Source organism: Osmerus eperlanus, chromosome 8, assembly GCF_963692335.1.
Source record: "Osmerus eperlanus chromosome 8, fOsmEpe2.1, whole genome shotgun sequence".
Taxonomy (NCBI): Eukaryota; Metazoa; Chordata; class Actinopteri; order Osmeriformes; family Osmeridae; genus Osmerus; species Osmerus eperlanus.
In genome coordinates, this window is record NC_085025.1 from 19,710,059 (window position 1) to 19,854,237 (window position 144,179).

Here is a 144,179-nt window from a genome sequence, read left to right on the forward strand (position 1 = left end):
CGACAAATTTACCTCATACAAAAACAAAGTGAAGCATTTTCTTTTAACTGTCGGGCTGTCTCAGACCCCCCACATTGGAATGGTTAAAATAAAATTATTTTTATTTGTTTTTGTATTGGGTAAAATTGGGTAAACACAACAATGGTTCGTTATGAACCTTTGGGTCATGTGACCCAAAGGCAGCACGAGGGTTAATAAGCACAATATATTCTTTACCCCCCGATTGTCATTGTATAATTCGCACATTGCTCGTCTGTCCTGAGCCATCCTCTGCAGCTGTTTCCACGTCAGCCTCTTCTTGAATTCCTGCTCTGTGCTCCTTCTCCAGGTGTTTTTGGGTCGTCCTCTACCCCGTTTGCCTTGTGGGTTCCATGTCTGTGCCTGTTTTGTTATTGCTTTTGTGTTTCTTTGTAGTGTGTGTCCAATCCAGCTGTCCATTGTTTAATAATGCATTAGGCTAAATGTTGTAGCCTATGTCGGCTATTTAAGTTGATTTTCTATAAATGTAGCCTACATATTGCACTGATGAGAATAAGAAAATGAGAATGTCTGTGGTAAATCATCGTTTTCCCGTTGGGTCAGTGTTACAGGAACGTCTGGTTAAGCAAGAACACGATCTAAGCCTGACAATTAGGCTGACCCGGACCAGGGGGGTATTCCAGGTAGCGGGTTTAACAAACTCTGAGCCTAACCCTGAACTCTGAGTTGAGTTACTTTAAAATTGGAAACTCTGAAAACTCGGTTCCAGAAAAGCTGATTTGAATTTGTTAACTCAACTCGGAGTACGTCAACTCTGAGTTAAGCGCGCACATGAGAACTATTAAAAGCCAACATCAATGGAGCTCCGATACTGGGATCAACCATGGCACCCAGCAACAAAAAACCTTGTCCTACTTCACCACACTTCAGATATAAGTTTCATTTCGTGTTCAATCTGAGCACATATTACGGAAAAAAAGCAACACGGCTGTAGCAGCGTATACAATTGGCGTGGGAGACAAACTGCCAAGTCAATGCATACATTTGATGTAATAGCCAATCCATACCGTTAATATTACAGAAGAAAGAGTGGGAGACTTAATAAAATAGCATGTTCAATGTTATATTAAATATAAAAACATACTAGACAGGTAAGACATATTTTGCTTAAGCTATACGCTTGTGATTGTAGCCTCGAAGTCACCTTGGTTTTAATCATATATCGACATGATACAAAGTAAATATCAATTGGTGCCTATTTCAACTTGTAATAGCAGTTTCCCCCAACAGAATGCTTTTCAAATCAAATCAAAATGTATTTGTATAGCCCTTTTTACACGCAAGCATGTTGAGGGGTTCACATACGCCCATTGAACTGCCCCTCAACCAACCTAAACCCTCAAGGAAGACAAGGAAAAACTCCCAGAAAAACTCACTGCAGGAGAAAAAATTGAAGAAACCTTGGGAGGAGCAATTCAATGAGGGATCCCCTCATTGAATTGCTACAAAATACAGGAATTTTTGTATTTTGGCTATATTACGTAGATGGAAAAATGCAGTTCTGGTAATTTGCTTAATATTTTCATCAAAGGATTCATCAAAGGATGATGACGATGATGATTAAGATGATTAAGATGAGGGAGATGTGGGAGTCAGGTGGCTGAGCGGTTAGGGAAGCGGGCTTGTAATCAGAAGGTTGCCAGTTCGATTCCCGGCCGTGCCAGATGACGATGTGTCCTTGGGCAAGGCACTTCACCCTACTTGCCTCGGGGGAATGTCCCTGTACTTACTGTAAGTCGCTCTGGATAAGAGCGTCTGCTAAATGACTAAATGTAATGTAAATGTAGATGGCAAAGAGACATTGACTGCTGCCGCAGAAAATGGATGCAGAGAATTATGTATGGTAGCTACTGGTAGTTCTCTCCCCATGTACTTTTATTTACAGGCTTGTGTGGAATTGTCAGTTACACTGACATTATGAGAATAATGAATATAAAAAACGATTTGCACATTCTGATCCTGTTGAACAGAGCATGGCTGCAGGATACAGTGATATGTTCATTTAATGGCAGGTGAATTCTGAAATGTAATGCAATCCCATGTATTCCCAGTTACAAGTAAATGAGTTGTACAAATTGCACCTCATGAAGAATTGCCAAAAACTGACCAAGAGATGGTGTAGGCCTACTTAGAAGAATAAAGGATAATCTTGAAAAAGATTTACTGGAACACCAGTTACAGGAGGATGCATGTAACAGGTGATTTTAATTGTAGAAACAATAATCTATATCAATATTAATTGTTGAATTTGCTGAATTTCTATTTTGACCAAGAGATGGTGTACTTAGGCCAGAAGAATAAAGGCTGATCTTGTAAGGCTATCAACCTTCCCCCACCTCTCATATGGTAAAATCTGGAGTTACTGGATGGAGTCTCAACTTGATGTCTCTCACACATCATTGTGTAACTTACTGTGGCATTGCTAGTCATGTTGATAAGTAAGGGTCAAGATTGTGGTGTTATTAGTTGTTTTGGGTATAAAAGGAATTGTGAAGCATCTGTGGATTCTTGATCTCCTGAGACCTTCTCCTCAGCTATGGCTTGTCCTACTCCTCCTTCCTCACCTCTTGCTCTCTATCTCTAGTTTACAATAATCATGGTAGAGTAGAGTTAACCTTCATTGATTTCATTCATTTGCATTTTACATTTACATTTTAGTCATTTGGCAGACGCTCTTATCCAGAGCGACTTACAGTACAGGGACATTCCCCCCGAGGCAAGTAGGGTGAAATGCCTTGCCCAAGGACACAACATCATTTGGTTGGCATAGCCGGGAATCGAACTAGCAACCTTCTGATTACTAGCCCGATTCCCTCACCACTCAGCCATCTGACTCCCCATATTTGCAATATGATTAAATTATTATATTATTTAACCTTACTTTGACCATTCTTGCTCTGATTTAACCCATAGAGTCGAATAACTGTAATTCCATTGGTATTGGCATTATTTGGTTAATGTTAATACACTGTTCAGTTTCCCATCTTCCTACAAACCATAGGGGAATTAGTTTCAGTTGTTTGGCCAATATTGACCCCCTACAATGTTGAAATAGATTTGCTGAAACACCAGTTACAGGATGGTACATGGTCACAGGTGAATCATGTAAATTATAGGAACAATAGCCAATAAACATACTCATTGTTAGATTTCTATTTGTAGGCAATGAAGAATACAATTTCAATTATTTGTCTTTATTTCAGTGCCAAAAAGCATTTGGTCAGTTCTGAGTGCACGTCCACGGCGAGTAACATTAGCGATGTTGGCCTAAGGGCTGACAATGTTGCTAAAATACATTACAGATTGTGACGGGAAACGGTAACGTTAACCTAGGTATTCATCAGGGAATTAAAGCACATCGAATCGCAGTCTTAAAATCCTCTCCCGGCGTATAACTAAGCGAATTACATTTTGTTCGAGATCGGTTGGCTGAACCAGGAAAGGATATCCCTAGTCTGCCAACGCTATCAGGCTCAGAAAGAGGGAGGGGATAGATAAAAACGCAGAGTTTGGCATGGAAAACCTTCTAGCGAGCAGGTTAGTTTCACGGAGTAAGTTACCATGGAAACTTACCAAAAGGTTTCGTTACCTCTCTTTCTGGAACGGAAACCTCGGAGTAAGCCTCTTTTCAGGGTTAAACATCTCAAAGTTTTCACTAAACCTGCTACCTGGAATACCCCCCAGGCTAGTTTCGAAGCATAAGTTACCATAGTAACCGAGTTCGAACTACGTTGACCTAGCTTTATGGAACCAAATGAACTAGAAATGAGTCAGACTAACTGACATTATTCTGGCTTGTTCGGTAAACTCGCTTTATGGAACAGGCCTCTGGTGCCCTACACACAGCGAGTAATGCGCGTGGTGGGAGGCCCAAAGGCATGACAGGCCCAAAGGCTGTGGCTGGATTTAAACCACCGTCTCAGCCCATTGAGCTAAAGCTGGGGAACAGTCACCTGTTTGAGGGGGGAAGAAGGGGGAGAAGGCAGGGAGAAAGAAAAAGAGGAAAAAAGAGGGGAAAGGGAGAAAGGGGAAAACTTGAGAGTCCTTATTAATAATTTTAACGTTTTTAACCCATTATATTTTAAGAAAATACAAAAAACACCAGAAAAGCAGAGTTTTACAGCGTGGGGCAGAGGTAGAATGGAACCAATGTTCTGCGGTTCGTGTCCCACCTACGGCACCTTTGACTATTTTTATAAACAACCACTTGAGTCTCCAAATGTTTATGTTATCAAAATGTAACAATTTAAGCTTGATAGAGATACTACATATTACTCCAACACCCTTTTTTGTTTCTGCACTTACCATATCAACATTTGCATGATCCGTATAATTAAATGTTTTAAAACAACATGCGCAAGCAAGCGTTTCACTCAAAGCACTTTGAGTGAAACTGAACTGCTGCTCGTACTTCTTGTAGACTTGTCTAGAAAGAGTAGTGATTGGGAAATAAAGACGGACTGACCAACAAATGGTGGTTAATAAATAGAAACATTTATCAACAAGTGCAAAAATGGACAATGAACAACAACAACAACAACTAATTCAAACTATATATATAGGCAAATTATATGCTAAATTACACTATTTACACAATGAAAACTATATACACAGGGAAAAATAATTAACATTTCTTTTGCTCCTCCAGCCACTGCTCTCTGGAAAGAGTCTCTGCTGAGTGGCAGTAAACAGTCCCATTATACTGGCAGTGGTCAGTCTGTGCTGTTCTGGCCACACTTCCAGCATTTGTTGGCCTCCACTCTCCTCTGGTAGGCACAGGGAGCTGGACCAGGAGCAGGATGAAGCTGGGTGGTGCAGGAAGAGGGTGGGACAAAATGCAGGGCTTGGGGGACCATCAATGGAGAGGGGGCAGAGGGTGGCCTCATACCAGGGGCTTTGGAAACAAAAAGCGCAGTGTGGATGGCAGCAGGGCGAGGGGCGATATGGGTAGGGTGCATGATAGGGATGGGAGTGGGGACTCCAAGGGCGGCTGAAGGCACGGTTACAGCAGTGAACAGCCTTGGTCGAACCGCTGGAGGTGGTGTTGGGGCTGCACCAGTTGCCTGCCTCTTGGTCTTTGCCTTCCCTGCTATTCTCTGTGGCAGGTGGTAGATGTGAGCTGCTCCCTGGTGTTGAGGTGGAGCAACAGCAGGGGCAGACGTTGGCAGGCGGGAGAGGCTCGGCAGCCAGACAAAGGACCTGGCAAGTTTATGCCCTGTAGCAGTGTGAGAGGGACGACTGGTTCACCTCCACCAGCTGCAGCGAGTGCCCTGCATGATGGTCCCATTGCCCAGAATGAGCTGCAGGACATTGCAGTAGTCCTGCAATATCAGTTGGAGTTGGAATATCAGAGTCCACCTGGACATGCAGCTCTTCCCCTGTTTCCTGGGAATCTTGTGGAAAATTGCGGGAAATGTATTTTAAAAAGTATTTGTTTATATGTATATGTTTGCAATAGTGGCCGTATTCAGGTCAGAGAATTGGTTATCAAATGTTGAGCAACCCCCCCCCCCCTTTTGAAATTAACGAATGACTCGAAAAAATGATTCTTATTAATGAACGAGATTCAAAGAACCGAGTCCGTAAACTTCCACTAGTAGGTGCTAGCTATTGTTCAGTCTATTTAGGCCCAGAAATTTAAAAAAATAATCATTACAACATGCATCAGTAACTGCCTATCAATAATCCTGTAGTAGGCCTAGTCATTATGGTTCCTAAATATATATTACAACGTAGGTAATGTGTTACAGCACTGTTTTCGGTGTCCCCCCTCAGAAATTGCTCTTGAGAAAATGTCATGTAATTGTCCCCCCCAAAGTATTTGACATTTGTATTTGGTAAACTCGCTTTATGGAACAGGCCCCCGATTTTCTGACGTATTTTATATTTAACCTCACGGCTTGGACGCGACCTGCGTCAAAAGTAGAAAAGCTATTTCTCTCGCGAAGCTGCGTGAAGGCCCGCATCTGGGACGCTTCTGAAACGCAGAGCATCTGGTGTGAACTGCACCATTGACTAGAGTGGCCGCGACAGTCGCGTGGCAGGAGTACCGCGCCACAGACGCGTCCAGTGTACAGTTAGGTCCATAAATATTTGGACATTGACACATTTTTCATCATTTTGGCTCTGTATACCACCACAATGGATTTGAAATGAAACAATCAAGATGTGCTTTAAGTGCAGACTTTCAGCTTTAATTTCAGGGTATTTACATCCAAATCAGGTGAACGGTGTAGGAATTACAACACACATTTGATATGTGGCCCCCCCCTTTTTAAGGGACCAAAAGTAATTGGACAATTGGCTGCTCAGCTGTTCCATGGCCAGGTGTATGTTATTCCCTCATGGGAGTTCGTTATTTTATTGACAAGGAGCATATAAAAGGTCTAGAGTTCATTTCAAGTATGGTATTTGTGTTTGGAATCTGTTGCTGTCAACTCTCAATATGAAGTCCAAAGAGCTGTCACCATCAGTGAAGCAAGCCATCGTTAGGCTGAAAAATCAAAACAAACCTATCAGAGAGATAGCAAAAACATTAGGTGTGGCCAAATCAACTGTTTGGTACATTCTTAAAAAGAAAGAACGCACTGGTGAGCTCAGCAACACCAAAAGACCCGGAAGACCACGGAAAACAACTGTGGTGGATGGCAGAAGAATTCTTTCCCTGGTGAAGAAAAACCCCTTCACAACAGTTGGCCAGATCAAGAACACTCTCCAGGAGGTAGGCGTATCTGTGTCAAAGTCAAAAATTAAGAGAAGACTTCACCAGAGTAAATACAGAGGGTTCACCACAAGATGTAAACCATTGGTGAGTCTCAAAAACAGGAAGACCAGATTAGAGTTTGCCAAAAAACATCTAAAAGAGCCTGTACAGTTCTGGAACAACATCCTATGGACAGATGAGACCAAGATCAACTTGTTCCAGAATGATGGGAAGAGAAGAGTATGGAGAAGGGAAGGAACTGCTCATGATCCAAAGCATACCACCTCATCAGTGAAGCATGGTGGAGGTAGTGTTATGGCGTGGGCATGTATGGCTGCCAATGGAACTGGTTCCCTTGTATTTATCGATGATGTGACTGCTGACAAAAGCAGTAGGATGAATTCTGAAGTGTTTCTGGCAATATTATCTGCTCAGATTCAGCCAAATGCTTCAGAACTCATAGGACGGCGCTTCACAGTGCAGATGGACAATGACCCGAAGCATACTGCGAAAGCAACCAAAGAGTTTTTTAAGGCAAAGAAGTGGAATGTTCTGCAATGGCCAAGTCAATCACCTGACCTAAATCCAATTGAGCATGCATTTCACTTGCTAAAGACAAAACTGAAGGGAAAATGCCCCAAGAACAAGCAGGAACTGAAGACAGTTGCAGTAGAGGCCTGGCAGAGCATCACCAGGGACGAAACCCAGCGTCTGGTGATGTCTATGGGTTCTAGACTTCAGGCTGTCATTGACTGCAAAGGATTTGCAACCAAGTATTAAAAGTGACAATTAGATTTATGATTATGTTAGTTTGTCCAATTATTTTTGGTCCCTTAAAAAGGGGGGGGCCACATATAAAATGTGTTGTAATTCCTACACCGTTCACCTGATTTGGATGTAAATACCATGAAATTAAAGCTGAAAGTCTGCACTTAAGGCACATCTTGATTGTTTCATTTCAAATCCATTGTGGTGGTATACAGAGCCAAAATGATGAAAATTGTGTCAATGTCCAAATATTTATGGACCTAACTGTAAATAGGGGATAAATGTCATGATGTACAATACATTTGTAATGTTCCCTAAGGTCTTTCTGAGGTACTGATACTGACTGTCACAGCCTGTTTGGGACGTTATAGGTATATTCATAACGTTCCTCATTCACACATTATGAATGTACCTGTAATGTCCCAAAAAGGCAACATTCAGTACCTCTGAATGACCTTAAGGGAACATTATGAATGTGCCTCTGTAACGGTGAGCGTAGGAGGGATGGACCAAAGAGCAAAGAGATGACGCAGGATAGCAGGAACACAGACTTTACTTAGGCAAAACAAGAACACGGCAGCAAAACACGTGATACCAGAACATGTGAACACAGAACACACACAGAGCACATACAATATATGGAACATAATGTCTTAAACACTTTGTCAACAAGGTGTTAGTCAGGAAAAAGTGCAGTTGTTGCTACTGTCAAAACTGTAGCGTGAGCATTGATAAGGCAAAATCCATGGGCCAGGATTTGTAGAAGTATTGTAAGGAAGAGAACGGATAGACAATTCTGCAGTGATGGACTGCCCAAACAGAGGACTTGCTAGGCGGCACTGAGAAAAGAACTCATCGGAGCACAAGATCAGGGCTGAGATAGGAAAGCTTGTTAGCTGCAGCATGCTAGCCAAGAGGGTGTCTCATTATAGAAAAGCACCACAGCCTACTTGGGCCTTGCTGCTCTGTCCAGAAGGCTGCATGTGCATAGAGATGGGAATGTGGTCATCCATTTTAAGGGAATAATTACAGAGTGGTTTAATCTGGTAATAAGGTAGGTACTGTATATGTAACAAACCATTGAATGTTTGAAGCTACATTAAAACCAACCTTGACCCAAAAAATACAATTATTTTTAAAAGAATAGGTTTCTTTAACCGTTTTATTTTTACATTGAATAATTTAGTTGAGTTTATCATTTAAAAGTATACGTTCTATAACATTTACTTCTATACCATTTGTTCTTTCATTGACCGAATATCCTTCTCTTAGAGCACCACCCACTGGCCATCAGGTTATTTTCAGGTCAGGTGAATTTCAATATTACATTTACATTTAGTAATTTAGCAGACGCTCTTATCCAGAGCGACTTACAGTAAGTACTGGGACATTCCCCCGAGGTAAGTAGGGTGAAGTGCCTTGCCCAAGGACACAACGTCATTTTGCACGGCCAGGAATCGAACCAACAACCTTCTGACTAATAGCCCGATTTCCTAACTGCTCAGCCATCTGACTATATTTAGAGATTATCGGATCAAAATCGACTTCTGCTAAAATGCAGTAAGTAACAACCCTATTATGTTCATTGATTGTGTATTCTTATTACTTGTATTAGAAATACAACATACTGTACATCAAAAATAAACTCAGAACCAAGAACTTGAGATTAATGTACAGGAATTATTTTGCCATTTTATTTTTTTCACATTATTGCTTTACAGTAAAATGCATCAGTTGGATATGTCCAGTATAGCAAGACAATACATTCATATAAGTTATACAGATGTCCTCAGTAATGTTTCATAGTAACTAACTTTACATTAAATATTTTTGAATTGTTTTATTTCATTATTATTGTTGACAAATGACTTCCACATCACATTGAGCTCACAGTGCATCAGGTCGCATTCATTCAAGAGAATTACATACGGTCCCTCTCCATGTTCAGTTGCCTTATTTAACATGTCTATGTGTGTGCACTTATTTGTACACGTTTCCATACAATCTATTATGCAGAGCTACAACAATTATGGCATCTGAATTCTACCTTTTTAAAAAGAGATTTGATAATAAACATATGCGGCAGCAAACCGGTGAGATAGTCGATGGTGGTGGTGTGTGATGGATGAGGGGTATAAACAGAGGATCGGTGTTACCTGCTTTACAGTCATTACTCTCTAGACCTGGAAACAGGAATGTGACCACACATTACACCCACCCGCTCAAACCAATAACATTAACTGAAATATACTAAATCAACAAAACCACAAACATTCCACATTCTGAATCAACATTAGGTACAGTACACTGCCCAAGGGCCAAAGTGAGCATTGATTGCACATCATAGAAGTTCAAAAATATATAGTATGTATGTACAGAAGATTCACCGAAAAGATTGAGAATGCAGCAATTGTGATAATAAATTAACGATACTCAGAATGGCACTGGTAGAGAATACCCTTTCACACATCTAAGGAGGAAAAAACCCAGTGAGGGGGGGACAAAGTTGAAAGTCAAGCAGTACACATATTGAGCGTGGTGGAGTCATAAAGAGAGCACTCAAGTTGTACAAAGGGTTTGTGTGTGTGTCTGAGGGAGGCAGGTTACTGTTCTGGTAGCCTGTTGGACCTGTGCAATCACCTCCTTCCAGAGTGCGGCAATCAAACCCCCACAGAGTAGCAGCTTAGGAGGTCCGTGCAAGTGAGAAAGTATGCTCCTGGTCTGAGTCCATCAACATAAAATGAGAAAGTCTCCAAAGTTTCCTCTCCAGGTGGAGTATGGAAGGAGTCCAGAGGACAGTGGGGTAAACCACATGTAGCCTGCGTCTGTCCCTCAGCCGGAATCTGCTCCTCAGCTGGAATAGTAGTTGAGAGATTAATGCCCTTGTGAAAGAGGGTTGGACTCCGTACTGCTCTGCTTCTCATAAAAGGGCTTTCCTGGTTCTGTCGTCCTGTCTTCCGTACCTGTGAGCTGTGACATTCTTACATAAATGTCCCCATTGTGGTGCCTTCACAGGATCCCCCTAACAATATGGCAACCTCTGTGGGCCCCTTCCATCACGTACATTGAGATTGCATATACAAGATCTGCTGCCACATTGGCAAGACAACATGTTTTCAACAGTAACTCAATCCTCCCTTCCCCCCATTTCAACTTCAGTCTCTTAACCTCGTTCCAAACTCCCCGCAGGCATTTTTGCATGATGTCAAATGTCTAGATTGCAGTGTAGCTTGTAGCTGCCGGTTTTGTGAAGTGGGCTCGGGCTGTTTCCATGGAGACACCCTCAGCCACCGCTCTGCTGTTGCGGAGTAGCATTGAATGTCCCAGCATGCACTGCAAACAGACGGATGTGCTCACGTTGTTGGAGGTTTCTATTTTTTTTAGGCTGGTGTGAGAGACCTGGCGTGGGCTTGCAGTCTGCAAATACCACTGCTGTTCTCACACATGCACACGGAAACATACAAATACACTGTACAGACACACATACATACAGAGGGAAGCACTAGATGATTCAGAATGAGAGGACTGCTTGCTTGTTAAAGTGCAATATCTACATATAATTCACATCAAGAGAATACCACCACTGCCACCTCCTGGAGTTGCAAGGCTCCGAGTATCCCTGATAACCGATTGGCTGTGGTTGAGACCCCTTCTAACCCCTTCTGCACAGATCAGGTGGGTTACATTGCCCCCTGGTTCCGGGAGGGGGTCAGAGCAGACAGAGGATGAGGAGATCTGTCCAGTTCTTTGAATCTGTACGACTATACACCTCCACACTGTTGTCCCAAGACGTAGACAAATAATTCACCATCAATGGTAGCAAAATGAGACTGTCCCCTAAGACTTGGAGCACTTTTTTTTCTTTAGTGTTGTGCAGTTGGTCTGAAAAGAGTCATCAGTTTCAAAAAAAAATCTGAGCTTCAACACAACAGGTTATGGAGTTGTTTCATCAGACAGACGACACCCCTTTAAGGGCCAAATCTCCTTACAGCACAAAGCAAGAAATGCATTTCCATGTGCAATTTGTTCACTGTACAAACAGGGCTGTGTCCTATGATTGCAACAAGCTGTGTTTGTATTTCATACAAGTCACCATTTTAAATAAATAATAAAAAAGTGCTGCATATACATACACGCTCTAACAGATAGCTTTGACTTGTTGTGTGGCTCATTTCACACAAAGCTTCCTGACAAACTGTCCTTCTTAAAATGTGAAAGAGAAAAAGCCAAGGAGCAGATTAGTAGAAGTTTGTTGTGGGTAGGAAAATGAGAGGAAGAGAATGAAGAGTGTCCATCCCAGATGCAGCCACGTCAGATGAGCCCTGGTCTGGAATGGAGGAGAGCTGCCGAGGAGAAGTTCCTCCTCCCAGTCAGAGGGAATAGAGTTGAGAAAGAGGAATAGGTCAGAGGTGAGTTCTACTTATATGGATAAAATAGCATGTAGGGTGGGAGGCTCAGAAAAAGTTTGAGATGGTTGGGTGGTTTATGGAAGATAGTTGTTGGGTAATATGGGTTGTAGGAGATGATTATTTCTCTACCTTGCTCGTGGGAGGTAGACTGAAGATCTACTAAAAAGTGTTTTTATGCTCCAGGGATTGATTATATAAATTTGGGTACTATAGAGGGATGACCCAGGGCAAGGGGAGGAGCCGGAAGGAGAAAATTAGGTGTGGTATGGCAGAGGGGGGGGGGGGGGGTAGGTTGGTGTATGAGCTGAGGATTCCGGATCAGAGGAACGGTCTACTCATCCAGGCACATAGGCAGGTTGACGAAGGTGAACACGTTGTACTCAATCATGATTGAGAAGCAGAGGAAGACGGCGTAAAGAACCAGAACGTATATCCCCAGCTTCAGGTCCAGACGCCACTTGTTCAGATGAATCCCCAACACCTACACACACACACACACACACGCTTGTGAACGGAAGAAAGTTTACTCAACTTTCATAAATTTCCTTGATTTTAGCTTAGCTTTTAACCTTTTCATATTCCTGTTAAATTTGCCTGAAAACGCCTAAACAGCATACCCAAAGTAAATTGAAAGCTGTTCTTGAACCATTTGGAGTACATGCATGTAAATGATCTCTTTTGAAAGCTGACACTCTGAAGTTATTTCCCCTGTTGTCAGGACCCCTGTCAGTCCTACTGGTGTTGAGTAATAGAAGCTTGAACACAAGGAAAGTGAAAGTTTCTATTTCCGCCTAGATTTTGTTTTGAAAACAGAGGCCTGAAGAGGCCTAGAGGTGGTAGGTATTAGCTGGAAGACTAAATTGGACCACAGGTTGAAGCCTTACCCAATTCAAATCAAAAGTCAAACATAATACCACAATATATTTATATTTGACACATGTTTTTATAAGAGTACATCCAGGCATTTTCTAAAAGGGCCTTTTGGAGACTCCAAAATGACCCTTTGTAACCAAGGTCAAATACTCAGGATAAAAAGGTATTATTTTTCATAATTGTTATCTCTAATGAAAGGTGGTACTTAGAACTATCATATATAATAGCTAAATCCCTAATTAGTATTACTGAAACACAAAAACTGAAGCATGAACACATTGGAGTGCTTTATCTGATTCCAAGGATTGGCGCACAAAGAACACTGATTCTGTCAACCATATTGCGCAATCGACTGTTATTTTGAAGGCTCCACAGACGCATACAAATGAGGTATTGGCATTTTCAGCTCTTTCAGGGGGGGGGGGGGGGGTACAGGACGCACAGACCTAGTTGGCTTTAGAGGGCTGTCAACGGGGCATGGAAGCTCCTATTGGGTCAAACAAGGTGTCAATCAAAAGGGGAGGGTTCAACGGACATTTTGATGCCTTCATATTGTAAATACTCTGTTGCTAACCGGAGAAAAGAACACTTTTATGTGAACAAGTTGTTTCTTCCGTCGGCTAACTTGCATAATGAAACAAAGGATAATGGCTATTCATGAACGTAAAACATTGTATTTGGATGAATTACTTTACATGGTTAGATACTTTGAACCCTTGGGACTTACGCAGATCAAGTTTTGATGGCATGATTTGCACACCTGGACCTATTTGAACCACTTAGGGTGAGTACAACTTTTTTCTTTGGCATTGTTGAAGGAATGTTCACCGGATAAAGACGTTGACTTTGCTTGCTATTGCGACTTGATCTTGAATTGGTTTATTTCAATGGAAGCACAAGAATCGTAGCTTTCCAATGATGTATAACATGTGTAGCGTCTAAAAAATATATTTGTTAGAATTTAGTGCGTCGTAACTGAGGGAGGGGGGGGCAGCATTTTTGTAACGCGGGCGAAACAGGACCGTAAAGCAACATGGTTGTTGAAAAGGCAAACTGCATGTTGTTGTTGTTGAAAGTCAAAAGAATTACAAAACAGTTTGCAGTCGTTTTCATGAATTCAATTCCACACCCATTGCCACAATGGAATACATAGCTGACTTCCACATTGGTATAAGAACCAGTGACATTTAGCTCACCGTGAGAGCCACAGAGCCAAGCAGAAGCACTACAGAATATAGCAGCCCACGACTGTTGATCATCACCTAGAGAACAGAAAGAAAAAAGGTGTGTGGGAGAGAAGAAAACTTCTCAGAGAGGGTCAAAGACTCGTCCTCAACCACTCATTATTTTCACTCCCTCTCTCAAAACAGGAGTAAGCACCCCAGAGCTCATTCAAATAAAGCTATTGACAATTTAAGTTCCTCAAGCCTCCAATGTTCATTTTGCTGCCAAACCATTAACTAATGTAGCTCTACAACACAACTTACTATGAATGGTATGGTACTTAAAACTACACCATAATAAAAGACTTACCTCTGAACCGTAGTTGACACACATGGTCTGTAATGCCCAGGGCACACCCAGTCCAACCAGAATGTCAAACACATTACTGCCAATTGTGTTGGAAACCGCCATGTCGCCAAGTCCTGTATTGAGAGAGGCATTCAGCTCTAACAGTGAGTCATGTAGCCGTGGCTTGCTTTGCAAAGGGTTGAAGAGGATTAAGAAATTCAGTTTCAGTTTGATCAAACATGAGGGATATTACATGTACATAACGTGTACCCTAAGTGACTGCTATCATGGTGTGATTGCCGAGTGTCTGTAACTGAGAGACATCCATCACCCAGGGGATTTCAAAGTACAGCAGTGTCTCTGTACAAGAATGGTATGACTAGGCTTACAAGAAAGGTATGACAAAAAAGATCCAGTAAACTGTAGTCCTTTGAACAAACAGGGTTGGAGTGAAAAAATTGCAAATTCTTTAGCTCCTTGGTGTAAGGGCATCTGCAATTACTATTTCTTGTACCAAAAAAAGCCATTCAAACACTTTCATTTGATGGCAGGATTTGACATAAGAATTAGTCTGACCAGATGAAGATCAACATTATTTCTGACCAGATGCAAACTTCTCGGTAGCCAGTTTACCCTTTCATCATTAAAGTTTACCCGTCACCACATGGACACTGGATGCGTCATTCCCATGTCACAAGGAAGATTCAGAATGAAGCTCAGCACATGATCAATTTACCTGAAAAGCCTGCACAGTCCCCAGGACTCAAACCAAACCTCAACTCTTCGTCAGTCACTGTAAAGAGACACTTGCATAGCTTCAGTGTTCTTGTGCATACATAAGAGACAATCACTGCAAAAGAGCTGCAGTTCCTGTGCAGACAGGAGAACCTAGCAGAACGCCATCTCTGTAGCACTCCATCCAGTCCAGAACCCGGGGTCTGCACAGGAACTGCATCTCTTTTGCAGTGATTGTTAAGGAGCCTAATGAAGAATCATGGTCATAATTATGTTGGCCCATGCTACACCCCTTCACCAAGTTTCATACAAATCGGTCTGGTAGTTTTTTTTATGTGTTCACACACATACAGACCGACATTCAAACACACACAGAGGAGAGAAAACATACCTTCCGACCTGCAGCGGTTTTGCCTGGGTAGGAGGTCATAAACAGTAGATTTATTTACGTTTTTTGTCTATTTTCAGATAAGATAAAGTTTATCCTTGCTAAAGGTATAAATTATCACCCTGTTGGATTGTTTACAAGCCAAGTGACAAAATGCTGAACCCATCATTAAAGAATTGCATTGTATGTTCTTTACACCAGGAAATGGCTGAGACAATTTCCTCAGTGCCATAGAGAGAATGACAGTGGGGATCTATGTCGTGAAAGACACTGCCAGCAGTGAACCCTCTGACGTCAGGATAGTCCTCGAGGGTGTGATGGTGCTTCAAGATCTTGAGAGTGTAGCACTTGCTTCTGCAATGTTGTTTGGGCTCTTTTATGCCTTGAACATAGCCTGGGTGCCAGCCGAACTTAGCCCCGCCCACAAACAAATTTGGTCAGGAAGTTGGGTCTGGGGTCGCTCGGTTGGGGAAAAACTATGTCCGAACAAGAGCTGTTCGGACCAATCGAATTGTCACGGTGGTCTTTATACGATGATGGACAGATGATCAACAGAAACGTAATCAACCACGTCACCAAAGAGCGCTTGGGTTGAATTTGTTTTCAACAAACAACATACTACGTTGCTCTAATTGGTTGTAGGTCTATACAATTGAGCGAAGAGGCATTTTTTTCTGAGTTCGGTTGAAACACGCCCCATACTCACAGCCCAACGGAGCGGTATCAGACTCATATTCTGACTAGAATTATGAGTATGACAACGTCAGGCTACCTTGAACATGCAGTACCCTACAAAGCTCCGCTACACGTTTAAGACATTTCAGAAGATCATCATGGAGCTGGATGCGGTGTTGTAGAAAAAACATCACACTGATGTAATTATGACGATGGAGAAATGATCATGGTTTATATGATTGATATAGAACCACTTAATCACCTTTTTTACTTTTATACGCTATATTATTGAAAACCAGATGCAAAGCTGTTGATGGATTAGAACTGCCACTAAAACATGGCCAAATGTGGAAGTCCAGATACATGGGGTTTGAGTGCCAGAGAGGAAAGAATGTGTGTAGGCCTCTCCCATGAAGGACTACATAGCCCAGATATTGAGAACTACAACCGCCTGATATCAGGGGACAGATTTATGTCCTTAGACTCAGTATCCCTGTGCAGCTGGGCTGCATAGCCCCACGTGGGCCTTGGAAAGAGAAAGTAGGGGGAATGTACGGGCAATGTACATTTTGTGACCATTGACCAACCAGGCGTGAAATGCATACATGCATCTGTGACCAGAGATAATGTACCAATGACAAAAGATCTCAAAATAATGGAAAGCAGATATATAGACAAATGTCCGGAGAAAAAGTTAGTCAGATTCCGGGGTCTACTCACGTTTTGTTGGAATCGTTCCTCTGTGTTGGATTCTAATAAACACTTTGCATCATACTTTGCTGCCTTTTCCGTGCTGTTTTAAAAACTTGGATATTGGATGAAAACTTGGATATTGGATACAAATTTGGATTATTATACTTCGACAGCGGGTGAACTGTCAAGAAAGGCTCATAGCTGGAAAACAAAGCTATGCCAGTGAAGAGACCTTATCGTTCTCCCCCCCACCCCTTCTTTCCCTTCTGTTCTAGTATGAGTAGAGAACATGGTACATTGTAGACTCTACATTCCAGGACTGAGTGGTGTTGCAGCCTGGTTTTGTTACAACCAGTACAGTGTTTTAGAGTTGTAATTACAGTACAGCTCTAGACAATTAGAATTTTACTATTCCATGTGTGTATATATGTATGGAGTGAACTAGTGTTGCACAGTAAACCTGTACTAAAAAGAGACACTCCTACATAGCTTCAGTGTTCCTATGCAGACAGGAGAACCTAGCAGAACGCCATCTCTGTAGCACTCCATCCAGTCCAGAACCTGGGGTCCTGAAGTCTCGACTTTTATGATACACATTGTTTTTTTATGGATTTTTTATAGTCTTTAGCAACAGGTCTCCTTAGATTTTCTTTTCTTCATCAAAAAATGACTTGAGTAGTGCAATACATTGACATTTAGCAGACACTCTTATCCAGAGTGACTTACAGAAAGTACAGGGACATTCCCCCGAGGCAAGTAGGGTGAAGTGCCTTGCCCAAGGACACAGTCATTTTCACTGCCGGGAATCAAACCGGCAACCTTCAGATTAATAGTCCGCTTCCCTAACCACTCAGCCATCTGACCCCCCAATACTCAACTCTCTCTTTCTCTTGGCTTCAGATTCCCACAGTGAAGACATGTTTTTATGTATTTTATGGTTTTCTTCATTCCTTATAGTACCGTACCATTAGTAGAATAGAATATCTTTATTGTCATTGTAAAAAAAATTAAACTTAGAAAAGATATTCTATTCTATAGTACTAATGGTATGGTATTTGAGCAGCCAACAGTTATGTAGCCTACTAGGGAGAGTGCGTCAGATGTTACCTCTGGCCTTGACCACACAACAAACAACCATCAACGCCCAGAACATCAGTTGGGGTGAAGATGCATAAAAATATGTTTAGCCCGAGAATATATCACTGTTATAAGTTATAGCATATTGTGTGTCCTAAATGCTTTTACAGCAGGCTGTTTATCGTAAGCCTGTAAACTCAATAGGTTGGAATGGGCCTGGGTTTTCCTTTAGATTGCAGTGTTTGGTTTAGAAAAGGATGGCTATAGCAATAGTTATGTTTATATGTGTACTTATGCAGTGTTTCCTATCTTTTTTTTAAGCAGTTGGGGAAGGTCTGTCCGAACCCCTCACCCCCTGCCCATAACAAAGTTCTAACCCTAACCCAAGAATTTGGTTCATTAATCCATTCTGTAGAATGCATTGTCTTAAGGTTATTGAATGTGTGGCTTTCTGGTAAAGATTGCAATTATTCAAAATGTTTGTTCTGCAAGCTGAAGCCAACATCCAAAGTATGTATTGACTTTGTGGTATTTAAATAATGAATACATGTAAATAAAAAAGTAGTTGCCAAAACTGCCAGTTTTTACTGTAAATGTTACAGTTCACTTTTAAGTATACTGTTAACAGAAGAACATTTCAACCATATTTTTTACAGTAGATTTCAGGCAACCACAGCTGCCAGTTTTTTACCGTAAATTTTATGGAATTTAAAATCCTTAGGGTATTAATAAAAAGTACATGCATCTTATCCATTTTGAATAAATATGGTTTATCCTGTAAACCTGCCTATAATGCATTTCAAACAAATAGTCTTTATTAACATAAACCTGCTTTTATGCATTTCAAACTAATACATTTTATTACATTGACAAATACAAATCATATTAAGTTCATTAGTTTGTTTAAATTCAAACTATGTAATGTAAATGAATGGAAATTCTATATGCAATTAAATTACATAAATCTAAAAGATTAGGCTTAAATATTTCTGTGAGTGTACACCCTAGTTAGTACATTTAGTCATTTAGCAGACGGTCTTATCCAGAGCGACTTACAGTAAGTACAGGGACATTCCCCCGAGGCAAGTAGAGTGAAGTGCCTTGCCCAAGGACACAACGTCATTTTGCACAACCAGGAATCAAACCAGCAACCTTCTGATTACTAGCCCGATTCCCTAACTGCTCAGCCACCTGACTCCCTAGTAGGGGTACATAACTCCTGTACTTTTGGTTAGTTTACCTAGCAGTTAATGGAGGCCGGAGCTTAGATAGTTCCGTAATGTTGGGGCTGTTTTTTCTCCAAATGCCCTGGGAACTTTGTTACGGTAGATGGCATCATGAACTCTGAAATACCGTATTTCTTCGATTAAACGCCGCACTCAAACGCCGCCCTCGAATAAACGCTGCACCAAAAATGAACATTGTGTAATGAACACCACCCTCGATTAAACACCACACCAAACAAAAATCTGAAAATGGTTATTTAATTGGTTTAATTAAAACACAGTATTTATTAAATCACAAGTGTACAATATAAAATGTAATTCGTCACTCGCAAATTCGCCTTTCATTAACCCCAAGTTCGCGTGTACAGATCTGTTGCTGCTGGTGAGTACTTTCTGCACAACTTTCTGTTTGAAAGCTAATGTGTAAGTAAGTTCTGGCATGCTGCTTCAGATTTCTACACAATGTAGAACACTTGTATTTGAGACTTACTGCACTTGTACTCCCGATTAAAAGCCCGGCTTCAAATTTACACTAGGCTTTGTGTTTGACCTCCTTGTTTATTCTTTGTTTGTCTATGGCCGCACTGCAGCTACAATTCACTAAATCTCTCTTACTAATTGAACGCCGCCCTCGAATAAACGCTGCACCAAAAATTAACATTGTGTAATAAACGCTGCAGCATTTAATCGAAGAAATACGGTACCAAAAACATTTTAAATCTGAAACTCTGCCACTAAACTAAAACTGGGTCATCGTTGAATATAGCCTGGGTGCCAGCCGAACTTAGCCCCGCCCACAAAACAGTTTTGGTTGGGAAGTTGGGTCTGGGGTCACTCGGTTGGGGAAAAACTATGTCCGAACAAGAGCTGTTCGGACCAATCAAATTGTCAGGGCGGGCTTTATACGATGAAGGACAGATGATCAACAGTAAGGTAATCAACCACGTCACCAAAGAGCACTTGGGTTGAATTTGTTTTCAACAAACATGGCTGCCGCTGGAGAGCTGAGATGTATACATTCTGCCTTCGAGTCTGTTTTAGAAGACATCGACAGCGCATTAATTTTGAAAGAGAACAGAGAAATGCGATCAAGGCATTTGTCGATGGAAAATATGTTTTTGCTGTCCTTCCTACGGGATTCGGTAAAAGTTAACATACTACGTTGCTCTGATTGGTTGTAGGTCTATACAATTGAGCGAAGAGGTATTTTTTTCAGGGTTCGGTTGAAACACGCCCCATACTCACAGTATCAGACTCATATTCTGACTATAATTATGAGTATGACAACGTCAGGCTACATTGAATAGCAAACATACCCCAAAACAACATCAAGCTTCTGCCACCAGGGGCGGTTTTAGGCACGGGCGGACCGGGCAGCCGCCCGGGGCGGCATTTTTTCATGTCACGTGGGGGGCGCACGAGTATATAATAAATAAATAAAAATCTCTGCGCCGCGAAGCGGTTTTCTCTTTTCTGTCATTTCACTGTGTGGGGAATTGGCAAATTGGCGCCCCCTTCAGGCAGCTGCAGGCACCCCTGCTTGCTGAGAAGGTGCCGTGCACAGAAGCTGTGTGAAAAAAGGGGAGAGGGACAGACAGCTCATCTGACTGGGTCTCCCAAATGGAACAGACAATTCATAATATTATAAATATAGGCCTAAAGTTCCTGCACATTTTTGTTTTTTTTAATTGTGTGAAATGGCGAATAAAAAAAAATGGGTATAAGCTAACTCTTACGTTTGTTAGCCTTTTTGCTATATGATGCTTGCTATGCAACAACAATATTTCGGTTTTAACTCAACAAACACGAGATAACATTTCACCATAATAGTGTGCTTTGCAACAAAACTGTTACAAGTTCAGTTATTATTTATTTTCATTATTTAGGTTAGGCCCTGTAATTAGCCAACAGAATTTTCAAATCTGTAGGTAGTTTCAAAGACGAACATTTGCTATTTGCTACAACTATATTTTGTGACAAAGTATAGTTTAACGTCATAACTAAAAGTGTTCCTCCCTAAAAGTTATATTAATATAGTTATATTAATATAGCATGTAATAAGACATTTAGCTTGTAAGGGCATGTTTATGTAACCCTCCTATTATGTTTGGTGTCAATTTGACCCCAGGCTGTTTTAGCTGTATAGAACATAATCGGTCTAACCACAACAGCCTTTTGATTTCAGGGGGCGCGAAGGGCGTCTCGCCCTGGGTGTAATTCAATGTAGAACCGCCACTGTCTGCCACGGTGATCAGTCCCCTGATCTAAGCCCCATTGAAAACCTGTGGCCTGAGTTGAAGACGAGTGCATGAAAGACGACCCTGGATGAACAAGAGTTTGAGTTTTCTGAGTCTCACATTCCTTGCTCTGTTTTCTCCAACCTCAATAGATGTTACAGGAGAAGACTGTTGATTTTTTGGCAAAGAAAGGATGTACAAAATATTAAATGCAAGTATTAAATCCAATAATTGTGGCACACATGATTTTGTTAAACGACTTCTTGATAATACTTTTTTCTCAATAGATTTACTTCAACAATTGTTCTAATCTTTTTCAGTGTGAAATTACGAAATTACCAAAAGATTAATGTTTTCAAAACCTTTTTACTCATTTACCACGCGTGCTAATAATTGGGTGTGCTTTGCCTTCGACAAGGGCACAACCTTTGTTCTCTCTCATATACATTTATTTCTGTATTATTATTTATTTTCCCACCCCTAAGGATCCCTCAATATTTGGACTACATAGACAATGTTGGTGTCAAAGGGTTTGTCTTTTTAGCGATTGCGTTGCTTGTATTCGATTTTACGTTCCGTTACACAGTTTAGGCTTGAATTTAGTTTTTGTGGAGAAAAGTTAAGCTAACGGTGGCTAACTTGCTAGCCACAGTCACTTTTTATTTTATTTATCCTTTATTTAACCAGGCAGAATCATTTAAGAACAAATTCTTATTTACAAAGATGGCCTGGCAAAAAGCAAAAGCTTTTTGAGGGAGAGGGGAAGGGGGCTATGGAATAAAATGTGGTTAAAAGCATAACGGCACACAACCACAGCAGTACAACATACAGAAGAAAAACAAGCAGGGCATTTGTACAAGCACAAGAACACAAAGCAAGACACAGACTATTTACACCAGACAACAACCACAATCAAGACATAGACTGACTGGCAGGAATGAACAGAGGATACAGGCAGGTGAGAAACAGACAAGGCAACATTGGTGCAACAGTAGGACTAAACTAGACAGTTGGCAACAGATCATACAAACAGACCATGGGGATGAATAGGACAACAAATTCTAAGGAGAGGGGTTAACAGGTGAGAGAGCATTTACAGATATCGGTGAGGATGAGTGAAGTGGTTTTTTTGAAGGCAGGGATGGAAATTAATGTGTCCAGTTTGAGATGTTTTTGCAGAGCATTCCAGTCAGAGGCGGCAGCGGACTGAAATGATGCTAGACCTAGGATGTATTTGTGTTCGGGAATTTTTAACTAGATAGAGAAAGGACCGGGTGTTGTGCGTGACAGGAAGCGGATGCAGCAGGTGAGCTGCATCCGCTTCACGAACACACGTGATTACCTGTAGTAGAACATTACTAGTTTAGCAGCTCGTTTACTTCTGGGAGATGGCACTCAGCCTACCTATTTTCCCACCCCTAAAACTCAATGTATGCACATACACAATGTTGGTGCCAAACATGTAGCTAGGTTTGCAGGCTGTGATATCAACACCCTGTATTTTTGTACGTCCTTCAACTGGTTAGCTCCTGTGATTCCCACACAGCAATAGTCTATAGTTAGCTAGCTCCTAGTACAATTTACCGGGGTCAGCTTCTCCACGCAGGGCTCTAAACTGAGACCAAATGGACGCATTTTGCGTTGTTACTGACAATGATCTCTACCAGTCAACTTTTTTTGAATGAGCGATTTTCGCCAAAATAAATGTCAAGCTTATTTATGTTTTTGGGGGCATATTTTCAGTTAGCAGATGGTACTATTTGAGTCGCTATTCCATCTGATATACTGCCGGTGACAACATCGATAGAATAAGCTTCAAAGGGGGTTCTTTATTAATGAATGAATGCAATATGAGTATAGGTAGTTCAGTAATGATGTTGCGGCCCTCCTCCCCACGGGGTTCGGAAAAGTTTGATTTTCCAGCTCCGTTAGTGGTGAAGGAGTTGGCTAAGGCGAACGTTTGCGATTGGTTATGGCAGATCCAATAGTTTTAAACTTCAACAAAGTACCCGGAAGTTCAAGTAAGTTAACGCTCGTAAATGGGGAGAGCCAGAGAATGTCTAATATGGGGAGAACTCATAGACTTATATATTAATAGACACAGCTAGATTTTTCTTCCAAGATGGCGTGACCATTCATTTCTATGAAAAGTGCTCAGTGGCGCAGTGAGGCAAGCGAGAGCGCGAAATGGACCGCGCCATCTTTCCAGACTGACTCGTCCGGTCTTGCGCAGAAGCTTGTTCCTAGCTCCGAAACTCGTGCATGCTTGCAACTAGCAGTACACGTCATACTTTGCGACAACCAGTTGCGAGCTTGTGAGCTGGAGCTAAGGCATTGCAGAAAACTGTCAGAATGTGGTACAAGTCCGATCAAGAAGCAGATACATGTGAACTTTACGAAAATCAATACTATTAGTACTGTAGTATTATACATGCAGGGACTTTTTTGCTTCGTGTTTTTAGTTTGACTGATTAAGTTTTGTGTCGGATTAAAGAAACTGTAAACTTGAATATCTGGCTCCGTCGTTGTACTAGCTCGGCAAAGCAAGCTAAACTAGAGAGGGTACAATTTCTGGGGAAATTGTAGGGTGTGCTTGCTTGCGTCGGTTGTACAGGGGTCCGTTTTTGAATGACATTTTTACAACTGATATTTCTGTATATTTTATATAAAAATGCATACTTATTATTTATAAAGATTACATAGATTTAAAAGCATTTTTTTTGCTGCTCATTTACAACTGAAAATACGAGTGAAGTGTAGAATGAAATAGATGTCTTCTCATTTCCCCTGCAAGAGGCAGCCTCATCGTTGAATCAAAACGAATAAATTTGGCAGACCGGTGTAAAAATTGACCTAATCTCTATGACTTAAACGTCATTTTAAGTTTTTCCCTTCTCATGATATTTTCAGGCATTTAGCCTACTCATTGCATTCATTCATTAATAAAGAACCCCCTTTGAAGATTATTCTACGACGTTACCCGGCAGTAGAAGATGGAATCGCGATTCAAACAGTACCATCTGCTAACTGAAAATATGCCCCCCAAAACGTAAATAAGCTTGACATTTATTTAGTGGAAAATCGCTCATTCATAAAAAGCTCACTGGTAGCGATCATTGTCAGTAACAACGCAAAATGCGATATAGCCCTGTGTGGAGAAGCTGCCCCGGTAAATTGTACTACTACGGTACAGTACTAGACTACTGCTGTGTTCGTCTTGGTAGCGATTGCGTTGGTTGAATTGGATTTAACGTTCCGTTGTACGGTTTAAGATGAAATTAATTATTTTCATGAACAGATTGACAACGTTTAGGCTGTGGCAATGAAGTTCAGGTTAGTAGTTAGATAGACTTTTGATTTAAGTAAGGGGAGTGCCGAACATGTTCTGTCGCCGTTTGACTTCCTAAACAGCTGTGTAGTGTAGATGTTTTTGTAGTGTGTCTCACGTAAGCTACAGCGTTGCAGTGAGCTACACTGGTTTGAAACCACAGGTAATGGTAATTTCACCAACAAATCGTTTACTAATGTCAGAATAAATCCTACAACGAAAATGTATATGTGAGGAATGTTTATTTTAACGATTGAAAACAGATAACGCTACATCATAGACCACTGTAGTATGTGTTGCCCGGGCAACACAGGCTAATGTCATGATGCTAATACTTCAGTGAAATAGTAGACTACTGTTTCCGAAAGTAGATGTACTTCCTTAATAATATCAGCTTATACTGTACATTACACATCACAATTGTGTGTCATATCACAAAGTAAAATGAGTAAATAGTTATCACCCTGGCCTCTTTGCTTGTGGCGTTTCTGCAGCTGCCTTGCAGTAAAGCTATAGTTAGCCTAGCTATCCCCCAAGTTAACAGATGCGAAACGAATGTTCTGCCAAAGGTAGTCACGCGTGTTTTCGTGACGTAGTGACGTTAGTAACGTCAGTGACTGTGGCTAGCAAATTAGCCACCGTTAGCTTCACTTTTCGCCACAAAAACTTAACTTGAGCCTAAACCATGCAACGGAACGTAAATTCCAATAGAAGCAACTCAATCTCTACCAAGACGAAACTTTTGACACCTACGTTGTCTATGTAGGCCAAATATTGACTGAGTTTTAGGGGGGCAAAAAAAACAAAAACAAAAAAAGAATAATAATAATATATATGTGAGAGAACAAAGGTTGTGCTCTCGCCGAAGGCTTGAGCACACCCAATTAAGCCTACATATGTTACTATTATAATGATGATGAGTGTTGCTTACTACTACTAGCTTATTGTTAATGCCATCGTTGTGGTGTTAACTGACAAAGTTCTAAGAATATACACTACCGTTCAAAAGTTTGGGGTCACCCAGACAATTCAGACAGTTTTCCATGAAAACTCACACTTTTATTTATCAAATAAGTTGCAAAATGAATAGAAAATATAGTCAAGACATTTACAAGGTTAGAAATAATTATTTGTATTTGAAATATTAATTTTGTTCTTCAAACTTTGCTTTCGTCAAAGATTGCTCCATTTGCAGCAATTACAGCATTGGAGACCTTTGGCATTCTAATTCTAATTCTTCTAATCATCCATTAGTCTTCTAAGGTAATTAGCAAACACAATGTAACATTTGAACACTGTAGTGAGAGTTGCTTGAAATGGGCCTCTATACACCTATGTAGATATTTCATTAAAAAACAAACGTTTCCACCTAGAATAGTCATTTACCACATTAACAATGTATAGTGTTTTCTTCATTGAAAAAAGTGCTTTTCTTTGAAAAATAAGGACATTTCTAAGTGACCCCAAACTTTTGAACGGTAGTGTATATATTTGTTATAACGACCATGACAATATTGTGGTTATCAGACATGATTTATACATCTTCGTCTTTGCTCCAGAATAACATGACAACAATCTATAATGACACCGTAACATGCCACGATATTATAACTAATTATATTAGGCTATAATTACGTTTGTCATGAAATGAGCATAATAGCGTTCATTACAAAATGGTTAGATCTTCTTTAAGGGGAGCGCAGGCTTCATAGAGAGGAAGAGATGACAGTTAGGAATTTATGACTGACTGATCCAAATAGAAAGTGATGTTGGGAGTTTTATGGTTTTATGACTTTAGCTTCAGTACTTTGGCTTTGTAGTAAGACTAAGGGTTGTATGGTCTGCATAAAACATGTATCTTGAGATTTTGCTCAGTTATCACATGGAAAGATCATGCCTCTAAAGTTTGTGTGATATCAAGTATGCATAGTCCTTTTGTCAGTGCTATGTGGGACAAGTAATATGGGAAAAGGAATTTAAACATGATAAGCTTCACAGTTTAGGTTAGAGAAACCATTTGAGTATTGATAGATGGATTTTGTAGAGTTACATTTTGTAGAAGAGATACTGTTTTAATGATTGTTGATGGTTGTTAGATGGGAAGAAGTTTTAGACTTCTCAGGCAGATTTGGGGTCAGTGGTCAAGCTTTTGTTAATTAAGATTATACTTGGGATTTTTCTTTGAGAATATGTAATGATATGGGTCACACTTGGATAAGGAAGTTGTGTTGGTGTTTATAGGAGTCCACATGGTGTTAATTACTTCAGTTGAATGAGAGAACGGGACCTTGAAGATTAAGTCAGACGACAAGAAGTCAGTTACCTTTAACTGACCTCTGTGAGAATGTGATTGTTTGTCACTGTGCGACCTCTTGCAGTCTACTTTGTGTGAGATTCACAGGCAGGTGAAGGAGATATGGTAATGGATTTGAAATGGAAAATCCTGGACAGATCCGGGGTGAAAGGGATCATTCCAAATTCTCTTGACTACAAATTCAGCGGTGATAATTGAGGGGAGAGCATTGTGGGTCCATGGCGACGGAAGGAGAGGACACACGTTCTGCGTACAACCAAGGACATTTCCGAGCAGTACGCAAAGTGCAGTGTCGTTGAAAGTTTGATCGTCGTTTGCAATTGGTTTAAAGATCCTGTAAAGTCAATTCCATGATTTGCTTCTCAGTACATTATATACATGTGAAATGAGTTCCTGAAAGCATGTGCAAAGCGCTAAAACTTTGTCAAACTGAAATGTGTAGTTAGACCGTAGAACAGTTTCTCTTCCGTTTTCAGATCAGGTTTTAATGGGCGGGGCCAAAAAGTTACCCATCTACGTCATTTCGACCCATCTACGTCAGATCACTGACTGCTGTACTGTTATTGTAGCCTACATCAGCTAGCTAGCTAGCTAGCTTCAGGATGTCTCCCTCCACCCGCAACTGCATCTTCCCTGGATGCAAAAACTTCAGCTGCGCTGCAACACTATTTAATTTCCCTATTGATGAGGAAAGGAAAAATAGGTGGATTGATTTTGTGAAGATCCACGCTGATGGAAAGCTGGATGAAACAGCTGCCTCTGCAGTGGATAAGAGTCTGCTAAATGACTAAATGCAGTGACCATTTCACGGCGGATAGTTTTAACATGGACCAGAGACAGACGAGGTTCGCGGACACACGGCTTCTCTTGCAGCGCAGAGCCGTACCGAGCATCGCCCTCCCGGCCGTTCCTCCTCCCGGTCGCACCTGGACAATCCACCGCCGCCAGCAGTTCATCACTCTGTTCTGTGTGCTTGTTATAATTATACTAGATAACTTTTCCAGAGGTATCTCTGCTATGAGTTAGTGCAAACCGCTAAATTGATATTAGGCTACTCGGTGTAGAATGATGGTATTTTGGTGACATGGTAGCTAATGTGTTAGAAGTAGCCTAGTTGGAGAGCTCACTGTCTGCTGTGTCTGTCACTGTTACAGCTCAGGGGAACATTTCATTTATATGCATCTGTATGTTTCACTCATTGAACAAATACATTCTAATTCTATACCGTTTTGTTCGGCTTGACGTAGCGTCCATTATCTGAGGCATAGGTAGGCAGTGAGGGGCGGAGCTTCAGCTCCTTCAGGCGACACGCCCCTCCAGTCTCAAGCAGAGAAGACTGCTGATTTCAAAGCCTAATTTAACATACTTGTCAGTGTTATTTTTTCATTCGAATTTGTATGGGTAGTTTACAGTGTTGCCACAGTTACTTTGAAAAAGTAACTTAGTTACATTACAGATTACTTGATTTAAAAAGTAACTAAGTTAGATTACAAGTTACTTTATTAGTTACATTCAGCAGCTGCCGAAAAAATCCCCGCCGCCTCAACATAAAAATAGGTGCATTCGACTTCATGCAGCGCCGGCATCGCCTGCAGCCGCCTGCAGCCCAGCTGACTTGAAGCAGCCAATGGCATTCTCAACTTCAAGGCAGCCGGTTGTCGGCGCCGCCGGTGCTGCATGAAGTCGAACACACCTATTGACAACCGGCTCTATAAGTTTGACTGTGCAGTGCTGCGACTCCAAATATTTCTTCAAGTCGTGTTTTTGTAGCTTGATAGCACTTTGTCGCCACCAGCACAGAGTGTACAACGAACCTTGATATTTCCATCTTTAGCTGACAAATACTCAAAATAGTGATTGTATTTCCAACTTGAAAATGCGCATCTCTCTCTCTCCTGCTAGCTACATTGTTGTTTGTGTCGCTGAGTGGTAGGTCTATGTATATACACGTGACGTGACCCTCGTGCTGAAAACGTGACTTAATTGTCGCCTAGGCTTAACTCCCAGAGACGCAAGAAGAAATCAAATATATATTTTACTATTAATGACAAAATAGTAACGCACAGTGACTTGGATAAGTAACTTTAATCTGATTACTAGTTTGGAGATAGTAACACGTTAGATTACTCGTTACCGGCATCACCGGTAGTTATTAACACATTATTCTGTGGTGTGGCAAACTTAAAACTAGTTTTCAGGTCCACTTTACAGGATCTTTAACTAGGCCACATTGCCCACGAGAAGAAACAGTCTACATTTACATTTAGTCATTTAGCAGATGCTCTTATCCAGAGCGACTTAAAGTACAGGGACATTCCCCCAAGGGCAAGTAGGGTGAAGTGCCTTGCCCAAGGACACAACGTCATTTGGCCCGGACGGGAATCGAACTGGCAACCTTCAGATTACTAGCCCGATTCCCTAACCGCTCAGCCACCTGACTACCTACTGAAGATGATAATTATGGACATCACACAACCATGGCATCCGTTTCCGAACCTGTACTTTGTTGTGGTATAGGAACAGCATTACTTATAGTGTATAAACAATTCTATTGATGCTATGATTATGTAATGGTTTCAACTGTTCCACCGATAACGATGCAATTGCTGAACAAATCAGAGGGGGATGTGAATGATGGTTTGAATTCAGGTTTATAGATGAAGATATTAATGTGTTTGCTTTTGATGTTCTAAATGAAATGGGTCTGTCTAGATTGATGGGAATACATTTGCTTTATGTATTTCTGTATTCGGTATGGATGATCCTTATGATCCAAGATGGCGCCGATGAAGGCTGCCTAGGTCGTTAGGTGCGCTCTTTTTTGTCTCGTTTTGTCTGTTAATTCAGTGTTCTGCCAAGATTTCCGGGGTTCTCTAACAAGAGAAGTACTTCTAAACATCAGGACTACAACTTGTGATGGCATTTTTTGAATATAGTTACTAAGAGTGTATTTTTAATAGACTGAGGTTGTGTTTAAACAAATGGATGTTGCAGTTAGTCTTAAGGTATTTATGGTGTTGGTTTATGATGCTTGATTGAGAAGCTAGGGGCACGGAGGTTGGGGGATGTTTGAGTTCTGTGGCCTAAAGGGAGAAGGGTAGATGGATCAGTTGATCTAGCAGCTCTGACCTTTTGGCCAAGGAGATTGTGTCCTGTGTCCTGTTTGTGTTTCATTAAGGGTATCCTTACTGTCCCCATTTAGAGAAAGAGCTGTGACATCAAAAGACTTTGGTATCTTGACCTGGGGGGTTATATTGTCTTAACTGTCACTGACCAGTGTTAACCAATCACAGAGACCACTGCATTGATGAATTGATCATTTATTAGGGCATCTGTTTTAAGTGTATAAAAGCACAAGCTTTATGATTGTTCTTCATCACTCTTGCGAACGACCTGTGGCTAGCACCTCCTTCGTAATGACTGATCAGCAAAGCTTTGTTTAATATTACGTAATTGTATAAGCTAAATAAATTGTATTAAAACCACATCTCTTGACTACTCAGATCTACACAGTGACACTTGAAATTTCCACCTTTACAAACTCCTGTGTATTTATTTCCCACTTTTCTGCTTCCAGCGGCAGAATTAGTGGGAATTATAGTCAAAGCCACCCTCGGCTTTGTTCTAGCAGCGAAGCGTCGTAGGAGAGGCAAACGAGCCGGTGCACTGGTGCGACTCCGTCGGCGTGGGGCACGTACAGCGTTACCGTGGATATTTCTCTCCAACGTGCGTTCACTGAGCAACAAACTGGATGAACTTCAGCTACTGGTGTGGAAAAACAAAGACTTTCATTCATCTTCCGTTTTGTGCTTTACAGAGACATGGCTGAGTGAACTGATCCCAGACTCTGCGCTACAGCTAGCAGGTTTCAAACTTCTGAGAGCGGATCGTGACCCTGTGCTCTCTGGCAAAACGAAAGGCGGTGGTATTTGTTTTTACATTAACAGTGGCTGGTGTGAAGATGTGACAGTGATTCTGCAGCACTGTTCTCCTGATCTGGAATCATTTTTTATTAACTGTAGATCTTTTTACTCGCCACGAGAGTTTGCATCATTCATTCTGGTTGGCGTCTACATGCCTCCGCAGGCTAGCGTCAAAGAGGCTCAACGTGTGCTCGCCAGCCAGATACTGAGTGTGGAGCATGAAAATCTGAATTCCTTGGTTATTGTGCTAGGCGACTTTAGCAAAGGCAATCTCACTCAAGAACTCCCCAAATACAGACAATTCATCAAATGCCCTACCAAAGAAGGAAACACCTTGGATCACTGCTACTCTACAATCAGCAAAGCATACCATGCGGTCCCCCGAGCAGCACTGGGTCACTCTGACCACGCACGTGCGTTAAGCTGGGAACACAAGTCTCTGACTCCCGGTCCATCAGCACTGGATCACCCCAGGGCTGCGTCCTTTCTCCTCTGCTCTTCTCCCTGTACACCAACAGCTGCACCTCTAGTCATCCGTCCGTCAAACTACTGAAGTTTGCGGACGACACCACCCTCATTGGGCTCATCTCTGGTGGAGACGAGTCTGATTATAGGTGGGAAGCGGCCAACCTGGTGACCTGGTGCAGCCAGAACAACCTAGAGCTCAATGCTCTTAAGACAGTGGAGATGGTTGTGGACTTCAGGAAGAATACAGCCCCACTCACCCCCATCACCCTGTGTGACTCCCCAGTCAACACTGTGACAGAGTCCTTCCGCTTCCTGGGCACTATCCTCTCCCAGGACCTCAAGTGGGAACTGAACATCAGCTCCCTCACAAGAAAGCACAACAGAGGATGTACTTTCTACGGCAGCTGAAGAAATTCAACCTGCCAAAGACAGTGATGGTGCACTTCTACACAGCCATCATTGAGTCCATCCTCACCTCCTCCATCAGCATCTGGTACGCTGCTGCCACTGCCAAGGACAAGAGCAGGCTGCAGCGTATCATCCGCACTGCTGAGAAGGTGATTGCCTGCAATCTGCCCTCGAGGACCTGCTCACCTCGAGGACCCTGAGGCGAGCGAGGAAGATTGTGGCCGACCCCTCCCACCCTGGTCACTCCCTGTTTCAGTCACTCCCTCCGGCAGAAGGCTGCGGTCCATCAGGACCAATACCACACGCCACAAAAACAGTTTCTTCCGTTTGACTTTGGTGGCTGATCCATGATAGAAAGAGAGAAGGAGGCCCATTCAATTGCGCGTTTAAATGCTCGCACTGTACGGTATAGTGGGCGGAGAAAGGCGGTGATTACCCGATGACCTGCAGGTTTCGTAAATACGACGTAAACTGCAAATGTTTACTCAACAACAGGTCTGCAAACGCCTTTGTAAACCGAGATTCATTCGAACAAATTGAGGCGACAAAGGGTTTGCTGACCTGTCGAGGAGTAAACATTTGGTTTCTTATATACTACAACAATACGTGGGAAGATCCCAAATCAAACACGTCGAATCTGGAGCAGACGCCATGTTGTCAGAGCAATCAGCTGCACTGGCACTGGTGACGTCACTACATCTCCAACGCAACATATCAACAACATCAATTCGTCTTCTGTCTGCTTCAGATACTTCTTTAAAACGGGAAGCGCAAAAAACATATTTGGTTGTTTTAGGGTTTTTTAGGCAATTTAGGCTACTTTGTTGCCGAGCAGATGCCACGTTGTTAAGGTCAGTTGCTACATCTCTAAGGCAACCGCTTGTTGCTAGGTCCGTAAAAACGTTTATTTACCTCTGCGAACTTTCAGGAGGTATATAAACGGATTTATTAACTTTTGAGAACGTCTTCTGGACCAATAGGAACAGCGTATTGTTCTGTAGTGAGGTCCACAAGACCACACGGAGCCAACATCTTGCCACACCTGAAGAGTGATTCAATCACATCAGACAACCCTAATCAGCCCTTGTGACACCCTCAGTATGCTGATTACCCACCAAACGCCGATGCAAAGGAACCATAGAATGGGGGGGGACCTCCCCAATATACCAAATCAGCCCTCCTGCTAGCTTGCAAGCTTCAAAGGGCCTGATTTAGACAACACGTCTCCAGCGACCATTTGCTATCCGTTTCGGCGGCGATTTGAACAAAGAGCATACCTTGATCAGAACTTTTGAGGAAAGTTCTTGAGACTTTACCACAAGAGTACAAGGTGGAGAATTATGAGAGGGATATTTGTGTTATGTTTGTTACTTTGTTTTAATGTTGTGTTCACTGAAATCTTGATTCTAGTAACAACTCCTTCTTCCTGAAAGATAACCACGTCATTCTTGGTATCTACACGAAGCTATCATAATAAAACAATCATTCAACTATATTTTGTAACTGTACCAAGATGTCCAGAACAATATTTGAACCATCGAATGATCAGCCAGAGATCAGATCACACCTTTGGTAGGTGTGAAGGAAGGAGGGGGGAGTTGAGAACCCAGCTTCCCCCAATCCACATCTGACCCCAGACGGGTCCTCCCTCGAACTGTATAAAGCCCTAAGATGACCATCAATCTCGGACTCCAGCGAAACCGACCATGGCATGAACGCCATCAGGATTGGCGTTCCAAGGACGTCGCCAAGCTTCTCCTGAGATTCAACTTTATAGTGATCGCGACACTATCTGGACGTTTCAACAGAAGAACCAAAAACGCAATTCCAAATGCGACTTCACTGAGATCCCGCAGACTCAGTCACATGACCCAGCGCAGCCGCGCTGTGACTTCAGATTCTTCAAATGGACCTTTGGCGCAAACCGCCCTCAACATCATTGATCAACCCCTGATCAAACGTAACTATGGCTAACGCTCTTTCCTCCTCGACATGGCATTGGCGTGAGCTCTGTTTATGATTTGTAAGGATGTAATCACTGACTGTACAATTTCTGCCTTTCTTTAAGTTAGACCATTTCATTCTGTTCATTGAAACCAATCTCTCATATCAAACCCATAATCCAACTTTTCATAAGATCTGTTTACCTTACTTGAATAAATTCATTGTAAAGATATTTTGACGTGCGTGTTCACTGATGTTACGATTGGCTCTACTCTTAGAACGAATTCATTCCTAAAGATGAGACTGATTATTACATATTAAACATAGGATTCCCTAATGTCCTAAACCAATATTAGGGTGGTGCCCCAGACTTTATGATAAATTAAGTATTTCTATCTTTAAACGAGCAAACCCCGCTACAGTTCCAATTATTACACTAGTATATAAGAAACTGAAGTATCACAGCGTGCGCAATCTGCGGGTTGGCTATGGAGCTAATAACGCTACGTTTGCGAATGTACGTACATGAGGCCCAGAGTACTCTGTTTTCTGGTGTTTGTACAAACTAATTAAATTGTATTGAAACGGCTATTGAATCACAGTTGCACTCTGATCTCCAAGCATGCGAGTATTTTAGTGTTGCATTGGATGAGTCTTGTGACATAAAAGACAAGCTTCAGTTGGCAATATTTGCACGGTCTGTGGCAAACGATTGTGTGATCAAAGAAGAACTCCTTAATATTGTGCCATTAAAAGACAGAACACGTGGCATAGATTTGAAAGAAACAATGATGGCTGCATTTGTGAAAGCAAATCTGCCCATACCGAAGCTAACTGCAATAGCTACGGATGGAGCGCCAGCAATGATTGGATGTAAATTGTTATATTTGTATTTGTGGACTTGGTTGAACTGAGAGTTTGTGTGTGTGAGACAGTGCACACAATGTTCATTTTTGAAAATGACTGGCCTGTGGTCTTAATACTGTAGAAGTCCATTTGTCATCATGTTGGTGTGTGACATTTACAGGAAAACTGGCTGAGCAGAGGTCTGTGTCTGTCTGTCTGTGTGCATGTATGTGTGTGCGTGTGAGGAAGGGAGGGGCGATGTTCATGTGTGCCCGTGTATGATGTGGCTCTTTGCAGTAACACAGTAAAAAAAATTGGCTTTTAGTCTCTGACTGGTTGGCCACCCCTGCTGTACAGTTAGGTCCATAAATATTTGGACATTGACACAATTTTCATCATTTTGGCTCTGTATACCACCACAATGGATTTGAAATGAAACAATCAAGATGTGCTTTAAGTGCAGACTTTCAGCTTTAATTTCAGGGTATTTACATCCAAATCAGGTGAACGGTGTAGGAATTACAACACATTTTATATGTGCCCCCCCCCTTTTGAAGGGACCAAAAATAATTGGACAAACTAACAATCATAAATCTAATTGTCACTTTTAACCCATAGACATGGGTCTATGGGTTCCAGACTTCAGGCTGTCATTGACTGCAAAGGATTTGCAACCAAGTATTAAAAGTGACAATTAGATTTATGATTGTTAGTTTGTCCAATTATTTTTGGTCCCTTCAAAGACGCTGGGTTTCGTCCCTGGTGATGCTCTGCCAGGCCTCTACTGCAACTGTCTTCAGTTCCTGCTTGTTCTTGGGGCATTTTCCCTTCAGTTTTGTCTTTAGCAAGTGAAATGCATGCTCAATTGGATTTAGGTCAGGTGATTGACTTGGCCATTGCAGAACATTCCACTTCTTTGCCTTAAAAAACTCTTTGGTTGCTTTCGCAGTATGCTTCGGGTCATTGTCCATCTGCACTGTGAAGCGCCGTCCTATGAGTTCTGAAGCATTTGGCTGAATCTGAGCAGATAATATTGCCAGAAACACTTCAGAATTAACCCTACTGCTTTTGTCAGCAGTCACATCATCGATAAATACAAGGGAACCAGTTCCATTGGCAGCCATACATGCCCACGCCATAACACTACCTCCACCATGCTTCACTGATGAGGTGGTATGCTTTGGATCATGAGCAGTTCCTTCCGTTCTCCATACTCTTCTCTTCCCATCATTCTGGTACAAGTTGATCTTGGTCTCATCTGTCCATAGGATGTTGTTCCAGAACTGTACAGGGTCTTTTAGATGTTTTTTGACAAACTCTAATCTGGTCTTCCTGTTTTTGAGACTCACCAATGGTTTACATCTTGTGGTGAACCCTCTGTATTTACTCTGGTGAAGTCTTCTCTTAATTTTTGACTTTGACACAGATACGCCTACCTCCTGGAGAGTGTTCTTGATCTGGCCAACTGTTGTGAAGGGGTTTTTCTTCACCAGGGAAATAATTCTTCTGCCATCCACCACAGTTGTTTTCCGTGGTCTTCCGGGTCTTTTGGTGTTGCTAAGCTCACCAGTGCGTTCTTTCTTTTTAAGAATGTACCAAACAGTTGATTTGGCCACACCTAATGTTTTTGCTATCTCTCTGATAGGTTTGTTTTGATTTTTCAGCCTAACGATGGCTTGCTTCACTGATGGTGACAGCTCTTTGGACTTCATATTGAGAGTTGACAGCAACAGATTCCAAACACAAATACCATACTTGAAATGAACTCTAGACCTTTTATCTGCTCCTTGTCAATGAAATAACGAACTCCCATGAGGGAATAACATACACCTGGCCATGGAACAGCTGAGCAGCCAATTGTCCAATTACTTTTGGTCCCTTAAAAAGGGGGGGTGCACATATAAAATGTATTGTAATTCCTACACCGTTCACCTGATTTGGATGTAAATACCCTGAAATTAAAGCTGAAAGTCTGCACTTAAAGCACATCTTCATTGTTTCATTTCAAATCCATTGTGGTGGTATACAGAGCCAAAATGATGAAAATTGTGTCAATGTCCAAATATTTATGGACCTAACTGTATATACCCAAATGAGTGTGTGTACACACTGTACACAGTAGGGTCCAAGTGTCTGAGACCACAAGTCAAAATACTTAAATTAAGCATTTGTTTCTAAATACTAATATTTAATGACAAATTATAATATCAGCTTGATAAAGGTGTTGAGCCGAATTTGTAGCAGCCTGACTTAATGTTTAATAAAAGCACTGCTAATACTAGCAGCCAAACGTGTGAATAGCTAGCTTAAGTAACAAGTTGAATCTTGTTTTACTGGACTATGACCATGAATTTCAGAATCTTAGTATTTGGTACGTCCCCCTTTTGCTTTAATGACAGCATGCACTCGAGCTGGCATGCAATTTCATGTGAAATCATGTTGGGATTATCACGTTTTGCACTGTTCCAAAGAGCTTCTGACTTTTGGACCTGACTGACAGACCTGTGTATCGTGTGTATGTCTCACACACTCAGTTGGTATCAAATGTTTGTTCACCATACAAACACTAAAGCTAGCTACTGTAATCCAGATAGTATTACTAAACACAAAGAAGTGTTATTCTTCTTTGTTCACCATGCCTGGTAGCTGAGATGTGGTTACTTACGACTAATAAATACAGAACAGTCATTGACTGACCACTGAAAGTATTGTTAGTGTAATCATTACTGTATAAATATGCACTTCAGATGCTTGATCTTCTGCTGTACTGTCTACATAAATGATTTGCATATCCACACACAAACACCATAGTAGACAAAGAACAGAGTAGATTTATGTGTACCTTGCCGAGCAACAATCAGACTGGCAATGCAGTCAGGAACACTAGTGCCAGCTGCCAGGAAAGTGATGCCCATGATGACGTCAGGAATGCCAAGTGTAAACCCAATTATGGTTACCTACAAAAAAAACAATTGTGAGAGGTTGCGCGCGCACACACAGGTTGCGCGCGCACACACAGGTTGCGCGCGCGCACACACACACACACACACACACACACACACACACACCTACAACGGTGCAACTCACCATCCACACCATGAAGTAGGAGAAGACAGCAATCCAGACAGTGGAGAGGATGAATGAGAGCATGAAGTACTTCTCCCAGCGGGGCTTTCCACAATTGGGGATAGTGAAGAAGAGAAGCAGCAGCAGGGGCCAGGAGATCAGCCACTTAAACTTACTACCAATGCCCGCTAAAGGACAAACAGAAGAACGGGAGAAAAAGTCAGCCGTGAGGCTGATATTAGACCTGTCTACTGGGGTTGGATCTTGTTTATAGTTGGAAGCAATTCCCAATGACAAATAATATGACAGCCATGTTCAAATGTGAAGGGGGAATGATAATTAGTCAAGGCAATTAGTCAATTCTAAGTATTCTAATAAGTAAGGATAATTAGGGTTATGGGCACCAAGTGTATTGAACTGGAAGCTATATATTTGGTTGGTTAGAATTAGGTTCATCTGCCTGCTGTATATCATGAACTACTGCAATAAACAGTTTAATTATTATACTTGGAAAAGTTATACACAAAGAAACATCACAAAACATTCAGAGTGTACACACAAACCTGGCACATGGAAGGGAGATATGGTGTCATTCTCTTCTTGTTCGCTGGGCTTGTCTTCAGGCACGTTTCCGTTTTCTATGTCCACTTTCCCATCAATTACTGCAGTCTCCACGCCATTGGCGGCCTGGACCAGCTTCTGTCGCTTTCAGAGGACAGGTCACCATGTGACTAACAGCACAATGCAAATCATTACAGACCTATCAAGTCAAACATGAGTACATCTTTACACAAACACCCCCACAATACCTCAGTGATGATAAGGCGACTAGCCATACGGAGCCGGGTCTTGGGGCCAAAATGGCTGGTGACCATGATCCGGAGCCCGGCCTCAGGGAAGCGGAACTTTGGAGGGCTGGTATTCATAATTTCATCTACCATCACCACAGAGCCACGACTGTAAGCTCTACTGGGCTTGACTAGGAGAGAGAAAGAGCGTTTCGAAAACCTTGTGTAAAAGGATGCCACACTGTGTGAAGCGTTGAATGGTTGTTGATATTACGCTGTAAAATGCTAGTTCAACTCAATTCCAGTTATTTGTGCACTAGTCTAAAAAGGCTTAATTTGATTTTTATATTATATAAAACACAGTATCGTCTGCATGTCAAGACACACACACTGATACCTCAATCATTAAATTCAGGTGTTTCCTTCAGTCTCATAGCCACGGGTGTATAAAATCAAGCACCTAGCCATGCAGTTTGCCTTTACAAACATGGGTAATTCGAAAGAGTTCACTGAATTAATGTGTGGTACTGTAACTAGATGCCATCGTTGCAACAAGTCAATTCATGAAATTTCTTCTGTCCTAGATATTCAACTGTAAGTGGTATTATTGCAAAGTGGAAGTGTTTAGGAATCACAGCAACCAGCCACAAAGTGACAGACCCCCATAAAGTTAGAGTGCTGAGGCACAGTGTGTAAAAGTTACCAAAGCTTTGATTACTCATAACTGCAGAGTTCCAAACCTCCTCTGGCATTAACATCAGCACAAAACCTGTGCTGGCCAAACAGCTGCACGCAAGCCTTACATCACCAAGCACAATTGCCAAGCGTCAGATGGAGTGGTATAAAGCACGCTGTCACTGGACTCTGGAGCAGTGGAAACGTGTTCTGTGGAGTGACAAATCACTCGTCTCTCTGGCAGGGAAGGATGAGTCAGGGTTTGGCAAATGCCAGGAGAACATTACCTGCCCGACTGCATTGTGCCAACTGTAAAGTTTGGCGGAGGAGGAATAATGGAATGGGGTTGTTTTTCTGGGGTTGGCCGAGGCTCTTTAGTTCCAATGATGGGAAATGTTTATGCCTCAGCTTACCAAGACACTTGGGTATATTTTATGCTTCCAATTTTGTGGCAACAGTTTGAGGAAGGCCCCTCTCTGTTCCAGCATGATCCAGTGCACAAAGCAATGCTATAATAGCATTGTTGGATGAGTCTGGTGTGGAAGAACTTGACTGGCCCGCACAGAGCCCTAACCTCAAACCTACTGAACACTTTTGTGATGAACTAGAACAGAGATTGCGAGTCAGGCCCTCTCGTCCAACATCAGTGTCTGAGCTCACAAATGCTCCTCTGGATGAATACAGTCACTCAAAAATCTTGTAGAAAGCCTTCCAACAAGTGCTAGCTGTAATAGCTCAAAAGGGGGGGACCAACTCCATATTAATGCCTATGGATTTAGAATGGGAGGCCATAAAAACTCCTGTAGGTGTAATGTGTAAGTGTCCACATACTTCTGGCCATGTAGTGTGTGCGCGCGTCTCAGCCATAACATTACAACCACTGACAGGTGAAGTCAGGGTTTTTCCTGCATAGAGAAAATGTTGGCGCGCGCCAAAGCCGTTTTCACGAGCGCCAATGACAAATCCCGAGCGCCAAAGGCAAAAAAAAGTCTGCGATGAAGAAAAGAAAAAAAGCTGTGTTCATCACGCGTGCAATGCATGTCAGCGAATATGTTCTCAAGTAGGCTACAGCCAAAACCCTCGTTCTGTTTTGATCAATAGTAATCGAGTTGATAAGCGTGTCTTCTTGTCTGATCAATATGCAACTGTGAGGTGCGTGAATGGACAGAGTGGCCACTAAACTGTCGTTCCGCTGCGAGGGCCAGCCTGACGTGCACAAATACACCTGTACAAATGCAAATGAAATTTCAACTCAAAATGCTGACAAAAGTTTGATTTACGATTTCCAACGCAGCCTCCATTGGTATTCTTAACCTGGAATGATAATATATAGTGCAGTGTTTCCTCTATGGCTACATTTCTGCCGCCACGGTATCAGAAATCAGGCTGTACAAAATTTTAGGCCGTCTATCAGCAGTGATTGTTAGAGTGCATGTCGGAGAATTGCACGGACACACGCTTCACACCGCAGTTGAGATTGCGTGTGTGCGTCCTTGAGAACTGTAAATCGTATAACTTATGTTGTCAGTTCATTTAAGCCTGTTATTGTATAAGTCTATAGTTATTGCAAATTTAAATCAAGTTAACTGGTGATTTTCGTTGTTTGTATTCTTCCCCTGCTAGCTAAATTGCACATGTCTGTTGATTCGATAGCGATTGCTGCCCTTGCTCAGGTTTGTATTTTAGGTGCATTATTATGCTGAAGGAGTTTTAATTAATAAAAAGTGGGTTTATTGTTATTATTTTCTACAGAATGCTTAGCCTATCAAGATCAAATGAAGCAGACAGTGTACATGCTTTAGAGTGGCCTACCTTAATCGACAGACTAGGCTACTGACCATTTACAATAAGTTGTTACGTCAATTATGAATTGGCCGCATTTATGCCATTTCGAACATACTTTATGAGTGTAAGGTGTCTTTAAGTAGCCTAACTTTATTGTTTAGGGGAAACAGGACTAAAATATGTGCCCTATTACATTAGCTATTAGACTATTACATTAACCTGTTCCGAAATATAGGTTTAGTTTCGGCGGGGGGGGGGGGGGGGGTGCAAAACACCCGGGAATAAATACATTGATTAGAAAAAGAAAGATAAAAAAAAATATATACACATATATATTTTTTTGGAGCACCGAAGACCCATTTTGACCCAGGAAAAACCCTGGGTGAAGTGAATAATACTGATCTGATCCATGGAGGCCCCTCCTTGCAACTTACTGCTGCTAACATATTGATGCCAGATACCACAATACACTTTCAAAGGTCTAGTGGAGTCCATGCCTCAGCGGGTCAGGGCTGTTTGGTGCAGTAGTTTTGGGGGGGGTGTGTGCGTATGGGGTGTAATTTGTGTCAGCGTAGCTGCACACAGTGCATTCACGCGTACCTGATACGGGTGAATTACGTGTGGGCTACTCTGGCGAGTTTTAGAAAGTGCGGAATCAATACTACACCTTACAGTTTGATAGAAAATTTGGTGTGCGCATAAACAGACGTAATTTGTGCATCTTACATTTGATAAGGCGTGCGTATAGGCACGTGTTATATGTGCTTCGAATACTTTGTTCAGTGATGAACATCCTCATCACTAGAATCGCAGAACCATTTTCTCATTTTCTCTTTTACTTATTGTCCCAAAATTAACTTGCCTTAGGTCAATCTGTAATTCATGTTCGAAAACATTAATTTCAAAACAGCGATCTCACCCACGTCGAAAGATCTCATGCGTCTAAGCGGTGTTCGCAGGCATTTCTGTGCAATGGTGTAAGTATGCAAAGCACACAACACCTGCATGTGCGCACGACTAAATATCTATCAAACAGTTAGGCTTAGTGTTCACGTAGGCCTTGCGTATTCGAGGCGTATGTTAGGTGTAGTGTACACAACACGTACACATTGTTCACACGTCAATAAAATACGTGTGCACAACGCCAGCGTGATGTGTGAACGCCTGTGTCAACTGAAAGTCAATGTAAAGTTCTTGCGTGCGTGCAGAGGTTTGATATCATCGCGCAGGCGTGTACAGGCGATACTGTGTGCTTTGCATATTAACCGGTGACATGTATTACACCTTATATGTGTGTGTCTGTACACACACACACGAGGTGCAAACACACACACACATGGCAGTCCTCCACATTAGCCTTTGCCATTACCAGAAGGAACAGTGGGTCAACAATTCCATTTCTCCAAACATGCCATTTCAACATGGCCTTCATTTCATCCCCTCAGAATGTTACTCAATGCTTTTTTGCTTGGGGGTCTGAGGTCCTAAATGCAGGTTACTCATTTGCAGCCTGTCTAGTTAGCCTTACCTACTGGGAGTAGTGGCAACGGTGGGTCACACACACACACTATCAGAACAAGCCTTACCATCCTCCATCTCGCTGCTGGCTGCCGCATTACCGTTAGCCACATTCTTGCCCCCTTTTCCGACGAAGAACTTCTGCATGCTGGAGTTAAACCTGGACAATTGTGTTGAGAAAAGTCACAGAAACTTTACTTTCACAACTATTCACTAGGCCAAGTAGTCAAAAGATACTTAGCATATTTTATGAAATAAATGCAAAGCTGCAAAAATCTGAAATTATAATATAATTAAACACTGAGTAGACCTCAGATGTAAGGAATCTAACACAGTCAGTGTGTGTAAGCCTGAGAACCCATCTAGGAGAAAGAACTCCTTCCCCTCCAAATTAGATAGAAGAGTGAAACAACTAAGCCTGTTTTCTTAGCCATGGCAGAGGGAAAGATTAAACTCTTATGGGCAGGGAGAGAGCAAGCTGTGGATGAGACACACACAGATTACCGTGGGAGTGACCTGACCATGACATGCACACAACTCGTTTATCACATCTGTATATGGCTACATGTCTAGTTATGCGAATGCCAGCAATACATTAAATCATAATAGCCAAGGGCTTTTATACTGGTGATTTCAAGGATTTTATCTACCACAAACACCCACATCAATACAACTTACATATTTACAAAGCTGCTCTACATCTGTCATACATTGGTATTACGATTAATAATCTCAGCAGCATTAAACATTCCAAGGTGCCATCTTTTCTGCAATACCACCAAAAATTGTGTAGAGAAAGTGACACGTCTGTGTGTGTGTGTTCCCCTGTTTTGTTTGGCCCCGCCCCCTCCAGGTGTGTCTCGTCTTGTCTGCTCGTTAGTGGGGTATTTAGTCCGTTGGGTTATGTTTGTCCTGTGCCACTTCGTCTTGTGTGTTTCTACCGAGCGTTCCCGCGTACCTGTTACCTGTTCTGTTCCTGCCTTGTGCTCAGATTTCCCGTGCTTAGACCTCGATTGGACTGTCCACGACTACTCTACCTGATACCGGATTGTACCTTCGCTGCCTGCCTGTGCACCGATCACCTGCCTGTCCACGACTACTCTACCTGATACCGGATTGTACCTTCGCCGCCAGCCTGTTTACCGATCACCTGCCTGTCCCCGATTACTCTGCCTTAAATAAACCCTCTTGTTCTTGGAAGCTACCTACAGTGTCTGAATCTGCATCTGGGTCTACCTCTGTGCGTGAGCCGTGATAGAAAGGACATTCTAAAAGGATTCTTGATGAAAATAGCTATAATCCTCTTATTTCACCCACTATGTACTAGGGGTGTAACGATACATGTATTTATAGTGAACTGTTTCGGTACAGGGCGTTCGGTTCGGTACAGGGCTGTGCACGGGTGAGTTCCCAGAACGGAAGTTGAGTGGTTTATTTTCTGCAACCAACCTGCTGGCAAGACCCTCCCCTGTCGCTAAAGTCTCCTGCTTGGGAACACTTCGGCTTTCTGGTCAAATATTGCAATGGAGAAAGACAAGTGGATAAAACAAGGGCAGTGTGCTGTACGGTGTTCATTTTAGGACATCCTCAGATCTCAGACTCAAGTGTCAGACTCAGGCGAAACGGCATTACACCTGGGACACACTGCCTGCGATCTGCTGCAACGCGCCTGGAAGCGCCGCCTTTTACGCTGCGATCGTTTCGGCAGCTGGTCTAATTCTTTTGCAAGACACTTGTGAAATCGGCTGCAGGATGATAAGACACCATATTAGTTGATATATTTGAATACAATAACATGTTATTAAGAATTTACTACATTAATTGTAGACTACGGTGAACATTTGTAAAGTTGTAAACTTTATAATGATTTTTGTTATATTACTTTGGAGGCCTACGAAGCCTACTTTACCAATATTCACCCTATATTAAACATAACTACACAATGTTGGTAACTAACGACCTTTACATGTGGTTACCCTGATGAAAATAAATGAAAATAAACGGATTGATCTGTTGAGCTAGCATGCCCGTACTTGTTTTGTTTGTTTGAGAGAAACGAGTTGTCACGCGTTGCACACAACACACACGCGTACAGACATAGTCTACCGAGAGAGAACCCCCAAGTCGATTACTAAAATCAGTGAGAAATTCAAGGAGATGGACGACATCAAATTAATTCTCGAAGTTGAAAAGCACAGGGAGTTGTATGACCCCCAGCAACAATTTTACAAAGACAACATAGGCTAAATAAGGATCAATGCTGGGTATAGCCAATGCCATGTTTATGTATCATGTCAGCGTAAAGGAAAGCTCAGAGTAGCTGAAAGCAGAGACTGTTTAACCCTTGTGCTGCCTTCGGGTCACATGACCCAAAGGTTTATAACGAACCATCGTTGTGTTTACCCAATTTTACCCAATACAAAAACATATAAAAATAATTTTCTTTTAACCTTTGCAATGTGGGGGGTCTGAGACAGCCCAACAGTTAAAAGAAAATGCTTCACTTTGTTTTTGTAGGTGGTAAAGTTGTCGCAATACGACGGTGGGTCACAATGACTGATGGGTCAGAACGACCCAAGATAACACGAGGGTTAAGGAGAGTCTGTCCACTCCCTATTAAGCCCCATTGTACCGAATTTGTTTGCAGTTCCACCAGAGTTCCACTGGGGGTGATCGCGAGCGAGTGCATGCTGAATGGGAGTCTATGGAGCTAAACGGCTAAATTTGTCTCTTTCACCTGATTGTCACTGAGAAATCTCAGATTTGATTGTAGTTTTTGCATGTTCAACATGGATTATAGTTCGAAAGTTGAATGAACGAGTACTTATGTCTTTTCGATTTCTTACAAGATGAGTCGTTGTTGCCCATAACACGCTAGCATTCTGCTAATGAATGCTGATTGGTTAGTGAAGGACTGACTACGACCAGAGATCCCGCTTGATAGCATCCGAAGCAGAATCAGAATGTCAAAGCATTAGCAACAAAATTAGCAAGCCAAAACTCTTTCTAGCATGTGTATTGACAGGGAGAGCCATAGATATATATAAAGGCTAGATGTCTCGTCCGCGTTGCTGGCCAACGTAGTCGAACGTCCGCACATGGCGGCCATCTTGCTACAGTCAACTCGCTCACCCATAACATTGTGTTGGTGCTACATGTACTTTTTTAAATGACCACAACTTGCTCAATTTCCAACCGATTTTTAAACGGTTTGGTTTGTTATCAACGTCAGAGATGTCGTTATGCCACTGCACACTTCTATTCTATAAAAAAAAAAATATATAATTATTCATAAGTATGCAGTGGCATAACGACATCTCTGACGTTGATAAACAAAAACTGTTTAAAAATTGGTTGGAAATTGAGCAAGTTGTCAAAAAGCGTTGTGCGCTGCGCCCATTTTTTTAAAGGCGGCCGCCTTTTTCCTTATAGGGTTGCATGTAAAAAAGGCGCTGGCAGTTGAAAAAAGAAGTCAAGTGTGAACACGGCCTTAGTGTTAATTTTAGGACATCCTCAGATCTCAGACTCAAGTATCAGACTCAAACGATAGTAGGCTACACAACATTTTGAGCCTCTCAAATTTTGGCTTCTGGACAATGCTGTCAGATGCTTCAGTCCATAAATTCTGTGGGTAAATGTTAATAATTAATCTAAAATTTTACTCCTACCTAGGGCTATGCACAGTTTCAATGTAAAATTGCTATTTCAGAATTACTCTGTGGCTGTAAAACAATCGCCATTAACGTATACCATGAAGGAACGATTCAAACAATGTTGTGTAGCCTACTATCACAGACCTACTGTTTGTTATGTTTGTCTAGCTAGCGAAGTTATGTTAGCGACAAGTGGAGGCATTCATTTTAAATGTTCATAAAAATGTCAATTGCATTAGGCTACTTCACTTTCTAACACTGTAGTATACATGGCAACCGGAGGACTAAACATGGGTTTACTTTACACGAGTGAACTAGCTTGCAGAAAACAACTATTTTGTATTATATCACAAGTAGTTTGCTTGCTGTACCAGTTAACAGAAACAACACCACAGCAGTATTCACTGTAAAAGCTGCCATCTACTTTAGCTCATTCAGAAGGTAGTCAACAGCTGCCTCTAACTCTGACAACTTTTTTCTGACAGTTTTGTCTGAGACTAACAGAGGTTTTTCTGATGCCGTTTGGTTTGACGCCGTTTGGTTTGACGCCGTTTGGTTTGACGTTGTTTTGTCTGAGACTGACAGTAGTTTTTCTGAGACCTGATGCCTTTTCGTTTGAGTCTGACACTTACTTGAGTCTGAGATCTGAGGATTTCCTAAAATGAACACCGTAGTACCGACACTGTTCAGCTAAGATCGGGTAGCCTACGTTTCCGGCAACACGACAAACATGCTAACTCACCTGAAACGGCACCACCCAAGTGTGAATATCACTGCTACAAGAAAAAAACCAAAAACTTTAGTGCAAACACAGCTGACTTCGGCATTCAAGCAGCCTCTCCCTAGCAATTAAGATCGGGCCAAAGCTATAACAACTGCCACCTGAGTTTTTATAGCAGCGGATCGAAGACCGTTTTGTTTACATGAGAATATTTTATATAATTTATTACCAGGCAGCACTTTGCAATAGTATTATATATATATTTTCTTTTTCATATTTTGTATAATGTTGTAGCCATCTGTTTGTGGGTTCACTTTCTGTTGTGTAAATAATTATATACGGACACGGTCTTCAAGCACAACTTGTATTTGTTTACTGTATTTCTCTCAGACTTAGCATTCGAACAGCCCTCCACTTACTTCACCTAACTGCCGTAGCAACATGCCTACGGAACTCCTGAAGGACAAAAGCCCCCCTTTCCCGTTACACATAGAAAGGTCTGTCACATACGTCCCCCCCTCAACATGGAACGTCCCCGTTCCAACAGAACAGTCAGACAAACAGATCACAAATCCTGGGAACATATGCAACAGCAGGCAGCCAAAAAAAACAATAGAATACAATAGAATTAGACACCAATGGCCACCCCAACACATACAGATGACAATTCACGCACTCCCCAAACATACCAGATAACAGTGACACATAACACAGGAAGTTGGAGGCCCCCCTGAAAGAGGCCCCACTACGCCCCAGAGCAGCATGGGCATGACAAAACCAACAGGCAGAAGTACATCTGAAGAAAGAAAAAAAATCACAAATATACATACACACAAACCTCATATGCATACATAGTATATCTATCCTCCCCCCATAATAGAACAACAACAAGAACAATTCTCAGGTCAACACAAAGTCCTCAAAACGACCAGGGGGACGCACTGTCCTCCCGGTCCGAGTCGTCACCCGAGCCTACTCGTCAGAATCAGCAGGCATTGTACACATCCCTCCTTCGCCCACCAGGTCAACGGGCTCCGTCTGCGTGGCAGGAGGAGCAAAGCCTGGTGAAGAAACAGGCGCCACCTTCTGGGGCCCCGGGGCTACGGGAAAGTTGTATCGCCTCAATCTATCGTAGTGTACAACCTGCTCCCGGTCATCATAGTCCAAAGGATTCTCAATCCGGTGTGAGTCAAGCACCTGAATAACCCTATAAGGTCCTTTCCAGTGACGCGCCAGCTTCATGCGACTCTCTGTCGGGTTGTTCAGCCACACCATGTCACCCATCTCATATGGCCGATGACGCACCAGTTCAGTCTTGCATCACCGAAGGCAATCTCCAGCCCCTTTACCATAAAGGACACAAACTCTGCCTGCATCCTGGGCACCTGAGAGTTGGAACAGTCTCAGAGGCACCAACACATCTGCTGGAACTTGTGCTTCTCTCTGGAGGAGGGGATCCCTCTCTGAATTGCTCCTCCCAAGGTTTCTTCCATTTTTTTTTCTCCTGTTGAGAGTTTTTTGGGAGTTTTTCCTTGTCTTCCTTGAGGGTTTAGGTTGGTTGAGGGGCAGTTCTATGGGCATATGTGAAGCCCTCTGTGACATGCTTGCGTGTAAAAAGGGCTATACAAATACATTTGATTTGATTTTGATCTCCCATGCACAAGGTAAAATGGGGTGAACTGTGTACTGGCATGTTTCGAAGTGTTATAAGCAAAAGCCACTTGCCTCAGAAAATAGTCCCACTCACCCCCATGTGACAGCAGCCTATTGGCCAGCTGGTCAATCAGGGTACGATTATGACAATCCACCATGCCATCCGACTTCGGATTGTAGGCGGTGGTGCGCGTTTTCTTTATCCCTAGTAGACGACAGAGGCTCTGGATGCCTGGAATCAAACTGCCAACCCTGGTCACTGTGTAAAGTCTGAGGAATCCCGTGCACCAGCACATCATCTTCAAACAGACACGGTCTGTGCCGTCTGGTTGGGAAGAGCATACAAGTTAACAAACTTTGTGAAATAGTCTGCTACTAAAAGCACATATCTATTGCCCTTAGTTGTCACCGGCAACTGTAAGATGCCCGCCGCCACTCTCTGAAAAGGGTGACTGGCCAGAGACCCTCCCATTTGGGCCCGTTGTTTAGGGACAGGAAACCGTAGAGTCTGACAAGCCTCACACTGCTCACACCGTCGTTTAATGTATCTAAACATAGACGGCCAATAACATGTTTTACAAGCTTTCTCCCACACCCGTTCTGCAGAGAAATGCCCCGAAACAGCCCCGCCGTGGAGGTGCTGCAGAATGTCCGGTACGAGAGACGACGGAACAACAGTCTGCACTAAATTCTCACCCGTTAGTGAAGAGTGCACAGACCGACACAAAAGTCCGTCAATCACTGCGAGTTGACTAAATTCAGTCCATAACTTCCTAAGACACACAGACGACCCCCTCAGACGGCCGCGGGGTGGTTTCAGCGCAACTCCTTCAATCCAGTCCAACACCGTGGAGATATCTGGGTCGGACTGCTGCAACGCCTGCAGGTTCACTGGTCCCAAGTCCACCGACCGGTCTACAGTTGGTTGCGATTGGCCTATGGGCAGAGAGGTAGGGAAGCCATCCAGAATTTCCTGTTGAGTATGGAAAGTCCCCGGATGGTTAGGTATGTCCCGAGTCAACGGCATTCACATGAGTCACACCATTGTCCTCCCTGGCGTGCGTCGACACTGGCCGGCGGGACAAAGCATCCGCGTTAGCATGACGCACCCCCTCTCGGTGTTCGATGACCCAGTGCAGGGGATCCAGCTCCAGTACCCACCTACACCTCCGGCCAGATGGATCATTGTCAATAGACATAAGACGCAGGCCCAGTAATGGCCGAAGATCCGTAATGATGGTGAAAGAAGTCAGTCCCATATAGTGTTTGAATTTGCGTACAGCCCACACCACAGCCCAGAACTCTCTATCAAAGGTGGACCAGCGCTTCTGCATGGGACTGAGGGCCTGACTGGTGTAGACCACAACATGCTCAAGTCCATACCTGACCTGGGCCAGCACAGCCCCCACTGAGTCTTTAGAGGCATCAGTATAGACTTTGAAGGGCACGCTAAAGTCAGGCAGAGCCACTACAGGGGCTGTCGACAGTACCCCTTTTAAATGGTTGAAGGCTAAGTCAGCCAGCTGTCCATTCAAATGGCAAATTTTTCCCCATCAGGTGATTCAGAGGGGCCGCATGCTGGGCAAAATTCTGAACAAACCGTCTGTAGTAAGAACACAGCCCCACAAAGGCTCTCACTTCTGATGGAGTCTTGGGAGTAGGCCATTGTTCAACTTTGTCTGTGTTTCTTGGGTCTGGCTGCAGACCCCACCGAGAGACAACGTGGCCCAGGAATGTCACCTGATCCCTGGCAAAGTGGCATTTCTTTGGATTTAACAAACACGCAGCTTGGATCCTCCTCTTCTAGATTAGAGAGGTGGGCCTCAAACGTGTTGCTGTATATCAAAATATCGTCAAGGAAGACCATACATATCTGCCAGGGTAGGCATCTCAGGACAAGTTCCATCATCCGTTGGAATGTTTCATTTCCCTGTATTTTCCTTGCATGCATTGAAAACACCACCTAACCTATGTAAAAGCTTAGTCAGTTCTGCTCTCTCCTTTTCAGTGATAGGAGAATCGTCTAGTGACATAGCGGGCACTGGTATGTTTGTATTTGCCAAAATTAAAAAATTTCTGAGGAAGTGGAGTGAGATCTGACTCTTCCACATGGTAAAACTCACCTAAGTGCATTCCGTGTTTGAGTGTTAAGTCATTACATGTGGGGTTAAGCACACGGGTAGCTGTGACTCCATTCTTCACAGATGTCACAGTGTGCGCCACAACCAGTCCAGCTGTCTCATGCACATTGGGTTCTAAGTAGCCCACAAAGTCGCTACAGTTTAACCCTTGTGCTGCCTTCGGGTCACATGACCCAAAGGTTCATAACGAACCATCGTTGTGTTTGCCCAATTTTACCCGAGACAAAAACATAAAAATAATTGTCTTTTAACCTTTGCAATGTGGGGGGTCTGAGACAGCCCAACGGTTAAAAGAAAATGCTTCACTTTGTTTTTGTCTGCGGTAAATTTGTCGCAATACGACGGTGGGTCAGAATGACCCGAAGATAACACACGGGTTAAGTCAGCAGAACCAGGCGGACTGATCTTTACAGACACTATTGTCTCACTCAGAGCGGGAATAGTCAATCCAGAAACCAGCGACACAATACAGCAGGTGGGGGTCATGTCCTTACCCTTCAGCAGGGGGACACTGAAGCCCCACAGTTGCAGCTGGGCCCGTCCAACATCAATAAGTGCGTGATTTTTACAAAGAAAATCCCAGCCCAGTAGGACGGCCTGTGTAGTGTCCCGGAGCACATGAAACACATGCTGCCATGTTCCGGAGCCCAGTCGAAGGGTTAATGTGAGTGAGGTAGCTGAGCGGTTAGGGAATTGGGCTAGTCATCCAAAGGTTGCTGGTTCGATTCCCGGCCGTGCAAAATGAAGTTGTGTCCTTGGGCAAGGCACTTCGCCCTACTTGCCTCAGGGGAATGTCCCTGTACTTACTGTAAGTCGCTCTGGATAAGAGCGTCTGCTAAATGACTAAATATAATGTAAATGTAACAAATACATGGGCGGTGTGGATTTGCTGGACTCATTTGGAGCCAAATACAAGTTCCTCATGAAATTGCGCCGCTGATACAGTTACATCTTCTGGCACACTATTATCATTGCTGTGATCAACGCATGTCTCCTCTACAAACGGGACTGCAAGGCTCTCAATATTCCCAAGAAAAAGATGTTGAACAGGAGACTGTTTCAGGCGCAACTAGCTTCCTCTCTCATCCTGACAAAAACAGCTGTCAACACACCAAGGAGAGGGCGGCCATCTTCAGCCAGTGGGAGCCCTTTGACATCGATAACTGTGACACCTCAGAGACCTGTGACTGCTCAGAAGAGACCATCATCAGGTAATGGGGGTCCACCAAATGGGGTCCCAGCCAAGAGGGCATGTGAACCACCAACGGATTTGCGCAGGGACATGGTCGCACATTTCCCGGTGAAGACAACGAGAGGACGTTGCAGACACGGCATAAAAGGATATTCTAATATGCTCTGCAGAAAGTGCAATCCCCGTCTCTGCTTTTCAGAGGAAAGGAACTGCTTTTGGGACTACCATTGCACGTGAACAATGGACCCCGGAGTTTTTTATAAATTCTGATTCATCAAAATATGACTGTTGGGTGATTATTGGGTGTGCTTTGCCTTCAGCAAGGGCACAACCTTTGTTCTCTATCATATATATTTATTATTATTGTTTATTTTCCCACCCCTAAGGATGCCTCAATATTTGGACTACATAGACAACGTCGATGTGAAAAGGTTCGTCTTGTTAGAGATTGAGTTGCTTGTATTTTTATTTACGTTCCGTTGCATTGTTTAAGTTGAAATTATGTTTTTGTGGCGAAAAGTGAAGCTAACGGTGGCTAACTTGCTAGCCACAGTCACTGACATGACGTTATACGCCACTAACGTCACGAAAACACGCGTGACTACCTCTAGCAGAACATTAGTTTAGCAGCTCGTTAACTTCTGGGATATAGCTAGGCTAACTATAGCTTTACTGCAATGCAGCTGCAGAAACGCCACAAGCAAAGAGGCCAGGGTGATAACTATTTACTCATTTTACTTTGTGATATGAAACACAATTGTGAAGTGTAATGTACAATATAAGATGATATAAGGAAGTACATCTACTTTCGGAAACAGTAGTCTACTATTTCACTGAAGCATTAGCATCATGACATTAGCCTCTGTTGCCCGGGAAACACATACTACAGTGGCCTATGATGCATCTGTTTTCAATTGTTAAAATAAACATTCCTCACAAATACATTTTCGTTGTAGGATTTATTAAGCCATTATATTACAGGTAAACAATTTGTTGGTGAAATTATCATTACCTGTGGTTTCAAACCAGTGTAGCTCACTGCAACGCTGTAGCCTACGCAAGACACAGTATTAGCTAACAAAAACATCTCCACAGCTGTTTAGGAAGTCAAACGGTGACAGAACATGTTCGGCACTCCCGTACTTAAATCAAAAGTCTTTCAATAGGTGAAACTATCTGACTACTAACCTGTACTTGATTGCCACAGCCTAAACATTGTCAATCTGTCATGAAAATAATTAATTTCAGCCTAAACCGTACAATGGAACATTAAATCGAATTCAACCAACGCAATCGCTACCAAGACGAACACAGCAGTAGTGTAGTACTGTAGTAATACAATTTACCGGGGCAGCTTCTCCACACAGGGCTACATCGCATTTTGCGTTGTTACTGACAATAATCGCTACCAGTGAGCTTTTTATGAATGAGCGATTTTCCACTAAATAAATGTCAAGCTTATTTACGTTTTTGGGGGCATATTTTCAGATGGTACTGTTTGAATCGCGATTCCATCTGAGATAGCTACTGCCGGTGTTACGTCGTTGTTAGAATAAGTTTCAAAGGGGGTTCTTTATTAATGAATGAATGCAATATGAATAGGCTTACCCTTACAAAAAAGAAGTATACTTCAAGTTTATTTTGTAAGTATACTTAGTATAAAAAGTATAGTATTATCATGTTACTTAAAGTAACAGTGTATTTATTTATATACTATTTTTGTACTTATTGGGTGTGCTCAAGCCTTCGGCGAGAGCAAACCTTTGTTCTCTCAAATATTATTATTGGGTGTGCTTTGCCTTCGGCAAGGGCACAACCGTTGTTCTCTCACATATATGTTGTTATTATTTATTGTTTATTTTCGCCCCCCTAAGGATCAGTCAATATTTGGACTACATAAACAACGTAGGTGTCAAAAGTTTCGTATTGGTAGCGATTGCGTTGGTTGTATTTTTATTCACGTTCCGTTGCATGGTTTAAGTAGGAATAGCGTTTTTGTGGTGAAAAGTGAAGCTAACGGTGGCTAATTTGCTAGCCACAGTCACTGACGTTACTAACGTCACTACGTCACGAAAACGCGTGACTACCTGTAGCAGAACATTCGTTTCGCATCTGTTAACTTGGGGGATAGCTAGGCTAACTATAGCTTTACTGCAAGGCAGCTGCAGAAACGCCACAAGTAAAGAGGCCAGGGTGATAACTATTTACTCATTTTACTTTGTGATGTGAAACACAATTGTGAAATGTAAAGTACAATATTAGCTGATATTATTAAGGAAGTAGGCCCACATCTACTTTCGGAAACGGTAGTAAAGAATATATTGTGCTTATTAAAGTTATGCATTGTGCTTATTAAAGTTATGAACTTAAAAGTGTGCTCAGGCTTAAACATTGGGTCTCACACTGAGTGTGGGAAGCAGGCTGTTCTTTGTGTCTATCTCTTCATTTTCAGAAACAACCTTGAAACTGGGTGGAGATGGCACCCGAGCAGGTGGGACGCGCGTAGGCAAGAACAACTCCCTGACGCACGAGAGAACAAGCTCAACCCTTTTTTGATACTTGTGTTTTCAATTGCATTGTATATGATATTCTGGGGCAGGGAAAGATAGCCAGTTGGACTTTGTGAACCAGCCCAAACTCTGTTGCGGGTAGGGAAACTTAGACAACCCCAGAGCTCTGTACTTGTTGATTTTGACACATACATTTTAAGTCCTTCAACTGGTGACCCCAACGCTGAAAAGAGGGAGTCCAGAGGGTTCCGGCCCGACCGACGGATCGGGAGAAAGACCCATACACCGGTACGAGGAGGCAGACGTAATCGTCAGAGGCGCCTCAACATAAAAAAAGGTAAGCAGACACCTGTTAATTCAAAGTTCTGCTATTCGGAACTGAGAACCAAATTTAGACGATTACTATGTTTCATCGTACTTAATCAAACCAACAGTGGTGGGAAATCAACCGTGTTTAAGTTTTGTCTTTGTCCAGAGGGAGGTTAGAGTCCTCTCCAAGGGTTAGAGTCCCTGAACACGTTGTCTTTGTCCAGAGGGAGGTTAGAGTCCTCTCCAAGGGTTAGAGTCCCTGAACACGTTGTCTTTGTCCAGAGGGGGGTTAGAGTCCTCTCCAAGGGTTAGAGTCCCTCGACACGTTGTCTTTGTCCAGAGGGAGGTTAGAGTCCTCTCCAAGGGTTAGAGTCCCTGAACACGTTGTCTTTGTCCAGAGGGAGGTTAGAGTCCTCTCCAAGGGTTAGAGTCCCTGAACACGTTGTCTTTGTCCAGAGGGAGGTTAGAGTCCTCTCCAAGGGTTAGAGTCCCTGAACACGTTGTCTTTGTCCAGAGGGAGGTTAGAGTCCTCTCCAAGGGTTAGAGTCCCTGAACACGTTGTCTTTGTCCAGAGGGAGGTTAGAGTCCTCTCCAAGGGTTAGAGTCCCTGAACACGTTGTCTTTGTCCAGAGGGAGGTTAGAGTCCCTGAACACGTCGTCTTTGTCCAGAGGGAGGTTAGAGTCCTCTCCAAGGGTTAGAGTCCCTGAACACGTTGTCTTTGTCCAGAGGGAGGTTAGAGTCCTCTCCAAGGGTTAGAGTCCCTGAACACGTTGTCTTTGTCCAGAGGGAGGTTAGAGTCCTCTCCAAGGGTTAGAGTCCCTGAACACGTCGTCTTTGTCCAGAGGGAGGTTAGAGTCCTCTCCAAGGGTTAGAGTCCCTGAACACGTCGTCTTTCTCCAGAGGGAGGTTAGAGTCCTCTCCAAGGGTTAGAGTCCCTGAACACGTTGTCTTTGTCCAGAGGGAGGTTAGAGTCCTCTCCAAGGGTTAGAGTCCCTGAACACGTTGTCTTTGTCAAGAGGGAGGTTAGAGTCCTCTCCAAGGGTTAGAGTCCCTGAACACTGTATATTTTTGTGGAGTCAGATTGAGTTGAATAAAAATAGAGAGGAGTGTGGTGTGTTTTTTCCTTTGACCAAGAAGTTACAGAAATCCAGAGGAGAGATGGAGAAAGGTGGGGGCTAAAAAAGTCCGTTACGTTGAGATCTTACAAAGGTTATCCCAGAGGGTATACCCCTGGTTTATAAATTGGTTCTAATACAATTGGAAGAGTTATACTAGAGCAAAATTAAGTGAATAGACGGTAAACGCTAAACAGCTGTGTTGGTCAGAGAATGGTTTGAGGAATGTAATTTGGTTAAAAATGAGAAAGAGAAAATAACAAAATGTATTTTTATTTGGAGTTTAATTGTAATTTGGTTTTAAGTTTTATTTGAGAGTTTTATCAGAGCCTGGCATACTGTTTGGGATAAACAGTTAGGCTGTGATAATTTTGTATTAATAAATGGTATTAGTGCATGAAGAGGGTTATTATAACATTCAGTTCTGAAATAATTTGGGAAGACTCAACAAGTCTGATAATTTGTGGTTATGATGGTTTGAGCTAATTGGCTCGTTTTGAACTGCAGCAAAACGAGTTATGAAGTTCTACTATCTGACCTTTATAGAAAATATAGTTGGGAAAAATGTTTGGTTAATAGCTACATTAAGAACATTATTTAGTCTATATTTCATTTAAGAAGCATACAGATTCTGGTTTGACATAATGAAAATTGGTTTTATCATATCTTTGATAAAAGTTGGTGATTTGGTAAAATAGAGAATCTAAAACCTAGAATCTAAATGGGAGTCAGGTGGCTGAGCGGTGAGGGAATCGGGCTAGTAATCTGAAGGTTGCTAGTTCGATTCCCGGTCATGCCAACTGACGTTGTGTCCTTGGGCAAGGCACTTCACCCTACTTGCCTCGGGGGGAATGTCCCTGTACTTACTGTAAGTCGCTCTGGATAAGAGCGTCTGCTAAATGACTAAATGTAAAACAATATAGGTCTTAAACTTAACTGTTTTAAAAGACAGAAAAGTTTTTTGGAGTGAAAGAAATTAGACTAACAGTTGATTTTCTAAAGAAGGGAACAAAGAAACAGATTGTCATTTCTAGGCATGACTAATAGGAGTTGAATATGGGGGCTCGTTATTAGATGCTGTTACATGTGTTTGCTCAACAATAAGAAAACTGAAGGGAAAATACTGCCTGGTAATTATAGATACAGTATGTTTACTATGTGAATTGAAGTCTTTCCCAGTCCTATACCAGATGCATAACACCATTTGAATTGATTTATTGGAGATCATATGTAATACCACAACTTAAACCTTTCACATAGCATGATGAAGAGGCGAATCAAATGGTTAACCAATTTTATAAAAAATGCTAACTAGAAAAGAGATATCTTCTGCTAAATTCTGTTCCAGGTGAAGCAGTAAACCAAAGAGTGGAGGAGTCAAACGAGGAGATTGGGTATTGATTAAAGTTATCAATGAAAGGAGGAATCTTATGAAAACTTTAAAATATCCTGTCTAATTTCTGTTTTTTCTATATGTTTCGATTTTATTTTATTACAATTCTAAAAGCTTGGCTGAAGTTGTATGTATGTGGTGAAGGGGGCCTGTGAGTATGTCCAGGTCTGCCGTGGATACATGGATGTTGAATGTCCACTCTGCGGAGTGACGGTGGGTTTTCCCCTATAACATCATTAGGGTTTTCCCACTGTGTCCAGTGTGTCCTCACCACTTGGCCATAATGCTGCATAGTCTCATCATTATTGTTGATTTGTATGTCAACATTGTGTAATCAGTAATGGGATTTTTTTTTTTGTGTTTGTTGTCACACCCTAAAAGGGTGTGAAAGGAGGGATTTATTTGAACTTTAAAAATATCCACTTTAAATCCTCGAATGGGTTCTTGATTTCAATATCTGTGTTTAATCATTGGTGTTCGACTGTTCGCATCTCATTTGACTCAGTTACTGCTTGATCTTGGGAGATAAGGTGATGCTGGGACTGTAACTCTTTTCTGCTTCAGGACGAGTCAGACCGGCGGGTCTGACTACCTAACCCCTGTTCTAAGGCCCCATTCCCCTGGAGACCATGTCCCCCCCTTTCTCACTGGATGATCTACCCCTTCCCCTTGGAGACCCTGCCCCATCTGCCCCTATGCCCCATCAGACCTATGAGTGGTCTGCCCCCCCCCCCCCTTCCCCTTGAAGACCCTGTCCCACCTGCCCCAATACATCATCAGATGTTCGGGGAAGCCTGTTGTACATTTATGGACAGGACCATTCAAGGTCATCGATAGAACCTTGCACGCCCTAAGGGTGCTGGGGAAAGGAAGTACGTGGTACCACTGGAGCATGTGTTGTGCTGCTCCAGAATCCAGTCATACGTTCCAGGAGTTGGTGGAGAAGGGCCAGGAGGGGCAGTGAACCGTTTGCTATTGCTACGAATGTGAGAGTCCGGAAAAGAGGGTTACGACTTGGTCAAGAGTGATACTGCTTGACCACACTAGAATTGTACTGGACTAAGAAGGTTTCCGCTATTTTACTTAAGAGTGTGCTATATCAATATCAACATGATTGTTGCTGTATCCCGTGTATCAGGTCCATGTGCAACCGGATCATTGTCTCGGCTGTGGAGAACCCGACGAAGGGGTTCCAAATGCCGTTGCTGGGGCTGGCTGACCAGGACGAGGAGGCGGTGGTTGGTCCGGGCTATGTTGATTGATCTCTGGTGTTTTCAGAGATCAAAAGAGGGATTAAAGAATATATTGTGCTTATTAAAGTTATGCATTGTGCTTATTAAAGTTATGAACTTAGAAGTGTGCTCAGGCTTAAACATTGGGTCTCACACTGAGTGTGGGAAGCAGGCTGTTCTTTGTGTCTATCTCTTCATTTTCAGAAACAACCTTGAAACTGGGTGGAGATGGCACCCGAGCAGGTGGGACGTGCGTAGGCAAGAACAACTCCCTGACGCACGAGAGAACAAGCTCAACCCTTTTTTGATACTTGTGTTTTCAATTGCATTGTATATGATATGCTGGGGCAGGGAAAGATAGCCAGTTGGACTTTGTGAACCATTACAAGTAAACGATTTGTTGGTGAAATTATCATTACCTGTGGTTTCAAACCAGTGTTGCTCACTGCAACGCTGTAGCCTACGCGAGACACACTACAAAAACATCTACACAGCTGTTTAGGAAGTCAAACGGCAACAGAACATGTTCGGCACTCCCCTTACTTAAATCAAAATAATTTCAATAGGTGAAACTATCTGACTACTAACCTAAACTTCATTGCCACAGCCTAAACGTTGTTAATCTGTTCATGAAAATAATTAATTTCAGCCTAAACCGTACAACGGAACGTTACATCGAATTCAACCAACGCAATCGCTACCAAGACGAACACAGCAGTAGTACGGTGTTCAATTTAGGACATCCTCAGATCTCAGACTCAAACGAAAAGGCGTCAAGTCTCATACCAAAAGTCGTCAGACTCAGGCGAAACGGCTTCAGTGTCAGAAAAACCTCTGTCATTCTCAGACAAAACGCTCTCAAACCAAACGACATCATTCTCAGACAAAACGCTCTAAAACTAAATGGCGTCATTCTCAGACAAAACGCTCTCAAACCAAACAACATCATTCTCAGACAAAACGCTCTAAAACTAAACAGCGTCATTCTCAGACAAAACGCTCTCAAACTAAACGGCGGCATTCTCAGACAAAACGCCCTCAAACTAAACTTTGTCAGAATTTTTTTTGTCAAAGCTAGCTAGATGAGGGAGCTGTTGAGACTAGCTTTCTGAATAAGCTAAAGTAGCAGCTTTTAAATTGAATACCATGGTGTTGTTTCTGTTAACTGGTACAGCAAGAAAACGTACTTTTGATATAATACGAAATAGTTGTATATATCGTATATGGATACTACAAACAAACCTTTGGGCTCCGGTATAAGTTCTTTGATTGTACTGGCGGAACAGTTGTTCAGATCGTCGCGCCGCATGTTGCTGACGTTTATGATTCTTTAACAAAGTTTGTTTGTATTATCCATGGCAACCAGAGGACTACACATGGGTTTACTTTACACGAGTGAACTAGCTTGCAGAAAACAATTTTTTAAATAAAAGTTTATAGCCTGTTCTCCTATTCTAAAATGGCCACGGGGCAGTTACACGACAGTAAACAAAAGCTGCAAGACACCCAATGCAACTGCCACGAGACACTTGCGTACCACTATCAACAGAACAGTAACTGTCATGCACCAGTGGAGGCGCTGTCACGTACCACTAGCTCCACTGGCACGTACCACTAGGTGCCAGTAGGGGCACTGGCATGTACCACTAGCTACTGTCACGTACCAGTGGAGGCACTGGCATGTACCACTATGGGGGGTGATTAATGCCCTCACACACTCGGACAACATACACTGCGTACTAACTTTGCCCACAATGTGCGTGTCGTCACAGCCTTTTTATCATTGGTTCTCAATGGGGGTGATGGCGGCGACGTGGCGACGTAGTACGTGAGGGAACTTTGATAGCGGCGACGTATATGGCGACGTTATCTTTGTAAACGTTACATTAGTGCGTGTGACGTGTAGCCCGTCTGACAAGCATGGAGGCCGCTACGCCAAGCGTCTGCAATCATGGAGGCCGCTACGCCAAGCGTCTGCAATGATGGACGCCGCTACGCCAAGCGTCTGCAATGATGGACGCCGCTACGCCAAGCGTCTGCAATGATGGACGCCGCTACGCCAAGCGTCTGCAATGATGGACGCCGCTACGCCAAGCGTCTGACAATCATGGATGCCGCTACGCCAAGCGTCTGACAATCATGGATGCCGCTACGCCAAGCGTCTGCATTCACGGACGTGGTCAAGTTAGCTATGCTATTATGTGGTAAGTTAGCTATAACCGGTCTCAAGTTGGCAACTGTATGCTAAGTGGCTAGCTAGCTATCAATGGGAGAAAAACATGAAAGTACATGATCAAGTGTGGCTATTTCAGCTAGCTAGTGTTGGGCTGTATTGGCAGACCTGAATTAGACTCTGAAATTACCATAGAAAATTGTGTTGTGTGTAAATATAGTTTGAAGCAAGTTTTCATGTCATGTTTGGTATTAATTTCGTATTTTATGCATCACGTTTGAAGGATTCTTAATCTTTAGTGTCTAGTAATGTTTTCAGTGTTGTAAAATGTATATTTGCTGGTTTGATAGCCTAGAGTTTTGTCGTGCAGAGGCCCAAAATGTGTTTACATATTCTCTTGTCTTGCAAAGGAATATTTGGCTTACTGCAGCCAAGTACCGGTGATGTCCATTTGAATTTGTATGTGTCAGGCAATTGTTTCTTATAGCCGGCGTCGCTATTTTAGTATGCAGGATGGGTTTACAAAAGGAGAAGCTAAACCAATGAGTTTGATTAGCCTCCTATACTTGCTCAGGTTAGGTGCGCTATGTTTATTTGCATTTAAAATACCTTTGTTATTGTTTGCTCTGAAGGTAGCGTTTGTTTCTGTATTGATTTTGTTACATTGTCATAATGTATTGATTATCTTACAATTTTGATAATAAACTATGTTTTTGCATTTAAAGTTACTTGTCCTTGTGCCTGCTTTCAATGTTTGAACAATATTATTTGCTGGAGTCCTACTTTTATGGATTTTTTTTTTTATTTAAATATTGGATTTAGTGCTAGTTGGCACAGCAAGTAAACTAACAATTTAGTGTAATTGAGAAGGATGTCGATACACATTTGTTTTTACTTATTCTCCAAACTATCATATTCTTACTCAACAACGATGATAACATTGGCAAACACCAATGACAGCTAGCCTGCCTAGCCAGCCAGTTGAACAGTTTCCTGAAGGCTTTTTAAATTATAGTTTCAAAGTAAAAACGAACGGGTGAAACTTCTTGGTTATGTAACCCACATAGAATATGCTGGCACTAAAGGGTTAATTAGCCAAGTGTCAAATTACATGATACCAGTAGAGGCCGCGCTAGCGCGGTTCTTATTGTTTTTTGATGAGGGATTCTCCGTTGTAGCAAGTTGCATTAGAACGAAGCTCGAGTTCATGTGGCGAAAATAAATTAGAAAACAGTGTAATATCTACTAAATTCTAATCAAGTATTGTGTGGATAAGATAACCTATTAGTAATCAGAGGACTGCATTGTGGGAGACACGTTTGTGTTGTTTCTTTGCCGTGTTTCTTTGCCGAAACCTCCGGTGAGTTTCAGTTGTTTCAACGTGCTCATTAGCTTACCATATTGCTAGCTAACACGATGTAATGCTACCTGTGGACAATAGTAGATTTTAAAAACTCATGATATTTTAATAAAACCAATTGGAGTTCCATGAGAGTATAGTAAGATGGTTAAATTGCATTTAGTTCATAATGTGTGAGTTTTGTGTTTTGCTGAACTGAGCATTCAGCTAAATACTGTTTTTCTAAATGTGTTACGGAAGGAAAATTACTATGGGAGAAATAGAGTAGTTATTTCATGTTGTTTAATAGTTAAATAGCATACAGTTAAGTTATGATAGGAAAATGCATTAATCCTGTAAGGAATATCATTTATTTAGGATAAGAAATGTGGAAATGTTATTGTTTAATTTTGTACCATGCTTTGGCTTTGCCAATGCAAACTATGGTCTCTAGTCAAACAGACTTGGCGCATAGTTGTAGGATGAGCTGAACCGTTCTTGTATAACCATAGCAAATGGTTTTAAATGTGTAACTGTTTATTGAGAAAAGAAAATAACCATATATGGAAAAGGAAATAGAAATGATTGTAATTATTGTATTCATTCTGTACTACTACGTACAGATTGATTTTATTTGATCCTGGATTTAGGTTGGTTCCAAACCATAACGACTTAGCGTCACTGTGTCCAATCCCGACCGGTTTTTAGCTAACATTCTGAGAAAATGCCACTTCAAATATTGATAAAAATAATCGTATCACGTTTTCAGCTGATTTACTGATTTCACGTTAAGCTTTAACTTCTTACCTTTCGAGCTAAATATTGTTTAAAAATTTAGAGTTAGCTTAGCCTTTACTAGAGCCGGTCAAAAGACGCTGGCGCCGGTAAATTAGCCGTGCGCTACCCTTGTCCAAACCCGACCGCACTTATAAACACTGGCCGCTGCTGTTTTTCTGGGGATATTAACTTGATCCAGGGTCACCAAACTGACCATCAATGCTGTCAACATATCCGGGGACGTAGTTATGTCCTCCACAATAAGATATGCGACATCTCCAAACTATGCGATAAAATCTCAATTTGACTGTATACCACCACCTGCTGGATGTTTTGTTGAACTCTTCTCAAAGTTTGCTAGCCCCCATCCCTTCCTCCCCTCGACTACAGATCACGTCACACATGATCGTGTATTTTCATTGGCAAGACAAAGTAGTGTTAAGCTAGCATTGAAATACACTCATATGCTAACCCATAGTAGCAGTACGATGACAACAAAGACACACTTGTCTGAGTTTAAAGATCGTCGCCAAAGCGTTGCCCGAGTGTCGCCGAGTGGTATTTCGGCCAAAGTAACTCTCCTATATTATTTAGACATGTAAACGTCCATATATGTTCATGAAATTTTACACGTAGATTGTTTGGTATGCCTAAAATAATACTACTTACACTTTGCTGCCGATAGCAAAAGAAAATGCTGGCAAAAAGACCGGAAACTGAGTGTCCAAACCCTGTTCGGGTTTGGACAATAGTAGTTTACAGCGGTCGGGATTGGACACAGTGACGTTAGATGGCGAGCCTGTCCCAGTGAACGACATTCTACAGGAGGAACGTTTGGACACAGTGTGGCCAGCTGTGTCGGATCCTTTCCTATAGTGACTGAACAGATTTTTATCCAGATCTCGGGTACCGAATTCTGGATTCCAGATAAGGAACACTTGAATGTGATTTTGGTTTACTACCCGGGTAGAGTGATTTTCCATTTGCCCAAGGACAATCTATTTTGTTTTCATACATTTTTCTAATCAAAGAGCTCTTTTATTTTGGGGGATTTTCTAATGCAAGATAAAGCACTTCGTTGAATAGTGTGTTGCTTGATGATTGTGGAATAAACCTGCCAGCTGTTTGTTTAAAAAAAAAAGGTAAAGTCTCCTTGTGAGTCTTGTCAATTACTGCTCAGAGCCTAGGTAATAGATATATAGCTATCATTCTAATACAGGTTAGAGGTGCTACAGTTAGTTACAACTTTTAATTGACAAAATTGACAACAGATGTTAAAAAAAACTTGACTTTAATCGAAGGATCGCCTCACATGGTCACTTCCGGTCTCACGAGATGATAATACTAGACATTCTCTGATAATACCGATATGGCATAATGGTGAGCTAGCTGCTTATCTTCCTAGCTATCCACATAATGTCAGACGCTTGGCGTAGCGGCGTCCGTGATTTCAGACGCTTGGCGTAGCGGCGTCCGTGATTGTCAGACGCTTGGCGTAACGGCGTCTGTGATTGTCAGACGCTTGGCGTAGCGGCGTCCGTGATTGCAGACGCTTGGCGTAGTGGCGTCCGTGATTGTCAGACGCTTGGCGTAACGGCGTCTGTGATTGTCAGACGCTTGGCGTAGCGGCGTCCGTGATTGCAGACGCTTGGCGTAGTGGCGTCCGTGATTGTCAGACGCTTGGCGTAGCGGCGTCTGTGATTGTCAGACGCTTGGCGTAGCGGCGTCCGTGATTGTGAGGCGTAGCGACGGTTGTATGTTGTTCTGGAGTGTGAGGGCACTAATCAACCCCCATAGTGAGGGCACTAATCACCCCCCCTAGTACCACTCGCTACTGTCACGTACCACTCACTCCACTGTCACGTACCACTCGCTACAGTACAGTTTCGGTTCTAACCGCTAATGGGAAATTGTAGGGTGTGCTTGCTTGCGACAAAATGTAAATGTGTATGTATACATACTGTATATGGTGTGTAGCATTATAGAAATTATATAAAAGAAAATTAATGTAAATAACCCCGTTTGTGCTCTCTCCCCCCCCCCCCCCCCCTTGGCCAATAAGAATCGATAAGGAATCGAATCGATAAGCAGGAATTGATAAGGAATCAGAATTGTTAAAATCTTATCAATACTCATCCCTAGGTACAACGCAGTCGCTAGCTACCTGTAGTCTAGCTGTATATATTCATGGCAATCCTCACACAAACTATCAAAATTATTTTAGATTTTCGAAACGGTTTGATCGGTACAGCCAATCAAAATTTGCAGCAAAGCAGGCAGACAGGAATTTGGGTCGTATCTCAGCAAATCTTTGATGGATTAAAAGCTGCATTTACTCAGAACCCTGTTCTGAGGATGTCTAAAATGTTTTTTGTTCATTTTACCTGCTTTACCGGTTTGGCCACTTCATTGCTGCTTGCAGCTATATTTGTTTTGTGTATTTGTTCTGACAGTATGAGAGCAAATGCTGAAATTCTGCTACCAACTAGGCCCAACGTTGCATTATTACGTTTCCTTAAAAACTTAATTTTTATTTTATTTTTATAAATCCTTCATTATCTTCATCAGAAGACTCTTACAACATCATCTGACTTAAAAAAGAAATTGACATTATTTTTATGTTTGGGTCTTACAGGGCGCGGAGGAGTCGGGGATCGAACCGCCAACCTTGCGATTAACAGACAACCCTCTCTACCCCGAGCCACAGCCGCCCCGACCATAATGATAGCCATCGGAGCTCTGACTGTCATCTTCAAATTGTCTCGACCAGCTATGGAAGCTGTCACTCCCCTCACCGCTAAAAAAAGTGGCAAATCAATCTTCACTTTCTCTCTTGATGTATGGCTTCTGCCTCTCTGATTTGCTCAAGGGGATCCTCGTCACCAAACCACATCTTGTCTTTGGCGCATCTCAGTATTGCTATGTGTAGACTAGATTTTATTTATATGATTATCCCTTTCTCTTCTCTTGCATGCCAGACTCAGCAAACGTGTCACCAGCTGAGCTAACACTAGTAGCTAACACTACTTACTTCTCACAAAACTATCTAGAAAGAAATCTATTCATTCAGGACGCACCACCACTGTCACCAATGTAGCCGTCTGTTTGTGGGTTCATTTGAGATCACTTTCTGTTGTGTAAATAATTATATACGAAAACGGTCTTCAAGCACATCTTGTATTTGTTTTCTGTATTTCTCTCAGACATGGCATTCGAACAGCCGTCCACTTTCTTCACCTAACGCTTGCCTTAGCAACATGCCTACGGAAACTCCTGAAGGACAAAAACCCCCCTTTCCCGTTACACATAGAAAGGTCCGTCACAATAATACAATAAATTGTTGGTTTACAAATAATAAACACGCAAATAAACAAGCAAATTTAGGTTTTGCATTAAGTTCCCATACTGTACCGAAAATTAACCAAACCGTGACCTCAAAACCGATGTATGTATCGAACCATGATTTTGGTGTATCGTTACACCCCTACTATGTACCCTGTAAGAGAACATTTAACACTTACTTCATAATGAGGATGTATCCAGCATACATAAGCACCAGGATAAGGCTCTCCCACCTTTGACAGAGAGGCAGAGGGTCATTGTTTAGACACACTTCAAACTTTAATTGGCTGCATCATTATTGTAGTATCACAGCATTATTATCACCCTTGTCCAATTGAAAACAAGCACTTACCATACTATCTTCTCGTCGTAGATAAACTGGAAAAAAGGTAAAGACATGAAATATGTACCAAATATTCTTACGGTGTTGGGCTATTCATGACTAATGTGCGCTAGTAACTGTGGACTACTTATTGGCACTAATAACTTCAGTGTGTCACACAAGTTGGTCATGTTTATGGGGAGTCAGGTGGCTGAGCGGTGAGGGAATCGGGCTAGTAATCCGAAGGTTGCCAGTTCGATTCCCGGTCATGCCAACTGACGTTGTGTCCTTGGGCAAGGCACTTCACCCTACTTGCCTCGGGGGAATGTCCCAGTACTTACTGTAAGTCGCTCTGGATAAGAGCGTCTGCTAAATGACTAAATGTAAATGTTATGCAAAAGACAACTGTCTTTTTGCACTTGCAATGTAAAGTACATTGCAGTTAGGTTTATGTTATAAGATAATGTTACATTGTATATTTTGTTAGTATTGCATTTGTCAATGCAGCTGTAACAGGACAATTTTCTCCCCGGCGATCAATAAAGTACCATTCTTCTCTAACAGGCCATGTTGCTGCCACACTTACCGCAATGAGTGCCACTACTGACAAGATATAGTAGAAGGAGTCTCTAAAGACAGACCACCGAGTTAACATTACAACCTAGAGACAGAAACAATAACTGTCACGAATTATAGTTGAAAGGCATTTTTATACAGAGGAACTGATTAGAGCAAAGACCAAACAAAATGTTTTGGTAGTTCACAGGTCATGTTGTTATCTGGATATTTTCTTTCCAGTTGGAGTGCTCCTACACATTTGCCCACGAGGCAAATATGTACACAGTCATACCTGTCCGGCAAATATCCCGCATACGCCTATGATACAGAGGATGTTGAAGACCGCTGAGCCAACGATGGTCCCTACCCCCACGTCACCGTGTGTGATGAAGACACCTGCGCAGGGGGAGGCAGCCAATCAGAACCAGCCCTGACACCAAACATTGTGTGTGTGTGTGTGTGTGTGTGTGTGTGTGTGTGTGTGTGTGTGTGTGTGCGTGCGTGCGTGCGCGCGTACCTATAACAGAAGCAAAAAGCTCTGGTGCAGAACTCCCGGCTGCCATGAACGTCGCTCCAGCAACATCTTCACTAAGGTCTAGTTTCTAACAGACAGAACAAGAACAGAGAAAGTGGAGTTGTCAAACTGGATACTATACAATAATACTAAACATCCTGCATAAAGAATGGTGCATTCTTTGAAGATTAGGAAAACATGGTTCTCACCTCACAGATCTTCTCCAGTGATGTCACAAAGTAGTCATCACAGATTATGGCCAAGGCAAGGAACATGTAGAGTGCCTTTTGAGAGAAGAGGACAGTAAGGCCATGCTTACTGGCCAAAGCCATGCAATTCTTAATGCAGCAGAAATCCATTGACAGGAAACTTGGAAGAAATGGCAAGGGTATATGGCTCTGAAGAAGGATGAACAGAAAGCACTATAGATCAACATAATTGTTTTGACAAATATCTGGAGCCTGCATACTCTACCACTGAGGAGAATTGTTTTTTTTCTACAGCTGACATGAAGTTATATAAATGATAGATCAGGCCTGACATCAGCTCCTGAGGCTACTGTCTTTTGTGCTCTCTGTAGTCCACAGGGGGCACTGCAGGATTGCCCTGTATTTGGCTATGAATCTCACCCACCTCCTCTTATTCTCAAATCCATGTTTACCAATGATGATACCTCATCTAAGCCTCATACTTGTTACTTTATGTGAGAGGGATTAATAAAGAAAATGTCCAGCGACCCAGTCTCAAGCACAGCAGCGCTACCTCTGTCATTAGTTGGAAAACTAATGACAAAAAATTACTACGGGGCTAAGAGGGTAATAGGCAATTCAAAAGAGCCCTCTCACCGCCAATATGTGCAGAGCAACAGCCCCACTCTTGCGTTCATCATTGGAGAAAAGGTCATCTGGGAACTCGTGTATAGCTGAAGAGAGAAAATGACAGTTGCCACGTCAGTAGTGTGACAAGTGAAATACACCCACTCACCTAAAAATGATACATTGTGAAAAAAAACAAGTGCCGAAGGGAAGAACCATAAGAGCATGCAGTTAAACAAGTTACAATTGAACAACATGAACCTCAAAAAGTGCAAGAGTGAACCTGTGGAAAAGCAATCAACGGTAAAATATTTCACAGCGAGTACAAGAATTTTAAATCAGTTACAACTAATCAACAAGAGCAACAAGTCTCTCAATAAGAGTCATTGTAATCCTGAGGAATCTAGCGTCAGGTCCAGCAAATCATTCTTAAGTACCGTTGTACTCCCGGAAAAGTGAGTCTTAACCCTCGTGCTGCCTTCGGGTCACATGACCCAAAGGTTCATAACGAACCATCGTTGTGTTTACCCAATTTTACCCAATACAAAAACAAATTAAAATAATTTTCTTTTAACCTTTGCAATGTGGGGGGTCTGAGACAGCCCAACGGTTAAAAGAAAATGCTTCACTTTGTCTTTGTATGCGGTAAATCTGTCGCAATACGACGGTGGGTCACAATGACTGATGGGTCAGAATGACCCGAAGATAACACAAGGGTTAAGCCTTTTCTTGAATGTGGGGAGACAGTCAGTGTCTCTGATGGAGGTGGGGAGTTGATTCCACCATTGGGGGGCCAGACAGGAGAAGAGCTTGTGTAGGGTCCGGGCGCTCTTGAGCGGTGGGACCACCAGACGGTTGTCAGAAAAAGACCATAGGTGGCGGTTGGGGGTGTAAGGCTGGAGGAAAGACTTGATGTAGTCGGGTGCAGTCCCGTTTACTGCTCGGAAGGTCAGTACCAGGGTCTCGAATCTGATACGGGCCGTGATGGGTATCCAGTGAAGGGAGATGAGGAGCGGGGTAACATGGGAGCGTCTGGGTAGGTTGAAGACCAGGCGGGCCGCTGCGTTTTGAATCCTCTGGAGAGGGCGGGTTGCGCATGCTGGGAGACCGGCGAGCAGCAGTAGTCCAACTTTGAGAGGACAAGTGCTTGGACTAGCAGCTGGGTGGAATGCTATAATAATAGCACCCATACAGCTTTTGCTCTTCTGTGGGTTGGTTTTGTGGTAATAATTCTGTTGTGTAGGCTATAGCCCATAAGATCAGTAAGGCGGGGGGGGGGAATGGCGGTGGCTACAGCTGTAACTAGCACCTAGGTTGTAGCATATAACCTGATTTGTTAAAAGCATAGTTTGTCATGAACATTGTCTAAGTAAAGAATTACCTGTAAACTTAAACCAAGCCACTTAGGATTAAGGATATTTCCTTGCGACATGGTCCGAACGTCGACTGTCAAATTACCAACCTGAGATTCAGAGAATCTAATCAATTAGCCTAATAAATGGCATAACCGGGCATCATTCTCCTGGGTGGCAATCTCCATTGGCAATAAAATACAGTGGGATCTGAGCATTTAGATAAAAGTGCAAAAGGTACTTAGAGGGAAGCAACGACAGCTCAGAGTTTCCTCACTTGCAGTGTAAACAGTAAACCAGACACTGTAATTCCCTATGGAAGTCAGTACGGACACAAGATCCATACCTGGCCCAAGACAAACATGTAGATAAATCCCTGAGATCAGGCTGAATATTACATGAAAATTTAACAGACACTTTTATCTTTATATAAAGGAATTTAACCATGTATTGAAGTCAATCTAATCTTTGCTGAGTTGGTTCTGAATGCTACTATGTAACAATTTACCAAGAGTTCTGAGGCTCGATTGAGTTGAATACAAGTTTGTAGGCAAGAACTGTGCTGCAAAGAGTGAAGGCTCACAGTATGAAACGTCCTGACTTTTAATGTGGGTTGCTAACAAGTAGTCCTCTTTTTCTCTCTTAACTCAAGATGTTATCTACGAACCTAAACAGTCAGTCCTTAAAATGCATGAATCTTTGTTTTTTTGTTCAACACACATGTATAAAATCGTAGAGCTGCAATCGTAGTGCTTTCATACAAAAAGGTAGAAGTCTACACATTCCTATCTAGGTGACATCATTTGGATCAAACCTTTATCATTTACTCATACAAAACATCAAATACACAGGGTTATATTCACTCATCACTCAATGATTCACAATCATTGTCAAACTAGAGAGGGTACAATTTCTGGGGAAATTGTAGGGTGTGCTTGCTTGCGTCGGTTGCACAGGGGTCCGTTTTCTTTTGCCATTTTTACAACTTATATTTCTGTATATTTTATATCAAAATGCATACTTATTTATAAAGATTACATAGATTTTTGCTGCTCATTTACAACTCAAAATATGAGTGAAGTGTAGAATGAAATAGATGTCTTCTCATTTCCCCTGCAAGAGGCAGCCTCATAGTTGAATCAAAACGATTAAATTTGGCAGACCGGTGTAAAAATTGACCTAATCTCTATGACTTAAACGTCCTTTTAAGTTTTTCCCTTCTCGTGATATTTTCAGGCATTTAGCCTACTCATATTGCGTTCATTCATTAATAAAGAACCCCCTTTGAAGATTATTCTACGTTAGCCGACAGTAGAAGATGGAATCGCGATTCAAACAGTACCATCTGCTAACTGAAAATATGCCCCCAAAAACGTAAATAAGCTTGACATTTATTTAGTGGACAATCGCTCATTCATAAAAACTGGTAGCGATCATTGTCAGTAACAACGCAAAATGCGATATAGCCCTGTGTGGAGAAGCTGCCCCGGTAAATTGTACTACTACAGTACAGTACTAGCCCTGTGAAGCCTGACACGTCAACTAATATCCCGAAAATTGGACCTAAGGGTAAACATATTAAAAAAACAAGTAAAAACAAATATTGACATATATGATATTTCATTTTTAATCACATTTGATACATCAGGCATATTCGTCAATGTATTTATCGCAACACTATTTTTTTTAATACAATAACAAATGATTTTCACTGCTTTTGGAACATTTGAGGTGGTTTGGTTCTTATTTTTTCCCAAACAGGAACCTTTTTACAGTCTTTGTAATATACATATACCATCAGAAGCTGAACTTGTAAAGTGCAGACAGCATATCTGGGAGGTCAACACCTCCCATGAACTTGTTTTATGTTTCAACAATGGCTGGTCTGGGAACTAATATGTGAGTTTTGGATTTTCAATCACAGTGTTTCACACTTCCCAGGGGTTTAATGTCAAAAAATGAAGAAAGTAGGTCCACAGCTTTGTTTTTGTACATAAAAAACACAAATTCCAATCTAAATATGTCTTACTATGACATCCTTACTTTTAATTTATAAAACATTTAACAAAATAGTGTATTTGGCATTGTGATATGACAAAATCCAGATTGCATCATGAAATACACTATAATGGGTATGCGGGAAACTTGGTAAAATATTACTTTATAAACCTGCTGTATCATATTTGATACATACATTTTCAACACGATTTTACTATAAAATAATGAATGAAACATTAAGCAATTATAGGCTGCTTCAACACAGTAAATATTCATATTGAAAAATCAGAAACACTATAAATGTTATTCTTACTGTAACTTTTTCAAAATTAGCAACGATCGTCCCTACCGAAAACGAACGAGTCACTGTGACGGCGGCCATTTTGGAAATGGTATTTAAATGCCCGATACTGCCTGTAGTGCATTGAAAATCTACCAATTGGCAGAAGACATATCTAGGATTGTATGCAACAGTTTTTTTAAGGAAAGTATTGCTCATGATAATGACGTAGAGGTCTCTGAAACTCATGTATCAAATATGACACAAATGGTGCTACAGGGCTAGACTACTGCTGTGTTCGTCTTGGTAGCTATTCCGTTGGTTGAATTGGATTTAACGTTCCGTTGTACGGTTTAGGCTGAAATGAATTATTTTCATGAACAGATTGACAAAGTTTAGGCTGTGGCAATGAAGTTCAGGCTAGTAGTTAGACTTTTGATTTAAGTAAGGGAGTGCCGAACATGTTCTGTCGCTGTTTGACTTCCTAAACAGCTGTGGAGATGTTTTTGTTAGCTACTCACTAGTGTCTCAGGTAGGCTACAGCGTTGCAGTGAGCTACACTGGTTTGAAACTACAGGTAATGATAATTTCACCCACAAATCGTTTACTTGTAATATAATGGCTTTATAATGGAACATTTATTTGTGAGGAATGTTTATTTTAACGATTGAAAACAGATGCATCATAGACCACTGCAGTATGTGTTGCCCGTGGAACAGAGGCTAATGTCATGATGCTAGTGCTAATGCTTCAGTGAAATAGTAGACTACTGTTTCCGAAAGTAGATGTACTTCCTTAATAATATCATCTTATATTGTACGTTACACATCACAATTGTGTCATATCACAAAGTAAATTGAGCAAATCAGAATCAGAATTCGGTTTATTCGCCATGTATGTTATACAAACACGGAATTTACTGTGGCAGGGAGGTGCAAAACACTAAACATACAGATCTTAAATTAAGTAAAAGTACAAAAGTTTAACTATTCTAAGAACTAAACAATCTAAGAATACAACAATTTAAATATAAAATAAAATATATATAAAAATAAGAATAGAATGAGCAGCGTGAATGGTCAACATAGTGCAATCGGATACTGAGATAAAGTGGCTTATGCATACTGAATTGCCATTAGATGGACTTATAATAGTTAAATAAGTGAATGAATGTCAATGGGAGTCCTTGGCCTTGTTGAAGAGGCCAGTAGCAGATGGAAAGAAACTGTTCTTATGGCGTGAGGTTTTGGTCCCGATGGACCGCAGCCTTCTGCCAGAGGGGAGTAGCTGGAACAGGGAGTGACCAGGGTGGGAGGGGTCGGACACAATCTTCCTCGCATGCCTCAGGGTCCTCGAGGTGTGCAGGTCCTCGAGGGTAGGCAGATTGCAGCCAATCACTTTCTCAGCAGTGCGGATGATACGCTGCAGTCTGCTCTTGTCCTTGGCAGTGGCAGCAGCGTACCAGACGGTGATGGAGGAGGTGAGGATGGACTCAATGATGGCTGAGTAGAAGTGCACCATCATTGTCTTTGGCAGGTTGAATTTCTTCAGCTGCCATAGGAAGTACATCCTCTGTTGTGCTTTTTTGGTGAGGGAGCTGATGTTCAGTTCCCACTTGAGGTCCTGGGAGAGGATGGTGCCCAGGAAGCGGAAGGACTCCACAGTGTTGACTGGGGAGTCGCACAGGGTGATGGGGGTGAGTGGGGCTGAATTCTTCCTGAAGTCCACAACCATCTCCACTGTCTTAAGAGCATTGAGCTCCAAGTTGTTCTGGCTACACCAGGTCACCAGGTTGTCAGCTTCCCACCTACAGTCAGACTCATCCCCGTCAGAGAATGAGGTGGTGTCGTCCGCAAACTTCAGAAGTTTGACAGACGGATGACTGGAGGTGCAGCTGTTGGTGTACAGGGAGAAGAGCAGAGGGGAAAGGACGCAGCCCTGAGGAGATCCGGTGCTGATGGACCGGGAGTCAGAGACTTGTGTTCCCAGCTTAACGTACTGCTTCCTGTCAGACAGGAAGTCTGTGTTCCATCTGCAGGTGGAGTCAGGCACGTTCAGCTGGGAGAGCTTGTCCTGAAGCAGGGCAGGGATGATGGTGTTGAAGGCAGAGCTGAAGTCCACAAACAGGATCCTGGCGTAGGATGCTGGGGAGTCCAGGTGCTGTAGGGTGAAGTGGAGGGCCATGTTAACGACGTCATCCACAGATCTGTTGGCTCTGTAGGCAAACTGCAGTGGGTCCAGGAAAGGGTCTGTGATGGCTTTGAGGTGTGCCAGCACAAGGCGCTCAAAAGACTTCATTACCACAGAGGTCAGGGCGACGGGTCTGTAGTCATTGAGTCCTGTTGGCCTTGGCTTTTTGGGCACAGGGATGATGGTGGAGGACTTGAGACAGGCTGGCACATGGCATGTCTCCAGGGAGGTGTTAAAGATGTAGGTGAACACCGGAGACAGCTGGTCAGCGCAGTGCTTGAGGGTGGCAGGAGAGAGTCCGGCCCAGCTGCTTTGCGGGGGTTCTGCCTCTTGAAAAGTCTGTTAACTTCACCCTCCTGAATGGAGAGAGTTGTCACTGTAGAGGGGGTGAGGGAGGAGGCCTCGTGGGTGGGAAGGGGTAGTTCAGGACAGTCCAATTGTCTTTCAAATCTACAGTAGAACTCATTAAGGTTGTTGGCCAGGCGGGAGTCGTTAGTGGAGTGGGGGGCTCTGTGCTTGTAGTTGGTAATCTGCCTGAGCCCTCTCCAGACAGAAGCAGAGTCGTTAGCAGAGAACTGACGCTTCAGTCTCTCTGAGTACAGTCGTTTAGCCTCTCTCACCGCCTTGCTAAACCTGTTCTTCGACTCCTTGAATCTGTCTCTATCCCCACTCCTAAATGCTTCCTCCTTCTCTGACCTCAACCTTCTGAGCTCTGCTGAGAACCAGGGCTTGTTGTTGTTGAAGTTCACCCTGGTGCGTGTTGGAATACAGCAGTCCTCACAGAAGCTGATGTATGATGTCACAGCCTCTGTGAGTTCAACCAGACTATTGGTAGCAGTCGTGAACATATCCCAGTCAGTACAGTCCAAGCACGCCCGCAGATCCTCCATAGCCTCACTGGTCCACTGTTTTGATGTCCTCACAACAGGTTTAAAGAGCTTTAATTTCTGCCTGTATGCAGGAATCAGATGGACCATGGTATGGTCAGAGTGACCCAGTGCTGCACGAGGGACGGCGTGGTAGGCTCTACTGACTGTAGTGTAGCAGTGATCCAGAGTGTTCTCTTCTCTGGTTGGGCATTTGATGAATTGTCTGTATTTAGGGAGTTTGTGGCTGAGATTACCTTTGTTAAAGTCGCCGAGTACGATAACAAGGGAATCCGGGTTTGCTCGCTCCACACTCAGAATCTGGTCGGCGAGCATGCGTTGGGCCTCTTTAACCTGTGGACCCGGCGCCATGTAAACTCCGACCAAAATGAGTGACGCAAATTCTCGTGGCGAGTAAAAAGGTTTACAGTTTATAAAAAATGATTCCAGATCCGGAGAACAATGTTGCAGAATCACTGTCACATCTACCCACCAGCCACTGTTGATGTAGAAACAAATACCACCGCCTTTGGTTTTGCCGGAGAGTGCAGTGTCCCGGTCAGCTCTCACGAGTTGAAAGCCTGCCAGATGTAATGCAGTGTCCGGGATCAAATCGCACAGCCATGTCTCCGTGAAGCACAAAACCGAAGATGAAAGAAAGTCTCTGTTTTTCACCATCAGTAGCTGAAGTTAGTCCATTTTATTGCACAGTGAACGTACGTTGGAGAGGAAAAAACTTGGAAGCACTGTTCGGATTCCACGTCTGCGAAGCCGAACTAGCGCTCCCGCTCGCTTTCCCCTTCGGCGTTTCACTGCATGAGCAAAGCCTAGCGCGGCACTGGCTAGAATTCCCACTAAATCTGCCGCTGGAAGCAGAAAAGTGGGAAATAAATCCACAGGAGTTGTAGTCCTGATATTTAGAAGTACTTCTCTTGTTAGAGAACCCCGGAAATCTTGGCAGAACACTGAATTAACAGACAAAACAAGACAAAACAGAGCGCACCTAGCAACCGAGGCAGCCATCATTGGCGCCATCTTCACAATGAGTCCAAATAGTTATTACCCAGGCCTCTTTGCTTGTGGCGTTTCTGCAGCTGCCTTGCAGTAAAGCAGTTAGCCTAGCCATCTCCCAGAAGTTAACGAGCTGCTAAACTAATGTTCTGCTAGAGATAGTCACACGAGTTTTCGTGACGTTAGTAGCGTCAGTGACTGGCTAGCAAGTTAGCCACCGTTAGCTTCACTTTTTGCCACAAAAAATTAATTTCTACTTAAACCGTGCAACGGAACGTAAATACAAATACAAGCAACTCAATCGCTACCAAGACAAAACTTTTGACACCTAGGTTGTCTATGTAGTCCAAATATTGACTGAGACTTAGGGGTGGGAAGATAAACAATAAAAATAAAGAAATATATATGTGAGAGAACAAAGGTTGCGCCCTTGCCAAAGGCAAAGCACACCCAATAATTAGTGAAGTAAGGTTATAAAGCACAACAGAAACAATGCAGGACTGAATCTTTGACCTGGGAATGGAGAGGGAAAGCAGTTGAGGTAATCAAAAGCTAAGATGAAATCTATATACATAAACTCAATTATATTTGGACACCTGACTGTGCAGCTTATGTAAAGCATTACTGTCAACCCTTTTGTTCATCTGTCTCCTTTTAACAGCCCTCCACCTCAGTAAACTCTCCCTTTTATAAATCAGCCTCAGAGTAATCACCAACTCCAGAGTCAACACAAGTAAGGTTTAGAGGCTGTATCTGGCTGAACTGCCCTGCAAAACCATTCAGACTATAGATGCTACTCATCCTCTTCATCCCAAGACATTAATTCATTGCAGCAAATCAAATCCATCTTTGCCCGATGCTAGATCCAGTGAGGCTACGCAAGTGGATGGCACCTCTGGTCCCTGCTAGTGCCCAGTTCCACACAATCACTGCACACACCGAGCACACACTTTCTGATGAGGAAATAAAATCAACCTATATAAAATATAATAATGTAGGCATTCTGAAACTAGTTTTACATTCACATTAAGTAGATTAAAACCAGTCAAAAAATATTATGAAACAAAGATTCTCCAGCAGTGATCAAGCCCAAAAAACTGCATTAACTATCCCACATCTCATTCACAAAACACCGGTGATATTCATTAATCAAGACTATCACAGACAGACATTAGACTATGCTGTACATTTGTGCAATTCCTCTAATCTGTTAATCTGTCCGATGCTAAGGTATTATATAATGGCTCAATTTAAAGGGCTGTCAACGCAGACCCCAGTGGGACAGTGAACAGAAATGCCTCCCACCACGGCTGTCATGTGCCAGTAACATGTCCAATGCAGTTCAGATATAATTGAGGAAACATGAGAACATTCAGATGAATGCTCATAAAACCATTACATTATTTGCAAGTTTGACATCGACACATTAAGGAGAGGACGTCACTGGCAAAGGTAGTGTCACAGGATACTCTCTGGAGAATTGCTGGGTCATACGCAGGCCCAAACGGAATACGCGGGCGCAGAATTCCAACGAAAACCCACGGAATTTAAAATAGAACGCATTGGTCTGAGGCAAAATGTAAATGAACTTCTCACATCATATTACGGCTCTATTTTTCAAACGTCAGCCAAAATGCAGAGATTCAGCCCAGAAGAATTGAGAAGGAAACACTTATCAACGAAAATAACTGCAAGAGACAGGGCCAGGGAGTTTTCAGGCAACTTTTATGAAGATGGATCAAAACTTTTTTGTAAAGTCTGTCAGCACTCAATTGAATATATTCGCCGTCAGACAGTTGTGGAACATCTTCGGTCGCTCCGACACAAGAACAAGAAGGCTAGCGGACCAGGTAAGCATAACTATTTATTGGAGTAGTAACCTAGGCTACTGTATATTTATGAAATCAGCTATTTTTAATTTAATCTAGCGCAGTTCATTAAGAGCAGCCTACAAGTCCCGAAAAGTTAGGCCTATTTAAGAGAACGTCAAGAGTGTGTAGGCTACAACTAAATAAGGGATGTAGCTATACTAATGTTATTTTTTTTTACAATTCAGTGTGGTGTCTTACAGATTTAATGTATTCACTATTGATCTATATAGGCTATACAGTCAGTAAAATCCTTGAATGAGTATAAACCTAGTAGCAGCGGCCTCAAGCATCTGGGGGCCCTTGGACACTCCTTTAAGGCTGACTTAAAAATAAACAGCTCAAACACTCCCTCAACTTGAATTATTTAACAAAAGCAAAGAAGAAAAAGAGTCTGACTGACACTGAACCGAACTTATCATAAATACAACGATGGGCTCCGCGTTATTTCAGCACCGTGGACAGTGGCGCGGTGCGCGCACATCTGTCGCCGGTAGGGTTAGCTAGCTCTACAGATGTTGGACCAAAGAAAGAGGTCACTTTTGGTAGACTGAATAAAGCTTTTATTTTGTTGTCCGATATCTTTAGTTTTTCAGCACCACTGGCATATGTACATTTCATTTATTTTCCTCAAACTAACATTCTAACCTTCAGATCGCTTAAGCCGGTCGCGGGGGCGGTAAACGTCGCCATGGTAACCGCGAGTTCGACCAATCAGAGATCAGTGTTGGTCAGTGTTGTTTAGCTTAAGATTGTAGGTAGTGTAGTATTTCAACAGAAGATCGCAAATAACAAGGTTGACTTCATACGGACTTGTGGCTTTTATAGGAGCAGAAACTTTTGTTTCACAACCTCGTACCTCGTGGTCAGTCTACCTTGGATGGTTTAGACATCCAATACCTGACAATCAATATCCTAGCGCATCATATTACAGTTATCGTTTTAAGGTTTAGCATTGGGGTTGAGGCTTCCTGAACAAAATGTTATGAAAGTTGAGTTGCTGGGCCGCAGAGCCATATAAAAAGATGCATATTGGCAATTTGGTTACATAACAGATTCAGATAAGAGAAATGTCTCTGTTTTTGTTTAGAGCTTAGTAGGCTATCTTACAGCGCAGTTGTCGTACTGTGGTGTAGTTGATTCAATTTAGTTTTTTTCATTTTCATTTATATAGCACACTTTTAAAACAAAAACATTATCATTTAGCCATTTGAAATCTATTGTAATGACCTGACTAGGTCAGAGAGGAACAATCGTCCAGGAATAAGATGAAGTTCCCGAATTGACGTTTATTAACCACACTCCGTCTCCGTGAAAACGGAGTAGTATAAAGGCCGAATTTAGGCCGAATTATATTACTCCGTTTTCACGGATATGGACACAGGGAACGCCCTCTCCGATGTGGAACGCCCTCTCCGATGTGATCATATTAATAATTGCTAATAATAACTGCTTAGATGCCAGGCTAAGGTTACACACACATTTTCAGGTCTTGGTCTGTGGACCCCCTGAAGTAGCCCTGGCCACCCCTTGGCCACCCCATATATAAAGGTCTGTAGCCTAGTAGACTAGTAGCCTATATGTGTGTGTGTGTGTTTCTGGGTGCTCACTGCTCAGAGACTTCATAAGCATGTTGATGAGCTCAAAACATGGACATTCTTATAACTTTAATTTTCTCTTTTATTTTTTAGTTCAAACAAGAACACAAACTCTGGCTTCCTGTCTGGCAAAGACCCCCTCTACAGCAGAGAGAAAATAATTCATCTTGGACCTTACCAGAACCTTAATAGAGGCAGACATACCACTTGAAAAGGCCCCCAAATTGTCAACGTTTCTGCAAAAACACTGCAAGCAGGGTGGGTCTATTCCAGCACCCTCCCACCTGCGTACAGAGTACCTGCCAGAGCTTTATCCACAATATGAGCAGGACATCAAAGATGCCGTAGCAGGAAAGGACATCTACATTGTCCTTGATGAGACCACAGATGCTTGTGGTAGATGTGCACTGGCCATCCTGCTCCAACCAGTGGGTGAGCGAGCTGTTGTAGCAGACCTGGCTTTTTTAGAAAAAGTTAATTTCACCACTGTGTCCCAGGCTGTCATTTCCTGTCTCAACAACTTTGCAGTCGACTTTAATAGAGTTTGGGCTTTTGTGAGTGACTCAGCTAGCTACATGAAGGCCTTCACTTGCATCCTAGAAGGTCTCTTTCCAAACTCCAGACATATAACCTGCTTTTCCCACCTCATTAACCTGGTGCTGGAGGTTTTCCCGGATGTGTTTGGTGAGGTAAACAGGCTCTGTGCTCTGGTGAAGAAGGTGTTCTGTCAGGCACCTCAGCGTCGTCTGCAGCTTAGAGCATTCATGCTAGAGAAGGGACACTCTTCTGTAATGCCTGTTTATGCTGTCCAGACCAGGTGGGGCTCCTGGGTACATGCTGTAGAGTACTTGGCTGAGTACATTGATGTGCTCAGCGACTTCACTGCTACTCTACCAAAAACAGCGAAGTGTGTGGAGGACCTTTGCGAACTGCTGGAGGAACAAAAGGCCCAGCTGAAGGCCCAGGCAGTGTTCATTGTGGAACACAGCAGTGAAATAGTTTCTCTGCTGACCAAGCTGCAGAAGACCTGTCCCCATGGCACAAACCATCGCCAGCAAGCTGGAGGACCTGCAAATGCAGTTCGAGTATGGCAGAACAGATGACTGGCGCCCTCATACCAAAGAGCTGCTGCAGGAGCTGCCAGAGGAAGACAGGCTGACCTGCAGTGAGCTGTTCCAGACTGCCATGGCAGCATGCTCCACCAGGCTGCTCACCGTGCTGGAGAAGCACCCCTGCCTTGACCTGTTCAGGTCATTAACAGTCCTTGATCCAGCCCAGGTGATAGGGGCAAGACAGGACATTGAGGACCACGTTGAGGCTATCCCCTCTCTGAACCAGGTGTCTGCAGAAGAGTGGCACAGATACATGGGCATTGACAAGGCAGATGCCAGAGGAGTCAGTGCAGTGGACTGGTAGGCAGCTAGAGTGGACAGAATGCCCGTCCTAGCAAACATAGCAGCCATCCATCTTTGCCTCCCCACTACCGGGAGTAGATGTAGAGAGTTTTTTCTCATTATCAGATGCTTCTTAATCAGCATAGAAGGAGCCTCACTGAGAAAAATGTTGCTAATTGCAAAGTTCAACAGCATTCAGCCCTAAACACGCGCACACACACACACACACCAACATACACCACACATTTTGTTTAAATCATTTTAAAAATCTCAAATGTAAAAACATTTAGCAAATGTGAATTGGTTTGTCGTTTGACGTTTGTTAGATACCGTAGATATATTCCTTGTTTTATTTATAAATGTTATATTTATATTCTTGCACTTCATTGTTAAATCTATATTTACATTTACATTTAGTCATTTAGCAGACGCTCTTATCCAGAGCGACTTACAGTAAGTACAGGGACATTCCCCCGAGGCAAGTAGGGTGAAGTGCCTTGCCCAAGGGCACAACGTCAGTTGGCATGACCGGGAATCGAACTGGCAACCTTCGGATTACTAGCCCGACTCCCTCACCGCTCAGCCACCTGACTCCCTGAATCCCTATATTTATGTATTTATAAAAAAATATACAGTATATTTAATGTTTATTACATATTTATTAAATGTTTATTTCCCCATGAGGAATGTTGCAATAAAAATATCAAAAAAGTTGAATCTCTTTAAAGCTATACTTATTACGCAGAATTCCGCAGATTTTCGGTCTGAATTACCGCAGAAAAAGTAAAAAAAACCCAGCAGATTCCGTTTGGGTCTGGTCATACGGCCAATTTCTGCTATTCAGCGTGGCACACAGAAAACAATGTCAACAGAGCAAATTCCCCAATTGGTAATTGCAGTTTGACGTCTAGTCTAATCTGTGCCTCCCACTTTTATTCTAACACCCCCTCCTCCTTCTCTCTCCCACACTGACAGCCAGTTAAACACAAAGCACACTTGCTGAACCACAGGTTCAATAACCTAAAGGGGGCAATGCTGTGTAATGCATGTATTCAGCTGTAGTAAAGAACAAATAGGCCAAACTCCCTCCTGGGTAGACTATGCAACAAATGAGGCAAATAAGTGACAGTACGTAGATGCTGATTCTTTAATGCTCTGATTTATAATGAAATATTTTTCATGTCGGATTGATGGACAAAATACTGACAAACAGCTATTTCATTGGTTCACAGGAAGTAAAAGGATGTAATCAAATCACAACAGGTGAGAGTGAAGCAAGAGAACAAAAATGCAATACATGAAAATTGAGGCACCATGGTGTTGGGTTGCTAAGTCACAGTTCAGAGACTTTGGTACTAGTATGTGCATATTCTTTGGCATCTACTCAGCTGTATTGTTTTTGTGTTGACATGCGAGAAGCCTTCCACCTCAACTTTTGGCCTTTCTCTTTCTCACACAACTGTTTAAGGGTACAGAAAAGTTCTGCAGCATTGAAGATCCCAATGACCACAGTGGCCTCCATCACCCGTAAATGGAAGAAGTTTGGAACCACCAGGACTCTTCCTAGAGTTGGCTGCCCGGCCAAACTGAGCGATCGGGGGAGAGGGGCCTTAGTCAGGGAGGTGACCAAGAACCCGATGGTCACTCTGACAGAACTCCAGCATTGCTTTGTGAAGAGGAGAACCTTCCAGAAGGTCCATCATCTCTGCAGCACTCCACCAATCAGGCCTATATGGTAGAGAGTCTCTGGAGAGATCTGACAATGCTGTGCACTGACGCTCCCCATCCAACCTGATGGAGCTTGAGAGGTCTTGCAAAGAAGAATGGGAGAAAGTGCCCAAACACAGGTGTGCCAAGCTTGTACCATCATACTCAAAAATACTTGAGTCAGCAATTGCTGCCAAAGGCGCTTCAACGAAGTATTGAGCAAAGGCTGTGAATAATTATATACGTTATATTTTCGTTCCTAATTTTTGCAAATCTATTAAAAATACTAAACAAACTTTTTTGACTGCCATTATGGGGTGTGTAGAATATTGGAATAAAGCTGTAACAAACAAAATGTGGAAAAAGTGAATCGCTGTGAATACTTTACAGATGCACTGTATATGCACTCACACATCTCCCCCTTGCAGATAAGAGTGATGCAGTATCTAAAACCACTGTAATCAAAATCCTGAGGGATTATCACATACTACAAGCCAATCCATACTAAAACATTTGATTCATTATTCATTTCAACTTTGCTGTTTTCTAGTAGTTCTAATCGTTCAAATATACAATATAAGCATATTAATTATGCCTCTAAACGTGTATTGCATTGGTCACTTATGGGCAATATAGGCTATTCCTACCACTGTACTTTACCTCAGTTGGCAATTTATCCTCAAAGTTGCAACCACACCTTCGAGATGACATAGGTGGGGGGAAAAAAGTTTTTCATTGTTTCATTCCGTTTCCAGAGTTCAAATTACTTTTGATTTGCAATGTCAGACTTTGATACTTATGAACCCAATACAGGTCAATAAAATATTTACATTTTGCTGTAAAAAAAGTTTGACTTGAAACAAAAACATCTAAATGTACAATCCAAAAAATGGGTTGCATAATGTGCAAAAGTAGATGTAGAGTATACATTTAAGTTATCAAATCGAATTTAATTTGTATACGTGATATCATACATGCTTTGACAATGCACTTACAGGATTTTGCAACCTGTGGCCAATAATAAGGAAATGGACACCCAGTCTCAGTCAATCAGTGTATCACAAAAGTGCTTAATATGGCACCCACATTCCATGACAAAGGATCCGTCTCCTAACGTCACCCTCTAGATGTCGAATATAGATATGTTAGGCCAGTCCTCTATAATGTCAGGATGTCTTACAGGTACCATAGATTTTCTGTCAAAAAAGCTATTCTTTTTATATTCATATTACATACAAATCATTGCCTGTGTGTACCATTTGGTCCATGAGAATTCACAATGGTTATTTAATTTAACACATTTATAGTTGGAATACCCTTTTATTAAGGGTTGTTAAGGCCTCTTTCAGTATACAACATAAGTATTCAAAATCCTGATGTTACACTATCTGGCAAGAAACTGCACCTATGGGGGTTAATGTTGCATTTATTGTTTTTGCAGCTCACGCCTTCGGCGAGCACAACCAATGTTCTCTCACATATATATTTATTCGTCTCTTTTTGCACCCCTAAGGATCCGTCAATATTTGGACTACATAGACAACGTCGGTGTCAAAAGTTTCGTCTTGGTAGCGATTGAGTTGCTTGTATTTTTATTTACGTTCCGTTGCACTGTTTAGGTTGAAATTACGTTTTAGTGGCAAAAAGTGCCTTGTGTCAACGTAGGGAACTCGGTGCTAGCCTACGTCACAACGTCAGCACACGTTAGCAACGACGCATGGATACAACGTGCATTGCTGTTGCACAGCGAGTATCGTATTGTGCCGTGGTGTACTAGCAGCATATGTACATTTAAGCAAATCAAGACTTGAATTTACAGTAAGTAATGTCACATTAAATAATGTATTTGAACTCAAGCTTGTGTGGTGCGTCGCTGTCTTCAATGCCACAGCATAAACTTTGTCGAAAGAAACTTTGTAATTTCCGGCGCTTTCAAACAATCACAAAAGGCAGCTAGCTTGCTCGTAGCAAACTTATTTTGAATTAGCCATTTCCCCCTAAATAAATGTCAAGCTTATTTACGTTTTTGGGGGCATATTTTCAGTTAGCAGATGGTACTGTTTGAATCGCGATTCCATCTGAAATACTGCCGGTGACAACGTTGTTACAATAGCTTGTTTCAAAGGGGGTTCTTAATGAATTATGCAATATGAGTAAAATGCTTGAAAATATCACTAGAAAAGAAAAACTTAAGGGGACGGACCGATCTGCAACCAACGCAAGCAAGCACACCCTACAATTTTCAATTTGCGCCATTTTGAATTTTAAGAAAACACGTTTTTTCGCTACTGCTCCTTCAATTGTTGTCCAATCTTCCCCAGATTTGGCACATATCTTCGTCAACCCTCACTGAAGTTATCCAAAGATTTTCAAAACCGTTTGTCCGGTACAGCCAATCAAAATCGGCAACAAAGCAACCAAACAGGAAGTTGGGTCATATCTCAGCAACTCTGAGAACTCAACACCAAATTTGGTATGTTGACTCGGAACCCTGTTCTGAGGATGTCCATACAATTTGGTTTCATGTGATCACTGGGCGTGGCCGCAGGAAGCAAAAATGTGTTTTGGGCAAAAACTGTTGATTTGTTTGCCTTTATTAACCCTTGTGCTGCCTTCGGGTCACATGACCCAAAGGTTCATAACGAACCATCGTTGTGCTTACCCAATTTTACCCAATACAAAAACAATTAAAAATAATTTTCCTTTAACCTTCGCAATGTGGGGGCTCTGAGACAGCCTAACGATTAAAAGAAAATGCTTCACTTTGTTTTTGTATGCGGTAAAGTTGTTGCAATACGATGATGGGTCACAATGGCTAATGGGTCAGAATGACCCGAAGATAACAAGGGTTAAGTGATTCCTTTGTATCATGATATCGTGGGACATCCCATGTGTGACACATGATAACTTGTGACAACAACCGTATTGATGCGGCCGCCATTTTGAATTACTGAAAAAAAAACGTATTTTCTTTACTCCTCCTACAAATGTTGTCAAATCTTCACCAAATTTTACAGAGATTATCTTCAGACCAAGCCTCACAAAAGCTATCACATGGTGTTTTGATTTTCGAAACCGTTTGCCCGGTACAGGCAATCAAAATGTGCCGTTAACCCAGGAAACAGGAAGTTGGGTCGTATGTCAGAAAATCTTTGATGGATTCACACCAAACTTGCTGCATGCACTCGGAACCCTGTTGGATGTCTAAAACGTTTTCTACATTTTACATTTAGTCATTTAGCAGACGCTCTTATCCAGAGCGACTTACAGTAAGTACAGGGACATTTCCCCCCAGGCAAGTAGAGTAAAGTGCCTTGCCCAAGGACACAACGTCATTTGACATGGCCGGGAATCTAACTGGCAACCTTCAGAATACTAGCCCGATTCCCTAACCGCTCAGCCACCTGACTCTGACACTGACCTGTTTTCTGGGTCATTTGAATGCTTGGCCACCTCATTGCTGCTTGCAGCTATATTTGACATGTCATTGTTGCACTGTAGTATTCTTTTTTTGTTCACCATGTCTGGTAGCTGGTGGTTACTTTATGATGAGGCTAGTAAATACAGACCATTCCTTGACTGACCACAAATACTGTAGAACCATGTACTTCTGTATGCACCATTTCTATGTCGCTTTGGATGAAAGTGCCTGGTAAATGAATACAATTTTGAATCCAAGTCTAGGTCTTGTTGCTGTACAAGACCCCATAAGAGACCTGAGAAAACTCCAGGTATAAACTCCAGGTATAACCCTGGAGTTTCGATTTTATGCGAGGGAATGGGAGCGGAACATCAGAGCTTGTGATTACATATGGCCGTTCGATGGCTATCACGCGGCAAGGTTTTGGCACGACTCTACTAACTGAGGGAAGAGATAAAAAATGTCCTCAATCAGGAGAATTCGGGATATGCAGAGTTAAGTCCTTTTCATTTTGGGGGTGGGGTGGGGTGCCACAACATTTAGAAACTTTTCTAAGGGTGCCATGACTGAAAATAGGTTGGGAAACACTGAACTAGAGAATGTAATAATAAGACTTTATTTACATAGCACATTTCATACAAGAATTGCAGCTCAAATTGCTTTACATAAAATCAATAAAAACAATATTATAAGCAGTGTTGGTCAAAATACTTGGAAAAAGTAATTAGTTACTGATTACTTCTCCAAGAAAGTAATTAGTTACTTTACTTAGTTACAATCTGAATACGCTAAAAAGCAATAGACCTTTTAGCCTAATTATATTCTTTCTGCATATTCCATCATATAAAATTGAATAAAATGAAAATTTTTCAAAACTTGTTTCATTAGTTTCAATCTTTTACATTTATGCACATATATATATAAAAAATAGCACACATGATGGCAGGACAGACCCTTTGCATGTTAGGGGAGGGGGTACACATTATATCAGGTGAAAAAACGGCCTGATATAATGGGGTCAGCCCTATGTTCCCACATTTCTAAGGATTTTTTTTTCACTGACAATTTTGAAAATTAGGCCCTATGTTCCCAGATTTATTTAGGGTTAGGGTCAAGAGAGTTTGGAAGCTAGCTAGCTCCTTCAAATCGCCAGATACGGAATGGTGAACCCTTAATTTGGAAAAAGCTCTTAGAAATGTGGGAACATAGGGCTGTGGGAACATAGGCACGCTCCCGATATAATGTGTATCCCCTCTGTAACTCATATGGTAGACAGGTGAACAAAGCGGTTCATTGAAAAGCCATATTAAACTAAATGAAATGAACAGAAATCACGTTAGAGGGCAGTAGGCCGCAAGGTGAACCACGAAAAGTCTTTTAGAAAATGATTCCCGCTCCACAGTCTGGCATCTACACAATCTTTAGCTCATAAAAAAAGAACGAGTCGTGCTAAACTACCAAAAAAAAAAAAGTTTGTCACTGAAATTCCAGGCGATTATCGTTGCGTCAATGTTTTATGCAGAACTAGTTTCTTCAGAGCGTAATATGATTTTGGTGGCGCGGTTTGACACATAATCGTTCTACACCGATAAGGTAGCTGCTTTTTGTCAACATGGATGGATATGGTTGGCAAATAGAGGATGGGACCTTGCACGTAACAGAAATTCGGCCCCTGACAGTGTTTTGCATGTGATACAGTGCGGCTGCAAAAGTGCCTGTGAGACAGGCAGATGTTCATGTTTTTCTGCAGGACTGTGTTGCACAGACTTATGTCGTTGTTGTAATGCCAACACAAAAGAAACTGAGGAACTGGAAGATAACTGTCCTGACATTGACAGTGAGGACTGATTGTCATTAATCTGTTATTCCTTATTCTGTTTTGTACAGTTTTATATATCATATTTTTCATAACGATTGTTTTTATGGTTGATCGGTGTTTTCATTTGTGGAAGAATGAATGAATTGAATGTTACAACGACATAAGTCTGTCCTGTCAGGGCCGGATTAACAATTTTCTGTGCCCTGGGCAACAAGGCTGCACGGGCACCATCTCGCAGTCTCTTTATTTTTTCCTTCCCCTGACTCCTGTTATCGTTTTAAGCCCATTTTAGAAAAGTTGACCTAGCCTACTGTCAAAGTTCGTCAGCCCACTGAGGGAAGGGCACCCACAGCGAGCTTGGGAAGTTGAGTGTGTAGCCTATTTGTTTATGTTTTGGGGGGGGGGGGGGGGGCACCATCGTAAGTTTTTGTGAGCATTTAAATACATCTTTGGTTCTGCCTGTTTTGTAATATACGTGTCTAATATTTCTATACTAAAATAATATCGGTATTATAAGTATTATAACTATGATGATTTTTCAGTTGGCTATTTTTTGGTGCCCCCTCAGGAGTTGGTGCCCTACGCACAGCGCGTAGTGAGCGTTATGGGAGCGGCGGCACTGGCTACTAGACCACACAAACACTGTTTTTGACGTGATTTAACATAACATTTTGATCGAACGAGTTGCAATAAAGTACTCACATTAAGGAAAGTCTGGACTGCGTTCATAACGTGATATAACATTTTAGTTGACATTGTCCAGGGCCCCTTAGATGTCATGTGCCCCTGGGCAAGTGCCCAGTTGCCCTAATGGTTAATCCGGCCCTGTGTCCTGTCTCCCCCCCCCTCCCCCCAGGTTAACCTTTTCATGTTCCTGTTAAATTTGCCTGAAAACGCCTAAACAGCATACCCAAAGTAAATTGGAAGCTGTTCTTGAACCATTTGGAGTACATGCATGTAAATGATCTCTTTTGAAAGCTGACACTCTGAAGTTATGTCCCCTGTTGTCAGGACCCCTGTCAGTCCTTCTAGTGTTGAGTAATAGAAGCTTGAACACAAGGAAAGTGAAAATTTCTATTTCCGCCTAGATTTTGTTTTGAAAACAGAGGCCTGAAGAGGCCTAGAGGTGGTAGGTATTATCTGGAAGACTAAATTGGACCACAGGTTGAAGCCTTACCCAATTCAAATCAAAAGTCAAACATAATACCACAATATATTCATATTTGACACATGTTTTTATAAGAGTACATCCAGGAATTTTCTAAAAGGGTCTTTTGGAGACTCCAAAATGACCCTTTGTAACCAAGGTCAAGGTCAAATAAAAAGGTATTATTTTTCATAATTGTTATCTCTGGCCCATCTCTGGTACTTAGAAATATCATATATAATAGCTAAATCCCTAATTAGTAATACTGAAACACAAAAACTGAAGCATGAACACATTGGAGTGCTTTATCTGATTCCAAGGATTGGCGCACAAAGAACACTGATTCTGTCAACCATATTGCGCAATCGACTGTTATTTTGAAGGCTCCACAGACGCATACAAATGAGGTATTGGCATTTTCAGCTAGCTGTCAGCTACAAGGCTAACGAGCTAATTTCAGAGCCAGTCGAAGCCAGTTCGAGAAATTTGTTTAGAACGAGTGTGGGGGGGGGGGGCGGGGGGGGGCAGGACGCACAGACCTAGTTGGCTTTAGAGGGCTGTCAACGGGGCATGGAAGCTCCTATTGGGTCGAACAAGGTGTCAATCAAAAGGGGAGGGTTCAACGGACATTTTGAGACCTTCATTTTGTAAATACTCCGTTGATAAATCGGAGAAAATAACACTTTTATGTGAACAAGTTGTTTCTTCCTTCGGCTAACTTGCATAATGAAACAAAGGATAATGGCTATTCATGAACGTAAAACATTGTATTTGGACGAATTACTTTACATGGTTAGATACTTTGAACCCTTGGGACTTACGCAGATCAAGTTTTGATGGCATGATTTGCACACCTGGACCTATTTGAACAACTTAGGGTGAGTACAACTTTTTTCTTTGGCATTGTTGAAGGAATGTTCACCGGAAAAAGACGTTGACTTTGCTTGCTATTGCGACTTGATCTTGAATTGGTTTATTTCAATGGAAGCACAAGAATCGTAGCTTTCCAACGATGTATAACATGTGTAGCGTCTAAAAAATATATTTTTTAGAATTTAGTGCGTCGTAACTGAGGAAGGGGGAGGCAGCATTTTTGTCTCGCGGGCGAAACAGGAGCGTAAACAGGTTAATGTAACAGTTTAATAACTAATGTAATATTTTACATATTTTCGTACTATTTCCCCTAAAGCAATAAGGTTAGGCTCCTTAGAGACCTTCCACTCAGAAAGTATGTTCTAAATGGCATAAATGCTGCCAATTATTAATTGACGTATTAATAATTGACGTTGGTCAGTAGCCTATAGCTTATCGATTAAGGTACTCGAAAGCATGTACACTGTCTGCTTCATTTGAGCTTGATAGGCTAAGCATTCTGTAGCAAATAGTAACAATAAACCCACTATTTATTAATTAAAACTTCTTCTGCATAGTAATGCAACGAAAATACAAACGTAAGCAAAGGCAGCAATCGCTATCGAATCAACAGACATGTGCAATTTAGCGAGCAGGGGAATAATACAAACAACGAAGATCACCAGTTAACTTAATTTAAATTAGCAAGAACTAAAGACTAATACAATAACAGGCTTAAATTAACTGACAAGTTAACTATACGACTTCTCAGAGACGCACAATCTCAACTGCGGTGTGAAGCGCGTATCCGTGCTATTCTCCGACATGCACACTAATAATCACAGACGTCCTAAAATTTTGTACAGCCCTATTTCTGATACCATGGCGGCAGAAATAGTTGTGGCGGGCCGCCACGGCAAAGTAAACATAGGCTGTGTTCGAAATCTTAGATAGCCGTCTTAATCCTTGATCTCTTACTGGACAGGTGTCTGACGAGACAGGTCCTTTCGGGGGAAGGTATCTCCAAAACCGTTGATTTCGAACAGTCTATTAACTTACCTTGCCGTAACTTAAATTACCTTAACTTTACCTCAAACTAACTTAATGGAATTTAACTTAATTTACATTTTAGCTTAATTTAAGTTTAAATACACTACAGTTTAACTTGACTTAGTGTGAAAATAAACTTGTGTGACAATAAACTCTCGAAAACAAATGCAAGTTGCAAAGTACGTTGAAGGAAGATGCAATTGTAGCGGGGTTTGCTCGTTTAAGATTAGCAATACTTAATTTATAATAAAGTATGTAGTTCTTGGGGGCACCACCTCTTATTGTTAAAGGGATAGAGGAAACCTTATTGAATAATATTGAAATAATAGCCTTCGTAATAATCAGTCTAATCTTAAGTAGTGAATTCTATGAAAGTAGAGCAGATCAGATAACGTGAGTGATACGCGAATATTATACACAATGATTTATTTAGGAGAATGTAATTATAATGAACAAATACCAGATAAGTTATGGGTTAGTCAGAGTAGTACAGTGGCTGTATGCAAATGAGGGCGAGCAACACAATGGCTGTGTAGAGCGCGTGTGAAGGGGGGAGGGAGAGAGAAAGAGTGGGAGAGGGGTAGAGAGGGACAGGTAGGCCTTCTGGTAACAATGGACGAGCAAGGGCAACTAACTTAACAAGGGTTAAGCTATGTCATTTGTAAAATACAATCAAACATCAACAATTTAATCACAACATGCCAATATGTCACAAGTAAGAAATATTGCAAATCGTAGTTACTTTTGTCGGTTTGAAGAAGGAGTCACAGGTTCGTTATGTCCAACGAATAGAAAGCGGAATCTCTCGTCAAAGTTCCGGGCGCTCAGTGAATGTGCCAATTGAGAGGAATAGGTTAGAGTGTGACGCGTTCACCTCAGTTTAATCCTACGAACAAGCGGGGGTGATTGTACGTTTGGGGGTTTTATACTCCAAAGAACAAGGGGGGGTCCCCGTGAAGGTGACCTCTTTCATTGGTCAGTTTCCCCCCACCTGGGCGTCGTCCTGAGATCTGCCCAGGTGTGAAGTGGCTGTACCTTTTGAGTTCCGTTATTTCAACTGTCCATGGAATGCTTAAACTTCAGAATATAACAATACAACATTCATAAATGGTTTTGTTAGTATGGTACAATCATTTTGATATCAGGATTGGCTGACTTAACTATACTTGAAGGGAAGTTATAATCAAGCCTCAATTAAACAACGTTTTAAGTAAATGAGAAAAACACACATTATAACACATCAACTACTGTCATTGAAATAGTGTCCATGAGCCCAGTAGTCCTTGAGAATATGTTTGTAAATCCACATAAGAAAGTTCTTCCTTATAAATCCTTTGTCTGATACTGTGGGCCGTGTGGCCTCTGTATCTGACCCCATGCTGGGTCAGAAGCTTTGAAGCTTCTCCTCTGGGAGAAGGACAAAGGGGGAAGACCCTTTCCTTGTCGGGGGTAGGAGAAGGTGTGATGGTACCGTGCTTTGTCTGTGGACTGTGCTACACAATTGACTGCCGTCTGACAGAGCGTGCTAGTGCGAGCACATAAGTACACGCAGCGCGATGACGTACATCTTATCTTAAGGTAAGCTTAGGTAAGCTAATGTAAACTAAGGTAAGTTGTTTTAAGTGAAGTTATTAAGAGAAGTTAAACTTTAGTTAGTTAGTTTAAAACTGTAAGGTTTAAAATACTTTAAAATGAAAAATGGCGAGAATGGCGAACATTGCAATTGTCCATCAGCTTCTGCAGGAGTGGATGTAAGAGGAGAGGTGTCGAATGGAGCAGGACAGGGGTCAGCGCAGAGCCTACCGCGCAAGGATAGAGATTCTGGCAGCGTACTCCTTTGAGGTAAGTTTTTAAAACATCATTTTGGAAATATGTGATTATAGTAAAATGTCAATTATCACCGTGTGTGACATAATTCTGCTATAGTATGTAGTTATCGTCGAGACACAATCACCACGTACAGCATCTAGCTACCGTCGACATTACCTTCCTGAGGTAAATACAGTACAGTAGAGTGACTAACTGGCACGTAGTCGCTCACAATAGTTTCATACTATCCGTGATTATAGTAAAATGTCAACTATCACCGTACAATCATTTACATATTATGTGATATTTACAGTTATGTTCATTAATGTGCACTGTCCATGTCATGGATGGATGAATTCATGAATAAATAACATTTTTGATGAACAACTGTTTAACATTGTTTACATATCAATTTCAGGGTGGTGTACGGTATGCCAGCCTGAACAGGGCAGTGCCCCTTCTCCGGCATTATTTTGCTGGGGAAGACACTCGCCCTGATTTCCGGCTCAGCAGAGCCTCCATAACCGGTCTGCTGCAGCTGCTCAACCAGGAGCGGTGCCATGGATGTGGGCCAACCATAGAGGTCCTGGTGTTTCTGTTTTGGGTGGCCAGCGGTACGTCTTACCTGGGCCCTCAGGCATTGGAATGTGCCCAAGAGGCTCATTTTCAATCTCAATATACTCAACAAATTTGTCAGAAACTGTGAATTGCTCTATCAACAGGTGCGTCGTACCGCGTGGTGTCGAGGGCATTCGACATGCCCAGCACCACGGTGCACAACGTTGTCCATAGGGGGTGTGGCTGTGTAGTCGTGGCGATGCCAAGGGTGATCAGGTTACCTTCCACTGCAGAGGGGCTGAGAGAGGTATCGGAGGGTTTTGCCCGACTGGCTAGGCATGGGGCTTTTGCCAGGGCCATGGGAGCCACATTGACAGCTGCCATGTTCGTATCAAATCCCCGGGAGAGCCCCATGGCCAGGACTAACCCTAACCCAGGACTAACCCTAACCCAGGACTAACCCTAACCCAGGACTAACCCTAACCCTAACCCAGGACTAACCCTAACCCAGGACTAACCCTAACCCAGGACTAACCCTAACCCAGGACTAACCCTAACCCAGGACTAACCCTAACCCAGGACTAACCCTAACCCAGGATTATTTCAACAGGAAATTGTTTCCATCTATACAGCTGCAGGCGGTGTGTGACCATGCAGGGCGCGTCATCGATGCGTTTGTGGGTTATCCAGGTTCTGTCCACGACACCCAGGTCCTGAGCCACAGCCCCCTGTTCCAGTCTGCCGCGTACCCACCCCCTGATACTTTCTTGTTGGGTGATGGGGGGTACCCCTGTCTGATGAGGCCCATTTCCCTCATCACACCATACAAGAATCCACTCAGGGGAGTGGCACAACAGAGAGGAAACACTAACGTGCAAGGTCCCATCCTCTATTTGCCATTTTACCATATCCATCCATGTTGACAAAAAGCAGCTACCTTATTGGTGTAGAACGATCACGTGTCGAACCGTGCCACCAAAATCCTATTACGCTCTGAAGAAACTAGTTCTGCATACAACATAGACGCAACAATAATCACCTGGAATTTCAGCGACAAACTTTTTTTTGGTAGCTTAGCACGACTCGTTCTTTTTTATGAGCTAAAGATTGTGTAGATGCCAGACTGTGGAGCGGGTTGAAACGATAACAGGGTTCACCTTACGGCCTACAGGGAGGGAGAGGTTAGCAAAGACGGGGCATCCTTGTCAGACCACACCCGCAGAGAATGGACAGATGGAGGTAGCTTAGATTAAAAGATAGAAGTCACCTTAATGTAACAGACAAATAAACGTATTTATGTAGATAAATGAGTCCCTTGTTACTATGGAAAACCCTGCCGAGTCTTCCACATCGCTATTTGTTCCCTTTAAGAGGTGAATTCGAAGTGCAGCAGTTAAGCACTTCTGAGTGCATGCGCGCTCCCGCAGCCAGGGGATACAAATCCTGTGCCTTGGCACGACACCGGTTTGCTAGGTGCTTGCTCAGATTTGAGGTGGAATTTTTCGCTGCAGATAAAAGTTCTTCCCACGCAGTGTACATCAGACGCTAATGTTAGTCACTTTTTACCGAGTCAAATGTCGGTACTTCCAAGCATTAAACGCTGCATGGCCCTACTCTCTCCTGCATTCCATGTTCTCTCTTGTTGATATACACATGCACTGTAGTGATGTGCTGTTTGCAGAGGTGTCAAGTACAAATACTTTGATACCTTACTTAAGTATTAATTTTGGGTATCTATACTTTACTGAAGTAATCATTTTTCAGCCGACTTTCTACTTCTACTCCTTACAGTGAATTTGATTGTGGTTGGATGAGAAGTATAAACATATACCATTCCGACACCCTATTGGTTTATACGTGATCCATCACCTGCACATGACACAAAATCACGTCAAACTCCAGCAAGGAAATAGCAGACGTATGTAGCCTACGAAGATGTCCGTGGCAGAGACTCAAGAGAACTCGAGCAAAATGTCCGAACCAAGCACCAGCGATGATGTTGGTAGCTAGGAAGATTAGCCAACCCTTCTACATCCCTGGCCGTACCTGGAATAATTTTTCGACATGTTTGGATGCAAAAACAACTTTCGAATCAGGCCCTGCGCCAGGCACTGATTTGCAGGGGGGCCATACGTTTCTTTGGGGGGGGGGCACGTTATTTTTATTTTTTTTACAGCCTATGGTAGCATAGTAGGTTAACTTTTCACCTATAATCCAACTCCGGCACAAAAAGGCGACAAATGGTATTATTTAGAATCTCACAACCTAATCCCGTCTGGTCTTCAATCTACCCAGACGCTCCCATGTTACCCCGCTCCTCATCTCTCTCCACTGGCTTCCCATCACGGCCCGTATCAGATTCAAAAGTCTGGTACTGACCTTCCGAGCGGTGAACGGGACTGCACCCGACTACATCAAGTCTCTCCTCCAGCCTTACACCCCCCCCCCCCCGCCACCTACGGTCTTCTTCTGACAACCGTCTGGTGGTCCCACCGCTCAAGAGCGCCCGGTCCCAACACAAGCTCTTCTCCTGTCTGGCCCCCCAATGGTGGAATCAACTCCCCACCTCCATCAGGGACACTGACTGTCTCCCCACCTTCAAGAAAAGGCTCAAGACGCACTTGTTCCGGGAGTACAACGGCACTTAGGAATGCTTGGCTGGACCTGATGTTAGTTTCCTCCAGGATCACAATGACTCGTATTGAGAGACTTGTTGCTCTTGTTGGTTAGTTGTAACGGTTTCAAATTCTTGTACTCCCTGTGAAATATTTTACTGTTGATTATTTTTTCTACAGGTACACTCTTGTGGGGAGTTTCATGTTGTTCAATTGTAACTTGTTTAACTGCATGCTCTTATGGTTCTTCCCTGTTGCACTTATTTGGTTTTCCACAATGTATGCTTCATGTTTTGGCTGCTCGCAATGTTTGGGGCTATCTCGTTGTTATGATCAGTGACCTATGCTCTTTTGTAAAGCTCTCTCTTGGAAGTCGCTTTGGATAAAAGCGTCTGCTAAATGAATAAATGTAAATGTAAACGAATAATACAGCGACAATAATTTTATAATTTGATTTATTTAATTGTCTTAATTTTCAAACAAAAACTGATGACCGTAACGGAGCGCAGCACAGCAGCACAGCATCAAGCAACCACGAAAAAGGCCTACCAGCAGCTATAGCTGTAGGGTTAGGATTAGGATTATGGTTAGGGTTATGATTATTAGGGTTAGGGTTATGCAGCGCCGGCTGACTTGAAACTGAGAATGCCATTGGCTGCTTTAAGACAGCTGGGCTGCAGGCGACGCCAGCTCTGCATGAAGACGCACGAGAGGATACCACAGTGTTTTCCGCTTCGAATTGAAATCGCAGACGATATGAGTAAAGACAAGTTTCTTAATATGTGTTGTCAATATTGTCAAATAAAAGTTTAAACTTCTTTCTAACTAAGAATTTTTTTGTAGCAGTAACGTGAGTTATTTCAGGAAAGAATTATGTGACCGGTTAGATAGTTAGTTATCATACCTAGCGATAGCGTATTTCGACAGATAGCTAGCTAGCTGCAAGCAGCTTCATTTACTTCGGTGCAGACATGTGTGTTTTTCGATATATTGAGTTGGGAGTGGGGTCTCCCACACCGTTTAATCCACAGCCGGCACCTTTCCTCCTGGTTTTGGACTTTGGAAATATTTTTTTTACGTGTGATAAGTGACTGACTGGCTCGTTCGTCAAGGGCAGGCCCAACCGAGTCCCAGGGCAGGCCCGGCATCCCAAAGCCCGCCCATAGCGCCGGGTCTGTTTTGAATGCGCTGCAAGCTCTGCGCACCCAAGTAGACTACCACGAGCTAATGGCTTTCACAAACTCACCGTCTAATTTGAATAAAGGCTATTGATAACATGCGTCTGAAGTTTGACTTTTTGCAGCATTACAATACTTATAGGCAACTAGTCATCTGATCTTCCGCTCCATGAAACACATGTTAATGCTAGTAGTAGGCTACACATATGTGTAGCCTACTACTTTAATGTATTTGCATTGTACTAAAATGCGTTCATTTTCAATGGGCATAAACTGGTGCAGCCCACATTTTTCAACATTAACATTTCAATATAACAAGTCATTATGGCCTTTGGAAAAATGTTTTTTTGGGGGGAGGTGGGGTCGTGCATTATAGTCCCCTGTGCTTAAGCTTTCGTCCTTAATGGCATTTTTTCCCCTTACTACTTTTACTTTTATACTTTAAGTAGCTTTGAAACCAGTACTTTTATACTTTTACTTGAGTAAAAAGCTTGAATTGATACTTCAACTACTACAGAAGTATTTTTAAACCCTAGTATCTATACTTCTACTTGAGTAATGAATGTGAATACTTTGACACCTCTGGTTGTTCGTGAACGATTCGTTCATTTTGAACGAATCATTAGTATGACTCGGGAGTAACAAGTAGTCTCAGAGAGCGATTCGTTCATTATCTTGTGGCCGAGAAAAGAAATAAATAATTAAACAACAAAACCTATAATTATCACTTGTGAACGAATATCATTCACGTCTTACTAAACCTAGTCACGCGAAAGTGAATGAGGTAAACAAATCCTTTCCGTTTCCTCTTCTGAGCCTATGCAGGTCACATGAAAAATGATCCAAAGACTCGTACCCGAAGTCAAAATGAACGAATCATTTTGAAATCACTTCCCATCACTACGCACTGACGACGCACCGCTCATACTTGATTGTCATTAGACACTCACAAACAAAATCATGGTTTAGTAACGCAGCCTGCTTGCAGGAAAGTAACAGTGCTAGTAATCTGAAGGTCGCCAGTTCGATTCCCGGCCGTGCCAAATGACGTTGTGTCCTTGGGCAAGGCACTTCACCCTACTTGCCTCGGGGGGAATGTCCCTGTACTTACTGTAAGTCGCTCTGGATAAGAGCGTCTGCTAAAATGTTTAAATGTTAAATGTAAACAGTAATCTAATTACTGTTTTTATAATTGTAATCCCTTACTTTACTCGTTACTTGAAAAAAGTTATCGGATTACAGTAACACGTTACTTGTAACGCGTTACTGCCCATCACTGATAAGTAATTAAACCCTTCTGAAAACAGGCCGCAGTCTTTGCGGTATCTCGAGCCACAGTCTGTGGTTTCCCAATATAAATAAAAATGTCAAAACAATTCAAATCCAAAACACACAGTCTCAGGCCTTTTGCAGAACAGTCCAGAACCTATGTTGTTGTACCATTTCTGTGTAAATTGTGAGGAGTGCTTGCGTCGGTTGCAGGTGGGTCAGTTAATAAAATTATAAAAACACTTTCTTTATATTTTAAATAAGTATGCATGTACGTACTCTTTTCATTTCCCTTAGTGCAAGAGGAAATGGTGATAGGCTGTGGCAGCCAACTGTAGTTGAAACAGTTGCATCAAAGCAAAGAAATTGGGCAATCCTGTATAAAAATGGTCGAACCTATGACTCAAACGTCCCCTCAAGTTTTTTCTTTCTAGTGATATTTGTAAGCATTTACTCATATTGCATTTCATAAATAATGAACCGGCCTAATGTAATCGTAGTGCTCCATTCCATGCCGGGGGTAGGTAGAGTCAACTAACTACAAATACCGTATTTCTTCGATTAAACGATGCGCCATTTATTACATAATGTTTTTTTTGGTGCGGCGTTTATTCGAGGGTGGCGTTTAATTAGTAAGAGAGATTTAGTGAATTGTAGATGCAGTGCGGCCAGCAGGGCGTCTTAATAGCGCTTGAGGCCCCCTGCCCCCTAATCGCTCAATCAATTTATTTTTGCCCCCCTAAGGATACGTCAATATTTGGACTACATAGACAACGTTGGTGTCAAGTTTCGTCTTGGTAGCGATTGAGTTGCTTGTATTTTTATTTGCGTTCCGTTGGATGGTTTGGCTGAAAAGCAAAAAGTGTTGTCAATGAAGGGAACTCAGTGCTAGCCTACGTCACAACGTCAGCACACGTTAGCAACGACGCATGGATACAACGTGAATTGCTGTTGCACAGCAAGTATCGTATTGTGCCATGGTGTACTAGCAGCATTATACATTTAAGCAATTCAAGACTTGCATGTAAGGTAAGAAATGTCACATTAAATAATGTATTTAAACTCAAGCTTGTGTGGTGTGTCGCTGTCTTCAATGCCACAGCCTAAACTTTATGTCAAAAGAAACGTTTTTAATTTCCGGCGCATTCAAACAATCCCCTCAGTGTAGTTTGGCTAGCAACAGCAGCTAGGCTAGCTTGCTCGTAGCACAATTCAGCTTCTCCACAGGGCTCTAGACTGAGACCAAAAAGTCACGTTTGGGGGCATATTTTCAGTTAGCAGATGGTACCGTTTGAATCGCGATTCCATCTGAAAAATACTGCCGGTGACAACATTGTTAGAATAGCATGGCAATTACAATAGTAATATAGTATAGCAATTACAGTAACAAATTCCATGGCAGTGTGAATGCAATATGTGATGTGAAACATTGTAGGCTACTCTTGAATTAATCTTTTTTTCTGTTTGATACACATAGTATTCTGGAAAGAATATCTACTACAGTAACTGTAGCACAGTGCACATGAGGGATATTTCTATGGTCCACTGCCATACTGACAAAACATGTAAACCCTTTGACCTGCAGTGTTTACACAATGCCAAAGGGACTTTGGGGGCACTAACTATTTGTATGAGAAAAGTATTTAGTTTTGACTGATGAGTTGTCTGTTTTGGGTGAGATATGACCCTTTGAAGGTGATCTATGTAGTTGTGCTGAACCATATAGGCTCTTTTGCCAAATGCACTTAGAGCTTTGAGAATGTAATTTCTGTTTCAAGAATTGAGCCAAAGCAATGGAGAAAAACTAATGGAATACACAATTGTAATTATAGTCAGATTTACTTGTGCCTTAATGATGGGGCAGTGATATTTTAAGCCAATTAACTTTCCAGCTTTCCTTCGGCAGCAGCACCTGTGTCGTTTCTGGCTTGGATTATACTTTACAATTCTTCAATATTGTTTAATATTATCGTTTGCTCATCCAATGCCAAATATGCGGCTCTGGTAAACTTGTTCATGTTTGTGATTGGTCATCTGGTGCAAACACTGCACCTTTTATGTGCATGTGCTCATTGGGATAACCTGGGTTGACTTGACGAGTTGGTAACTACCATTGTGACACTGCTTATGCGTGAGATTGTGGTTGAAGTCAGCTAACAAAAATATATTCTGGGTATGTAAAACGTACTTCGTATTAAAGGCCCCAGCTCTGTTGGTAGTCACTGCATGTCACTCCACCAGGATCATGAGTGTTTTGTCATGACTAATCAACAATGGTGAACAGTGTTACATCTCCTTATGCGACCTAACAATCACAGACCCATCCACAGAACAGTTTAAATGATAATTTCTCTTAAGAAACATACCTGGCTCTGTGCAGTTCTTCTCCGCTGTCTCATTATCCAGTGCTGAGGCCATAAGCCTTCTTCCCCAGTGGTGATGGTCGGCATGCCCCTCCACAAGCATTCCATGGCCTGAAAGATAAGGCAAACTTCAGTTTTTACCCTAATGTCAGTCACTAAAAAGCCAGGAAACACAGAAATGTTATTAAAAAATTGCTAACAAATAGGGGCTTAGAAATAAGTATGTGATCTACTGAAATATCCAATCTCCTATATATAACCGTTTTAGGTCTCGAATATGAACTACAGAGTTTACATGCATTTCAAAGTGAAACAAATGGATGCAAACCATGTCAAATAATACATTGTATTGTTTATTACTCAACCCTGAAATGTTGTCCCATGTCATTATTTTAAAACTGATCTTACTGTAATTGTGAAAAGAAAATCTTATCATTGCTGAGAGCCTACTTCCAAGTAAAGGCCCGTTCACACCAAGAACGATAACTATAAAGATACAATTTTAAGAATTGTTAAAACAATAGAAGCAATAAGGTAGAGTAAAACAAATATAATGCAGTAAGGTAGAGTAAAACAAATATAATGCAGTATCTGAAACGTAATGTCAAACAACAGTCCACACCACAAAGATAACAACAACTACATAGCGGAATGATATTGTTGGGATCATTTTCGAAACTATTCATTTCCCCAGCTGATGAATTATAAAACACTGACAGAATCCATCCGAATTTAAAGCGCCCGCGCATTTAAAATGAAGACAACATTGCGAGGAGCTAATCGTCGAGGTTGGTGTGGACGTAAATAAAGTTTTCGTCAGTTATAGTTCTCTTTATCAACCTTGGTGTGAACAGGCCTTAAGAAGCCAGTTCATATGACAATACTTAGCCAACTTTACTTTTAATCACATTGTCTATGTTTATGTCACACTTTCTAAATTCCAAAAAGGGATTTGGTTCATATTCATGGTTACATTGATTACAAGTTACATTGTACTGTTGAACTCAATTTATTTACACTTTAATGTAGGTTTAAATGTTTCAGGGGTTTTAGGAGGATAATAATAAAAGGGCAGGTGGTGACTAGTGTAAATCAGCCATACGCAGCCCTTTTCAGAAATCCATAAATGTTTTTAAAAACAGCTTTTGAAAGGGCTTTTAATGAGCATAGAACCAGGTTTTAGTATTTCAAGCGTCATTAGATTAGACTCAGTTTGGACCCCAAACAGAAGATGATTCATAGTCTTAAGCTTGAATCCTTTATCTTTTTTGGTATCGATATCAAAAAGGTACGGTCAACAACAGCAGACCCAAGCTTCAAGGCAAGTCAGGTAACAAAGAGAGGCGATGCTATGCATCTATGTTAAGCTTTAGGGTAAAACCATGATAATGCATAACAGAATACGATAGGTTACAAAGAATAGGGCTGTTAACCAAAACAAATGTTCCTCTTTGAGGCAAAAAGTAAAATATCACCCCAAACAGAGGGGTCTACCACAACAAGCTAGAGAGAACGAGAGAGAGACAACCACAGCAACGGAAATATCATGCCCCAATATTCCTATTAACTGGAGAGTGAGATGGAACAAGGACAGTAATCAATCTCTGTCACTTCTTGTGCCACCAAGCACGTACTCCTACGTGAGTACGACCACCTCTTTGCCCTTTACACTGTTGAAACTGTCCTGCACAGTCTCCATTCTCTCACTGGCAATCACCATCACTCTTCATTGCACACACCTGTAAGACCTGTACCAGGGACATCTTCTACAAATACCTGCTCTGTCCACCCGTGTCTCCCATCATGCATCTCATCCAAAGACCTCAAAGGATGTGATACTGCACTCTGAAAGCTAACCCTGAATGTTAAACATTTAGATAAAATCCATCTGGCTGATACATTACATTTACATTTAGTCATTTAGCAGACGCTCTTATCCAGAGCGACTTACAGTAAGTACAGGGACATTCTCCCCGAGGCAAGTAGGGTGAAGTGCCTTGCCCAAGGACACAACATCATTTGGCGCGGCTGGGAATCGAACTGGCAACCTTCAGATTACTAGCCCGACTCCCTCACCGCTCAGCCATCTGACTCCGATACAACATGTTCCTTCATTTCTCTACATTCACATCAACCGCTCTGTATTACATGAATGAAACAGGAGTCAGATATCCGACATGGACATTATGATGTTATGGTGCCTAGTCTTCTTTCAATTGATCAGAAATTAAAAGTCAAATGGAAGGCAGGTCCAGGGCTGTCAAACTGTTGATAACTTGTGTCCTCACCCATAAAAAATGTAAACTCTGCAAAGCAATCGTCACTGTGCAGGTCACTGTGCAGGTCATACAAACTTGATTAAAGTGAATATGCTAAACTTCACTGACCGGTTAGCTACTTGGTCCCCACCAACCAGCCTTCGGTCAGAGATTTGCACATCTTATATGATATATTGCGTGACATAAGTGTCTGCTAAATGATTGCATAATAATCGTATAAGCCTCTTGTGGTTTTACTGTAATTAGTACAATATGAGATGGCTAATATATATACACATTCGCTTTAGAGTGGTGTTTTACAGCCATTGCATACTCTAGGGTCCAAGTGGAAGCAGATGTGTAGCTCCCACAATGGAGTTGTGGGAGAAGTGGAGTGCTAAGGATAAAAGCAGTCTAAGGATGCACCAGATTGTGCTGCTCCCAACTCACAACTGTGCATGATCTCTGGAATGCTAGATTGCCACGCTAGTCACAAGCAGTACAACTGTACTGTGTACAAAACAATACATTTGCAATATTTCTTTTGAAATCAGATGATCATCTGGTGCCCTCAACTTGTAGATGGGCTTATGTTGCTCAAGTTTAAACAAGTAATCCAAAATTTAGATATTCATTCATTAATAATCTTTACAAAGTGTAAAGTATGTATGATTCTAACAATGCATGTTTCACATGTGATATAAAAGAAAAAGTATTTGTGAGAAGGCGATATTTCAACACACAGACAACCAATATAAAAATATTAGATGTACCAGACTTGAGGATTTTTACATGTGCAAGTGAGCGTTGCCTATGTACTTTGGGCATGTCGCACAAACATCATGCATGATCAGCCATCTGAAAAGGTAAAGGTTTGCACTGAGCACACCCCAGAACAGCTGTGAATAATGCATCAGCAGCCTGGCAGCACAAGCATCCTATGTTTATTCCCCAAATGATTGTCCATTGCGTAATTGTATCTCTCGACCATGCGGATCCCGAAGCATGATGCTGGAGAGTGATTAAGTTTATCCAGTGTTCAATGGTGTGTGAAGCCCTGGGCAAGATGCAATGATGCGAGCATTTGCCCACTACAAGCCTACGCTCCAAAACGTTTGTGTGACTGATGCGCCTGGCACAGGGAAATTTGCCATACAAATACAACGCTCACACCAATGTGACCAACAGAAAAATTACTTGATTCGATGGTGTATCGCAATTAGAAATGGTGTGTCGTGGTGTCCGAGGTGTGCGAGGTGTGTAAGCTAGAGTTCCGTGCTTGAAAATTAAAAACATGTCGTTGCCGCCGCGCACACTGCGGCATACAGACAGACCGACGCATACTGGTGGGTTACAACACGCAGAGGAAAATGTTATTCAGTGACCTATATCACTGGGCAGATTATAATAAACGGTAGCCTTTCTGAGTTTGTCTTGTGGCTGGACATAATCCCCAGGCAACACAAATTGCCTCTTCACGGCATTGACATTTCATTAAGTAAGCTAACACTTTCAGGGGAGCACACCTCATGATAGGGTATATGAGCCATAGGCTATCATTCAGCGTTAGATCAAAACCGGTCCACTTGCAATAGTCCATAGCCTATCTTGTTGAAGCACATGAATCTCAGAAAACGAACATGCAAGTTCAAGTTGCATGATTCAAACAATATTAAGCTAGCATGTCCTTGAACATGTGTCTATGAGTTGACAATTTATTCTATATCCAATCATTCCTAACCAGTCTGGCTGGTTTGGGAGTACACGATTACACTGCAGAATTCTCATCTCTTTTGAAGCGTCCTCCATGCCCAGCGTTCATCAGCAGTTTCCCCGGCTAACACTCACCTGTCTTTGTCAGCAGTGATGACATGCTCCATGCCACAAATAGGACACTGCAGATAAAAAACATTTGCACAACAAGCATCTCACGCCTCTTGCGAACTTTGACAATTTTAGCAATAATCGTTTTTTTCGAGACACTTATGTTCTCGTCCTGGGCCATGGTTGCAGGTCGGCAAACTACGACTTTTTGTCCTTGCCTCGCTGCGGACAGGAAAGACCGAAGGAATTGCCCTGTTTCGCCGCTTCACATAAAACACACTCGGGACGCGGTCCTAATTTCAAGTGGCCTGTGCTCAGATGGGAAGTAGTGGAGCGGACAGTTTGCATGTGCCGCCTATACAATTCTGTACAGCTGTTGGATTGCGAGAACAGCGTGTGAAAATTCCGTGCCACGACAGGCAATGAAAGGGCAGGCAATTCTGAGGTCTCCAATCAATTCGGCATTATTATTAGCTAGCAATCTCAGAATTTCAACGAACAGGTTTCCATGGCACTTTATACGAATAGATATATCCCTGGTATGTTGTTCCTTTAGTATTCCAACTGCATGTGTAAATCCGGAAGAATTTACCCGGCAGCCTGGTAATTGAGTACAACCAATCTGAATTTACCAATTGTCCCATTAAGGTTGCAGTCATGTTATGTTGTGCACCTCCCACTCCTCCAAAATTCGGAGTGTAGCCCTAGGCTATATCGGCGCAAAAAATAATAATAATCAAGTCATCAGTTACTGCAAAGTGTTGTCCTGGTAGCTTAAGTTATAGTCTAATTTACGTATCGCCCACATGATAACTGCAACTTTCTGAGGGTGTAATGCGCAGGCACGTGATAGTTGCTGCAATAGGTCATTCTGTTTTAACTTGTTACAACTGTAACTGGAGGTCCACCTTGAACTCCAGATATAGGCTACATATAATCGATAATAGATTGTTGGCTGGTTACCTTTGAGACCAAACGTAGACTTATGATGAGGGATAAATCTTAAAGATAAGGCCATCCACAAGCAGCCATAAGGTAGACTAAAACAAATAGGCTACTAATGCAGTATCTGAAACGTAATGTCATATTTCATTGGACTCCGAGAAAATCCAATGTAATAAACCATGCAGTTGTAGTAGTAGAAAACTTTAATGTCTTGTGAGGCAATTTGTTGTGCAGCACAGAACATGTAGACACATTAAAACACATCAAAGTAACAACAACCATATCATCAGTAGCATTAGATTAGATTAGATTCAACTTTATTGTCATTGCACAGAGTACAGTACTGAGGCAACGAAATGCAGCATAAATCCGATAGTAAGTAAGTAAGACTTTATTTATATAGCACATTTCATACAAGAATTGTAGCTCAAGGTGCTTTACATAAAATCAATAATACAAGTGATAAAAGTAATAATTAAAATAGCAAATTATAAAAACAATAATATAACTAATAAGAGTAGTAAAACCCTTCTGAGATCAAATTACTTAAATGTTTCGGTAAAAAGGTAGGTTTTAAGCTGTCTTTTAAAAATGTCTAGCGTGTTTGCTTTTTGATAGGTTAAAGATAGATGTCTGCCAGCAGATAGGTTGAATATTGGTTTTACGAAACCATAACCAGCCTTGAAAATCTTCTCTGATAACCCTAAGGTTCTGAACGAATTGCCTTCTCCATGACTCCACAGTGGGATACGCATTACACATTTGGTGTATGGTTGCATTGAGAAAACCAAACATCTAATATCAAAATAACTGTCTGTCATTAGTGGTGAATTAAAAGCCTACATGTTTTTTTTTCTCTTTCAGTCATAGTGTTTTATATAAGTAAAAATAAATAAAGACAATTCAACTCAGTTACACATGCATGTATATTTAGGCCTCACATTATTTTAACAGTTGAAAGATGCAAAAAGATAGTTTCACCAATTCAACTTGGTTACGCGTGTGTGGTAATGTTACATGTGACACAAGCCTTGCTCGTCACCAGATATCCATCATTTTCTGTGAACTGTTGTCACCTTGTAAAAGTGACCCTTTAGACTATATATATATATATATTTATATATATATGAGAGAGATCGATCAAGATGAAGTTCCCTTATTGTCATATGAACATACATATAATGTATACAGAACAATGATATGTGGGTGACATTTAATGTTTCAGGGAGGGTGCTAGGCATTGTTTGTGTGTGGCATGTATATGTGCATAAAACTACATGCTAGAATGCGTGTCACTGCATAGTGCATTATTGTGTCAGTGAGAACCCTAGTTCATTAATTTTACAACCTGGGGCCTTAAAATTGACTCACAGATCTCCACTGCTGGGTGCAGAGGCAACCCTTATTAACCAGTTGTATATGAACGGCTTCCACAATAAATAAACTAAATTCCCATTGTTTAACTTTTAATAGCTTTCCCCTTTAAATTACATTTTGATGACATTTTTACTAATTAAAAATTACACACTTGAGTGCCACCTATTTAACACACAATTACAAATCACAGATACCTCTTTCATAAGGGTTAGAATGGCTAAACTTTAGAGGCTACAGAGCTGATGTTAGATTGTTCTGGGCTCGCAGGTCACCTTTACTGCCAAGATGACAGGCAGGAGTACTGCCGGCTGCAGCCATGCACCAATTTATAGGGCAAGTTGACAAGGTCCAAACTGTTTTGTCATCCACCATCACTCACTGCTGCCCACTTAGCAAAAACAGGAAGGAGGTCGTAGGGTTAAGAGTGTCAGAACACTGAGACCACAGACATGCCCATACTGTACCCAAGTTACAGTCTTGTTCTATGGAGTTCAAATCAACCACATAAGGGCTCTGTGGTCTGCAAGAGGATGAAATGCCACTGATGTTTTCTCAGGGCCTAAATGTGCTTATAAGGGTGGAGGAAGTATTTGTCATTAGTGAGATTTTTAATCAGGCGCAGGTCTAGTCTTCATCCCTCCGCTTGGGTTTCGAGCCTACACACAAACACACTCACATACACATCAACATGTGTGACCCACGCCCATGCCAAGTCATTAATCCCTCCAGGCCGGAGTCCACACAGCAGGCAGGCAATCGGGGACCAGTGCCAGGGCCTGCTTACAGGGTTTTATCCACTGCACTACACTCTCCCTCCCTGGTCAGCTCCAACAGACACACACAGACACTACCTCTGCTGCCTTCTGCAGGGCCCAGTACATTGCCCCTGACTTGATGTGCTGTAGAGATAATGTTGTGTGTGTGTACTGTTGTGGTCATGGCCCTGATGTAAGAGCATAAAGAAGCAACCTCATTGGGCATACTGGTATAATACTGAGCGACTTCAAAATACACAAACAGTTAAATGTGCTTGTAGGGACTAAATGTCAAGCATGTGTCATGTCCTTCCACAGCAATGACAAATGTCAAGGATTTTAACAATGGACTGTGACATACTAAACAATTGGTGTGTTCAATCTAGCAACAGATATGTTTGTTTCACATCTGCTATTATTGTGATGATTCATGTGCACAATTCACATTTATTTGTGCATCTTGCAGTCATTTTCTGACACAAGTTATCTCTAACAGAAATTAATTTGCAAGTAGCGGAGGTGGGGAGGTTACAATATTGTGCTGTGTTTTCTTTTGGACAAATGTTCAGTAGCTGGGTAGGCTGAGATGGAATATCTCATAAATAACAGTGGTTAGGTCTATACCAGCAACAAAGCTATCCAGTCAGAAGTAGCACACGTTTCAGTCTGGTTGGAGGGAGGGGAGGTCAAATGAAAAGCTGACAGGGGAAGTCAGACACCTTGCAATAATGCACTGCTGGCATTGTAACTAATATTTTGTTAATTGTTTGGAGCAAGTGGAGGAGACTGGTGGAGAGGGAGGAAAGGTTGTCTCCAGATTTGTGTCCCTTCATTTCAGTGGCTAGGTTAACACACACAAAAAACGCACGGTACAGCAACATGCAGATGCAGAAATGTCTCCAGGGACCTGCTGAATTGACTCCTCCAAAACCTCCTCAGTCAGCTGTAGAAATAAATAAATAAAATATTTATTATCAACGTTTAGCATTCTGTGGCAGTAACACAGGTTTGTTTTTATGCTTGCTTGGGTGTGAAGAGTAAACAGCACACAGGAAGCAGCAGAGGGCTTAATATATGCATTCTTAAGCCAACCATCATCCGTTCTGACTGAAATAATCTGCAATACCAAGCCACACAATAAATATCACAATAATTATTACAATATACATCACCTGTGCATAACAGTACCTAGACCTCAAAAGTAACATTTAATTTTGTAGTTTCAATTCCTTAAAGGTAGGAAGGTTTTAACCATTAAGGATTTTACAGTCCTCAAAATATCAAGTGAATTCCTCAGGCACAATGACAGACACTTTGTGATGGCTTCATTTATCTAGACAAAAGCTTTAGAAGTTGAATGTAGTGATTAGTTCAAGGGCATGGGTTGGGGGGGCCCACTTCTGTACAATTATCATGCTATTGCACTCCCTCTGGTCCTAGAATAAAGAGGACTAAGGGAGAGAAGGTATAACTGAGACAGAGTTGTGCGTTTGTAAAGAGCATCACATGAATAACTTTATTCTTCCTCTGTCTGCTGAGCATAAAAGAAGGGCAGGCGAGGAAAAGTAACCTTATTGCAATGCACAACAGAGAATACCATTAATACAAACCACTAAGGTTATTCCAGAAAGCAGTGTAGCCCATTTATACTGGTAAGATAACATTACAGTTGCAAAGGCAGGATTCAAAATACGATTCAGCTCAACACAATATTTAAGACAAATAAAACCACAGTACCACTGAAGTAAAGCCATTTGTAGGGGGTCTCTAGAGTGCATTATAGAATTGTCTGTACACTTGAAAGTTGTCTTAGAGTTACAAGACAAGTCATTTGATGTTGTTCACACCACAGATGCTGTGTATGTGTTAGTGGCCAAGTCAGGTTTATTTAATCTGTTATTTTCTAAATAAATCTACTAAATGTTTTCCTTTGTCTGGTAAGTTTACTGTAGAATTTCTTGAATACTGTCATGTCATAATAAAACTAGAGAGGGTACAATTTCTGGGGAAATTGTAGGGTGTGCTTGCTTGCGTCGGTTGCACAGGGGTCCGTTTTTTAATGACATTTTTACAACTGATATTTCTGTATTTTATATAAAAATGCATACTTATTATTTATAAAGATTACATAGATTTAAAAGCATTTTTTTTGCTGCTCATTTACAACTGAAAATACGAGTGAAGTGTAGAATGAAATAGATGTCTTCTCATTTCCCCTGCAAGAGGCAGCCTCATCGTTGAATCAAAACGAATAAATTTGGCAGACCGGTGTAAAAATTGACCTAATCTCTATGACTTAAACGTCCTTTTAAGTTTTTCACCTTCTCGTGATATTTTAAGGAATTTAGCCTACTCATATTGCATTCATTCATGAATAAAGAACCCCCTTTGAAGATTAGGCGTTACCGGCAGTAGAAGATGGAATCGTGATTCAAACAGTACCATCTGCTAACTGAAAATATGCCCCCAAAAACGTAAATAAGCTTGACATTTATTTAGTGGAAAATCGCTTTCATAAAAAGCTCAGTGGTAGCGATCATTGTCAGTTACAACGCCAAGTGCGATATAGCCCTGTGTGGAGAAGCTGCCCCGGTAAATTGTACTACGGTACAGTACTAGACTACTGCTGTGTTCGTTCGTCTTGGTAGCGATTGCGTTGGTTGAATTGGATTTAACGTTCCGTTGTACGGTTTAGGCAGAAATTAATTATTTTCATGAACAGATTGACAACGTTTAGGCTGTGGCAATGAAGTTAAGGTTAGTAGTTAGATAGACTTTTGGTTTAAGTAAGGGGAGTGCCGAACATGTTCTGTCGCCGTTTGACTTCCTAAACAGCTGTGTAAGCTAGATGTTTTTGTCGTGTGTCTCGCGTAGGCTACAGCGTTGCAATGAGCAACACTGGTTTGAAACCACAGGTAATGATAATTTCACCAACAAATCGTTTACTTGTAATGTAATGTCATAATAAATCCTACAAAGAAAATGTATTTGTGAGGAATGTTTATTTTAAAGATTGAAAACAGATGCATCATAGACCACTGTGGTATGTGTTGCCCGGGCAACAGAGGCTAATGTCATGCTAATGCTTCAGTGAAATAGTAGACTACCGTTTCCGAAAGTAGATGTGGGCCTACTTCCTTAATAATATCAGCTAATATTGTACATTACATTTCATAATTGTGTTTCACATCACAAAGTAAAATGAGTAAATAGTTCTACTAGTAATCACCCTGGCCTCTTTGCTTGTGGCGTTTCTGCAGCTGCCTTGCAGTAAAGCTATAGTTAGCCTAGCTATCCCCCAAGTTAACAGATGCAAAACGAATGTGTCACGCGTGTTTTCGTGACGTTAGTGACGTAGTGACGTTAGTAACGTCAGTGACTGTGGCTAGCAAATTAGCCACCGTTAGCTTCACTTTTCACCACAAAAACGCAATTTCCACTTAAACCATGCAACGGAACGTAAATCCCAATAGAAGCAACTCAATCGCTACCAAGACGAAACTTTTGACACCTAGGTTGTCTATGTAGGCCAAATATTGACTGAGTTTTAGGGGGGCAAAAAGAATAAAAAGAATAATAATATATATGTGAGAGAACAAAGGTTGTGCCCTTGCCGAAGGCAAAGCACACCCAACTATTTGAGAAAACATATTCACATGTAATTGAATCAATGGGTTTATGGCAGCTCTCAAGGTACTGTACATAGACATGTCAGATAACCATCATTTTTACTGTGCCAAATAGAACAAGCAGCAGGACAGACAGCTCCCATTCTTCTGACCGCAGTGGTAATTATCTGGCAGCCAAATGATCTGAAAGCTATTTTCTATGGGGCTACTGCTGCCACATCCAGGTAGAACTCAGATAATAAAGGATTAACCCTTGTGTTATCTTCGGGTCATTCTGACCCATCAGTCATTGTGACCCACCGTCGTATTGCGACAGATTTACCGCATACAAAGACAAAGTGAAGCATTTTCTTTTAACCGTTGGGCTGTCTCAGACCCCCCACATTGCAAAGGTTAAAAGAAAATTATTTTAATTTGTTTTTGTATTGGGTAAAATTGGGTAAACACAACGATGGTTCGTTATGAACCTTTGGGTCATGTGACCCGAAGGCAGCACGAGGGTTAAAGATCCTGTAAAGTAAATTCCATGTTTTGCTTCTAAGTACATTATATACGTGTGAAATGAGTTCCTGAAAGCATGTGCAAAGCACTAAAACTTTGTCACACTGAAATGGAGTTCAACCGAAGAACAGTTTCTCTTCCGTTTTCAGATCAGGTTTTAATGGGCGGAGCCAAAAAATGCCCTATCTACGTCATTTCGCCCTATCTACGTCAGATCACTGAATGGCTCCTCCTGCTGTACTGTTATTGTAGCCTACATCAGCTAGCTATCTAGCTTCTGGATGTCTCCCACCACCCGCAACTGCATCTTCCCTGGATGCAAGAACTCCAGCTGCGCTGCAATGCCATTTAAGTTCCCTATTGATAATGAAAGGAAAAATAGGTGGATAGATTTTGTGAAAAGCCACGCTCATGGAAAGTTTCGTATAAAATCCAACAGCCGCCTCTGCACTGACCATTTCCCAGCGGACAGTTTTAACATGGACCAGAGACAGACGGGGTTCACCAACACACGGCTTGTCTTGCAGCGCGGAGCCGTACCGAGCATCGCCCCTCCGGCCGTTCATCCTCCGGTCGCACATGGACCATCCACCGCCGCCAGCAGTTCATCACTCAGTTCTGTGTGCTTGTTATAATTATACTAGATAACTTTTCCAGAGGTATCTCTGCTATGAGTTAGTGCAAACCGCTAAATTGATATTAGGCTACTCGGTGTAGAATGATGGTATTTTGGTGAAATGGTAGCTAATGTGTTAGAAGTAGCCTAGTTGGAGAGCTCACTGTCTGCTGTCTCTGGTGTCCATTTTTACTGTTACAGCTCATTTATATGCATCTGCATGTTTCACTCATTGAACAAATAAATTCTAATTTTATACGGTTTTGTTCGGCTTGACATAGCGTCCATTATCTGGGTCGGAGGTAGGCACTAGGCAGCGAGGGGCGGAGCTTCAGCTCCTTCAGGCGACACGCCCCCCCAGTCTCAAGCAAAGAAGACTGCTCATTTTTTTCACGATTTCAAAGCCTAATTTAACATACTTGGTGTTATTTTTTTATTCGAATTCGGATGGGTAGTTAATAACACATTATTCTGTGGTGTGGCGAACTTAAAACTCGTTTCCAGGTCCACTTTACAGGATCTTTAATTGCTGTGATTGGTTTTGCTCTGCACAAAAATGCTGCTTGGCTGTCTTCAAGTTAAACAAGATCTCTCGATCTGGGGTAGATATTTAGTCATACTGCCAGCCAAGCATGTATCCATTAATGCACATACCAAAACATTGATTGATTTAAAAAAAAACATGGCAGCAATTGTACTATTGGCTGTGAATATCCAGCAAGTGTCTTTGTGGATTTGAGCTTGCGGGTATGGCCGTATTGTGGGCCAGTGTGAAGAGCAGGTTGCATAAGAGGTGATCCTCAGTAATGGTGTAATTCAGAGCGGGTATGCTCACCCAGCCGTCCAACCCAGCGCCCTCCTACGTGAGTCTTGTGAGTGGGTTGGTATGTCCCCTGCTGAGGGCTGTTACCAGAGAAAGATGCTGGCACTAGGGGATTACCCAGGTCAACTGACGGGATAAAGAGGGGAACAGATAGAAAATGGAAGCAAGAAAGATTTTGTGAGTTTTGTGTTACAGTATTGTAGAGAGCGAACAAGAGAGAACGTTTGAAAGAGATGGCGGGAAAGACACATGCACAGGCTGATCCCTTCTCTGTCCTCCTACCCGCATATAGGGGTGTTTCACACCCACACAAAACATCATACTCTCCAAGGCTCAATCAACAAAAGCTAAACTGTGAATTCTAGGTTGGTTTGGTGAAATATCATTTTAAAGATTATTTTATTTCCTAGAAAACCACTCCTCTACATATTACATTATGGTACTAGAGTAGTTTGCTTATAGAGCCAACAAGGCATTCTGTTAGGATTAAATGTCCAATACCTACCTCTGAATACCTACCTTTTCAAATTAGTTTAGTGGTCGCAGAGTTGGAGGGGAAAGTCTGAAAACTTCCAATAAAGCATAGGCATAACTCATAATTTGATGATTGTTTGGAACTGGTAGTGGGGAGATGCAATCTGCAGGTCCCTCACCTTCCTCCAGAGGGCAGAGTAAGACCTGGGGCGAATCAGTCGCATAGACAGGCTTAGCTGCTTGTTACATTAAAACAGGGGCTTCTGTGACAGAGTCAGCATTATGAAAGCTAAGAGGATTAGCTGATGGACATTTCTGGCGTTCTCAGTCAATTATCAAAATGAAAAGCGGTGACTGGGCAGGGCTGGCACACGCTCTGCCAAAGAGACACTCTCTTCTCTCGGCCTGTCAGAGAAGGGGTTACTGAAGTTCACCCAGAAGAAGTTGGAGTATTTCAGACATGAAAGTTTTGTTGTTTGCGCCATGGATTAAAAAGGGCATTTACATTTTAATGTTTTTAAAGTGCAAAACTGTATGTTATGCAACAATAAAACTGGCTTGCCTGTGCGTCAGCCAGTCATCCGTACTCATGCCGAACCCCTTCATCCATGTGCATTATGCCCACACCTCCCTCATGTGCGAGTTGCTTACCCACGGCCCCACTAGTTTGTGCCTGCCACGATCTTACCGGTCAGGGAGGAGACTACATGACGAGGCCGGTGACTTAAAGATCCTGTAAAGTCAATTCCATGATTTGCTTCTCAGTACATTATATACGTGTGAAATGAGTTCCTGAAAGCATGTGCAAAGCGCTAAAAACTTTGTCGCACCGAAATGTGTAGTTAGACCGTAGAACAGTTTCTCTTCCGTTTTCAGATCAGGTTTTAATGGGCGGGGCCAAAAAGTTACCCATCTACGTCATTTCGACCCATCTACGTCAGATAACTGACTGCTGTACTGTTATTGTAGCCTACATCAGCTAGCTAGCTAGCTTCAGGATGTCTCCCTCCAACCGCAACTGCATCTTCCCTGGATGCAAAAACTTCAGCTGCGCTGCAACACTATTTAATTTCCCTATTGATGAGGAAAGGAAAAATAGGTGGATTGATTTTGTGGAGAGCCACGCTGATGGAAAGCTTCTGATAAACTCCAACAGCCGCCTCTGCAGTGGATAAGAGTCTGCTAAATGATTAACCCTTGTGTTATCTTCGGGTCATTCTGACCCATCAGTCATTGTGACCCACCGTCGTATTGCGACAAATGTACCTCCTACAAAAACAAAGTGAAGCATTTTATTTTAACTGTCGGGGTGTCTCAGACCCCCCACATTGCAATGGTTAAAAGAAAATAATTTTTATTTGTTTTTGTATTGGGTAAAATTGGGTAAACACAACGGTGGTTCGTTATGAACCTTTGGGTCATGTGACCCGAAGGCAGCACAAGGGTTAAATGCAGTGACCATTTCACGGCGGATAGTTTTAACATGGACCAGAGACAGACAGGGTTCGCGGACACACGGCTTCTCTTGCAGCGCGGAGCCGTACCGAGCATCGCCCTCCCGGCCGTCCCTCCTCCGGTCGCACCTGGACAATCCACCGCCGCCAGCAGTTCATCACTCTGTTCTGTGTGCTTGTTATAATTATACTACATAACTTTTCCAGAGGTATCTCTGCTATGAGTTAGTACAAACCGCTAAATTGATATTAGGCTACTTGGGGTAGAATTATGGTATTTTGGTGAAATGGTAGCTAATGTGTTAGAAGTAGCCTAGTTGGAGAGCTCACTGTCTGCTGTCTCTGGTGTCCATTTTTTATGTTACAGCTCAGGGGAACATTTCATTTATGCATCTGTATGTTTCACTCATTGAACAAATAAATTCTAATTCTATACGGTTTTGTTCGGCTTGACATAGCGTCCATTATCTGGGTCGGAGGTAGCCTACTTGAGAGAGCTGGTGCCTTCCAGCAAGGGGGCCGAGGTTCAGCTCCTTCAGGCGACACGCCCCCCCAGTCTCAAGCAGAGAAGAGTGCTGATTTTTTCACGATATCAAAGCCTAATTTAACATACTTGTCGTGTTATTTTTTCATTCGAATTTGGATGGGTAGTTAATAACACAATATTCTGTGGTCTGGCAAACTTAAAACTCGTTTTCAGTTCCACTTTACAGGATCTTTAATGTGCATGGTTATGTGTGTGGAGGGCACTTTGTTTTGGGTATAGCCATGGCAGAGACAATCCACAGCTGGCCAAGTGGGCCCACCCCAAGGATTCACATAACACTGTGAATGGAATAGACCGAGACAATATGACAACTCTGCTGCAGTGGACATAAACAAGCAGAAAACCTCAGAACCTCGTCTACCACAGAACCACCTCATTATATCTTACATGCCCTTTCAACAAAGTTTGGACATAGTCATTGCACTAATAATAATAATATATTTGGATTTTAGTGTCGTGCGAAGACAACTTAACCAAATTTTATTTCATGTAATTTGTTTTCACAAACTGGGCGACAACTAATAATTCCCCTGAATTAAGGGTGTCAGTTGGACTTAAGTGGGCAGAAGCAGCTGAAATATGTCTCCAACTGGTGCTAACACAAAAAGGCAGCAAAGCCAGTGCAGGAACACGACAAGGTCTTTTGGAGAACAGTACACACTAAACTCCACTCTCATCCCAGAACAGTACTTCTGTGAGGATGATTCAATTCACTGGGAAAATAATTATTAAAATGACAATGATGATTTTAAACATTTTAATGACAAAAGGAACAGAGGAACAGTGATAAACAGTTTTGGCCGGCCTGAACAGGAGCATAGCTGGGCTTTGAGGCATACTAACACTATGAGGTGATTCAGGGACAGCATCTGCCTCTCACTTCAGGCAGGTAAACTCACTATAAAAATACATGGTAAATTGAAAAAAACAAGCTGGATCCACAGTGTGGTTGGATGTGGAAACAGCTGGAGATGCCTGAGGGGCTTCAGGTAGCCCGAGTAGTACACTGTGGTCCACTGGGTAAAATCCACTGGGTAAAAAAACGGAATGTCTCTGTAGAATAACGGCAGCCGATGCTGCTCTGTCTCTCTGCTGTCCCCCTAAACCACAGCATACTGCTGATATAGAAGCTCCCGAATCTTATAGTAGTCATCGCACAGGCAGCCTTCCAGGCCGATGCGTCCCGCTTCCGTCTGTAGGATGCAGGAATACATAAAGGGTCACCTGGGTTCACATGAATGCAACACTTACCGTATTTTCCAGACCATAAGTCACACTTTTTTTTTCATAGTTCAAAATATGTATAATTTAACATGTTTTTAAATGTTAATTCATACTGACTGACATGAACCAACAGATTCAACAGATTCAGTGATGTGGAATGAGATCGGGAGCTTGGTGAACTAGTTAACCGGTAACTTGCTTGTTGGACTCGCTAGCATGTTATGTTAATTTAGCCTATTCAGCCTCCAAGGTATGTTCTTTACGCTATTGTGTAGCTGATAAACTGTTAATGTGTTATGTTAACATACCGGACACCTATTTAACCTGTGTTTTGTGTGCTTTTGTGTAGTTGAATAACTGCCTTTCCAGATTAAATGTCTGTTCTTGGTCTTGGATTTTGTTAAATACATTTCTAAATAAATGCCATTTATAGTCCAGTGCGACTTATATATGCTTTTTTCCTCTTCATGACACATTTGTTGACTGATGCGACTTATACTCCGGAAAAATACGGTACTAAGAACACGCTTCCAGTTTATCCAACAGAAGGACAGTATGTGAAGACATTTACAAAAGTGCAAATCAGTATCAACCTCAAATTAAAACTGAATACAAAGCTTACCAAACAGCATGTGCTCTAACAACACTAATACAGTCATTTCAACCGAGTCCTTGCTTGGTGGCACATTTGGAAGAGCCACAACAACAGACTTGAAAAGCCATCCTAGTATCTCTACACATAGACAAGGCTGGATGGAATGTTTGTTTGCACATGCCGTATGGAATTGGCATTCTATTTATGCCCATGTCATCCAAACAAACATCCCATCCAGACAGAAATTTCATAGCATTTCCAACAGCTCCTTCAACCTCATACACGGCCTGGTAGTGGCCTTCATTACAGAGGGAGTGGGGCTGACTGACTGTGCCAGGACGAAGGACAGACACTCACCCTGCGGACGGCCACCATGTTGTTGCACACCAGCACACCACCTACAAACTCAGCCTGAATGCCTTCTCTCAGCAAGACCTGCTTGAAGTCTGACAGGCGCGGCTCATTGATGAACACCGACTGATGCCCTGGAATCTGGAGGTTAGGTAAGACCAGTCAGAATCAAAACACAGCATGCTTCAATCCAGATTAGATGATCAACAGATTATCTGATGTCCGTGGACTCCTCTCAACATATCTTTCTCTTGTACAATGCATCTTTCACTTTGTATGTCCAGTAAACCATTGACTACTTATCCACCCTGTCCTTTCAATTTTCCCAGACAGACCCACCCAAAAGTGGGTCTGTCTGTCTCTAGTGGGTCAACTCACATCTCTACTTATCCTATCTATCTGACCAGTCCTGAGAGCAACTCATGCCTGTCACTAACTTGTGGGTCAACTACCTCTTTCCATCTTCAATAAGGACAATTATTCCCTACGTCCTTTCACTTCCCCCTTACCTCTTGGGGGGGTAAGGGCTCCAGAGTGGGGATGACATCACTCTCCTCTGAAGATTCTCTCTCGTCCTCCCCGAACAGGGTCTTGATGGCCCGTTGTTGGGCAGCCACCACAGCACTTTGGTCAGCCATGCCAGGATCGGGGGCCACATCCATAGCCAGCTCGCCATCCTCTGCCTCCTCCACGGCGCCCTCCTCAGGTAGCACACCTGTGTCTACCTTGACCACTCGCATGTCTAGAACGCCATCAATCCACGCGAGCTCCGTATCCTTGGCCCGGCAGAACTGTAAAGAACTCACCAGCGAGTCTTTCAACCGCACCTGGAGAGGAATAAACAACACGATAAACCCTGTTAGAGTACTTTCTGTTTATAGAAGACTCACGTTTAGGGGCTCAACCTTTTTGAGGCACTTAGTGGCATCGTTGTAGTAGGGATGTCACAAGAACAGATACTACCAAAACCTTCCGGTTCTAAAATGACAAAACACGACATTGCCCATTTTTTGAGGCACCGTAGGCAACAATGCCAGTGTTAGCAACAATGCCATTGTTAGAATCGATGCCAGTGTTAGCAACATCGGCGCTGCGTCTCAGGAACTGATGCGAGTTCTGATTCATATTAACAACATCCAAAGAATTAACGTTTTCCGTTTTTTTTATCTGTCATACTGAAATACACGTTACATGATGTTTGGGATGGTGGGCACATGTTACAATGGCTTATGTTATGTACGTAACTTATACATTAGTTTTAACGTTAGCGGTTAAGGGGAGAGAGAAAGAGAACATCTTGTCAAGTATCATGTCAAAACTAGCAAAATTCACGGAATAGCCTAGTTTAATAAAGTGACAAATGAATATGCAATTGGTTTGTCAATATACGATTACCCCCCCCCAACTTTTTTTACGATGCCAACTCGATGTAAAAGACGATTTGCGAGTGACCGATCTGAAAATTTGCCGCAATTAGGCTAATTAATTGTGATTAATCTGGATGAATTAATTTCAAATATGAGATCGATTTACCCCAAGCCCATGTTGACATGTTAGTTTTCCTCTCTAAAAACTTTGAACTAGCCAAAAAGAGGTGTGCAACGCTATGAAGAAAAAAATAAACCATGTTCATCTGGTTTGCTGAATGGCTGCACTGTTTTGTTTTGCACTGTTGTTGTTTTTGCACAGTACCTTTTGAAAAGATGTCTGGAATGTGTCTGGGGACACTAGTTGTTGTACTATGAGCATTAATTGCACTTTGTTATGTTGTTCTATGCCATATTGCACATGTTTTTATGTCTTGTTATTACATTTTGATATTTTCAAGTATTTTAATAAAGAAGTTAATGTTTCAAGTACATGGAATCTTAGATTATTTTATTTTTTTACCGTGGTATCGAAATCGGCATCGAGAATCATGTTATTTTACTGGTATTCGCACCGACTACTGAATTTTTGGTATTGTGACACCCCTACATTGTAGGAAAGTGTATTGTATACAAAATAGCTTCTGGATTGAAATCTTATTGATATAAGCAATGTATAGTCTAGTAGTATAGAAAAGTAAAACAGCATGGATTCTGCAGGTCTGACCTGGTAGATGTGTGTCTCGCTGGTGGCGTCCACTGTCTCCTGCAGTTTGGGTGTGTAGACCTTGATATCCTTGCCGCTGAAGGCCTTGCACGACTCAGACAGGTCCAGACTTGCTTCAGGAGGGCCACGGACGATCACCAGCTGCCGTGGCTTCATCTGATTGATGATCTTCTTGATTGAGTCTCCATCAGACCGTCCCTCGTAGTCAATGTATGTCACTCTTGCTCTACAGAAGGACAGTGACACAGAGTACTTAGACTAGACTGCATTACTATCTGACAACTCAAATATGCAACAAAATGTACAACCTAATCATTCATTAAAGATCCTGTGAAGTGGAATTGAAAACGGGTTTTAAGTTCACCACACCACAGAAGAATGTGTTATTAACTACCCTTTCAAATTCGAATGAAAAAAAACACAGACAAGTATGTTAAATAAGGCTTTGAAATCATGAGAAAATCATCACTCTTATCTGCTTGAGACTGGGGGGGCATGTCGCCTGAAGGAGCTGAAGCTCCGCCCCTCACTGCCTACCTACAACCCAGATAATGGACGCTACGTCAAGCCAAAACAGTATAGAATTATAATTTATTTGTTCAATGAGTGAAACATACAGATGCATATAAATTAATTGTTACCCTGAGCTGTAACACAGGAGTAAAAATGGACACCAGAGACAGCAGACAGAGAGCTCTCCAACTACTTCTAGCACATTATACCATTTCACCAAAATACCATCATTCTACACCGAGTAGCCTAATATCAAGTTAGCGGTTTGCACTAACTCATAGCAGAGATACCTCTGGAAAAGTTATCTAGTATAATTATAACAAGCACACAGAACTGAGTGATGAACTGCTGGCGGCGGTGGATGGTCCAGGTGCGACCGGAGGATGAACGGCCGGAGGGGCGATGCTCGGTACGGCTCCGTGTGTCCCTGAACCCCGTCTGTCTCTGGTTCATGTTAACCCTTGTGTTATCTTCGGGTCATTCTGACCTATCAGTCATTGTGACCCACTGTCGTATTGCGACAACTTTACCGTATACAAAAACAAAGTGAAGCATTTTCTTTTAACCGTTGGGCTGTCTCAGACCCCCCACATTGCAAAGGTTAAAATAAAATTATTGGTGGCCAAGCCGCGAAGCGGCAAAGCCACCTTAAGGGTTTCTACGTATTATTATTATTATTATTACACATCTGCCATGGGAGTCTATGGCAGCCCCTAGAACCACATGGTCAGAAGTTGTGAAATTTGGCACACTCTTTGGGACCAGTCCCCTCATCAATTTCACCAAGTTTCATGTCTCCATTTCAAACCCTCTAGCGCCACCAATGGGTCAAAGTTGAAGGTGTGTTTACACACGTTACTTTTGAACCATATGCCGCATTTTCCAAAACGAGGTATCATTGGATTCCCTGGATCAAGACAAGTTCAACAGGCACTCTATGACGTCATACCCAGTCATATAGATTCTCCGCCATTTTGAATGTTAAGGAGAAACGTTTTTTCGCTACTCCTCCTACAATTCTTGTTGAATCTTCTTCAAAATTGCCACAGATGATCTTCAGACCAAGCGTCACAAACGTTATCCACTGGAGCTTTGATTTTCGCAACCGTTTGTTAGATACAGCCAATTAAATTCAGCAACTGATCCTGAAAAAGGGAAGTGAGGTCATATCTTAGTGAATCTTTGATGCATTGACTCTAAACTTGGTGTATGGATTCATGACCCTGTTATTAAGAGGTCCGAAAAAGGTAGGGTCATTTGAGTTCTAGGGGGAGCTACAATAGGCAAAACTGTGTTTTGACCAATAACTGTTGATCTGTTTGTCGTATTTAAGTGATTCCTATGTCTCGTGATATCTTAGGAGATCCCGTGTCTGACGCATGTTAACGCATGATACCAGACGAATTGATGAGGCCGCCATTTTGAATGAATGAATTAAACTTTTTTCCCTACTCCTACACAATGTATCCAATATTCACCAGATTTGGAACAGATTATCTTCAGACCACAATCACCTGGACATGTCAAAATAGGACTGAATTAGAGCTGTTGGGGCAACAACTTGGGCCAAATCTGACCACACGTGCCACAGGAAAACGGCTTACTTTTTGTATACAGTAACTGTACACAGCAATTCCCAGCGTTGAAAATGGCGCACTGGGATAAGACGGGCTCCTTTGAAGTGCAAGGTCGTAGGTTCGAATCCAGCCAAAGTCTCAAGCATGTCATGATACTGGTTTTAGTGATGGGTCGTTCGCGAACGATCCGGCTCTAAGAGCCGGCTCTTGAAGGTGAACGTCGGGAGCTGGCTCGCATATCTGAAGAGCCGACTATTTTTTATAGATTAATACAGACTATAAAAACTAAATGATTATGAAATAATGAATTTTCATTGTATTTAAAATAATTGACTAATTCAAATAACAACAAAAAAATACTTGTAGGCTTAAAGGCGCACACAATCATCCTCACATTCTGTTCCTGTCAATCCTGCATGAGGGAGGGCCGAGCCAACTCACACACAGTCAGAGAGTAGTCAAAACTCGGAGGAGAGCCATGACAAATCAATGCATTTTTAAAGATATGTGGTTACGGTTGAGTATGATTTCATTTCATAATTTAATTCAAATTGTTTTCACACCCATCATAGTCAAATTCATAGTTAAAACATGTATTTTTTAAAGAGCCGTTCGGGAGCCAAAAGAGCCGGCTCTTTTTGGTGAGCTGAGCCATACGAGCCGGCTCACGAAAAAGAGCCGGAATGCCCATCACTAACTGGTTTATCTGTTTAGTGAAGCCAGGTATGCGACAGTAGCTGTCGAGCAGTATAATCATAATGGTCACGATAATGTTTCATTCTCAGGGGATTTATACCCATGAAGAGTCAAATTTATTGTGCTTTGTAGATATAGTGATGCTACATCTAGCCAGTGCATCGGATTTCTTGCATCATAAATTCTGAACAGATTTGTCATAAATCACAAGATTGGTCTCTTCTGATTCTACGTGGCATACTAAGTCGAAATATATCACACTGTCTCGTGTCCGCCATTTTGGGCGTCGGCCATTTTGAATTTTCATAAAAACAAACTCCTCGTTCGCCATTGCTCCTATTTTCATGGACATGTAATCAAATCATTTTCAGACCACAATCACCTTGACATGTCAAAATAGGACTGAATTACAGCTTTTTATACTCGGGTCAAATCTGACAACGCTTCCCACAGGAGAAACTGCTTACTTTTTTTTATACAGTAACTGAACACTGCATTTCCCTGCAGTGATAATAGCTCACTGTGATAAGATGGGTTCCTCTGAAGTGCAAGGTCATAGGTTCGAACCCAGCCACAGTCATCAAGCATGTCATGATATTGGTTTATCTGTTTAGTGAAGCCAGGTATGCCACAGTAGCTGTCTAACAGTATAATGGTAATGATAATGTTTCATTCTCAGGGGATCTATACTCAAGAAGAGTCAGATTTATTGTGCTTTGTAGATATGTGTCCTCTAACCTCTAGGGGGGCGATCCCATGTCTGACACATGTTAACTTGTGATACCAGCCGAATTGATGCCGCCATTTTGAATGAATTAATAAAACGTTTTTGTCCTACTCCTCCTACAAAATATATCAAATATTCACCAAATTTGGGAGAGATTATATTCAGACCACAATCACCTTGACATGTCAAAATAGGACTGAATTACAGCTGTTTAAACTCGGGCCAAATCGGACAACCGCTTGCCACAGGAAAAACTGCTGATATTTTTACCCAGTAACTCAACTGTGATTTGCAGCACTGAGAATCGCTCACTAGGATAAGTTGGTGTCCTGGCAACGGCAACGTCAGAGGTTCGAATCCAGCCAAAGCCGACGAGCTTGTCATGTCTCTGATTCTCTGTTTAGCGACACTGTAAGCCACTGCAAAGGAAGCCAGGTACACCGCAGTCGCTAGCTACCTGTAATCAAGCTATAAGCTATAGTCAATGCAATCCTCACACAAACTATCAAAATGATTTTAGATTTTGGAAACCGTTTGTCCGGTACAGCCAATCGAAATCGGCAGCAGAGCCGACAAACAGAAAGTTGTGTCGTATCTCAGCAAATCTTTGATGGATTCACGCCAAACTTGCTGCGTGTACTCGGAACACTTCTGAGGATGTCGAAAGTTTCTTCTGGGTCATCTGACCTGCTTGGCCACCCCATTGCTGCTTGCAGCTATATTTATTATTATTATTATTACACATCTTCTTCTGCCATGGGAGTCTATGGCAGCCCCTAGAACCACATGGTCAGAAGTTGTGAAATTTGGCACACTTTGGGACCAGTCCCCTCATCAATTTCACCAAGTTTCATGTCTCCCATTCTAACCATTTAGCACCACCAATGGGTCAAAGTTGAAGGTGTGTTTACACACGTTACCTTTGAACCATATGCCGCATTTTCCAAAATGAGGCATCATTGGATTCCCTGGATCAAGACAAGTTCAACGCACTCTATGACGTCATACCCAGTCATATAGATTCTCCGCCATTTTGAATGTTAAGGAAAAGCGTTTTTTCGCTACTCCTCCTACAATTCTTGACGAATCTTCTTCAAAATTGCCACAGATGATCTTCAGACCAAGCCTCACAAAATGTATCCCCTGGAGATTTGATTTTCGCAACCGTTTGTTAGTTACAGCCAATCAAATTCAGCAACTGATCCGGAAAAAGGGAAGTGAGGTCATATCTTAGTGAATCTTTGATGCATTGACTCTAAACTTGGTGTATGGATTCATGACCCTGTTATGAAGAGGTCCGAAAAAGTTAGGGTCATTTGAGTTCTAGGGGGCGCTACAATAGGCAAAACTGTGTTTTGACCAATAACTGTTGATCTGTTTGTCGTATTTAAGTGATTCCTATGTCTCGTGATATCTTAGGAGATCCCGTGTCTGACGCATGTTAACGCATGATACCAGACGAATTGATGAGGCCGCCATTTTGAATTAATGAATTAAACTTTTTTCCCTACTCCTACACAATGTATCCAATATTCACCAGATTTCGCAACCGTTTGTTAGTTACAGCCAATAAAATTGATGTGGCTGAATTGATGTGGCCGCCATTTTGAATATAACGTTTTTTCGCTACCTCTCCTATAAAGTTTGTCCAATCTTCACCAAATTTGGCACAGATCATCTTCAGATCAAGCCTCACAAAAGACATCACGTTTTTTTGATTTTCTACACTTGACTGGAACAGCCAATCAAAGTCGTCAACCAAGCCACCATAAAAGAAGTGAGGTCATATCTCAGCACCTCTTTACTGCATTGACACCAAATTTGGTATAAGGACTAGGGACTCTGTTCTAAAGAGGTCCAAAATAGGTCATGCCATTTCACCTCTAGGTGGCGCTGCAATAAGCAAAAACTCTGCACCATTTATCTTCAGATCAAGCCTCACAAACCTTTTCACATTCCGGTAAAGCTGATCAAAGTCGGCGATGAAGATCATATCTCAGGAAATATTCGCTGAATTGAAAAACTATCAAACTTGGTACAGGTGCTCGGGACCCTGTTTCAAAGAGGTCCACAAAAGGTTGTGTCATCTAACCTCTAGGGGGCGATCCCGTGTCTGACACATGTTAAATTGTGATACCAGCTGAATTGATGTAAAACGTTTTGGTGAATACCAAATATTCACCTAATTTGGCACAGATTATCGTCAGACCACAATCACCTTGACATGTCAAAATAGAACTGAATTACTAGATGTCGAAAGTTTCTTCTGGTTTATCTGACCTGCTTGGCCACCACATTGCTGCTTGCAGCTATATTTTTTATTTGTTTTTGTATTGGGTAAACACAACGATGGTTCGTTATGAACCTTTGGGTCATGTGACCCGAAGGCAGCACAAGGGTTAAAACTATCCACCATGAAATGGTCACTGCAGAGGCGGCTGTTGGAGTTTTATCCGAAGCTCTCCATCAGCGTGGCTCTTCACAAAATCAATCCACCTATTTTTACTTTCCTCATCAATAGGGAAATTAAATAGCGTTGCAGCGCAGCTGAAGTTCTTGCAGGGAAGATGCAGTTGCGGGTGGAGGGAGACATCCTGAAGCTAGCTAGCTAGCTGATGTAGGCTACAATAACAGTACAGCAGAAGGAACCATTCAGTGATCTGACGTAGATGGGTCAAAATGACGTAGATAGGATTTTTTTGGGTTCCGCCCATTAAAACCTGATCCGAAAACGGAAGAGAAACTGTTCTACGGTCTAACTCCACATTTCAGTGCGACAAAGTTTTCGCGCTTTGCACATTCTTTTAGGAACTAATTTCACACCTACATAATGTACTGAGAAGCAAATCATGGAATTTGCTTTACACGATCTTTAAGTGTGGCTACGTACTTGATCTCAATAGTCTCTGTGGTAGAGGTGCATTTAGTTGGTACGACTGAGAGGTCCTGGTCCATTGGCTCATCCCCATTGGCCATCCCCGATTCCAGCTTGGTTTTCTCCTCCTCTGTGGCTTGTAGCTCTGGCACCAGAAACTCCTCTGGCCTAATAAAAAACATGGAGTGATAATAGTGTGAGGCACAGTCATTTTGATCAAGTTGTTAGTTTGTGTATTTTATTTAACAATTATTTTAACTACAAAAATTCTTTAGTTTCAGGAACAGTAAACCATTTTTACTGATCTGATCAGGTTGTCCTTGGAGGTTAACCCGTTCTGAGTATTAGGACCTGTGTGTCTAAAAGCTATCAAGGAAGTTAAGTGTGGGAGAAGCTTCTGAAGTAGAGCCTTGTATATGAAGACAAAGATAAGTATTTTTTGATCAAGGCTTGTTTAAGCCACCTTTCTGCCTATGATGATTGTGACCTACAAGACGTTTGAAACCTTGTCTGTGCTGAAATAACTCAGTGTATCATGCATATTTGTGTGGTATCACAAACCTATGGAGGCTTTTAAAGGCCAAAAAAAAATATATAAATATATAATAAAGGTACTGAGGCTGCAGGTTGATATGATTCCAGTCAGAGGCTTAAACCTGCCCCCTGACTTGATGAAGTTGACAGATTTGTTTTGCTGCAGCAAGCTACACTATTGATAAATGAAAGTATAAATAAATAAATGTGTGATTAAGTAAATAAATAAATATACGAATGAATAAATAAATGTACAAATATGTGAATAAATACACATACATTGAACATTTATATATTTAATGTATTGTTTAACTTGTAATGTATTTATTTATGGTGTCAGTTAAGCATTAAATTATATAATTATTAATTCATGTAAGCATTGTATTATACCATTATATATGTATTCATCTATTTAAGTATTGAATTATATAATTATTTATGTTTATGTATTTTGTTTCGGCCCTTAAAAACCTTATATCTCTCAGGGAAAATCTGACTGTTTGGATGGTGAAAAAGCCCAAAGTACATGTTAACCGTACCTGATAATTTCTCCATACTCGTCCCATTTGATCCTTTCCTCGTGTGTAGGAAACATAGGGTAGGACTTCTTTGCTTGTTTGAAGAAGCTGCCCTTGCGCCCCCCCTCTCCCTTCATCATTAGGTCATGGTGTTTGGTCTTCAACACGGCAGGCTGTTCAAGGTCATCTTCCATGTCACTCTCATCACTAGAATCAACATCTACCCTGCACCAACACACAAACATGAAAATGTACGAGATAATAACATTTCACTACCACTCGTAAGTGTATGCAATAGGCAAAATTGAAAATATGCTTGGACAAAAACTGTGACTCACTCTTTAGCTTGTTCCAGTTTTTTGGCAGCTTCTTTCTTAATTTTATCCTTCTCCAAGTATTCCTCCAGCTCCTTGCCTTCCAATTTCACTCGTTTCCTAATCTGACACCAGGACGAAAAAGATAAATCATGTGAATGTTTCAATGGCATAATGCTGTTTACATGGGTTAAAATAGACACACAGGATTTGCTTAGGAGCACTTTCTGCAACAACAAAAAAAAAGAACCCTGAACCAGCGCCGGAGAGACAACCCTTTTGGCTGCTCTGCCCCAGATCTCACCTCCAGGTCCAGCATCTTCTCCCCGGGGTTGTCGATGAGATAGCGAGCGAGAGTTCCAGGTGTAGTGCGGAAAGTCAGAATGACAGAGTTTTTGGCATCCTGGGACCACTGGATGAAGAGCTCTCGGGAGAAGCCAGACTCCAGGTCAGGCTGGCTGCATAACACTACCTTTGGGCTGGGGACACGAGCAAGGTCTGCTAGACTGTGGCACAGGGACAGGTGGCGGAACTGGAAGGGGTTATTCCTTTTGTCTTCAAAGCACCTCATGAGCTTGTCACTCATCCACTCTACCTGCAGTGAGACATAACAATTACAAATGTTAGGATTGGTTTATGCCAAATAAGGAATGTGGTATAAACCAAATTAAGTATTAAATACATTTTAACTACAAGACTTTGACCAGCTGTAAGTTTAATGACATGTCTGTCTACAGTATAGTTATGTTTGGATAATGATAATTTGTGTGAAATGAGATGATGATTTGTTGAAGGAATGACAATTTGGGCTGTATGTTAATTCTGTATTGGAAAATGATGGCTGAGACCTGTGACTTGGAGAACTCCACCACATTGTAGCTGACGTTATTGAGCAGGGCTAAAGAGTATACACCAAGTCCTGCATCCTTTGTTCTCCAGATCTGGTCCAACAGTTGAGCCAGCTCCAACACGCGCCCTGCCGTATCCACAGCAATAAGGACATTTCCGTCGCCACGAAGGGTCTCCATCACATTGGCTGAGGGAGAAAATGTGCCTATTATCTTTTTACACAGAACTGTATAAATTGAAAAAACTATTATACAGATCCAGGTGGAAGTTTTCTCTAACTGAAGGATAATTTTTGAGAAAAGAGAATGAGACAGTTGTTATATTTCCATTGCTCCCTCCCCATGTTCCCAACTTACTGAGAAGCTGCTCGTCTCTCTGTTTGCGACGTGGCTGCACATATGTGGCATTGAAAGAGTCTGTGATGAGTAAAGAAGGACGGCTCACAGTCTCCAATGTACATCCATTCAGGTGGCTGAAATACATTTTAAAAAGCAAAACATGAGAAAGACATGAGATAACTGATCAGCTTTTAAGAACTCTTAATATTTCAGCCACTGAAACAAATGCTTTCTACACTTACATTTCTCTTTTGTGGTTGAAGTCTACAGCGTAAACAATTTCCTCCTCCCCATCCTTTACAATCTTCCAAATGGTGCCTCCAATCATGTGACCAGCAGGGAGTGGGGTGATGGATAGACCATGGCCTTTACCTGTCGGTATGTGTGTGTGTGTGGGGGGTGGGGGGGTGCGGAGATATAGCTAAAATTATATTGATATTTCAACCTTACCATTGCAAGGTTGCCTTAAATTTAGTTAACCCACCTTTCAGATTGACAATCTGTGAGTACTTCAACTGCTGAATTTTGTCAAATGCAGAGTCCACATCATCAAGGGTAAATAGACTGAAATCCTCACTGTTATTGCGAGACTACAAAACAACAACATTTAATGATAACTTTAGGGGTAGAAACTGCAGACAGCAAACATGCATGTAATGCAAGCTTCTGTATTTTCCACACCTGGTAGAGGTCATACATGAACATTTGACCCATTTTGTAGACAGGAATAGTCGCATATATGGTACAGTTGAGCCCCAGCTTCCCCACCGCATAGGGGAGGGCTCCAAGATGCAGTGGGTCTGGGTGGGAGAGGAGCACAGCATCAACCTGGTGTACATATCTGAAGAATAGAGGAAGACACATATTTCATAACATCGGAAAATGCAAAACCTGGCCCAAGTGACTTGTGGGTTCAAATAAACGTAAATAAGAATACAAGTGGATGCATACCTTTTCATCGCATCAATAATGTCCATGGAGAAACTCTCATCCCAACCGCAGTCCAGGAGGAAGCGGAACTCGTCCACCTGCAGAAGGTAACAAAGGGCCGACTCCTCCTGCACCCCTGACACTGCCGTTAACTTGATGATAGACGTCATTCTCCTTTGTTATCCCACTGTCTGCATGCAAGTACAAGAGTGGCAGAACTGTTATGGCCAATCAGCTGGTAGTTTGATCACTGTGTATAGGGCTTCATTCTGTAACAAAAATGATCACATGGGTAGAGTGATTAGACAACCCAGAATAAACCTGGCAGCCCACTCTAGTATCGCAGCAAGCAAACCTTGCTTCTCAATGTGGCAATACCTCATTTAATCTAGCTATAGCTACATATCCAGCACGTATGGGATGATAAACTAGAGAGCTAGCAAGCAAAGTATCTAGCTAGCATTTTCAGCTAACGTAACAAAGATGGCTACTGTACCTGAACTACCAGCTATTCTAAAGTAAGATGATTGGCTGAAAACAAACTGATAACGACCATTCAATATTACACAAATATAAACTTAATTTTAACGAAGTGAATCCACACTTGATATGTTATCATTTTAACATCACGGCGTCGTTCTGAAATTATTTAGCACACACTTCTTCTTTTGATTTGGTTGGCGACGGGTTGCATCCTGTTCAAGGTGCATATACCGCCACCTACTGTTACCCGAGTGATTCATTTCAGTTTAACGCAGTAAATATCCAAATAAAACAATAAATAAAAAAAGGAACTTACCACTAACCCACTCCACGGGGTCCAGCCACACATCAGGTATGTACAACTAGTACTTGTTCTGTGGGTCCGGCTGAGCTAGGGTTACATAGTCCTGTAAAACAAGACAGCCATCCTAGCAGGGTCGCGGTGTAATTTAATCCACTAGGTGGGGCTCTAAAGGGAGTTTGTCCAGGACGAAAGAGACGTCGTGTTCATGCACTCCTCTGCTGAATAATGCTTTTTTTCCTGTAGTTGGTTGTACAATTTCTATCCTGTTCGTTTTCTTGTTTATAATAGAGGGAGAGAGAGAGAGAGAAATAGAAAAAAACGAATCTCAGGAATTATATGAGGATCCAGTGTCATAGGTCAGATTTATGACACACGTGCTCGAGGCTGTCCAGAGCGACGCGATTTGAGCGAAGCGAAGCTTTCCATAAATCATTTATGGAGCCGGGGGAATCGCTTGCGTGGTTGCGAGTGAACTCCACCAATTTAACTCTTTACCCTCCAAGGATGAACTCTGTAATGAGTTATGATCAGGGTTCTAAATTAACACCCGCCAAATGCGGGTTAAAATTAATTTTGGCGGCTGTTAATAAAAACTCACTAGCCAGTTTGGCCGGTGATACATGAGGCATTACATGAATGATACATAAGGCTCTGTTCTCGGCATGGTTCTCGGTCATTTATCCCCCTGGCAGTACTTCCTACGTTTCCCATGAACACTGTGCCGTAATGCTACGTGATAACGTTTTATACGCCCATTGGCTGCGCGCAGTTGAAGTGAAACCGGCGCAAGAAACCGTGGAAACGAACGGAGCGTCCACCAGAAAACACAAGGAAGAAGTAAAACGAAGCATAGCGGATCATAGGAGGTAATAAGAGCTAGCTAGAGTAGTAAAGTAAAAAGTTAACTTAACCCTCGTGCTGCCTTCGGGTCACATGACCCAAAGGTTCATAACGAACCATCGTTGTGTTTACCCAATTTTACCCAATACAAAAACAAATTAAAATAATTTTCTTTTAACCTTTGCAATGTGGGGGGTCTGAGACAGCCCAACGGTTAAAAGAAAATGCTTCACTTTGTCTTTGTATGCGGTAAATCTGTCGCAATACGACGGTGGGTCACAATGACTGATGGGTCAGAATGACCCGAAGATAACACAAGGGTTAATGCGGCGGTGGTTAGGACAAACTTCTGGGGCGAGAAGAGGAACGAGGCAGGGGATGAGGATATTGATAGCACTAGAGAAACGAAGAAAAGAAAATGTAATGCCAAATGGCTGACGGGTCGGGGAATGGCTTGTGTTTGACAATGAAAATGTTGTCATGTTTTGTAAGGATTGCTGCATGTAACGTTAGTCTACGCATAAGAAAAAATATGTTGCTTACAGCCACAGTCTTCTGTAATGTAAATACACTGTTCTTAATAAAGAGTATATTAGGTCAGTTTAATTAATGCCTGTTTAGGACAAAACGTTACTGTAAATGCATGGGCAGGAGTCAATCTCATGACGCGAATGGACGTTTTAGCCATTTACAATAAATCGTGTCCTTACTTAGTCACGTGTTGGTGATTTCACATACCCTTGCATCATACTTCTGTGCTTCATTTTACTTAATTTTATGTGTTTTTCATGCCAACAATGTTAATAAAATGATCAAATGCATTCAGTGAAACTCATAATTGTTCTTATTTTCACCGGAAAGAATTTGGCTAGTGGAAATTCTGATTGTTACCAACCACATTGGCTGGTGATCAAAAAAGTTAATTTAGAACCCTGGTTATGATCATTTAAGTCTTCACACATTAAGACATAGAAGATCAAGCTTAAGGCCAAATCCCAATACTCTGTCTTACCCCTAGCCCTTAGTTTTGCGCGTTCACGTGAGAGTAAGTGGTGTCCCAATCATTGACTTATATACAAGTAGACACAGCAAGGCTTCACTTTCAAGATGGCGTCCCCATTAATTTCTATAAAAAGTGCTCAGTGGCGCAGTGAGGTAGCCTGGCTCTGCCCTCCTACGTACTTCCGCTCAATTTTGATTTTGCTTCTGTACTAGGTCTGGCCATGAGGTATGTAAGTCAGATGTCTCCGGTTGATTTTCTACCGGCGAATCAGCGAACAGAGGGAGTGGCTGAGAACGATGACGTTGATGTTGTGCGCTAGTTTGTGTTGTAGTTCCGTAATGGCGGCGGAGAAAGTCCGTTGTGGCAACACTGCCGAATATCTATAAACTAAAGCCGGAGCAAGAACAAGTTTTGCTGAGTTTTGTTGGTGGCCATGATGTTGTGGCCCTCCTCCCCACGGGGTTCGGGAAGTTTGATTTTCCAGCTACGGCAGCTAGCTCTGTTACAGTAGTGGTGAAGGAATTGGCTGAGGCGAACGCTAGCGATTGGTTATGGCAGATCAGAGTGGCTCTGGGCAGATCCAATAGTTTTAAACTTCAACAGAGTACCCGCCTACAAGGAAGTCAACGCTTGTCAATGGAGCGAGCCCAGACTCTCTGTCCAAATGAAATGTACGAGAGTCTGGTTAGGACCAGGCTAGCAGTGAGGCGAGCGAGAGCGCGAAATGGACCGCGCCATCTTTCCAGACCGACTCGTCCGGTCTTGCGCAGAAGCTTGTTCCTAGCTCCGAAACTCTTGCACGCTTGCAACTAGCTGTCAGTGTTGTGCACGTTCATACTTCTCACGTACTCGTTCAAAGTTCTGTTCATACAAGTAAACATGAATAGTTCACGTTCATAGTTCACCATTTAAATTCTGAACTAGTTCATAGTTCAGTTCATTTCATAGTTTTAAGGTGTGTGTTTACTGTGTGTAAAAATCCCGCAAAAAATAATAAGGTGCATCAGATGTAGTCGCTGAGTCTGCCTCTCTGCTTTCATTTGCCATTTTTATGAGACCAAGAGCTGTTGTCTTGGAATACGTTTGGTCAACATGTGTGTGCGAAGAATCATGGGTAATGTAGTGCGAAGTCGAGTTAGTTGGTTTAGGTTAAGCTACAGAGCGAAATTGTTACGGGCACTGAGCAATGACGTGGTGCAAGCATTCGATTTAGACAGCGTCTCTCCTCAAGAGAAGGAAAACATTCCGTAACGATTTAGCTAGACCTCAGATAATATTCTAACACCCCTAGCCGGGATGCTAATCGAGGAGTCGGGAGTCAACCGGTGGGAGTCCTATTTATTATCAATACACAAGACAGTTTTAGGCCACTGTCTACGCCTTAACTTATAACAGATCAATTCTAATACCGATGCTTAATCGCTCTTGACCTGCTGCTTACTCAACGACATGTATTGTTGACCTCGAGCATGAAGTAATACAGAGAGATTGATGCCCGCCAAAACACCCCTATATCTAGGCTACAGCCAAATGACCCACCCCAGCTATCCCCCCCCCCCCCCCCAGAGCCTCTAATAAGAACCTGAACACACAATTGTGTCAAATAGCTTGTTGCTTCGGAAAGCTTTGTTTCCCCATCACTACTAGAATGCTGTTATTTTACATTTAGCCTACTTCAGATAAGTCCAAATGCCTTCTTATTATTGTCAGACTAGCTACTCAACATTAAAAAAACAAATAGGCCTATTTGCCAAATCTGGGAAAGTCAACAGGCATAGGATATTTACATATTTTGGTTGTGATAATTTTTCCTTCTTCAGGTAACCAATTCGATTTCAAGTTTTATATCTTGTGTGTTGTAAAATTGTTGTGTAAAATTATACCGGTGGTGTGGCTAGCGTGACTAGAATGACTAGCCAGGAACGTCATGTTGCATCTCCATGACAACCTGGAGGACGCCTAGCCTAAAAGCACAAACGCCGGCTCCAAAAATACTTTTTTTAAGTGTTGTAGTACTTTTGTGTGGCCAACGTTACACAGGCTAATACACGCTAACATCGCCTAATCAGCTGTGCAGTTATTAACTGATTCTTGTCGCCTTTATGTAGGAAGTGTGGTGGGGACGGATCGGGGTCACTGGGAAGCCTTACGTAGAGAGAGTGGTGGGGACGGATCGGGGTCACTGGGAAGCCTTACGTAGAGAGAGTGGTGGGGACGGATCGGGGTCACTGGGAAGCCTTACGTAGAGAGAGTGGTGGGGACGGATCGGGGTCACTGGGAAGCCTTACGTAGAGAGAGTGGTGGGGACGGATCGGGGTCACTGGGAAGCCTTACGTAGAGAGAGTGGTGGGGACGGATCGGGGTCACTGGGAAGCCTTACGTAGAGAGAGTGGTGGGGACGGATCGGGGTCACTGGGAAGCCTTACGTAGAGAGAGTGGTGGGGACGGATCGGGGTCACTGGGAAGCCTTACGTAGAGAGAGTGGTGGGGACGGATCGGGGTCACTGGGAAGCCTTACGTAGAGAGAGTGGTGGGGACGGATCGGGGTCACTGGGAAGCCTTACGTAGAGAGAGTGGTGGGGACGGATCGGGGTCACTGGGAAGCCTTACGTAGAGAGAGTGGTGGGGACGGATCGGGGTCACTGGGAAGCCTTACGTAGAGAGAGTGGTGGGGACGGATCGGGGTCACTGGGAAGCCTTACGTAGAGAGAGTGGTGGGGACGGATCGGGGTCACTGGGAAGCCTTACGTAGAGAGAGTGGTGGGGACGGATCGGGGTCACTGGGAAGCCTTACGTAGAGAGAGTGGTGGGGACGGATCGGGGTCACTGGGAAGCCTTACGTAGAGAGAGTGGTGGGGACGGATCGGGGTCACTGGGAAGCCTTACGTAGAGAGAGTGGTGGGGACGGATCGGGGTCACTGGGAAGCCTTACGTAGAGAGAGTGGTGGGGACGGATCGGGGTCACTGGGAAGCCTTACGTAGAGAGAGTGGTGGGGACGGATCGGGGTCACTGGGAAGCCTTACGTAGGAAGTGTGGTGGGGACGGATCGGGGTCACTGGGAAGCCTTACGTAGGAAGTGTGGTGGGGACGGATCGGGGTCACTGGGAAGCCTTACGTAGAGAGAGTGGTGGGGACGGATCGGGGTCACTGGGAAGCCTTACGTAGAGAGAGTGGTGGGGACGGATCGGGGTCACTGGGAAGCCTTACGTAGAGAGAGTGGTGGGGACGGATCGGGGTCACTGGGAAGCCTTACGTAGAGAGAGTGGTGGGGACGGATCGGGGTCACTGGGAAGCCTTACGTAGAGAGAGTGGTGGGGACGGATCGGGGTCACTGGGAAGCCTTACGTAGAGAGAGTGGTGGGGACGGATCGGGGTCACTGGGAAGCCTTACGTAGAGAGAGTGGTGGGGACGGATCGGGGTCACTGGGAAGCCTTACGTAGAGAGAGTGGTGGGGACGGATCGGGGTCACTGGGAAGCCTTACGTAGAGAGAGTGGTGGGGACGGATCGGGGTCACTGGGAAGCCTTACGTAGAGAGAGTGGTGGGGACGGATCGGGGTCACTGGGAAGCCTTACGTAGAGAGAGTGGTGGGGACGGATCGGGGTCACTGGGAAGCCTTACGTAGAGAGAGTGGTGGGGACGGATCGGGGTCACTGGGAAGCCTTACGTAGGAAGTGTGGTGGGGACGGATCGGGGTCACTGGGAAGCCTTACGTAGGAAGTGTGGTGGGGACGGATCGGGGTCACTGGGAAGCCTTACGTAGGAAGTGTGGTGGGGACGGATCGGGGTCACTGGGAAGCCTTACGTAGAGAGAGTGGTGGGGACGGATCGGGGTCACTGGGAAGCCTTACGTAGAGAGAGTGGTGGGGACGGATCGGGGTCACTGGGAAGCCTTACGTAGAGAGAGTGGTGGGGACGGATCGGGGTCACTGGGAAGCCTTACGTAGGAAGTGTGGTGGGGACGGATCGGGGTCACTGGGAAGCCTTACGTAGGAAGTGTGGTGGGGACGGATCGGGGTCACTGGGAAGCCTTACGTAGGAAGTGTGGTGGGGACGGATCGGGGTCACTGGGAAGCCTTACGTAGGAAGTGTGGTGGGGACGGATCGGGGTCACTGGGAAGCCTTACGTAGAGAGAGTGGTGGGGACGGATCGGGGTCACTGGGAAGCCTTACGTAGAGAGAGTGGTGGGGACGGATCGGGGTCACTGATCTGGGGGGGTCATGTCCCCCCCGTCCCCAGTGCCATCTGCGCGCATGGAGCACCATGTACTGTAGACCATGAGCCCCTGATCATATGAATTGCTTGGAAGCATGAAATTATTACATAAAGCCTTCTGATTCATGTTTATTGGTAGTTGAGTTTGAATAGTCTTAGTATAATTGTTTAGTAGTTGATATTACAAATGTAATCGGTAATTACTTTAAAGAGGGAGTAGCTACTCTTATTATTAGGATTCGTCCGTCAGGAGGAACCCTATGGTAATTGTTGGTATTATTAGGGTTCCTCTGGCAGGAGGAAACCCTAAACCTTTGTCCGAAAGCTGACCAAAGCTAATACTCTGCCCTTTCGATTCATACAATCTCAACAGTTGGTGTGTAGCAGAGAGGATAGAGAGACTAACTTGTTAACTTCTGCTCATGAGTTCAAATCCCCATTCAGACTATTGTTGTTGGCCAAACATGTAGTAGTTTTGCTCTCTTGTTGTCCAACTCTCGATCTTCTACAATGTATAATTGGGTGTGCTCAAGCCTTCGGCGAGGGCACAACCTTTGTTCTCTCACATATATATTATTATTATTGGGTGTGCTCATGCCTTCGGCGAGAGCACAACCTTTGTTCTCTCACATATATATTTATTTATTAGGTTCCTCCGGTAGGAGGGAACCTATTGTTATTGTTGGTATTCTTCTTCTTATTATTATTTTTCTTCTCCTTGCGCCCCAATATCTCAAAAAGTCCCTAGTCATAAATTTTCTAATTTGGCACATTGATACTACATCCAAGTGGGTACCCCCACACCAAATATGGGCCACATCGGATTATAGGGGGCGCCACAGGCCACGCCCAAAAGTCAGATTTTCAAAGTGATGGCATTTCCACCCCATTGCTCCGATTCTTCTGAAACTTGGTGTGCATGCCTCATTTTTCATGACGAACAAAAAAGCCTCAAGGACCCATAAGGTCCGCCATGATGGATTTTCCTGTACTGTGATAATTTGGGAAAACCTTCAAAATTCCTCTTCTCTTGAACCAAAGACTTGAAATTTGGTACAGATATGTATCATTGACGTATTTAAAAACGTTACTTAAGGCAATTCAATCAAGTACAAAATGGCTGAAATGGGTGTATTTATGTAAATGTCCACATTGCCTCAATATGTTTGTGTCACTAAATCAAATGTATTTTTGAAGGATGGTTCAAACTTAATAGGCTTTAAGGTGACATGCCCCTGAAGTACCATGCAAAGTTTCACCTTGATATGTCGAAATATGACTGAATTACAGCTGTTTGAACTTGGACCAAATCTGACAATGCTCGCCATTGGAGAAACAGCTTTTTTTATTATCCAGTTTTGTGTAATCCATGTCTCGGAATGGCTCAATTGGCTGAGATGTGCTGGTAAGCAAAGGGTTGTAGGTTCAAAACCAGTCAGAGGCATTGTTTTTCAATCGATCAATCCTCCGGTTGTAAATTGATTTAAAATTCCCTTCCATGACAAGTTATGGCACTCCAAACAACCTTTTTTTAAAAACTATGAGAAAGTTATTCTATACAGCAGCAACCCAGTTTGATTACTTGTTTAGTTAAACAGGCAGACATCATTCTGAAATACCATGCACAATTTCATGCAATTTCACCTTGAAATGTCAACCATTTCTTAACCTTTGTCCCAAAGCTGACCAAAAACTAATACTCATATCACGCAGTCGGAGCACAGCTAGATAATCAGCGTCAGCACCCTTGGGTACCCAGCATGCAGTGCGGCGTGTCAAAAAACACAAAGACTTGTGGAAAATAGTTTGGTTACAACAGCCGTGCGAGGGATTTCAGTTGTTGTGTTTGTTCAGTTAGATGTTTGTAGTGTTATTGTTGGTTAGTTGATATAATGTTGTTGGTCACCCTGATTGTGCATGTTATGTAGTTTAATGGGACCAGAGAGTCGGCTGCTCTACTGTCACAGGCTATTCTCGCAAGGAGCTGAATATGAGCTCTGCCCTAGCCCAGTTGCCCACATGACTATTGTTATTTGTGCATTGTCTGAGAGTCTGGAAAGAGATCAACTCAAGAAGAGTATGAATATAAGGGAGTCAGGTGGCTGAGCGGTTAGGGAGTTGGGCTAGTAATCTGAAGGTTACCGGTTCGATTCCCGGCTGTGCAAATGATGTTGTGTCCTTGGGCAAGGCACTTCACCCTACTTGCCTCCGGGGGAATGTCCCTGTACTTACCGTAAGTCGCTCTGGATAAGAGCGTCTGCTAAATGACTAAATGTAAATATCCTATACAAAGTTAATACTCAGCCCTTACTAATCATTAAATCTCAGCAGTTGGTGTGTAGCAGAGAGGCTAGAGAGACTGACTTGTAACCTTATGCTCATGAGTTCAAATCCCCATTCAGCCTATTGTTGTTGGCCAAACATAAAGTAGGTTTGCTCTCTTGTTGTCCAAGTCTTGATCTTCTACAGTGTACATGTTTATAATATTTTTCCATTTTGCGGAGGAACCCGCATCGCTGCTTGCAGCTATATTTATTGTTTATTTTTGCCCCCCTAAGGATCAGTCAATATTTGGACTACATACACAACGGCGTTGTCAAAAGGTTCGTCTTGGTAGCGATTGCGTTGGTTGTATTTTTATTTACGTTCCGTTGCATGGTTTAAGTAGAAATTGCGTTTTTGTGGTGAAAAGTGAAGCTAACGGTGGCTAATTTGCTAGCCACAGTCACTGACGTTACTAACGTCACTACGTCACTAACGTCACGAAAACACGCGTGACTAGCTGTAGCAGAACATTCGTTTCACATCTGTTAACTTGGGGGATAGCTAGGCTAACTATAGCTTTACTGCAAGACAGCTGCAGGAACGCCACAAGCAAAGAGGCCAGGGTGATAACTATTTACTCATTTTACTTTGTGATGTGAAACACAATTATGAAATGTAATGTACAATATTAGCTGATATTATTAAGGAAGTAGGCCCACATCTACTTTTGGAAACGGTAGTCTACTATTTCACTGAAGCATTAGCATCATGACATTAGCCTCTGTTGCCCGGGCAACACATACTACAGTGGTCTATGATGCATCTGTTTTCAATCTTTAAAATAAACATTCCTTACAAATACATTTTCGTTGTAGGATTTATTATGACATTACATTACAAGTAAACGATTTGTGGGTGAAATGATCATTACCTGTGGTTTCAAACCAGTGTTGCTCACTGCAACGCTGTAGCCTACGCGAGACACTACAAAAACATCTACACAGCTGTAGGAAGTCAAACGGCGACAGAACATGTTCGGCACTCCCCTTACTTAAATCAAAAGTCTATCTAACTACTAACCTGAACTTCATTGCCACAGCCTAAACGTTGTCAATCTGTTCATGAAAATTATTTATTTCAGCCTAAAACGTACAACGGAACGTTAAATCCAATTCAACCAACGCAATCGCTACCAAAACGAACACAGCAGTAGTCTACTAGTACTGTACCGTAGTAGTACAATTTACCGGGGCAGTAGTGATGGGTCGTTCGCGAACGATCCGTCTCTAAGAGCCGGCTCATGAAGGTGAACGTCGAGAGCTGGCTCGCATATCTGAAGAGCCGACTCTATTTTTAATAGATTAATACAGCCTATAAAAACTAAATGATTATGAAATGAATTTTAATTGTATTTAAAATAATTGACTAATTCAAAGAACAACAAAAAAATACTTGTAGGCTTAAAGGCGCACACGATCATCCTCACATTCTGTTCCTGTCAATCCTGCATGAGGGAGGGCCAGTCAAAACTCAGAGGAGAGCCATGACAAATCAATGCATTTTTAAAGATATGTGGTTACGGTCGAGTATGATTTCATTTCATAATTTAATTCAAATTGTTTTCACACCCATCATAGTCAAATTCATAGTTAAAACATGTATTTTTTAAAGAGCCGTTCGGGAGCCAAAAGAGACGGCTCTTTTTGGTGAGCTGAGCCATACGAGCCAGCTCACGAAAAAGAGCCGGAATGCCCATCACTACGGGGCAGCTTCTCCACACAGGGCTATGTCGCATTTTGCGTTGTTACTGACAATGATCGCTACCAGTGAGCTTTTTATGAATGAGCGATTTTCCATGTGTTAGAATACACATTCCTCACATATACATTTTCGTTGTAGGATTTATTCTGACATTAGTAAACGATTTGTTGGTGAAGTCAAACGGCGACAGAACATGTTTGGCACTCTCCTTACTTAAATCAAAAGTCTATCTAACTACTAACCTGAACTTCATTGCCACAGCCTAAACGTTGTCAATCTGTTCATGAAAATAATTAATTTCAGCCTAAACCATACAACGGAACGTTAAATCCAATTCAACCAACGCAATCGCTACCAAGACGAACACAGCAGTAGTCTAGTACTGTACCGTAGTAGTACAATTTACCGGGGCAGCTTCTCCACACAGGGCTATATCGCATTTTGCGTTGTTACTGACAATGATCGCTACCAGTGAGCTTTTTATAAATGAGCGATTTTCCACTAAATAAATGTCAAGCTTATTTACGTTTTGGGGGGCATATTTTCAGTTAGCAGATGGTACTGTTTGAATCGCGATTCCATCTTCTACTGCCGGGTAACGTCGTAGAATAATCTTCAAAGGGGGTTCTTTATTAATGAATGAATGCAATGAGTAGGCTACATGCCTGAAAATATCATGAGAAGGGAAAAACTTAAAATGACGTTTAAGTCATAGAGATTAGGTCAATTTTTACACCGGTCTGCCAAATGTATTCGTTTTGATTCAACGATGAGGCTGCCTCTTGCAGGGGAAATGAGAAGACATCTATTTCATTCTACACTTCACTCGTATTTTCAGTTGTAAATGAGCAGCAAAAAAAATTATTTTCAATCTATTTAATCTTTATAAATAATAACTATGCATTTTCATATAAAATATACAGAAATCAGTTGTAAAAATGTCATTCAAAAACGGACCCCTGTCTAACCGACAGGTTAGACAGGGGTCTAACCGACGCAAGCAAGCACACCCTACAATTTCCCCAGAAATTGTACCCTCTCTAGTTTTATCATATTTTGCCATTTTGCGGAGGAACCCACACCGCTGCTTGCAGCTATATTCTTATTATAATATTTCCTCTTCTCCGCTAAATGGCTCAATAGCTCAAAAGTCCTCAACCCGATTTTTTCAAATTTGGCCCAATGATACTACAGGTCACTCAGTACTCCCAGACGGCAAGTGGCCCACGTACGCCCATAGGTGGCGCTATAAGCCACGCCCAAAGTCTATGCGATTTCCCCAGCGCCCCATTATTCCAAAATGCCTGAAAATTGGTATATTATATGCCTTATTTCTCATGGGGAACAAATAAGCCTCAAGGAGCCATAAGGTCCGCCATGATAGATTTTGCTGTACTGTCCCAATTTGGTTCAACCTTCAAAACCCTTCTCCCACAATAGAACAATAGATCCAATCGACTTGAAATGCAATACAAAATGGCTGAAAGGGGTGTATTTATGTAAATGTACACATTGCCTCAATATCTTTGTGTCAATAAATCAAATATAATTTTGACTGATGGTTTTTCAAACCTAATAGGGTTCAAGAAGATCACTCTGAAGTACCATAAACAATTTCACCTTGGTACGTCAATATATGATTGAATTAAATTGAATTGCACAACAGCGCGCGTGCTGCAAATTCTCAGACTCATCCTGCCCCTTGACACTAGGTTGACCACCAGTCCCGCTTTGCGTTGTGTCGCACAGCATTTTCACCCCTTGTCCCGCACGTCGCATATTGAAAAAGCTGTGCGATACAGCGCAAAGCGGGACAGGTGGTCACCCTACTTGACACACGAGCGAGCTTGGCGAGACGCACACACATCCTTTCTAGAAATTTTTTGCTGACCAAGCCCCCACCCTCAGGCTTTAGCTCCTGTTTCATTTCGCTTCCAATCGCAGCTCGCCGTTACGAATATACATTCTTTTTCGGCGGCCATTGTTGTTTTCAACTGGAATCGCCTGATAGCCATGTTGGAGGGCAGCCACGTTCGGTAAGTCATGTCACCAATTTTTACACATTTTAAGCTAGAGTCAATGATTGGGTTCGTGAAAGTACACTACTCTTGAAATATGATGAAGGTTTGAGCACTTTTAGACCTTTTAGATCGTGAGCTTGAAGTGACGGAAAACCGAACTCGAAAAGTAGCTAGCAGAGCTTTATCCCTCTGTGTTTATAATTAGTGAATCATTTTGCATCTTGGCGAATTCTTCACCAAGAAGGTGGAGGGGGGAATATTTTAGGAGAAAAAGTGATTCCCCACAGACGTATGTGAAGGAATGATAACTATACTGCTAATAAATGCTGCTATACCAATCACTACCTCAAGTATATCAAATGTGTAATGCTTTATACTAAAACATATATCCAATTGTGATCAATTGATTTATTGATAATATAAGAACAGATGGGATCAGGCAACAGGATGTTTCTGTGTAAAGTAAGGTTGTGCTGAAATGTATCTGTATCAGACATCCCAAGTCTCCCGGAAGGTCCGGGAGTCTCCCGCATTTCAATAGCGGCTCCCTGACGCCCGCAAATGCTGTACAATCTCCCGGAAATCGGGGATTTTGTATTTCGAGTGAGCAAGAGACTGTCTAATGGTCATTTCTTGTAGAGATAGTGTATCGTGCGTCGTGATTGCGTCTGGGGAGGGGACGGGGTACTGCAGGTTGAGGGGGTACATCATGCATCCGGATTGCGTCCTGGGGGGGGGGGGGGAGCTACCTCCCGGAAATGAATCTCTGCAGGTTGGGATGTCTGCTGTATAGTAAGATCGTGCTAGAATGTAACTTTGGTATGTGGGCAAGAATGCCAATGTCAGGCAAACTGTCTTGGGAGGCAAGTTAGTGATGCTCAGAGACCGCAGTGAGCACAATAGGGCTACTCATTCATGGGAAGAGTGTCAAGTTGGGAAATAAGGTGATGCTGGGACTGTAACTCTTTTCTACTTCAGGACGAGTCAGACCGACCGGACTACCTTTGGATATACGACCCCTGTTCTAAGGCCCCCCTTTTTCCTTGGAGACACTGTCCTCACCTGCCCCTATGCATCATCAGACCGTGGACTGGTCTGCCCCCCCCTTTCTCTTAGAGATATAAAGGATATCTCTCAAACTTCTTTAAACTTCTTCAACTTCCAAATCCTTCTTCTTCCTCAATCTTTCAGCTAGAGCCACCATTTAAACTTTAAAATGTTGACAAAACCCTAAACTATTTTGAAATAATTCAGCTTTTTGATATCTATTCAACTTTTTTCAATATCACTGATTATGTTTTATCTCCTCTACCAACAGTGTCATAACCGATAAACATTGTACGTCACCAGTTCGGAACTCAACTTCCGGTCACGAACCCCTCTGATTTGAGAGTTCGCTCACAATTTCCAAAAAAAACTTTCAACTTTCAATTACTGCCAGAAG

The 144,179-nt window shown here is 42.3% G+C and overlaps 2 protein-coding genes and 1 long non-coding RNA gene across 8 annotated transcripts; all 3 read right to left on the reverse strand.

Moving 5' to 3' along the window:
- Nucleotides 1-12,167: 12,167 nt before the first annotated feature.
- slc24a4b (solute carrier family 24 member 4b) lies at nucleotides 12,168-105,320 on the reverse strand. Of its 4 annotated transcripts, none has more exons than XM_062468410.1 (17): nucleotides 105,178-105,320; nucleotides 100,507-100,614; nucleotides 68,189-68,265; nucleotides 67,553-67,627; nucleotides 67,347-67,431; nucleotides 67,122-67,225; nucleotides 66,858-66,932; nucleotides 66,302-66,327; nucleotides 66,129-66,182; nucleotides 42,467-42,558; nucleotides 38,442-38,611; nucleotides 38,196-38,337; nucleotides 37,654-37,820; nucleotides 37,409-37,523; nucleotides 14,326-14,438; nucleotides 13,989-14,054; nucleotides 12,168-12,400 (listed from the first exon to the last, which is right to left on the reverse strand). In XM_062468410.1, exons 1-17 carry the CDS (start codon nucleotides 105,242-105,244, stop codon nucleotides 12,251-12,253), a joined length of 1,686 nt encoding a protein of 561 aa, XP_062324394.1. In that variant the 5' UTR covers nucleotides 105,245-105,320; the 3' UTR covers nucleotides 12,168-12,250. The 4 variants fall into 4 exon arrangements, with proteins under 4 accessions (XP_062324394.1, XP_062324395.1, XP_062324393.1 ...); XM_062468411.1 differs by lacking the exon at nucleotides 105,178-105,320 and adding an exon at nucleotides 105,086-105,177; XM_062468409.1 differs by lacking the exon at nucleotides 105,178-105,320 and adding an exon at nucleotides 104,610-105,162 and having other exon boundaries at nucleotides 38,196-38,331.
- LOC134025413 (uncharacterized) lies at nucleotides 15,823-21,736 on the reverse strand. Its single transcript, XR_009931015.1, has 3 exons — nucleotides 21,335-21,736; nucleotides 20,397-20,431; nucleotides 15,823-16,199 (listed from the first exon to the last, which is right to left on the reverse strand). It is a non-coding gene; the product is annotated as an uncharacterized LOC134025413 (long non-coding RNA).
- An 11,129-nt stretch (nucleotides 105,321-116,449) lies between the features above and the next one.
- Nucleotides 116,450-130,774, reverse strand: cpsf2 (cleavage and polyadenylation specific factor 2). Of its 3 annotated transcripts, none has more exons than XM_062468390.1 (15): nucleotides 130,641-130,774; nucleotides 129,863-130,032; nucleotides 129,593-129,752; nucleotides 129,396-129,501; nucleotides 129,154-129,283; nucleotides 128,930-129,045; nucleotides 128,573-128,760; nucleotides 128,029-128,319; nucleotides 127,749-127,849; nucleotides 127,432-127,635; nucleotides 126,374-126,526; nucleotides 119,971-120,196; nucleotides 118,386-118,703; nucleotides 117,883-118,017; nucleotides 116,450-116,899 (listed from the first exon to the last, which is right to left on the reverse strand). In XM_062468390.1, the coding sequence occupies exons 2-15, from the start codon at nucleotides 130,009-130,011 to the stop codon at nucleotides 116,807-116,809; spliced, it is 2,370 nt and encodes a 789-aa protein (XP_062324374.1). In that variant the 5' UTR covers nucleotides 130,012-130,032; nucleotides 130,641-130,774; the 3' UTR covers nucleotides 116,450-116,806. The 3 variants fall into 3 exon arrangements, with proteins under 3 accessions (XP_062324374.1, XP_062324372.1, XP_062324373.1); XM_062468388.1 differs by lacking the exon at nucleotides 130,641-130,774 and adding an exon at nucleotides 130,338-130,531; XM_062468389.1 differs by lacking the exon at nucleotides 130,641-130,774 and adding an exon at nucleotides 130,338-130,531 and having other exon boundaries at nucleotides 129,863-130,110.
- Between the last annotated feature and the right edge of the window lie 13,405 nt (nucleotides 130,775-144,179).

What these genes read in the sequence shown, in the direction of transcription:
- slc24a4b (XM_062468408.1), bottom strand. Translation starts at nt 104,766, where the DNA reads ATGGCCCAGGACGAGAACATAAGTGTCTCGAAAAAAACGATTATTGCT. An exon ending in TCTGATTGTTGCTCGGCAAG is followed by an intron (nt 14,439 to 37,408) that starts GTACACATAAAT and finishes CTCTCAATACAG; the next exon opens with GACTTGGCGACATGGCGGTT. An exon ending in GTGTCAACTACGGTTCAGAG is followed by an intron (nt 14,055 to 14,325) that starts GTAAGTCTTTTA and finishes TCTGTTCTCTAG; the next exon opens with GTGATGATCAACAGTCGTGG.
- cpsf2 (XM_062468390.1), bottom strand. Translation starts at nt 130,011, where the DNA reads ATGACGTCTATCATCAAGTTAACGGCAGTGTCAGGGGTGCAGGAGGAG. An exon ending in TCATGTATGACCTCTACCAG is followed by an intron (nt 129,502 to 129,592) that starts GTGTGGAAAATA and finishes GTTGTTTTGTAG; the next exon opens with TCTCGCAATAACAGTGAGGA. An exon ending in TTCAACCACAAAAGAGAAAT is followed by an intron (nt 129,046 to 129,153) that starts GTAAGTGTAGAA and finishes AATGTATTTCAG; the next exon opens with CCACCTGAATGGATGTACAT.